The sequence below is a fragment of the Drosophila montana genome, unplaced genomic scaffold, assembly GCF_035044405.1.
Source record: "Drosophila montana isolate Dmon_TW-CO22-7 unplaced genomic scaffold, ASM3504440v1 contig_1498_1, whole genome shotgun sequence".
Lineage (NCBI taxonomy): Eukaryota > Metazoa > Arthropoda > Insecta > Diptera > Drosophilidae > Drosophila > Drosophila montana.
In genome coordinates this window covers 835-109,432 of record NW_026996444.1, presented here as the reverse complement: position 1 = coordinate 109,432, position 108,598 = coordinate 835, and the positions used below count along the sequence as shown (strand labels likewise).

At 39.5% G+C, this 108,598-nt stretch overlaps 2 protein-coding genes across 6 annotated transcripts; one reads left to right on the top strand and one right to left on the bottom strand.

Moving 5' to 3' along the window:
• Positions 1–44,373: 44,373 nt before the first annotated feature.
• LOC135432602 (calcium/calmodulin-dependent protein kinase kinase 2) lies at positions 44,374–93,500 on the bottom strand. 5 transcript variants are annotated; one of them, XM_064688319.1, is made up of 8 exons: positions 93,346–93,500; positions 64,204–65,008; positions 63,944–64,116; positions 63,534–63,888; positions 46,736–46,923; positions 46,443–46,676; positions 46,088–46,377; positions 44,374–46,033 (listed from the first exon to the last, which is right to left on the bottom strand). In XM_064688319.1, the coding sequence occupies exons 2-8, from the start codon at positions 64,985–64,987 to the stop codon at positions 45,961–45,963; spliced, it is 2,097 nt and encodes a 698-aa protein (XP_064544389.1). In that variant the 5' UTR covers positions 64,988–65,008; positions 93,346–93,500; the 3' UTR covers positions 44,374–45,960. The 5 variants fall into 5 exon arrangements, with proteins under 5 accessions (XP_064544389.1, XP_064544382.1, XP_064544403.1 ...); XM_064688312.1 differs by having other exon boundaries at positions 63,944–65,008; XM_064688333.1 differs by lacking the exon at positions 93,346–93,500 and having other exon boundaries at positions 64,204–64,272.
• Positions 85,498–88,002, top strand: LOC135432626 (uncharacterized). Its single transcript, XM_064688357.1, has 3 exons — positions 85,498–85,542; positions 85,597–86,920; positions 87,912–88,002. Coding segments are annotated over exons 1-2 (1,095 nt in total). The 5' UTR covers positions 85,498–85,541; the 3' UTR covers positions 86,691–86,920; positions 87,912–88,002.
• Positions 93,501–108,598: the final 15,098 nt, after the last annotated feature.

Genomic DNA, 108,598 nt, shown 5'->3' with positions numbered 1-108,598 from the left:
CGTTGAAAGCTCATCTTGCTTGCGCTCGGACTCTGTCATGCGGCATTTTCGAATAAAACATTCAATATATGCCAAACCCAAAAATGTCGTGTATATCATGTACGCAGCCAAAACAGCTAGAGCGACCTCGAAGCTGATAAGGCAGCATTATGCCTATAACGTTGCTCTGCGAAGCAACTGCTTAAATTTCTCTTTTATCATTGTTAACATTAAACTAGCGCTCTTCCCCAAACATTACAAACATCGGCCACTTGCATTGTTAAAACATATTAATAACAAATAAATTATTGCTTTGCGGCAATCGGCACGTACTAATTCGGATTCGCTTGCCTTTGTACAAATAAATATGCAAGTATGCGTGAATAGCAAGTCCAAAATCTTTTAAATGCACACATGCCAACGCTTTAGTATCCTTTCCAATAATAACGAGCTAAAATGAAAGAATTTCGCATCGACTTGGCAAACCCTTTCATTATTTCATATTACTCGTCCCCTCAAAAGGGAAGAAATGCCATCGACTTTTGAGAAAAATTGAATTTGTGGGCATTTTTGCTTGTGCAGACTCATACATACACAAACATTTAAACGGTAGATAGACAAATTGAGAAAACACTGAGAGTAAGCCAAATCAGTTTCCTGTAGTGGGAGCGAGATAAAAAACAGCGATGCCGTTCTATCGCACAAATCATATGGATGAAAGTAAACCAAATCAGTTTCCTGTAGAGTGAGCGAATAAAGAGACAGCGATGCCGTTCCACGACACAGGTCATATGTATTCTTACTCTCTTGCTGTGAGAGCATGCGGGCATGTCTCGAACCCGAACAAAAACGAAGGCGACTTTGGACCAGCCGCACTTAAAACGCTTGTCCCCATCAATTGTACTGTTTGTCCAGTTTATATGTTCTTTGGTTAGTGATGCGACGCAAAATTTCTAGCCGTGCTTCATATCTGGCTTTTACGACATCGAACGACATGCTAGCCGACTGCTGTTCGTTGAGACGAACGAATGCCGAAGTCGCGGCTTGTTGATGCTGAGACAATCAGCGAAGTTAGTCGCCAGCCTGCCTTCAGCAAAGCTGGTCGATGGTACTTTGCGTCGCTTCGATTTCAAAGTACATTGAGCGAAAAAGTTTTGAACTCACGATCGACGCAAAGTACTTTTGCTTTATCCATGCAATGTATGCTTTATTTAAATGATACATTACCCTAGATACTATCGATAAATTTTACAGGAAAATTTAAGAATAACATAATTTTTTCACAAAGCGCATTATGTGCAATAACTATGTTAGGCAAATAGCACACATAGATTGATTTCGCTTTTGTTTTTGGACAGTGTATGCTTGAGAGAAGTTCTTGTCTCAGCCAATGGCGTGCAAGCGCAAGCACCTATGTTTGAATGTGTGAATTATGCATGCATAACTACATCAAAATATGTATACATGTGTTGTTATTCACGGCTCTGGCTTTGGCTGGCAAAGAAATAAATTTTCTTAGTTTTCTAGCGCTGATCATGCATGACCTATTCCAAATTTGTGTTGACATATGAATGTATGTTGTGTACTGAGGATGGCTCCGTAGAAAATCTGTATTTTTAAGTCGATGTAAATATTTAAATAATTTCGTGCCTCTAGTAATTTACAATAAATATACAAACAAATTGAAACACAAGAGATAAAATAAGTTTAATTATTTCTTTTTGTGAAAGCTTTTGAAAAAGCTCAATAGCGCAACATTTTGGTGACCCTGACGTGATTTTTATATTTTGTTGTTTCACTATTGCTTTACAGCAAAGCAATAAAGTTAAAAAATCAGCAACCTAACATTTCGTTTTTGTGCGGTTTAAATACATACAGCGATCGCCGTCGCTTTGGTTACTCTCTCGGTCGCTCAGTGATTTTTGGTCTCTCGTGCGTAACTAATGTACAAGCTATTGCCGTTGCTTCGATACATTTCTTAGCTCTTGCGTTCGCCGAAGTTCTTACAGCTATTGTTTTTGAGCGGTTTACATGTACTAGCGATCACCGTTGTTAGATAGTCAGCTAGTTTCGCACACACTTTCTATCAACGCTTCTAATGGCAGCAGAAAATAACGCCTCAAGTGCAGTGCCCTCTGCAAACAGGGTGACTTTTTATAAGCGCAAAGCCATAGAGAAGCTAGAGAATTCGTCGTTCGTCAACTTGATACCATCATGAACACGTTTCAGGAGCAGAGATGTCGAACCATGGAAAATGTAAATTTTTATATGGCTGTAGCTATATAGCGATCAGGTGGGAAAAACTAGAGCAATTAACACAAGTAGATCGTCATTTATCGCCACTGACCACGATGCCCCTATCTGGGTTTTTTATGATAGCCCTGGTCATGGGATTTATAATTGTTTTGGTTTGGATATTTGACCCCGCATTACGGCTTAGGGAAAACGAGTTGAAATTTGCTTGAATTGTCTAAAGAAAGGCCATTAATTTTACTCATGCAGATCTGAATGCTGTCGGACCTGCGGGGCGAAACATCATTCCCTGGTGCATTTAAATAACTCTACATTTCCGTCTAGCCAGCTGACTGCCCCTGTTGATTCATCGTCAATTGCCCATGCTTCTTTCTCTAAGTCGTCGCCATCTACCTCCACCTTTCTTATTGCCCAGTATTTCAGCAGTGGTGTTGTCCTCTTGGCTACTGCTATGGTGTTCGTCAAATATCGTTCCGGAACTTTGATATCCTGTCGTGCCTTTTTGAATTCAGGCTCTCATCTTTATTTAGGTTACATACCAGATTGCCGATATTCGGTTCGTTTACCCCTCAAGCGAAGTTTGGAATGTCTTGGGAAGTTTTACCAACAAGCTTTTCGACGGTTCCTGACCCTGGAACGGAAGCTTCAAAATCGTCCAGACCTGAAGACTCAATATTCAAATTTTTTAAAGGAATACTTGGATCTGGGTCATATGCCGCCTGTCGATCCAGAATCCATAGCACTTTGTCAATATTTTCTTTCTCATCACTGTGTCTTTCAAGAAGACAGCTCAACGAGTCGTTTTAGACAGCTCAGCAGCTACCTCGTCAGGTATTCATTAAATGAACTATTGCTGGCCGGTCCTATTGTCGTTGTTTCACACCCTTCTTCGCTTTCGTAATTTTCTGGTCGCCCTTACAGGATATATTAGTATATGTATCGCTGCCTACGCGTTACAATACCAGACGATTGAAGAAATGAAGCCAGCTTCATTTCTCTCTGTCCGTGTTATGCAATAGCTGTCTGTGGATAAGGAAATTAACTTCCCAATTGTATCTCGGATTCTGCGGCGTGACTTCTACGTTGACGACCTCATTTCAGGTGGTGACTTGATTCAAAAAGCAAAGGAAATTCTTAGTCAGACGGCTGGAATCTTGGCAAGTGGGGACTTCAAGCTGCGAAAATGGTGTTCAAATAATGATGCTGTTCTAGAAGGGATACCCGAAGAGGACAGATAATCGTCTCTAAGGTTTTTTCTAAGGACTCAGCGTTGGACCGGTTGCTGTTTTCGTTCTCGTCCATTCAGCAGAGATCCAAACCATCTAAAAGATCGATTCCGTCGACTATAGCTCGCTTATATGACCCGCATGGACTTATAGGGCCCGTAATCGCTAAGACAAAAATCTTTTTGCAGCAGATCTGGAAGGAGAAGCTTGATTGGGACGAGAGCCTGCCTTCATCACTAGCAACAGCTTGGAATGATCTTTGCTGCAGTTTTGAGAAAGCAAAATATCTTAAATTTCCTCGTCTCGTGTCAATACCTGCAGCAGAGTTAGAATTTCACGGTTTCTGCGACGCCAGCATCGAAACGTATGGGGCCTGTGTATACGTCATTTCTCGACGACCACAAGCCAGTTGTCAGCTGTTGTGTTCCAAATCGCGTGTAGCTCCTCTGAAAACAATCACAGTTCCAAACCTAGAGCTCTATGGCGCCGTCTTATTAGCTAACTTTATGCGTGAGATATCTAAAATGTCACTCTTTGATGGAAAATTCTACTGCTGGTCGGCATAATTTCTCGCTGTCTGCGTTATGCATCAGTTGTCAATGGATGAAGAACTGGACTTCCCAATTGGATCTCAGATTCAGCGGCTTGATTTCTACATTGACGCCTCATTTCAGGGGGTGACTCGATTAAAGAAGTAATGGAAATTATCAATTAGAGTCCTGGAATCCTGACAAATTGGGGGCTTCAAGCTGCTAAGGTGGTGCCCAATTAATGCTGCTGTACTGGAAGGGATACCAGAGGAGAGCAGAGAATCTTCTCTAAAGTTTGATGATGTAAGCGACATCACCAAAACTCTTGGACTCGCTTGTGACTCAGCGTCGGATCAGTAGCTATTTTCTTTCTCATCCATTTAGCAGATATCCAGACCATCTAAAAGATCAATTCTCACGACTGTAGCTCGTTTGTATGACCCGCTTGGACTTATACGGCCAGACATCGCTAAGTCTTAAATCTTCTTGTAGCAGATCTAGAAGGCGAAGCTTTATTGGGACGAGAGCTGCTTAGCATGATATTTGCTGTAGTTTTGAGAAACCAAAGTTTCTTAAATTCTCTCGTCTCGTGTCAATACCAACAGCACAGTTAGCTTATGGAGCCTGTGCCTACGTCATTCCTCGACGACCTTCAGCCAGTTGTCAGCTGTTCTTTTCCAAATAGCGTGTAGTTCCTCTGAAAACAATCACAGTTCTTAAGGTAGAGCTTAGGCCGTCTTATTATCTAATCGCATGTGAGAGATATCTAGAATAGAACTCTTCGATAGAAAATTCTACTGCTAGTCGCTTCCTTCTGTATGTCTTGCCTGGATAGAGAGCGAACCTTGCAAGACCATTGTGTTTGTATCGTGTCAGAACAGTTCAAGAGCTAACTAATGAAATGGAATGGCTACGTTCTCACAACACTCAATCCGGAAGATATACTTTCGAGCGGATCGGCACCAAGTGATTTAAGTGATTAAGTGATTTCAATGTGGAAACAAATAGGAGTGGACGGCTTCTTGCTTCCCTTCGTTGATATATCTGCCACTTGTAAATAATCTTTTTTGATACAATGCAGCGTATATTCACATATGTTTTTAAATTCATACACAGAATCACGCATCCTGGATTAGTCCACTGTTAGCAGTGTCTGATATACAACATGGCACACAACTCTTACTGCGGCTCATCCAGAGAGCACACCTGCTGGAGGCGATTAAATCACTGCGATCGAGAAGCGTTGTTAGGCCATACAGCTGTATCGCATCGCATAATCCTCGTTTGGATGAGTGCGGCATCCTAAAAGTTGATGGTCGCCTAACAACTCTTCGCTGGATTTCGAAGCTCACCATCCAATAATTCTTCCCCGGCACCGTCCCATCACAGATTCATTCATCACAAGATTTCACAACCGGGACTTACATGCTGGTCCACGGGCACTTCTGGCTCATATGTGGTTGGAACATGTGTGAGATGCGTTAGGGCCAAGCCTTGATTAGTAGAGCTTATTATGGCTGATCCTTTGAAGTTGACTATTCTGGACTATTTTTTTATAAGCCTGGCGTACGAAATAAAGCTACAGTCAAATGCTACATGGTTGTCTTTGTCTGCTTTGCGACTAAGGCAGTTCACCTGGACCTCGTCAAAGATTTGTCGACGACTTAATTTTTTTTTTGTTTTATAAATGTTCATTGTGTTGTATCAAAAATAGCATACATTTTTGTAACAACACAGTTGGCTTAGGTGATATTTCGCCAAGCTTGGTTGAGTCCTCAGGCTTTATCGTGAACAAATGTGAAAGGTAACTTTTTTTAATAAGGCCGCATTGTCACGTTGGTAGTCGGGGGACTCTTGTACGTCTCCTTTGTCGTGGTTGGAGGAGGTCCTTGAACGATCTTCTCTTGAGCCTCCTGTCTACACACCTCCCAGCGAGGTTGCAGTGTCGCTGCAAGCGTTCGTAGTACCGGTTGGCGAATGGTCCGACTTGGCTGTCTATGGTCTCCATTTTGAGGTCTCTGTGCAAGGTAGAATTTCTGACGTACACAATATCTGACATGCCAAGTTTTGGAGTGTCTGAATCCGTCTTCGATTTGTCCGAGATGGAATGCCTCAACCCTGGATACCGTATCTAAAAGTTGGTTCCACCACGACGTTGTAAACTGCCCGTTTGCAGCGAAGTGGCAATGGGCTGTTGGGGCTTAGTAGCCAGTTGGCCTTGGCCATCTTATAGCGGCAGTCGATACTTCATTTTTGAATGCGCTCAAAAGGCTTATCTCGACTCGAGGCAGGCCATATCAGATATGGTTGAATAACGCTTCCAACTTTGTCGGCGCCAAGAAAGAGCTTCTGGATTTCAAGCTTCTATTTATCGGTCGCAATCATATTGACTTAGAGCACAATTTTTGCATGCCTGACTCCATTGTTTGGAAATTAATTCCCCCTCGTTCACCGCATTTTGGCAGCCTTTGGGAAGCCGATGTGAAGACAGCGCATTTTTATCATGCTGTTGGCTCTTGTGTTCTAAGCTTCGAAGAGCTTCGCACCATTATCTCCTCTTTTAGATGATGTGCTCACTCCAGCTCATTTCTTGATTGGTGGACCCAGCTAATTGCTCGTTGAGCCTGATGTCACGATCCTCCACTTCAATCTTCTGGATGGCTGGCAGCGCGCAACATACCTCCAAATAACTATTTTGGTCCCGCTAGCTCGAAATATATTAAACTCTGCTTCAGCAACGCTCCAAATTGAGCACTTCGAACCAGGCCTATGCGTCAACGAGCAATACCTTGGAAGGCATGAAAATCTTCCGCCTCTTAGGTGGAAGGGATGCCCATCAAGGACTCAGTTGAAAGCCCATCTCTTCCAACAGGGCAGCCAAAACAGCTGGAGCGAGCTCGCAACTGATAAGACGGCGACGGGAGTGGGCCTCGTACAACTGAATACCATACTTTAGGTTGGGGAGAGAGATAAGTTGAAGGCCGGCTCCGCACGACCTGGAGCCCTAGCGCTCCGCTGCACACCTACGGTCATCCACGTTTCCTTTATCTCTTTCAACAGCACGTCCGTTCGTTCCGATCGTTCGCAAATAACCGGCATGCTCGCTGTTGATCCGTTGATGCCTCGGCCGGTCAACTTCGTTACGAGCTTTCGCAACTTCGCCGCTGAGCTTTCATTCTTCATCGTCGAGGTTGCGCTCTCCAGGACGGTGCTGAGCAACCGATCAGCTACGCACGGTTGCAGCGGCGGCTGGGGGTTACATTCAATCTTAAACTATGACTTCATGACTACGTGGCTCCTTGTCCTTAATTACCTTCAATAATTCGGCTCCGTGCCTTACCTACGCTTACGACTAATGCAATATAATTAACAATGGTTATACAATATAAATATAATAATGATGGGGTGGTTATCGTAGTAGCCGCCTCACTGTGTTATAAAAAAAATTAAGAGCAATATTGGTGAATAAGAAATAAGATTGTATACATCCTCTGGAACAGGTAATGGAGGGGACCCGGGCACATTACCAATGAGGTAATCGTTGACAAATACAAGATCATGTGTATTCAAATGATAAGAAATTGGATTGATTTGAAATAACGAAAGGTCTTACATTCAATTTGAAAAATTATGCTGAGCTGAAGGTGAAAGTTCATTTTAGGCGGAAAATAATGATGAAGAGATGTTCGGCATTATAAAATGTCCCAACAATATAAATAGATCATAATCACGCACATGTTTAATACAAGTAATAATAATAAACTTAAATATCAGAAGAAGGTAGAATATAAAAACATGTTATATAAATATCGCGTGCTGGAAAAGATACCTTAACTAAGACAATCTCTGCGTCACGTAGTAAAACAGAATAAATTTTACTGTAAAGTGGCTTTAACGGCAATTAATCCTCCACATCAAATCGGCCGATCATTTCTATGCACAATGAAATGGTTCGAAAAAACTTGAAAATCAGATATGGTATACATTCGAATCGAAGGAAGTGCTTGCCATAAAAAGATTTTTAAGCTTAGAAATAAGGCCTCTGACATTCTGATAAAGAACAGAAGACGAAGTTGGTTTTTTGTGGCATTAATAGTTGGACCTTGTATCGAGGGTGATTTCGCTTTTTGTACCCATTGAAAATGGGTATAATGTATTTGTGCATATGTATGTAACAAGCAGAAGAAAGCATCTCCGACTCTATAAAGTGTATATTTTCTTGATCAGCAGCACAAACCGAAAAGATCTAGCTATGTCCGTCTGTCTGTCCGTATGTATGAACGCAAGGATCTCAGGAATGTAAATGCTCCTAGTGCCCGCGCAGTACGAGTTTGTTTCCGATATTCGATACCATGCGCCGTTTTCAAGTAATCTATAAAAATCGATATTGAAATTATACTTTTTGCTCAAATTTGCTAAATAATAAGAGATAGAGTCACCAAGCTTGACATGTATCTTCCAAAATCTGTATATATAAAACTGTTTGTCCTGACTGACTGATTGGTGATCAACGCACAGCCCAAACCGTAAGAGCTAGGAAGTTGAAATTTTCACTGTAGTTACCTTATGTGATGTAGGTGCACGATAAGACAGGGTTTCGGGCAATTCCACCCGCAAGTGTGGAAGAGTCGCGAAAAACGTTTGTATGAAACTTTTATGTTTACCATCCGATCGTCCTTAAACTCAATTTCAAAAATCTATGTTCAAATTCATTTGAAGGGTGTTTCACATTTTTCGGAAAATCCATTCCTCTTTGGTGGAAATAGAGGTGAAAGATTTGGTGGGTGAAGCTTAGCGCTCAAATTCATTTCAAAGGATTTATGTGAAAAATCATTTGAAACGTGTTTCACACTTTTCGCAGAATCCAAACTTCTTCGGTAGAAGTGCGATTCAAAGATGTTTTGGGCTTAGTTGTAAGTTTTGTCCGATTTGCTTCAAACTTCTACACAAGAAATTAATGAATACGTGTTTTAGCGATTTTGGAAATACCACCCACAACAGTGGCGAAAAATGTTTGTATGAAACTTTTTTGTTTACCATCCGATCGGCCTCAAACACATATTCAAAGATCTTTGAGCAAATTCATTTTAGGGGCGTTTCGCACTTTTTGGAAAATCCATCCTTGGTGGAAATGGGGGTCAATGATTTGGTGGTTGGCGTTTCGCCCTTAAATTTATTTCCATGGATCAACATAAGAAATCATTTGAGACGTGTTACACATTTTTGTCAAAATCAAAGTTTTCACGGTTTTCACGCAATTTAACAATTATTTTGGGCGAAGTTTTAAGTTTTTTCCGATTTGCATCAAACTTATTTTCAAAGCTCTACATAAGAACTTAATGAGTACCTGTTTTAGCAATATGCGAAATTACACACGCAACAGTGGTAAATTGGCGGAAAACGTTTGTATGAAAGTTGTTCCTTTACCGTCCAATCAGTGTCAAAATCATTTTTAAAGCTTTTTGGGAACATTTATTTTATAAGTGCCACGGGCAAGGCCGGAATACACCCGCTAGTAGTATATATATATATCAAGGATCTCATTTTAGAGCTGTCACCACTTCCCCGATACTACCTCATAGAAATAAATCAAATAAAAAAACCAATTTATACCCACCAATATGATCCCCAATTTAAGTGCAATTGTCATTGAATACACAAATATTCTATAGCACAATAAGATCTACTGTTGAAAATTTCAACATCGGTTAAGAAACACAAAAGTTATTAAAGAAAATTTGTTTTGGCTGCCTACGTGGTTTGGGCAGCAAGCGCAAATTGCAAGAATTTCTGTATACATGTACAGATACACTAGCAGAAAATTTGCTAGCAATATAAGCGGCCAATGAATTTTAAGTAGCGTCAGAAGAAAGCCGGGACACAAAAACTTGCTTATGAGGGACAACCGCAGTCAAAATAGAAGCTGATGGGGCTGGAGGTGCTGAAGTAGTTTCGCTGATAAGGGCAGGATCTAATACAGCGTCTACAGGGATTACCCAAGGGGTGATATTCGAACAATGACTTGGAGAAGGCGATAACGACAACATTGGGGATAAATCAAAATTTCTAGAAGCAGACCAAAGTGGCGTAGGTGTTTGGGCAGATGTAGATTACGTGAAGACTCACATAGATATTTGCTAAGCAACTCGAAACTCGAGTTAATGTTACTCGAGAGCTGCTTGGCCACATTGTTGAGTTTTAAAAATAGATTTCTGACAAAATTATTCATTCTGGAGAAATAAATTTGCTTATCGATGTATAATGGGCACGACCAACGCAAGCCGCCGCAACCCTTCTTGGCAATGGCAGCGATCTTGTCGAAATCACGCCCAGTAAGACCTGCACATTTAGCATGCATCACAGCCAGCAATTAACAACTTGCGGCTGTGCACAATCTTCAGCCTATGCGCTGATTCTAAGCATGGTCCCATGGAATATTGATGCACTTGTACATTTTGCTACATCACTTATAAAAATGAATCTTAAAATACTCTACTTACGAATAATTACAGGCAGCTACAAATATAATTTTGGCCCAATTGCCGAAATGTACTTTAATGACTTCCCATTGCTTATCTTGCTCGAGCTGTCGAATAAAACTCAGACCTTCGTAATTAATGATGTATCTTTTATAGGGTGATGCGGAAATAGTGCGGCAACAGCAATAAGTCTGACGCGTAATCTGTTCCACATGGCCGAGCTCGAAGTACACATTAATATATGACGGGATGCTTCTTTCAATTTGGGGTCTGCATGCAAGTGCCTATCCAGATAATCGAATAAGTTCGGTGCGCTTCGATATGACGAGCCAATACCCACAGTTTGATTCGGATGGCACAAAAAGGGTGCACGAATAATATATTTACCGAAAAATAAACGACGATGAGTACTGCAAAAAAACCCGCTGATCATCTCTTCTCCGTTGAGACACATGAATTATGTTTATGTTTCAAAAACTTGCATAAAACATTGTTGAGCTCCTCATTTGCATTCTGAATGAATATCATGTTGCTGTTGGTTCTCGGTATGCTCCATCAAACATCGGATCATCGTAAGTATCGCTTCCAAATCTTTTAGATGTGACCACTTCGTCTTTGACTCACCTTGGAAAGGACTTACGCATATACCTTGGTCTTAACCTGTGGATCGAATAGGGATTATAGTTTCAGCTCAATTCCTGTAGACGCTTTGGTGAATTCATTCACTAAATCGCTGATTTTTATATATAAACTTTTCCTAGTAAGTCATAGTGGTTGAGCTGACTATCTGAAAAGTTCTCTTGGGAACCTTATTTCAAAAAAGCTAGATACTGTATGGGGTACCCATCATTGTACAACCCAGACAGCAGCATTGCATCCAAGAAACTTTGTAGGTTTTCGGCTTTTCCATCGAACTCTGGTCAGAGTGACGAGGCTAATTTTAAAAATTGTACAACTGTCTGTTGAGTTTGTCAGGAGCGACTTATCAAACGTTACCGGCGTGTTTAATGCCGATGGTAAATAAAACTGGAGATTATACTTTTCGTTTAAGTTTACCAGATTATTCCTTAATGTAAAATGTTGCAAAATGTCTGAAGTTTGGACTCTGTGCAAGCTTGTAATTTTATGCTGCCACTCTTTAATTAAACTCCTGATTTCCTTTTATTCATATACAATAATGTCAGTTTGTTTAATTATGGTTGGTTGAAAAACTGGTGCGCTTTTATTTAAGCACTTACAGGATACAAGCCGTTAGCCCGACGCATGTAGAGTTTTGTCAGTGATTTTGTATGCAGAAGATATATCTTCAGAAGGAGGTTCGCCGATGCTATTACAATGAGTATAGTTAACAGTATGTTTGTCCACTGAAGATGGAGCGTGGTATCTACAACTTCTACCACGTTTACTACATTGGCAGTGTTATCATCTGCCTTGGATTTTTGTCCACCCATTTTCTACAATGACTCTTGACTTGGCTTGTTATATATCTTTCGAAATATTCGTGTTTAAATTCAAATACTGATATGAATTCGCTATGCTTTTACAAAATTTGTTATTAGTTATATATATAATCGAAATTACTTTTTCATGAAGATTGGTTTGATGTGTATATATGTATATATACCTAAATTTTTAAATTTTTATTTTTATTCAAGAAAATACCAAAATTTTTATTTTTTTATAATACATTTTTTTGGTATATAATCTATTTTGGCAGGAGGCCTTTGTACTATTTTTTTTTATGATTCCTACTTCGATCAACGCAGTGATCTCCTCTCTAATATTTCGTGCAACTGATTAGGTTGCACTATACCTTAACGCACACAACATAGTGAGCGTCATTACAATGTTATAAATATTAAGCTTAAATTTTAAGTTTGATTATAATATTGTTGATTGATGCTCTGCTTCTTCTTCGTCTTATTTGGCTGCCTGGGAGCGGTCAGCGGTCTGCCGGTGCAGATCATCGCACAGGCCGGGATGAAAAGTGGTCCAGCGCAATCGGCACGGCATCTTTTAGTCATTTTTGGCGGCGGCTTCTTTTTCGCTTGAGGAGGGTTGGATTTTTTAGATAAGATCGTTATATGTTAAGTGGAAGGTGTTTTCGTTTGTGTTTTGCGTTTCTTTATACGCAGCTGAATACCACCACGATTTCTCTTATTTTTTTGGTTTCTTTATTATAAGCCTGTTCACTGGCGTTTTTTTGTCTTCCCCTATACTCATCAACCGTGATGCGTATGGACATTTGGACAATTTTCACAAACGAAATACACCCTACTCACTCAGAACTTTTAATCCGTTGTTGTTGCTGATAGATGCAGCCTTCACTGTCGCGCGCCGCTCAGGTTCACCCTCATCATGGCTGCTGTAGTCGGGTCTTCCCGCGGCGTTGTAGAATTAATATTGCTGTTGCTGCCGCCGCTCTTGTTTATATGTTGTTGATATTGACACTATGTTTTATTTTTTTAGTTTCTCCCATGTTGCGTGAGTCCTGTCACGGTCGCCATCTGATATATGTATATATATATCTAAGATATATTCTCTTTAAAAAGAGTTTATAAGAAAACAGTTGCACATCAGTGCAGTTTGGCTTGTATGTTCAGAATGTCTTTATTAAGTTCAGCAATGTTCTTAGCCTATGGATAACATATATAAACTTAAGCTGTTATCAGTTAACAGCTAAAAAGAAAGGGAGAGTGTGTAGCTTGCATATGCCTGTTTTATGGGCATATATATGTTGCTCATGAAATGCGCTCAAACGGTCAGCTAGTGAGGCGACTTGTCAGGACTAGATATGTTTCAAGTAGTAGATCTACAGCCGCCTCACTTTCAAACTCAGGCTTATCAAGATTTGAAGGCTAAAGTTGAAAACAACCAAGCTCGAATTCCCGATGTCAAAGTTCATGATGGGTTTGTGTATGGAAATTGTGGCTTCCACGTGAACTAGTTCTAGAAACATTAAGAATGGCCCATAACGACCCTTTATCCTCGCATGGCGGTATTAACAAAAGACTCGAATGAATTCACCGCTGTTTTTGGCCAAATTTGGTATCTGATGTACGAGAATATGTCAACCAATGCGCGATTTGCAAAAGCACCAAAAGTCCCAACAAATGGCCAAGACCACCGTTGGCAAAAACCGGCGGAAGTTACCGTTTCTTTCAAAATCTATACATTGATTATTTGGGTCCCTACCCAAGGTCGAGTCCGGGCAGATCGGCATATTTATAGAAGTTGACCATTTTACAAAGTTTCCATTTTTAAACCAGTTTAAGAGTTTAGTGTTGACGCAACTATGCAGTTCTTGGAAGAGAACTTAGTTCATTGCTTTGGGTTACAAGAAACCATAGTATACGATAATGCTGCACAGTTCAAGTCACATACGTTTAACAACTTGCTGTTAAAGTATGGTATACATCACTCATATACAGCGGTATATGCTCCACAAGCGAATGCCTCTGAGCGTGTGAATCGGTCAGCGATTTCTGCTATGAGAATCTCAGCAAGATATTCTGTTTGTTACGATCCAGTTTACACCCCGCCGTCAACTATACCCCTTATTGATTAGCTTTTGGTCAGCATATGATATATAATGTCTCTTTTTATAGGCTGTTACGAGCCTTGAATTTATTAGAAGACCGTTCTGTTTTTTTTTCGCAGGGTCGACTCTTTTGAACTTATGAGAAATCGGGACGTATATAATGTACGAATTCGAGAGGTGACCTTTGTAGTGAATAGGGAAGTATTCTGCCGGAATTTCCAGAAAAACAGTTTTTCTAAAGTATTTAATGCTAGGCTGGCTCCCACTTTTGTGGAAGCCAGAACCAGGCGTAAATTAGGAAACAGATATTACGAACTAGGAGACTTTCAGGGCAAACTAGTAGGAAAATTTCACGCTAAGGATATAAGACAGTAGATTACTTTAGTTCCAAGCGCTGATCCCGCTTGTTGATACCACAAGCGTGATTTTGGCCGGGGGGACTTGTAGTGGCGCCTGTCACTTGAATTACCGCTATGCCTAAAAGCGGGTCATGACTTTCGTCAACCCTTCGTTTTAGGTTTAGTAGTAGATCGACCCGTTTAGTAGTAGAATACACCGCTTCGAATAAAGAAGCGTATAATTTTTTTTTTTTTTTTTTTTGAATACACATAAAACTTAAAAAAATAAAATAAAACAAACTAGTAAAGAGCCTGATAAAGCGAACATAAAAGATTGTGTTTGTAATATAATCAGTCTTACATGGTTGTATTTCCTCTAGCAGTAGCCTTCTAACGTTCAAGAAAATATTAAAACGCATCTGTAGCCACCTATATCCGATCTAATAAGAAATGCAAGCCTCACTGCCACGCACCTCCGGTTTAATACATTCAATAGCTAACCACGTTCTTTTCTAATGTAACCTTCGAGTGGAGCTGACGTACCAGCAAAGAAGGATACAAGTTATTTGGTCGCTAGAAGTGTTTCTAGTCTGTGCCAAAAAAAGTATTATTTTTCTCTCAACAACGTTACGTAAAAAAATTCCCTAGTCTCGATAAGACTACGGAAAAATATTTAAATACAGTGCCATTCCTTCTACGGGTAAATAGTATTAATAAAGATCCGCATAGATGAGCCAAATATTTATTGTTTGCTATTCATGTAGATTTGGCATTAATTAAATGTCCATTTCAGTGCCTGTGCACCCACCTTATGGTGCCTATCGGAGTACTTACGCACCCACATTAAAGCGTCCAACACGTGTACCCAGGTGTGAGGGACTAGCAAACTGCTGAGTGTTAATTAAAATTACCATGTTCCAATAAGTCTACGTGTTCAGCAAGTCAACTACATTAGTAGTAACCACGAAAATCAATCGTCCACCAAACAAACGCACGCATGCCACCGAAAATGGTCTCATAACCCAGAAACGAAAAATAATTTACCTAACTAAATAAATCAAATTGGCTACAAATACCTTAAATGCTATAATTACATACACAACAAAACATTCTAATAGCAAAACTAATTATGTTCCAAAGTGGAAACAATGGTCCAAAAATACCTGCTTCGACCAAAGCGACCTTATCGATCGTGTTCTCAAATTAGTCTTTTTTTTTTTTTAAATATTGTTTAGTCTGAGTTTTCTCGTTGAATAACCAGTCAAGTGAAAAGAAAAGAAACGTAAATACTTGTTCCGTTGATATAAACCCTTAAAATACAAAAAAAAAAAAAAACAGAACAAAGCAAACAAAATGAGAATATGTGCAATATCAAAAATTCAATCGTAACAGTATTATGGAATCTCTAACCCGCAGCTGTCCCGGAGAAAGATCTTTCCCCGATGGAGACAAAAAAATTGTAAGGGATATATCTCATGATTTCACACCTATTTTCTTTTTGGTTACTGCCCAAATGGGTATAATCTTTGATAAATACAAATAACCAATCGTTTTTAAATAACTGCTCTTCAAGCTCCGGCAGCAACAGATAAGCGCTTGATCGTTTGACTGAGCAAGTGTTTCCTTCTTTTTCTCTTTTGCCCACTTCTTCGGTAATAAGTTTGTAGAAAAAAACTATATTGTACAGATAAAAGTAGTCGGTCGTAAAATAACCACATATTTTATTGTTTACATTTTTAAGGGGCTCATCGATTAGCCTCGATTAGTAACAAACAAGTAAGAGGTTCTAGTCGGGAGCTCCCGACTAGGGGATACCCTGAACCCTCTTCTTCCAACATCAAATGCAGCTCGCGATACGCGCTTTGCTTTAGTAGTAATAAAGATAAATTTAAAAAAAATTCCCTAGGCAGGGTTCGAACTCGCAATTGACCGCACATGAATGTGTGTGTACATGTATAAAGAAATTCTTGGAATTTGCGCTTGCTGCTGCACGTGTTTGCAGGCCAAAACACATTTTCTTTCGTGTTTCTTAACCGATCTTGATGACATTTTTAGTAGTAGATCTTTTTGTTTTATAAAATATTCGTATATTCTCGAAATGACAATTGCATTTAAATTATGGCTTAATTAGTTAGACAATATAAATTGGTTTACTAACATGATTTATACCTTTGCGGTGGTAACGGGGAGGTAGCGCTACCTATAAAATGAAAGATACTTGATACATATATACTATTCTTGAAGCTACATGTCAAGTTTGACGACGCTAGCTCTTATTATTTACCAAAATTGATCAAAAAACAATATTTCGATATCGATTTTTATCGATTACTTGGAATCGGGGCACGTTATCGAATATCGGAAACAAACTCGAACTGCGCCGGTTCTGAGATCCTTGCGTTCATACATACGGACAGACGGACAGACACACAGAGGAACTCGATCTGCGCCGGGACTAGGAGGACCTACAGCTAAAATTTCAAGTCTCTAGCTCTTATAGGTTCTGAGATCCTTGCGTTCATATATACGGACAGACGGACGGACAGATAGACGGTGATGGCTAAATCGACTAGGCTATTGATACTGATCAAGAATATATACACTTTATGGGGTCGGAGATGCTTCCTTCTGCCTGTTTCATAAATTTGCACTAATACAATATACCCTGTATACCCATTTTTAATAGGTACAGGGTATAAAAAGAAATAAAAACAATACTGACTACATATCATGACGATCCTATTCAAGCAGGTCATACTGGCATAACTAAAACGCTAGCGAAAATTAAAAGACACTACTATTGGAAAAATATGACTCGTCATTAAAAAGAGTACATACGTAGATGTCATAAATGCCAAATGTCAAAAACAACGACACATACAAAGACCCCAATGACCTACACTGAAACACCAACAAATGCTTTCGACATAGTGATAGTGGACACCGTTGGTCCACTACCAAGATCTGAATATGGCAATGAATAAATCGTCACACTAATATGTGATTTAACAAAATATTTAGTAGGCATACCAATTGCAAACAAAAGTGCAAATAATGTCGCAAAAGCAATATTGGAAGATTTTATACTTAAGTACGGTCCAATTAAGACTGTCATTTCGGACATGGGAACTGAGTATAAGAATCAAGTAATATCAGACATAAGCAAGTACATTTAGATCAAGAATCTCACTTCTACTGCATATCATCATCAGACATTAGGGATAATAGAACGAAGTCATAGAACATTCAATGAATATATTCGCTCATACATTTCAGCAGACAAAATCGATTGGGACGTTTGGATCCAATATTTCACTTATTGTTTCAACACGACACCTTCGGTTATCCATGAATATTGTCCATACGAACTAGTATTTGGAAGACTACTAAGACAGTTCATAAATTTTAATAAGATAGATAGAATAGCACGATCTATAATATAGACGATTATTCTAAGGAAATAAAATTTAGATTAGAAAAAGCATATAAAAGAGCTAGACATATGTTAGAAAAAGCTAAGGCTTATAAAAAACTTAACTATGATAAGAAGACTTCAGATTTTGACTTAAAAATAGGAGATAAAGTATTGCTAAGAAATAAAGCAGGTCATAAGTTAGATCCAGTTTATTTAGGACCATACACAGTAGAAACAATAGAAGTTAATGATAATATTTTAATTAAAGATGGCAAACAAAAACAAACAGAGAGTACACACGGATAGATTAAACAAGTAAGAGGTTCTAGTCGGGAGCTCCCGACTAGGGGATACCCTGAACCCTCTTATTCTTATATACACCAAATGCAGCTCGCGCTACGTGCTCGTTTGCTTTAGTGGTAATGAAAATATATTAAAAAAATTAAAGTGTTCTTGGCAGGGTTTGAACTCGCAACTGACCGCATGACTTGCTTCCGACTCTACGCAACAGCCACACCAGCAAAAAAAAAAAAATAGTTTCCTCGGCAGGGTTAGAACTCGGAACTGACTGCGCTACTTTCCGCCGCCTCTACTCAATATCCACACCAATAATTAAGTCTTAATGAGACAAAAGCGAATTAAAATAGCAGCACAGAAAACAATACAATCGCAATTGCAATGATGTGATAGAATTCAAAGAAGACGCGCATGTATGTGTGTGTGTACATGTATACAGAAATTCTTGGAATTTGCTCTTGCTGCTGCACGTGTTTGCAGGCCAAAACATACTTTCTTTCGTGTTTCTTAAACGATCTTGACGAAATTATAATAGTCGATCTTATTGTACTATAAAATATTCGTATATTCTCGAAATGACAATTGCATTTAAATTGTGTCTTAATTCGTTAGGCAATACAAATTGGTTTACTAACATGATTTATACCTTTGCGGTGGTAACGGGGAGGTAGCGATAGCTATAAAATGAAAGATACTTGATATATATATACTATTCTAGAAGTTACATGTCAAGTTTGGTAACTCTAGCTCTTATTATTTACCAAAATTGCTCCAAAATTGCTTTTAATGGGTTCAGGGTATAAAAATAATAATAATAATATTAATAGTAAAAAAATAAACATAATATTTTTCCAATAAGTATATACCTAAGATATCAAAAATAACAACACCTTTGATATCCAGCTTACCAACATTTGGTTCCCGCACGTGACCATTCAACGTGCTGGGAAAAGCACGGTGTCGCGTATGCAACTTTAGGTGCATAGCAGGTCAACGCGCTCATGGGACAGCCAACCGTGGGATCGCTAAATTGGCATATTTACCGCACATGCCAATAATTGTGGAATCAGCGGAACCAATAAATTTCGTTGGTTCCCAAGAAATGCGAACCCCTGCGAAATGCAGAATGGGGGCATTTCCACAGATGCAACAACACCAAGCTGGAGACGCCGACGCCGACAGCGACGCTTCTTCGTTGGGCTGAGGGTTCATTAGGAATTAATTAAGATAGAAAATCTAGTTTATAACTGGAACTCAATGTAAGCACATAGTGCTGATGAATAATAAAAATTATATTTTTTTATAAATATTACCATTGAATTGGTTAATTGGCGCCCGAGCAGGGCTTATATAAATTATAAAAACAAAAAGGACCATAAGAAGTTCGTTCAACTAAAGCCAATAAAGGCTACGGTTTTTAAAGTTTTTCGCGAGTCAAACGTGTAATAGTGATTGGCCCCTTACTAGGCTACCAACACAAGTGTAGTGCAAAAAGGAGGGACGTGTTTAGTCCCAGCCACATCCTGTAACAATAATATAAAATTCACATAGTGAAGAAACACAAAAATTCACGTAGTGAACAAAAAAAAAAAAAAAAAAAATTCACATGGTGAAGAAAACACATCGAATCAAAACAGTGATTTCAAAAAGAAGTTCACGTAGTGAATAAAATCTCCCGGGGATCACTAATAAAATATAATATAATAGTGAATAAACTCAGTTCACCAATAAACAAAAACAAATCAACAAAAAATTTTAAAGGGTTCTTACCGTCCGAGAAAAGCTAAAAACTAAAAAAAATCAACCACAAACAAAAACACAAAGAAACTACTAACCATAATACAAAGCCCAGAAGAAGGAAGAAAAAACAAGAACAACAAAAAACATCTACTACAAGAAGATCAACTCCAACTATAACTACTCCGAAAATACCCACATGGATTCCAGGATAGTTTTAACTTTAATGTAAGTCATTATTATCATTTATATTGTTAAACTACAAGAGCCTCAGCAATTAAGAATCACTACTATTAAGAAAAAAGAAAAACTTAAGGAAATACAAATTATATGAACGCAGAAGAGCTTATAATAGAATACTTGTCAACAATGTCACTAAATAATTTGCCCAATACGACTAACCCCTCTGGTCCTTCCCCACTTACTCTTTTTTCCACATCCAAAAAAATAGAACTAACAAACTTGATTGAACAGGTAGTTAGGAACGCTGTTAATCCGGTCATAGAAGAAGATTACGAGCCACATAATAGATTTCAGGAGAAACCTCTCGGATTCTGAAAAAGTATCAGACATAGTAAAATGTCTCAGGGAATTTTCAGGAAAAGCAAGTGAGTTTAACTCATGGAGGAAATCAGTTGACAGAATATTAAAAATGTACGAAAGTCAGAAAAATTCACCAAAATACTATGCCATTTTGCATACTATCAGACACAATATTATAGGAGAAGCCGATACTGCACTAGAGTCGTATCGTACGCCTCTTAACTGGACCAAAATCAGACGTTGCCTCATGCAACATTACGCAGACTAACGAGATATTGGTACCTTAGAATACCAATTAAACACGCTAGTTCAAGGCAGAGATAATATAAACTCCTACTATCAAAACATCTACGAGATTCTCTCGTTAATCCTGGACAAGATCGACTGTCTAGATTATTAGGAGGAAGCATTGCTTGCAATGATTAATTCTTATAGAGATAAGGCATTAGACACGTTCATAAGAGGATTAAACGGCAACTTGCCAAGTCTGTTAAGTGTTAATAGACCTACAAGCTTGCCAGAAGCCTTGAACATTTGCCTTAAGTTGGACAACCTTAATTTTAGGGCGAATCAAGCTAACACCTTGTCGCATAACGTTAGACGTGGTCCGCAGCCAACATACTACAACAACGGAGGCAGACAAGTACCTCAAAGACCAGTACGTAACCAAAACTTTTTCCCAGAATTAGCACATTTTGGACAAGGTCAGCCCAGATTCGTACAACAGCAACAACAATTCCCACCCTCATTACCGCCAAGGCGTCAACTTCCACCCACTCCGATGGAGGTAGATAGTTCCGTACAAACACGTCAAGTTAACTACCAAAATAGACCTCAAATAGCAGTTCAGCGCCCAAATACCACACAACAGAGTTATAGACAAACAGCTCCCCAAACTAGACAGAATAATCAGGCTCCGCAGCAAATGAAACGACCTCTTTCTCAGGTCACACACCAACCCAACAAACAACAGAGAGTTTACAATACAGAAGTTATCATAGAAGAAAACAGGGTTATGAAAAGAACAAGATTATAACGAGCAAGAGTATGTTCTAACTGATAATCACGAATTAGAGACCCCAGAAGAGTAGGAATATGAAATAACCGATGACGTCAATTTTTTAGACGAGGTTCATCCTCATTACCTTTCTTAGAGGTTAAAATGAGGAACGAGAAAAAAATAAAATTTTTAATAGATACCGGCTCCAACAAAAATTACGTAAAACCTTCACTCATTCGGGCACCCATACCGAATGAAGTATGCTTCGCAGCAAAGTCCATAGGAGGCAAGACTAATATCACGCATTATGCAAACATAGATATTTTCGGCAACGGAATAGGCAAAATTCAATTTTTCCTCTTATCAGAACTAGGTACCTTTGACGGTATCATAGGTCACGACACATTAAAAAACTTAAAGGCCATAATAAATACACATGGAAACTATTTTACGCTGTTAGGAAAATTTAAATACTAAACTAAGGAACTCTCAATGGGACTTATAACTAACATAGAACTTAGACTCTCACTTAGATAACCAAACTTGCCAAATAATAGATTCAATAGTTAAAGAATGCCCAGGTCTCTTCGACGAACCGGACAGAAAACTCACCTTCGTCACTCAAGTTAGAGGTGAAATAAAAACTAAAAGCGATAATCCTGTCTATTCCAAAGCGTACACCTACCCTATGGCACTAAAAGAAGAAATAGATAGTCAGATAAAAGAATTGTTAGCCGACGGCATTATTCGACCGTCGCGCTCCCCATATAGCTCTCCGGTCTTCATTGTTCCAAAAAAAGAAGACGCGTCAGGGAAGAAAAAATACCGCATGGTAATCGATTACAGAAAGTTAAACGAAATTATCATCCCTGACAGGTATCCAATGCCAGAAATAAATAGTATCTTATCAAATCTCGGTGAGAACAACTTCTTCACCACAATAGACCTCAAAAGCGGATTTCATCAAATCGCGTTAAAAGATTCAGACATCGAAAAGACAGCTTTTTCTATCAATAATGGAAAATTCGAATTCCTCAGACTCCCCTTTGGGCTACGCAACGCCCCATTTTCAAAGAACTCTTGATGACATATTAAGAGAACACATACATAGGTAAACGATGCTATGTTTACATAGATGACATCGTAATATTCGGAAAAACAAAAGAAGAACATTTTAACAACTTAAGATTAGTTTTCGAGACGCTCGAACGGGCCAATCTCAAAGTCCAATTGGACAAATGCGAATTTATGAAAGATAATTTAGAATTTTTAGGATTTGTAATCAGCAAAGACGGTCTAAAAACCAACCCAAAAAAAGTAAAAGCAATAGTCAACTTTCCTAAACCAAAAACAATCCATGACCTTCGTTCATTTTTAGGCATGTCCGGATATTATCGCAGATTCATCAAAGGTTACGCAGAAATAACAAAACCATTAACTACGCTACTTAGAGGAGAAACAGGTAGTATCTCTAAAACAATTTCAAAAAGAGCTCATATCAACTTAGATACAAAACAAATAGAAGCCTTCAACAAAGTAAACAATTGTCTCATTTCCGAAGACGTAATATCACTAACTATACAATGCATAGACATGTCAAACATAATCAGATACCGATAAATCGTCAACGACTGCTGAGAGTGTCAGCCGAACTCCGGCCTCGAAAGCCGAACGTTCAGTATGAAGCCGCATCTCGCTCAGCGCACAACGTTGCTGCGGCTTATTCCTTTTCATAATATATGTATGTTAGTTTTTAATTCCTTACATCCCAAAAACATACATATGTGTGTATGCATGTGCAGAGTGTGCCTCGCTCTCACTTATTGATTTGAGCACTTGTGTGCATCTCCTCCCTGCATAGCTTCTCAAAAACCCCGAGATCTACAAACATACATACATACATATGTTTGTGTTGTGTGGATGTGCGCACAAGTAGATCGCGGCGTTTGTCGCGAGCCAGAGATTTTTTCTTCAATTGTGTGCCCTTTGTGCATGTGGCGGCAAAAGGCACACACATTCAAATGCTCTATCATGTATTTCTTCGTCCAGTCAGGCATAATGAGAAGAATCTGATATATTTATATTTATTAAAAACTTAAATGACCTAAATGATATATTTATATATTATATTTGAATTTTTTTGTTTACTGTGGTGACCAATTTTGCTTAAAATTAAAAAAAAACTAAGTCGTATTTCTGCAAGGGTAATTCTTCGTCGACTTGTCGAATAATTTAAGAAAAGACCAAAAATTGAAAATGTTCAATTTTTTCGACTTGCTACTTGTGCACACGCACACTCTTTCGAGTAAGCAATTGGGTGACATTATTAAAGGGCTTGGCCTGTTCATGTGCAAAATTACCTATTTTCCCACTGACGCATCAAACTATGCTTTAGGCGCTGTCCTTTCACAAGGAGGCAGGCCAATAACCTTCCTTTCGCAAACACTTAGTTCATCCGAAGAAAATTACGCTACAAAAGAAAAAGAAATGCTAGCAATTATTTGGGCACTTCGAGAGCTACGCTGTTTTCTCTATGGTGTAAAAAAATCAAAATTTTCACAGATCACCAGGCGCTAAAATGAAAAGATGGAAGGCTCAGTTAGAAGAATATAATAACGAACTTTTTTATAAACCAGGCAACACCAACGTAGTTGCAGATCTTTTATCTAGACCCCCTCAGGCCAGTTTAAATTCATTAATGTTACTACAATGCACAGTAGCGAAAGCTCGTCAGAAAACTTAATACACTCAGTAGAAAATTCTATTAATGCTTTTAAAAATCAAATATTCCTTGAAATTAACGAAAGTTCGTCATACCAATTCAAAATAGTATTTCCCACGTATCACCGACACATAATTAAAGAAAAAGAATTCTCGATTGAACATTTAAAACAATTACTTAAGCGATATCTAAACCCGTCAGTTATAAATTGCATAAAAACAACGGAACCAATTATGCTTAAAATCCAAAGCATTTACCCATTACATTTTGCGAATTATAAAGTACGTTTTACCCAAATTGTAGTAGAAGACATAACGAACGAACAGGAGCAGCTAGAAATCATAATAAAAACTCACAAAAGAGCACACAGGAACGAAAAGAAAATAGTCTTCAAATTTAAGAAACAGCATATTTTCCATCTATGGGGCAAAAAATTAAAAAAATTCTTAAACTCTGTAAAATTTGCAAGGAAAATAAATATGACCGACACTTAAATAATATAAAACTTGGAGAAACACCCTTACCCAGGTATCCAGGACAAATACTTCACATAGAGATTTTTTCGACAAACAGAGAACTGGTTCTAACCTCTATAGACAAATTTACAAAATTAGCAGTAGTTAAACCATTAGAAAACAGGAGCATTGAGGCCATCAGAAAACCATTACGAGAAATTTCGTTTTATTTTGGACTTCCGAAATCGGTTATTATCGATAACGAAAAGTCCCTTAATTCACAGTCAATAGAGTTCATGCTAAAAAATTAATTAGGAATTGAAGTTTTTAACACACCACCGCGCAAGAGTACAGTAAATGAGCAGGTCCAGAGGTTCCACTCAACTCTATCTCTATTAGAGTTGATGAGATGCATAAAACAAGAAAAAGGCATAGAGAAATTTGACGAACTACAAGATTTGGCAGTGTGTGAATACAATCATACTATTCATTCTACCACAGAAAAAAAATCAATTGATTTATTTTTTGGAAGACCTACTAACTTTGGTACAGCAGACTACGAAAAAACCAGAAACAATAATTATGAAAAACTTATAAAAAAACAACAACAGGATTTAGATTTTCACAACAAAAATAAAAAAGGAGTTATTCAGTATGCACCTGGGGATAAAATCTTTGTAAAACAAAATATCAGAGTAGGGAATAAAATGTCTAACCGTTTTAAAGAAGAAATTGTAAAAGAAAACAAGCACTCTACTGTTACTACGCAATCCGGAAAAATTGTCCATAAAAATCATATAAGAAATTAAAAATTTCTTCATTCTCCCCTGCCCACCAGGTTCATCTCATGTTGCTATGCCAAATACGAAATTTTGGATTACTCCAAGTCCGAGGTAGCCATCATCGAACTCGGAGATAGTAAAGTACAGTCAGGAAATTTTAAAATTCTACACCATATTAACATTAACGACTATAAAGTCACCACAGATCAAATAGATAAAGAACTCACTAACATTTCCCAAAACAATCCTCTTTTTCCTTTTATAAAGAATGAAATCAATCTAATTAACTTTCAAATTAATAAACTAACTTCCCACGTTATACGTAAACTGGCCATAAACGAAATCGGATCTGTATGGAAATGGATTGCAGGAAATCCAGACCATGAATATTTCGAGATAATTTCAAATAACTTAAACAATATAATAAAAAATAATAATGAACAAGTTCTAATAAACAAAGACATTATAGATAGGATAAATAAGATAACCAACGACAATAATGTCATAATTAAAAATTTAAAAAATTCAGAAAACTTCCAAAATATTCTTGCTACGCAGTTAAAATGTAAAATAGATTTAATTAAAGAAGATTTAAGTAACATAAACCTTGCTATACATTTGTCGAAAGCCAATATTGTAAACACTTTAATAATTTCCGAAGAGGAGACTAGAATAATAAGTAACATTTTTGCAGAAGAAAATATTTCATTTAATAACATAGAAGAAGCCTTAAATTTTGCAAACATCAAAATCGCATTTAATGGCGAAAAGCTCATTTATGTAATCGACATCCCTAAATCTGACAAAGAAATTCGTTAACATTTACTTTTAAAACCTTTAAAGAAGACAGGAAATGTAATTAAAATAAAATATGAAAACATATCGATAAAGAACTAAAACCCATTAAAGGGTCCTTTGTAATTAAGTTTAACAACTGTACATTAGGCATAGGAAATGAATTTTTCTCTTCATATGAAACCTCCAACTTTAAACCACTACCAGCCATTATCCAACTGGAAAGGCCAATAACGGCAATAGAAGAGGTGTTGTCACTGCAGCTAATGAGAGATCTCCATACCAAGAACACTGAGAAGATAGGCATACTACGAGACAATTTCAAAACAAACACCATCACTAATTTCGGAGTAACTGCCGGAATACTATTGGTCTTCGTGGTTTATGCACTAAAACTCAAGCTGTACAGGCAAACCACTGTTATTGAAGTTACAGCCACTCCCACCAGCAACGAACAGCGCCCAGAAAAAGTTGACGTAACAGAAACTCCCCTGGAAAGCCACGTAAAAAACACAGAAGCATCCACGATTTGCCTGGTTTCTAATAATCGAGATCAGAGAGGGAGGAGTTAATACCTAAGATATCAAAAATAACAACACCTTTGATACCAACATTTGGTTCCCGCACGTGGACATTTAACGTGCTGGGAAAAGCTGAAGCAAGGTGTCGCGTATGCAAATTCAGATGCATAGCAGGTCAACGCGCTCATGGGACAGCCAACCATGGGATCGCTAAATTGGCATATTTACCGCACATGCCAATAATTGTGGAATCAGCGGAACCAATAAAGTTCGTTGGTTCCCAAGAAATGCGAACCCCTGCTAAATGCAAAATGGGGGCATTTCCACAGATGCAACAACACCAAGCTGGAGACGCCGACGCCGACAGCGACGCTTCTTCGTTGGACTGAGGTTTCATTAGGGATTAATTAAGATATAAAATTTAGTTTATAACTGGAACTCAATGTAAGCACATAGTGCTGATAAATAATAAAAATTATATTTTTTTATAAATATTACCATTGAATTGGTTAATTAATATATTTATATAAAAAAACACAAAAAAAAATTGTTATATACTCTACATTTTAAACAAATAAAACATATATATATAATAATATTCATAATATATACCAACAAAACACTACTCTTTAAATAACTCCATAGAATATTATGTAGTTCCTCTAAAAACGGAGGTGTAGTATGTATATGCCTTAACAAAACACCCTGTATTTATATATAAAGTATGCGGCACTTTGTTGCATACAATAACAATTATACATTAAACAAGCCCAGAGCCACTTTATATATTGGCTCTGGCTCTCATATTACGCAGCGCGGTTCACTAGCCTCACTAGCTGACCGTTTGAGCGCATTTCATGAGCAACATATATATGCCCACTAAATCAGGCATATGCAAGCTACACACTCTCCCTTTCTTTTTAGCTGTTAACTGATAACAGCTTAAGTTTATATATGTTATCCATAGGCTAAGAACATTGCTGAACTTAATAAAGACGTTCTGAACATACAAGCCAAACTGCACTGACGTGCAACTGTTTTCTTAAAAACTCTTTTTAAAGAGAATACATCTTAGATATATATATATATATACATATATCACACTGTAATCACGGTGAAAGTATTGCAACCAAGCACTTATTCTCCATGACGGAGTAGTTTCTTTGGCAGGGATTGAGCTTGCAAGACATATAATAAATAGGAACCTCATCATCTTCGTCATTAATTAGCATGGGGACATCTCCGGTGTGCCTGGCATCGCAATGTATATAAAATGGTAGATTAAAGTTTGGTTTGTGTAGTTTGCCTGCATAACGGACTGAGGAGCGGGGTAGTTTCCAATAGCGGTTATCTTATCCGCATCCATAGTGATCGTCCCGTGGCCGATCACATGACCTAAATAATGAACTTCCTTTCTCCTTTGAACGTTTATGGTCAATCCAGCTTTGGTTAAGCTTGAGGCGATCTCTTTAAGCACCCATGCGTGGCGTTAAAAGGAGTTGGTTATTATCGAAAGATTATCTAAATAAATAAAGACTTGGTTTTTTAAAACAATATGAATTATTCTGTCCATTAACTTGGACATTGTTGAAAGACCAAACGGACCAAAAGACCAAACGGCCTTACCGTAAAATGATAGAGTGCTCTACCTGGGACAGTAAAGGCGGTCTTATCATGTGAGCTTGGCTCAAGTGGTATTTGCTAATAGGCATCTTTCAAGTCTAAGCTGGTAATATACTCAGCTTTCATAAACACCTCTCGGGTACGCACGGCATGTCTAAGCTCTGACATATGATCAAGTTCCTTGTAAAGCAACTCATGTTGTATTTCGGGTAGCAGGTTAGCCTCTAAAAGCGATGCTTCATGCAGTGGCACTGACAACTTATTGCTTATGAGGCCAGCTAACAATTCGAAATTACTGTCTAATGTTTGATGCGTTAAAGATTCAAGACGATATATAAAATATTCAATGCTCATAGTACCCCTACCAGTGAATTTAAGCTTCAAGTTACTTATAATCTGGGCTCATCGACGAGTATCTAGAAACAGTGGATTTGATCCGGAACTGAATTGCATTGAAGCTTCTGAAGTTATAGGTCGGTTATCTGTTTGGTAAGCCACAGGCGGAGACGTTTGTTCCACTTAAGGAGAAATCGCAGATAACAGAGTTTGAATGCCAGTGTTCATAGCTTCGATAAACATATCCATTTGACGTATCGAGGCTGCCGCCATGGCTTTAGCTATTGCCTGCTGCATTTCCGTCACGGACGATGAAGGATTAGTGGTTCCAAAAAATTGTAAATCACATCCGGAAATCATGAATCACTTTTTATTTTATTTTTTTTTGAGGAGGTACAGAGGGTGGTTGCTTAGTTGCTAGAAACGTATTGCCACCATTTAGCTACAACAGTAACACAAATATCAACCGCACAGCAAAAGGCGACATGCTTGATCATCAAAGTTATATCAAAGATATCTCAAATAGATTCATTCGTGCACGCAGCTTAGCGATAGTGAAGAAGACAAATCTATAAGTAACGAATATTAAGCAACACACAATCCATAGCAAAGGTTAATATACTGGCGATTCAATAATATATCTTCATTTAATAGATTACCTACAATTGGTAAAAGCAACGGTGTTCATTCCGCTTGCTTTCATAACAGAAAAAAAACGAGCCAGCAGTTAGGCTGTAAGGCAGAGGGTGACTGATCTCTATTGTGCAATCCAGAAGAATATTTACCAAAAGCGACAAGGGAAAAAAACGAAGAAGTGCAGCTCGAACTTGTAAAAGCACATTTGAAAAAGAAACAAAAAGAAGAGGATGGGATATTTGAAGGGTCTTCCTGGTCTGGGAAATGAACAGTATCATTTTTCTTCATGACGAAGCTAGTGTACTATTACCAATACTCTTTCTCGGCGGCAGGGTGTAGACCCTATCCACATAATAACTTAATCCAGCCAAAAGCAGAAACAGTAGGTAGTAAACCGAGGATTTTTCGCAGCAGAAATTTTAGATAGCGGTGCTTGACTTATTATGAAGAAGAAATCCAGCTAATCTTATATAAACTGCAAATGTTTAATGTTATTCAAATATTGCGTAATGGATCCATCATTAATTCCGCAACCTAGCCAATAAACAGAACAAATAAAGGGAAACGACTTAAGTCAGATATTGGTGACTTGGGTTTTTGGCTCGGGGCTTGCCGTATAATTCGAGCGGCTGAACGGCCTTCTCGGGCCCCACGTTGGGCGCCGTATTATGTGGGGATACCACAATGCTTCTAGCACGTTCTCGCGTACTGTGTTGAAGAAAGAGATTTAGAAAGATAGATTTCCTCAAGCGTCCATAGTGGTGTTATGGCTACCTTATGTTGGGATAGCGTGGCCGTATGCCCCACCCTACCATGGTCACCAGGCTGCTCGCCTATCTTACGATTAATGGTGACCCCTTTGACAAACTATGTCGTTATTCTTTAAGCGACGGCGTACTTCGGTGCGACATGATTTCCGAAGTAAAACGGTAGCTTATTCAAGATTCACTATAAACATTTTATTTCGGAACATTATTATTCATACCAAGAAAAAAAAATAATAAGAAAATTCAAAGGTCACATAACTTTATATAACGATATAATAATATTATATTAATTCTATGCATTTTATATATATATAAAATTTTTTTTTCTATAACTAATTTAACGTGTACTTCATATCGGTGGCCATAACTTTGAGCCCGTAAGAGTTAATTCTTATTGAGGGTGTATCTAATTAAATGGACTTAAACTAAATTCTTATAGGGAGTTATTTAGTGTACGCATTATTCGGACCTCGACAGTAGTTTTATTCTTTTTTTGTTACAACATATGGGTAAGCTGAGGCTAATCGATCAGCCCCTAATTTCTGTATACATGTACGCACACAAACAATCATGCGTGTTTGCTTTGAATTCTATCAACATCATTGCAATTGCGATTGTATTGTTTTCTGTGCTGCTATGTATTTTAATTGATTTTTTTTTCTCATTAAAGCTCAGTTATTGGTGTGGCCCTTGAGTAGAGGCAGCGGCAAGTAGTGCGGTTAGTTGCGAGCTCGAACCCTGCCAAGGGAACAATTTTTTTTTATTTTAATTTTTTTTTTGAATTTTTGTTTTGAATTTTTTCTGTTTTAAGGGTTTAATTCAATGGAACACGCATTTACTTTTGTTTTCTTTTCACTTGACTGGGTATTCAACGAGAAAACTAAGATAATATTGAAAAAAAAAAGAGTAACTTAAGAACACGAGCGATTAGGTCGTTTAGGTCGTAGCAGTTATTTTTGGACAATTGTTATAAAAAATTTATAAAATTATTTGTTTTCCACTTTATAACATAATTAGTTGTTCTACTATAATTTTTTTTGTAAGTAATTATAGCATTTAAGGTATTTGTAGCCAATAATATTTAGAAACCATTTTCGGTGGCTTCCGTGGGTTTGTTTGGTGGACGATTGAATTCGTGGGTACTATTAATGTAGTTGACTTGCTGAACACGTAGACTTATTGGAACATGGTAATTTTAGTTATGACTCATCTAGGCACCATAAGGTGGGTGCACAGGCGCTCAAATTGACACTTTACTTAGTGCCAAATCTACATGATTAGCAATGAGGAGACAAGCAATAAATATTTGGCTCAGCCATGCGGATCCTTGTTAATAATATTTACCATTAGAAGGAATGGCACTGTATTTAAATATTTTTCCGTAGTCTTATTGTGACTCGGGAATTTTTTTACGTAACGTTGAGAGAAAAATAATATTTTTTCTAGCACAGACTAGAAACACTTCTAGCGACCAAATAACTTGTATCCTCCTTAGCTGGTACGTCAGTTCAACTCGAAGGTTAGATTAGGAAAGAACGTGGTTAGCTATTGAATGTATTAAGCTGGAGGTGCGTGGCAGTGCATTTCTTATTGGATCGAATATATGAGGCCCCTGATGCATTTTAATTTTTCTGGAAATTCAAGTGACAGGCGCCACAACGTGTGCTTGACCAGTTTTTGACCTCTGAAACTGCAGCTACTCTCTTTATGAAATACATGACTTGCGTACTTCAGAGTTGCGTGCTTGGGCTTGGCCCTCCTGTCAATATACTGGCTCGTGCATTCACTCACGCGGCCAGAGTGCAAGCAGGTTGTACACTTTTGCCCACATCTACTGTGCTGGGGCTTTGTAGCGCGCTTTCAGCGGGAACTTGCGTTTGTGATACAGTGCTCACCATTCTGCTTGTCCGCTTCGGATGAACCACACTCGCCGTGGTAGTTATCTCCTGCCCATCGTTCAAGCGTGTGCTTTTCCTGGGTGACCGTTGTGTCATCCTATTCAGCGTGGAAATTACTTCTACCATATCTTACGCTGGCTGCGGACCAGTGGTAACTCAATAACTGGGGTGGAGGCCCTGCCTATGCTGTGTCAGTTGGCATAGGTGATATTTCGCTAAGCCCGGTTGGGTCCTCAGGCCTTATCGTGGACAAACGTCAAAGGAGGCTTTCTTGAAAAGGGCTGCGTCGTCACGAAGGTAGTCGGGGGACTTTGGTCGTCTCCTATGTCGTGGTTAGAGGAGGTCCTTGCATGATATTTTCTTGACCCTCCTGACAACACACCTCCCAGCGAAGTCTCTTGCTACACGGTTGCAGTGTCGCTGCAAGCGTTCGTTGTACCGGTTGGCGAACGCTCCGACTTGGCTGTCTATGGTCGCCAATTTGAGGTCTCTTTGCAAGGTTGAATTTCTGACGTACCTGTCAGCACCGCTCATTTGGCGCAAAGCCAAGTTTTGGAGTGTCTGAATCCGTCTTCAATTTGTCCGTGCAATGCCCCAAACCTGGATACCGTATCTCCAAGTTTACGCCACCAGGACGTTCTAAACTGCCCGTTTGCAGTAGAGTAGAAATGGGCTGTTGGGGCTTAGTAGCCAGTTGGCCTTGGCCATCTTAAAGCGGCACTGCTCTTATACAGTACAATTCCACGATACTTGGCGCTTCTGCCTGGGTGAAGGGGGCTGCCATCTACCAAGACTGCTGGATAGTTGACCGCCTGGCACTTCGAGACATTAAGCTTGATGTTCCACCTACGTGCCCAGCTCCCAAGCAAGTGGATGTATTCCTGGGCACCGTCAGTAGCTTCGTACTCGCAGTGGGCGGAGTAAAATAATGCCAAATCATCGGCAAATATTGCTATCAGGTGTTTACCTGGGGTGGCAAACTCGTGTAGGTCATCCGGAGTGGGGGTGTCTGCCGTGTACAAATTGTAGAGATAGGGGCGCAGTACACTGCTTTGAGGGACACCCGCCTTCATTTTACAAACAGGAGAGATTGCTGCCCTAACTTTGACTTCGAACTTTCGCTCCGTTTGATACGATGGCAGAAGTATAAAGAAGGGGGCGGGGAGACTCATCTTGATTTTCTGGAGCAATCCATCAATCCAGACTCGGTCGAAGGCCTGCTTAACGTCTACAAAGACTCCATAGCAGTAGTCTTTGTCGTCGTAAGCCTTAAGAATGTGGCTAATCACTCTGTGAATCTGTTCAACAGAGCCATGCCCTCCCCTGAATCGAAATTGGTGATCAGGAAGTATGGCCATGTGATCCATAAGCCTTGCAAGACGGGCGACAATCAGTCTTTTCCAGACCTTCGACCAGGAAAGGCAGGGCTTGCCCGACTTATGGATTATATGGATCCTCGCTCACTTCCAGTGGGTAGGGAAGTGTTACGTCTTTAATATGGCAGGGCACGCGGATGGGGCCGATAAGTGGTGACATTTTAAGCGGAGTCTCCAACGCTCGGGTAGTCTCATCGAGCTTTTCTGGGAAGGCCAAATCGGAAGGTTTAAACCGTTCCTCGAGCTTGCTCTTCGTCTGTATTTTCCTTTGTTGCGAAGAAGGGAACCGTTTCTCCAGGCTTGGCGCTTCAGGTTTTTAGTTACTCACCAGAGCGAGTATCCTGAGTCATGGAGTCCATGCTCTCCAACCTTCTGAAGAAGGATGCGTCTTTTAATCAGCGAAGGGCCTCCTTGAGTTATGGGCAATGCGAACGGGTGCGTTAAATAATAAATGAAACGAAGTGAACAATAAGAACAGGCAAGCACAAAACAAGTTAAATGGACAAGGATTAAAAGTTAAGAGAACATCAAGTGAATTATTTACTTTTTTTATTTTAGACAAAAAAGAATGAATAAATAAACAACAATAAGAAAGGGAAAATAATAAACACAAACCAAAAACAAAAGTCAAGGATGGTCAAAATTAAAAAGAACATAATTGCGTCTAGAGTCCACAAAAGAGAAAAGTCGAAGCGGGCACCTAGAGTGAGTGAGTGATAAGAACTCAAAATGGAGTCAGGTGAGTGCCAAAGTCCGGGGGTAGGCATGCGCTGAATCCACCAGTGGCGCAAGGAGGAACTGGTGGCGACCAGTCATGAGTTCGGGCTGGAAAAGGAAGGGCGCGTGGAGGAGTTGCGTAAGCGGCTATCCACTTTCGTGCAGGATGGCGGCCATACATTCGTAATTTGGGCTCGGCCTGCCGAGTTAGAGTCGCAGTATGCCAAAATGTTAGAGCCTTTATCCTGGGGCGTCCCACCTGACGTTTGCGGACGGCAACGTCAGAAATCGGAGCCCGATCTGAGGAGCTCACAACTGTACGAGCGTCCGCAGATTCCGACCCCTAGCCTAGCCGTTACGGGTGTAGGGGAGGCTCATGAGGTCAGAAGAGATGGAACCCGCCGAACAACAACGATTGACGCAGAGATAGGGCGAGCCTCGGCCGGTCCGACCGGTATTTCTTGAGGACCTAGAGGAGCGGGCCATCACATATGGCATTGCCCTCGATCGTATGCCCAGGGCAATGAGCGAGATATTCTGCGGCAGGGCTGCTCGTTGGATCTCGAGTAGTGGGCTTAGGGATGTGCCATTCCTGCCTCCATGCTATTTCGAGAGGCTTGAGGAGGAAATTCGGTCCCGTCGGCAGCGCGTGTGGGAGGAATTCAAGAAATACCTGATAGAGCTGAGGGCTTGAATGCATCACGCCAGATACGAGCCGGCGCAGGAGTTGCACCGGATCTATGTTAATGCTGCCCCTGAATACAAGCCTTACGTGCGAAGGCAAGATTTCGCCACCTTGTCCCAGCTGACGCAGATGGCCGTGGAATACGAGACGGTCATGAGACAGAGGGTGGAACACTCGGGAAGCAAGTCAGTGAGCCAGGTGGCCATGAGTTCGAGTAGCGCAGAATGGGGGAGTACAGTACAGTCCACGGGGGGACACCTCACCCATTCCGGTCTAATCTCAGCGGGTACGGAGTGACCGTTGTAGTCAGAAGGGTCACCGCCCCGCAAGCTATGGCCCCTGCGGAGGTTGCCCACCAGATGATGAGCCAAGAGGCCGGAACCGGGTACTATCCGCGACGATCATGTCGTAGGTGCGCACAGGAGGGGCATTTCGCCAGGGAGTGTCCCAACGCACACGTCGTGTTCTGTTGGCTATGTGGGAACCGGGGCAGGAGTAGCCAGGACTGTTGTCGTCGCACGGAGGCGGGAAACGGGCAGCGGCGTCGCCCAGGCTTGGATCGGGTCGGTGCCGATACACACGTGACCTGGTAATGAGACACCCACTGAAGGTGGACGGGGCCGAATCGTTGATAATCTTGAGATTGGCGGGCGAACGATGCCTGCAGCTTCATGAGCAAAGATTGCGTACGTAAGTGGGCGATTCGGGGAAGAGCGGCGGAGGTGCAGACGCGTATCCGTCTGGCAGATGGGTCCGCACTCGAAGTAAGGAAGGCATTAGACATTAGACATTGGCCTAGCGGGGAAGGTGATCATCATGTCGATGCTCATCATGACCTCGATGTTGGACCATGTCATCATAGGGATGGATTTCTTGGGTGCAATGGGCACTACAATACACTGCGGCTAGGCAATGCTGGAGCTAGAGACGGTGACGGCACCGGTCGCGGGGTTGGAACTAGAGAAAAGCCGAAAGAATATCTCACGCGTCAGGAAGCGGGAGTGCCTGACTGGCAACCAATGGAAAAGGATACGAGCGAGGAGCCGAATGAAGGTCTCCCAGGTCATGAAAGGGGAGCACCTGCTCGGTAACGTATGAGAGGGAAGGCCTCCCAGGTCAGGAAAACGGAGCACCTGCTCGACAGCAGAGTAAAAAAAAGCCGAAAGAAGGCCTCACGCGTCAGGTAACGGAAGTGCCTGCTCAACAACCGACGGAAAAGGACACGAAGAAGAAAGCAAGGTAGGGGCCTCACTCGGGCTTGTACCGAGAGCTTGAGGAGCCCAAAAGGCGGCGCGTAGAGCTGCAGAGGCAGGTCTACGCTGGTCATGGAGGCGGCACGGCGGAAATGTGCCAAAGAACGGAGGGATTAGGAGCAATGGCTAGGATCCACATGGACGCGGAGGATCAGGAGCAGTCGCGAAAGCGGAGCCATCATGGAGCTTCATATGAACTCGAAGCGGTGCACGGAAGAGGCGAGACACAGGGTGAACCCAGCCCAGAGGGGGCAGAGTGGCCGGCGGTTCTGGATCCAGAACTAAGGGAGAATTTGAGGGAGGTGTTCCGCCGGTTAAGGGCGGCCGATCTCAGGCTGAATAGGAAGAAATGCAGCTTCTTCAGGGAGAGGTTGGTCTACCTGAGGCATGTTATTTGTGGGGAAGGGCTACGTACCGATCCGGAGGAGGTGGTGGCGATACGTAGCCTTAGGGACCCGACTAATTGTAAGGAGTTGCGACAGTGTCTCGGGATGGCTTCATGGCACAGGGTTTTCGTTCCTAACTTCGCGACTCAGGTACAGCCGCTAAAGGCGCTCTTAAAGGAGCGGTGGAAATGGGCTTGGGATGAAGAACAGGAGGAGACATTGCGTCAATTGAAGGATAGCTTGACGACTGCCCCTGTGTTGGCTTGTCCGGACTTTTCCGCCAAATTCTTCTTGCAGACTGACGCGAGTGAGTATGGCCTCGGCGCAGTGCTGACGCAGACGATAGAGGGACAGGAGCGGGTGATAGCGTACGCGAGCCGGAAGTTGCTAAAAGCCGAAGTGAACTATTCCGCCACCGATAAAGAGAGCCTCGCAATCGTATGGTCGATCCGGAAGTTGCGTTGCTACCTGGAGGGGTACCGGTTCGACGTGATAACGAATTATCTGGCACTCAAGTGGCTCAACTCGATCGAGAGCCCTCCCGGGAGGATCACGCGATAAGCACTGGAACTTCAACAGTTTCAGTTTTACGATCACTACCGTCGAGGGAAGCTCAATGTCGTGGCCGATGCACTATCAAGGCATCCTCTAGAGATCTGTCAGCAGGCAGTGGTGGCCAAGGCCCCCTGCAAATGGGTCGCGAGTATGCGTGCCAGGATCGCCGAAGAGCCAGCCAAGTTCCTGGACCACATAGAAGAAAATAGGCAGTTATATAGGCATTTGGGCCACCTGACGGACGACGAGGACTACATCCCCTGGAAGCTATGCGTGGCCAGTGGTCAACGGCAGAGGGTATTGCGAGAATGTCATGACGCTCCCTCGGCCGGGCATCAAGGCGTGACGAAAACGGTATCAAATTTAACCCAGAGGTACTACTGGCCGGGCATGTTCCGCGATGCCGCCAAGTACGTGAAAAGCTGCGAAATTTGCCAGAAGTTCAAGAGTTCAACTCAAACCGGCTGGTCGCATGCTGACGAGGCAGGTAGCGAAGCCGATGGTAGTGCTCTGCGCGGATTTCGTCGGACCCCTTCCACGGTCGAGACATGGCAACTGGTGTTCCAGGATGCCTACTAGAAATGGGTGGAACTGGTCCCACTCAGGAGGGCCACGTCGGCGCACTTGCAGACAGCGTTCCGAGAGAGGATTTTGAGTAGGTTCGGGGTACCTATGAAGTTCGTATGCGACAACGGGGTGCAGCTTAAAAGCCGTAGCTTCAAGGCTTTTCTGGAGTCCCTGGGTGTAGAGGTCCAGTATACCGCAACGAACTGTCCGCAAAAGAATCCCACCGAGAGGACGAACAGGACCGAAAAGACCATGATAGCGCAGTTTATTTAAGGCCATTAGAGTTCGTGGGACGAGCTCTTGCCGGAGATATCGCTAGCAGTCAACACAAGTATGGCGGACTCGACAGGATTCATTCCCGCTTTCCTGATGCAGGGTAGGGATCCACGGTTGCCCGCCACTCTGTACGATCAGGTGACTCCGGGGTTTGCAACTAGTGTGTTCGACCCTAGGACAAAGGCGAATAGATTGAAAGAAGACTTTTATATCGTCCATAGCAATCTCCAGCGTGCATCAAAGGACCAGGGCAGACATTACAACCTGCGGAGACGAGTGGCGGCCTTCGTTGGACTCGATGGTCCTGTTACGGCAGCACCAACTGTCCAACTCCGCTGAGGGCTTCGCTGCGAAATTGGCACCCAAATTCGATGGCCCTTATCGGGTCACCAAGTTCGAGTCGCCTAACATTGTGCCCCTAGTGAGGCCTGGCGAACGGAAGAAGAGGGTGGCCAATATCTCGCAGCTGAAGCCGTTTTACCACGAGATGACCGAAGACGGAGAGGTACCAGACCCGATGGACGTGGAAGAAGAGCACGCGCAGTAGAATTAGCTAAATAACCGTAGAATGAGTTAAGAATAGATAGTAGATTTCATAGATTGTTGCTAGCATAAGCAACGGATAACCAATAAGTTAGTTGAGGAACCCAGAAGTCGTCGCGGGTGTGAGGCGGCCACTAAAGTATCCACCCCACAGTTCATAATTATAGTTATGGGATGCATGCATTGTATAGTAGATAAGCATTGTATTAGTTATAAAAATGGTTAAGGCAAGGTGCCGAAGTATTGAAGTTGGTTAAGGGCAAGAAGTTTAAGTTTGAATTTAACCGCCGGCCGCGCCAGCAACCGTGCGTTGCTGATCGGTTGCTCAACACCCTCATCGAAAGCGCAACTTCATTTCGGCGGCGAAGAGCGAAAGCTCCGAGGTTATGCTGCGAAAGCTTGCGGCGAAGTTGAGCGACCGAGGCAAGCGCACGGCTCGCCTGCGAGCGTGCCGGCACTTTTGGAGCGAATATCAAAGTGAGTAAACGTGTGTAACAGAAGGCGAAGCAAAGGAGACTTAGAGTTTGCAGCGGAGCGCTAGGGCTCCAGGCAGTGCGGCAGGGCCTTAGCTTAGGGAGCAGCGTAGGGCTGCGCCTAATGAATAACAGAACAAGGCATGTAAATAAAAGTGAGGTTAGTAAGGAAAGCCTGCTAGTTTTTTTATTTCTCATTAGTCTTATTCTCGAACATCGGCATTTGCCGGTGTTTAATATAACCTCTCAGCCATAACCTGGTGTGCTGTGTGTGTGACGCAATCCCTTCACTCCCTACCTTGTGCATGGTTTGTTTGAAGCAATCCCCCCCCTCCCCCCCTCCCACCACTAACTATCCGTCATAGCAAATTAACAAATGTTTTGTAAATTGCTGACACTGGTGAGACTAAGATCAGTACCCCGGCCAGTAGCTACATTACAAAGTCATCATTCGACGTCTGCTCATTTGGCCTGCAATAGACTGCTCCAAAGTCCACGTTACCAGCATCTGTGGAGACTTTCACAGTCGAATATTAGTAAACACGATTAGCAATGCTCAATTGCGGGAAGTGAACCAAGTTATTCCGGAGGACAGCGCATCCGCCACTAGCTGAGCGATTTTGAGGCCAGTGTACAGGGTACGAGTCGATGTCAAAGATTCTGGGGAAAGAAGGACTGCTGGTTCTAGTTTCTGACAGCAGAATTATTGCGACAGCATGTTTTTGTACTAGTGCCTCCAGCTCTAGTAGTTAACTTGAAATGCCATTGGCATTCTAGATTAGCACCTTCAGTGGTGTGTTCATTTGATTAACAACGCGGTCAAAAGGGTAAGGATTTGCAGTTGCCTACCCAAAACCTGCTGTTGTATTTCTGCCATCCCTTCGATAGCTCGGCTCATGTCCTTGATGGCAGACGAAAGTCCTTCCCCGTTTCCAGATGTCTGCGGTTGTTGCGCTGTCAGCCTCTCCTGTTGCTGTTCCCTCAGCAGTCTAAGTAGCCTAGCTTGCGCTGGTCCTTCTCGCTGGCTAGAGCTGGGGGCGTTGTCCTCTTTGCAGAATGCAGCTAGTCCTCTTCTGGTGGCAGCGCTTTATGAAAGCCCTTCTACTTGTTCAATGGGTGCTGTACGGGGTAAGTCAACAGGTGTAGGCCCATGAACTTTATTGCTGCGGCTTCGGTTCGCTTGAATCGGTGGGAAATTTTGTATGTTGTCGGGCTTTTGGGGCCCCCGCACGCTTCTTGGAGCAGTCTCACCTTGACCACCTGCTTGCACAGCTTCCTGATGGTAAGAGCCTCCTTGTTGTTGACCGCCGGCCGCAAGTTAATGAAGTGAATATTCATGGGGTCCTTGGTGACTTTGCTACTCGGATTATGTACGTGGAGGACGGTATGGCCCTGGCTCCGCAGGTCGTCGATGAGCTTTCAGTTGAGTGAGGAGTGGTGGAGGCCTTTGATTACTATGTAGTAGGGCTTCGCCTCCTGTAGCTGGTATGAGTACAACTCAAGTTTTTGTTCTTCCTGATTCTGTATGATGGCTCTGTATGTTGAATTTGGTGATCAGGCTATCCAGGTCCCCTACTTCGGATAGTACGAGCCAGTGAGGGCATTGTTGTTAGACCTTTTTTCGGGAACGGACGAGCTGGTAGTAGCATGGGCTGTTCCCTGCTCGGCCTCAGATTCGTCAGTCTCCATGTCTTCATCGTTACCGGGTGGTGCCAAGAGAGCATATCTATTTTAAGCATGTATTCGAACTGCACTGATGTCAGTCTTGTTCTGTTTTCGGCGTGTGGTAGCTGGAGATCTGCTGTTTAAAGCCTTGCGCTATTTTAGTTTTTGATCTATGCTGTAGGCAAAGAACATAAACTTTCTTTTAAAACCATTTTTATCCAATGTATTTACTGTGCTAACTATTGATATAACTATTAAAAGCTGTTTTCTTTTAACATTGTATAATATTATTACATCAACTGATAAGAGCAGCATTTTGTTCTTATTTTATAATACTTGCTCTGCGAATCAGCTGCTTTAATTTCGCTCTTAAGATTATTTATATCTAGCTAGCGCTCTTCGCTGTAACGATCATTTTATTGCCCTAGCTGTCACTTATACGCAGGCATCGATGGTGCGCGTCGAGTTAGTTAAGTTCGTTCGCCTCGTGCATTTGGTACACATCGGCTACTTGCATTATTCAAACATATTAAATGTCGCAATTGTCGTGTCTCTGCAATCGGCACGTACCAATTCGGATTCGCTTGCCTTTGTAAAACTTGTTATTAAATAATAAGCACCAATTCGGGTCTGCCTGCTTCTCTAAATTTATAACAAATATACAATCAAATTGAAACACCAGAAATAAAATAAGTTTAATTATTTCTATTTGTGCAAGCTATTGAAACAGCTCGATAGCGCAACAGATGGTATTAATAAATTATTTAAATAATAAATTATTTAAATAATAAATTATTAAATAACAATAATAATGTATCGTCATAATTTATGATGTTGACGCGCCGTGTTAGTAACCCTTTGATTAGTATGCCATGGCCGTCAATTGCATTACAGTTTTCCACCTAGTTTCGCAGACACTCGGTTCTGTAACAACAACATTAGTACCCAAATCGTGCTGTTGTTGTTTCTACTCCCTGAGTTGTAGGAACGAAAGAGAAACCAGCAACAACCACAGTGGTATTATGTGTCCTATGACCTCGAGACTTGTACAAACATCCAGGCTATCAAGTTATTCGTCGAAATCAAAACGGGGTTTCATGCTCAGTATTATTGTTGTGCAAGTGATTTGTTTTTACTCCCTATGGTAGTAGTTCTTGAGTTTTTGTGTTTGATTTTGCGTTTGCAGATTAACCTTATCTACCTCGCTTAAAATTAAAAGCGGTAACTAAAGCCCAGAGTGGCTCTTCGACTCTTTCTATTTATTGCTCAATGGCCACACGCTAAGCAAAATGCGTTCTTTAATAGAATAGAAACAGAGACTAACAAACTTGTAATGGGAAGACCTTCGTTCAAAATTTCAAGTCTTCAGCTCTTATAGTTTGTAAAATCGATGCGATGAAATATATCCGGATAGACAAATGGACGGTCATGGCTAGATTGACTCAGTTGTTAATGCTGTTAATGCTAGCGCCACGTGCTTGTTTGTTTGAGCAGTAATATATATAAATTAAAAAAATAAAAAAAAAAACATAAAAAACAATGCAATCGCAATTGCAATGCGATTAATAAATTCCATAAAGACGCGCGTAAATGTGTGTGTGTACATATGTGGTAGCGGAGAGGTGGCGATAGCTATAAAATGAAAGATTCTTTAATATATATACTCTTCTAGAAGCTACATGTCTCGAAGCTACATGACCTTAGCTGTTATAACTTACGAGATTTTATCAAAAAAGAGGATTTCGATTTCGATTTTCATCGATTACTTGCAGATGGGGCAAGTTATTAATTATGGAAAGCAAACTTGTACTGCGCGTGCACTAGGAGGACCTACGTTAGAATTTTAAATCTATAGCCCTTATAGGTTCTAAAATCCTTACGGACAAACGGACGGAGAGACGAACAGACAGACAGACGGACGGCCCGACAGAAGGATAAAAGACGGACATGGGTAGATCGATTCGGCTATTGATGCTGATCAAAAATATATGGGAACGGAGTTGCTTCCTTCTGCCCGTTATATACATTTTCACAAATACATTATAACGTATTAGCTAACAACTAAAGATCAATAATTCTACTCTCTATATTAAACTATTTCAGATTTGTTTTATTATTATTATTTTTTTTTTTTTAAGCTGAAAAGCAACTCCCTCTGATATGGACTCTGAAATAAAAAGTTTATGTTTTATTTTAAATATTTTCGTAATTTTGTAAATAATACATACCAATTAACAAAATTAATATTTTATTTTTATTGTAAATGCATACCTATTACAATATTTATGACTTTATTGAAAGATTTCCAATTGAGTAAATTTTGCACATGCAACTCATAACTTCACTTCACAATGACACGTTTTAAAGGTCGCTTCGTGCCAGACAGAAACGACGGATAACGAGCGAAAATCATAAAAAAGGAAATTACACAAATAACAAAAGATGCACGCGCCGCTCATCGACCTTGTTGTTACCTATACAATTTTTGACTGCATGATCTAGGAATTTGGCCACTTTTTATTGTTCATCAAATTTTTGGGACGAAGCATGGACCACGCAAACAAAAATTCTTTCACATTTTCGTTTTGATCGGCATGCATTTCATGACCAATCGCTAACAAATCTGCTAACGTCCAGCAAGGAAGGCGACCTGCATTTGGTTTTGGTTCAAGAAGGTCCGGGGTATCCTCTAGTCGAGCCCTCCCGGCTGGAGCAATATTACTTGTTGTTTGATATTATTCGATTAACAATCGGGTCGTATACGAAATATCACAATTCGAGGTTATGAATGGCGCCTTTTGGAGACACTGAGCACGTAGAAAAAATTATTCAACAATGGCTGACAGATTAAAAAAACAAAAAAGGAAGAGGTTCTAGTCAGGAGCTCTCGACTAGGGGATACCCTGAACCCCCTTCTTCCAACCCCAAGCTCGCGGTACACGCTTGTTTGCTTTAGTAGTAATAAAGATACTTTAAATAAAAAAAGTTCCCTTGGCAGGGTTCGAACTCGCAACTCACCGCATTACTTGCTGCTGCCTTTACCCAACAGCCACATCAATAAAAGAGTCTTGATGAAAAATAAAACTAATTAAAATAGCAGCACAGAAAACAATACAATCACAATTGCAATGCTGTTGAGCAGTCGCGGATGAATGTGTGCGAGTAAATGTATACAGAAATTTTTGGAATTTGCGCTTGCTGTCGCTGATACGAGGAAAACCAAATCACGTTTTCTTAAATAACTTCTGTGATTCTTAACCGATCTTGATGAAATTTTTTTACATTTTCCATAGAATTTTTGTGTATTCTCAAAAAGTCAATTGCATTTAAATTGTGGCTTATATTGGTGGGCAGCATAAATTCGTTTATTTACTTGAATTATAGCTATGAGGTAGTAGCGGGGAGGTAGTGATAGCTATAAAATGAAAGATACTAAATATATATATACTATTCTAGAAGCTACAAGTCAAGTTTGGTGACTCTAGCTCTTATTATTTAGGATTTCGATATCGATTTTTACCGATTACTTAGAAATGGGCAAGTTATCGAATATAAGAAACAAACTCGATCTGCGCGGGCTAAAATTTCAAGTCTCTAGCTCTTATAGGTTCTGAGATGCTTGCGTTCATACATACGGACGGACAAGGCTAGATCGACTCGGCTACTGATGTTGATCAAGAATATATATACTTTACGGGGTCGATATGCTTCCTTCTGCCTGTTACATACATTTTCTCAAATACATTTTAGCCTTTTTACCCATTTTTAATGGGTTCAGTGTATAAATATTGACAATGTATATTTATTTGCAAACTTTTAAACTTTTTCCCGGGCTTAGAACACTTTTGATATTTTGCTATAATTTTATCTAATAAAAATATATCTGTGGGTGCTTGGAGAGATGACATAAAAGCAGTAGCTAAAAAAAAAAACAATATTTTAAACGAGTTTCCTGTGGCACCAAATAATTTAAGATCCAAACCATTCGAAAAAACATTTCAATATAATGTTGCAAGCATTTATTACGTAATCCTTAAAAGCATAAATACAAAATTTAAAGCTTTAACCATAGTTCTTGATTTATAAAGCATTAAATAACTATTATAATGACTGAACGCCCTTGGCGATAATCCCTTCAAGGTGAGTACTTACGGAAAAAAATAATTTTGTTTTACTTAAGATTCTTTTAATTTACCTTGATTATGTTATTATTTAACCCATTTGTTTTAAGTTAAATAATCAGTTTGAAGCACATAAGATTATAGTGTGAAGCTTGAAGCCGAAACACAAGTTTTCTTTCATACAACTTTGACCTGAATTTTCCATCCAAGAGGGATACATATCAAATAAAATTGCATAAAATATTTTTGAAAATGAATCAAATGCCGATCGTATGGTAAACAAAAAAGTTGCTTATAATTGTTTTCCCCCAATATTCCACACTAGCAGTATGAGTTTTTAAAAAATATGTTCTCACATACAACCTTTGACTCATAGTTTCCACCCAGGAGGGCTGAATTTTCTAAAGAGTTTGAAACACGTTTCAAATAAATTTTCACAAATATCTTAGCAAATGAGCTTACACCCGAAATATTGTCCATTCAACATTTGAGCCGCGTTTTCCATCCAATTGGAATGGACTTTTCGAAAAATGTAAAAACTCCGTAAATTAGTTTTCACAAATATTTTTAAAAATGATTGAAAGGCCGGTAGGATGTTGGAGTATCCATTGAAATACTCCCTTTGTCTATTTCTACTTCAAAGAAAATCATATAAAAGGCTCGACGGCTTCAAAAAGCAAAACGACAGACCGCCGATCGAATGCTCAAAATAGGCTTCAATTAAATGCAATTATATAAAGAACAAGAAAAAAATTATTTTCGGCGTTCGGATTATTAACTACCCTTGTAGAATAAAGGCTTTTGGGTTGCCAAATATGTGAGAAGCATTGAAAAGCTCATAATTACAAAGCTTTGTTTAGATATATTGAAAAAACATAACATTTTTTCTAGCCGACTCTGCGTATAGAGCTAAATTGTATAGTTCGATCCACCCGGTTCCGACAATGTACTACCTGCAACAGAATGACGGACCTATGAAATGTTTAATAACGATAATTCTGAAAAATTAGTTTGCATAGAAACAGGCAGGGGGAAAAGCGGACATAACTATGTTAACTCGGCTGTTGAATGAATGTATATAATTCTGATTTACGATTGAAACTTATATATCGATTATCTCTATAGTTGATTTGCACTACGACACAATTGCTAAAACCCAGAGTCTTTAAATTATACAATCAGAACATTGTTATAAACATGAAAAATATGTAAAATTCCTCTAGTCTAGAGTTCCCATCCAGGAGATACTCTGAACCCAGACAGGATGGTAAGCAAAAAAGTTTAATACAACCGTTTTCCGCGATTATTTTACACATGTGGATGGAATTTCGCGAAATGCCGACTTAGGTATTTTTAATAAAATTTCCCTAATATTAATATTTCTTAGCTAAAAATGTGTATATAATAATTGGTTATTTTCGGTCCCTGTTCTTATCTATATCATTAGATGATATATATTTGTTCAATTATTTAAAATTCATTATTTTTCTGGATAGAGCAATGTTCAGTCAACGCTGGAAGTACACCGTCCATTGATGGCTCTCTGGAAATAATTATATGAATATTCTTTCGCAATACAATTATATGTATATTTTACCTGTCCAATGCCACGAAATATGAGCCTGGTGCTGAATTTGATCTACCAGCTTGAATAAATTTGTCGAATCTGGAACCGCCCGGTTGAGGAGCTCTACCGGAAATATCCCTCATGAAGGGATTTCCAAAGGAATGATTTTTTAGCATTGTTTTGATTAATATAAGAGTATCCAGCTTTGGAATACTGCGGACAACTGAATTTATATCTTCGTCGTCTACTTGTACCAAACAACAGTTCTCGTCTTCAGTTGGTAAAGAATAAAACCCATTACTGGTGACCCATGAGCTTATCTAAAATTAAATGTGAATAGATTGTTAAGGTATATTATTTTTTTCTTTTGTATCTTCTTGTGTACCTTCAATTGTGGCAAAGTTATTCTATTTGCTGGATCTTTTTCAAGCATTCGAGCAATGCAGTTTCTCAAATCACTGCTTATTTCTGGGGTTCCTGGAAAAGCCACTTCGTCATTTCTTATTTTATCATACAACATGGGTATGGAGTTCGCTATAAATGGCACATTTCCAAAAATCAAAGAATATAACGTTGCTCCCAAAGCCCAAATATCCGCTGCACGACCACAGTACACATTCTGAGGAAATGAAAGCCTTATTAAACAAGTGCATCTCTCATATTTCTGATGTTACATACCTTGCCCAAAGCGAGAGTTTCGGGTGCACGAAAAGCTGGTGTACCGCCTGTTGAGCCATTACTCATTATAGAATCCTCTCCAAGAAACTCATTGCATACTCCTAAATCTGCAATTTTGACATGCCCGCATTCTGTCAGTAGTAAATTTCCGGGTTTTAGGTCCGCATGAATAATTTTTTGATAATGCACTGTTATAGGAGGAACATGTTAATTAAATTTCAATAAATAAGCAAAATTTGATTAAATATTGGCTAGTCTAGCGGTTATTAATCATATGATTTTATTTTATTATAGCGAGTCCGCAATATTTTTTGGCTCGATAATAAAAGAGCTTATCAGTAGTCTCCGGTATCACGGACAGTAGCATGACAAAAAATTATGTTTGAGGTTTCGAGCTTCAGTACCGACAAAAAATGTTGTTTCATAAAAACAGAGGGATGAAAAGCAAGATGTATGTTGCACAAATCAAATATAATCTTTCTGTTCACTTTGCGATTAGAGAATTAACACGAGAGAACGGCTATCTTCGGAACCTCGTAGTTAAAAAACCCTTGTAGAATTAAAGCTTACGGTTTTTCAGATATGTGAGGAAATTGTAAGGCTCGGAATTGCTGAACTTCTTAAAGACAGATCCATATGTTAAGTATATAGATGTTGAAAGGATAGTATTGTATGTAGCAACACAGTGACAGGATTGGTCAAGTTATCTTGGAAAACAAAGCAGTTGTTTATACAAAACTCAATTTCCGAACGATGCTTCAATCCGAGGTAAAAAGATTTGGCTCATATGATATTTTTTGCTTAAAATTCGATCGGCTTCAAAATAATTTTTAAAGATCTTTGCGAAAATTATTTTGAGACTTGTATCACAGCTTTCGAAAATAAACGTCCCTCTTGGATAATAAATGCGGGTGAGACGTTGTAAAGGCGAACTTATAAGTTCTGCCCAATCGGTTTCAAACTATTTACAAATATCTAAACTAAAATTAAATATACACGTGTTTCAACCAATTTGGAATTTCCCAACTGTGGAAATCTTGCATAATACTTGCTTTTGTGTTCATTATTATAAAGTGCATGCACTTTAAACATATTTTTAAATAGAAGTGAAGGTCCAGATAAATGGGTGGATACCAATTTTCCACGGGCGTGTAAGTTAACATGTAACACTCCGCAGTCCAGCTGGGAAGGCAAGGACGACGAACTCCAATTCGGTCACTTGGCCTATGATGCTGACATTGCGTCATATAGATCAGCAACCTCGTTGCTGCTAACATGAGACCCCACACGAGGTGAATGCTCAGCGCTATTACGGACACGGAAGTCAGCTTCGCCATCTCTAGGCATTCTCTAAGAATCAATTGTCTTTAGTTTTAGTTTGGATTTTGAGATACACTAGACACCGAAGCCGCAGGAGCTCTTCGGGCAACAGACGAAAAACCAAGACAGCAACGAGGACAGGTTGACCAAAATCCCGATAAGACAAACAGAGAAAAGGCTAGAGCACTAATAGTTCAAAGAAAAAACTTATAAGTCAGACGTTCAATTTAGAATAAAAAAAATCCAACTTTGTTAACGTAGATCAGATTTTAAAAGAAAAAAACCAATAAACTTAAAACAAAAAACGAGAAGGAAGGGCTATCTTTGGCACGCCGAAAATTTAAAACCCTTACAGACCCAACCTATTCATAATGCTCATAAGTAGTATGCCCGTAACTAAGAAGCAGAGGGAAACTAGTTAATGCCGAGTATGGTTAAGATGTGTTGAAAAACAAAAAAGTTTCCCATACAACAACTTAATTCCGACCGATCGTTCCTATGGTTCCTATTTGATATAGTGGTCCGATCTTAATAGGATTTTACATATATATATGAGGAGCATAGTAAAACAAATAAATGCCGAGTTTGGTCAAGATATCTTGAAAAACAAACAAATTTTCCATACAATAACTTTATTTTCGACCGATCGTTTGTTTGTTTATTGTATTGAATCAAAAATAGCATACATTTTTATTACAACACAGTTGGCTTAGGTGATATTACGCCAAGCCTGGTTGAGTCCTCAGGCTTTATCGTGGACAAACGTCAAAGGCGGCTTTTTTGAGTAAGGCTGCATCCTCACGTAGGTAGTCGGGGGACCCTGGGGCGTCTCCTATGTCGTGGTTGGAGAAGGTCCTTGAACGATCTTCTCTTGAGCCTCCTGACTACACACCTCCCAGCGAGGTCTCTTGCTACCCGGCTGCAATGTCGCTGCAAGTATTCGTTGTATCGGTTGGCGAATGCTCCGACTTGGCTGTCTATGGTCTCCATTTTGAGGTCTCTGTGCAAGGTAGAATTTCTGACGTACCAGTCAGCACCGGAAATTAGGCGCAAGGCCAAGTTTTGGAGTGTCTGAATCCGTCTTCGATTTGTCCGAGATGCAATGCCCCAAACCTGAATACCGTATCTCCAAGTTGGTGCCACCACGACGTTGTAAACTGCCCGTTTGCAGCGAAGTGGCAATGGGCTGTTGGGGTTTAGTAGCCAGTTGGCCTTAGCCATCTTATAGCGACACTGCTTAAGAAGGCCGTCGATGTGCGCCCGAAAACTAAGCCAGTACAATTCCAAGATACTTGGCGCTTCTGCCAGGGTGAAGGGGGCTACCATCTATCCAGACTGCTGGAGCCTTGCCACGCCTCAGTGTGTAGTTGACCGCCTGGCACTTCGAGACATTGAGCTTGATGTTCCATCTGCGTGTCCAGCTCTCAAGCAAGTGGATGTATTCCTGGGCCCCGTCAGTGGCTTCATACTCGCAGTGGGCGGAGTAACATATTGCCACGTCATCGGCAAATGTTGCCATCAAGTATTTGCCTGGGGTGGCAAACTCGTGTAGTTCACCCGGAGTGGGGGTGTCAAGTTTTAGAGAAAGGGCCCCAGTTCGCTGCCTTGGGGGACACCCGCCCTCATTTTGGGGGCAGGAGAGATTGCTGCTCCAACTTTGACTTCGAACTTTCGCTCCATTAGATAAGAGCGCAGAAGTAGAAAGAAGGGGGCGGGAAGACTCATCTTGATTTTCTGGAGCAATCCATCAATCCAGACTCGGTCGAAGGCCTGCTTAGCGTCTACAAAGACTCCATAGCAGTAGTCTTTGTCGTCGTAAGCCTTAAGAATATGGTTAATCACTCTGTGAACCTGTTCAACAGCGCCATGCCCTCCCCTGAATCCAAATTGGTGATCAGGAAGGATGGCCATGTGATCCATAAGCCTTGAAAGTCGGGCGACAATCAGTCATTCCCAGACCTTCGACAAGGAAGGCAGGAGACTGATCAGCCGATATGACTCAGGGTCATATTCCGGCTTGCCCGACTTATGGATCATATAGACCCTCGCTAACTTCCACTGGGCAGGGAAGTGTTGCGTCCTTAATATGGCGTTGAAGATCAACGTTATAAAAAGGAGCGCGCGCATTGGTAGGGCCTTCAGAGTGGTGTGGCATATTCCATCATAGCCCGGTGCTTTAGCCCAGGGAAGGACTTTGACGACGTTGATCACCTCCTCCACGCGGATGGGGCCGATAGGTGGTGACATCTGTAGCGATGTCTCCAACGCTCGCGTTGTTTCATCGAGCTCTTCTGGGGTGGCCAGATCGAAAGGTGTAAACCGTTCCTCCAGGTGGCTGGCGAAGGTATCAGCTTGCTCTTCGTCTGTAAGGCAGTATTTACCATTGTGGCGAAGAAGGGGAACGGTTCTCCAGGGTTGGCGTTTCAGGTTTTTAGTTGCTCGCCAGAGCGAGTATCCTGAGTCATGGGTATAGTCCATGCTCTCCAACCTTCTAGAGAAGGATGCGTCTTTGTGTCTACGAAGGGTCTCCTTGAGTTGCCGCTCCGCTCTTCGCCAATCCGCCTTGTCCCACCGATGCTGTGTCGTCTGGAATCTGCGTCTGCTCCGCTTTTTGATCCTGAGCAGGTTGTCTATGTCTGCGGGCAGCCCGTTGCCAGCATTGTCCAGCCGCCTGGCAACTGGTGGGGAGGTGGCTTCGGCTGCTGCTGTGCGAATCTTTGCGTTAAACAGCTCGATGGCGTCCTCTACATCCCGTCCAGTGCAGATTTTGGTGTTGAGGTGAATACTTTCACTCATCTGTCTCTGGAAGACACCGAGATCAGTGCGTGCGTCGATCAGCCTCGGTATTGCGCTGACCACCCTGGCCCTGCTCTCCAGGGTAACTTTCAAGGCCAGGCGGTCGCTCGGGAGGTCCCAATTGTCAGCGATTGAGAGGAGCTGTTCAGGGATCCCCTGGTAGATGGCGAAGTCCAAGACGGAGTGCCTTAGCTACCGTACGGGTATCTTGTGGGACTACCCGTGGCCAGTACCTTCGCTTGACGATGCGCTAGACTGCTAGCTAGTTGAAGGTGTGCATTCCAGGCGCCTCCCACCAGATATCTGAAGTCATCAGTCGACGTCTGCTCATTTGACCTGCAATAGACTGCTCCAAAGTCCACGTTACCAGATTCAGCGGAGACTTTCACAGTCGAATATTGGTAAACACGATTAGCAATGCTCAATTGCGGGAAGTGAACCAAGTTACTCCGGTGGACAGCGTAGCCGCCACTAGCTGAGCTATTTTAAGGCCAGTGTACAGGGTACGAGTCGATGTCAAAGATTCTGAGGAAAGTAGGACTGCTGGTTCTAGTTTCTGACAGCAGAATAGTTGCGATCGCATGTTTTTGTACTAGTACCTCCGGCTCTAGTAGTTTACCTGAAATGCCATTGGCATTCCAGATTAGCACCTTCAGTGGTGTGTTCATTTGCTGTTGCCTACCCAAAACCTGCTGTTGCATTTCTGCCATCCTCTCGATAGAAATTAGTTAATGCCGAGTATGGGTAAGATATCTTGAAAAACATAAAAGGTTTCCATACAACAACTTAATTTTCGACCGAACGTTCCTATGGCAGCTATATGATAGGTAGTCCGATGTATATAAGATTTTGCATAAATGGAGGGAGCATAGTAAAACTAATAAGTGCCGAGTTTGGTCAAGATATCTTGATAAAAAAAAAATATCTATACAACAACTTAATTTTCGACCATTGTTCCTTTGGCAGCTATATGATATAGTGGTCCGATGTTGATAGGATTTTGCATATATATGAGGAGAATAGTAAAACTAATAAACGCCGAGTTTGATCAAGAAATCTTGATAAACATAAATATTTTTCATTCATGAACCTACTTTTCCACCGAGTTTGGTCACGATATCTTGAGAAACAAACAAATTTTCCATACAACAACTTAATTTTCGACCGATCGCTCCTATGGTTCCTATATGATATAGTGGTCCGATCTTAATAGGATTTTGCATATACATATATGAGGATAATAGAAATACAAATAAATGCCGAGTTTGGTCAAGATATCTTGAAAAACAAACAAATTTTCACCGAAGTATGAGGAGCATAGTAAAACAAATAAATGCCGAGTTTGGTCAAGATATCGTGAAAAACATGCAAATTTTCCATACAACAACTTAATTTTCGACCGATCGTTCCTATGTCAGCTATATGATATAGTGGTCTGATCTTAATAGGAGTTTGCATATATATGAGGAGCATAGTAAAACTAATAAATGATGAAGATATCTTGATAAACAAAAATATTTTTATACAAGAACCTACTTTTCGACCGATCGTTTCTATGGCAGCTATATGATATAGTGGTCCGATCCATCTGGTTTTGACATAAGTACTGCGTGCAACAGAAAGAGGGACTTCTGCAAAGTTTCTTAAAGATATCTTTAAAACTGAGAGACTAGTTCGCATAGAAACAGACAGACGGACATGGCTATATCGACTCGGCTGTTGATACTGATCAAGAATATATATACTTTATGGCTTCGGAGATGTCTCCTTCTATGCGTTACACATTTCACGACAAAATTATAACACCCTCTGCAAGGGTATAAAAACGTGTATTAGAATCCGCAGAGCCAATGGATGTAGACGATTCCATTTCCGGGCTCAGGTAGCCGACTGCCCAGCAGCAACAACAAGGTTCGGCGAGGCAGAACATAAATCCGCGGGCAGGAAAAAGAGCAAATATTTCTGAGCGATTCTCCGGGCAGAGAAGGCAAAGGGTAAACCATTTTGTCAAGAAGAAGCTCAAGAGTGCGATGCTTAGGACAATATGGCGTCAGAAATAGCATAAGAAATAGAAGATGAGTCCGAGTACGACGGTGATGATATTAATTTTTAAGTGTAAGATCCCTGCTGCCATTCGTACAGCGATATGTAGCTGGGGTAACGATGAAATTCTTAATGGACACGGGCGCGACCAAAAATTACATCAAACCCTTCCCGGGCTTAAAAATCGTAGTCCCTGTAGATTCCACCTTCACGATCCATTCCATTCACGGATCAAATAATATCACACAAAAATGCTTGTTAAGAATATTTGGCGTAAGCAGCCCATTCTTCTTGCCAAACTCACTAACAACCTTCGACGGTGTCATCGGTCTATATCTGTTAACACTGATAGACGCTGTCATCAGCTTAAAAACCAACGAAAATATATTTGGAAATTTATCAGAAAAGATACAATACCATGATGTAGAAATTTTCATTTTACAAAAATTTATAACGCACCTCAGAACACAATTGTCAATTTGTTAAAATGGTCGAAAGCGGAGCTAAAGCTTTCGCTGATTCTAACGAGACATTGCCATATAACACATCTGTAATAGCCATAATTCGAACAACAGATAACCAGCCCATATATATAGCTATATAGCTACATAGCTATATACATATCCAATTTGAGTAGCCGACTTTGGGATTCGTGAAATAGAAGATCTTCTAACGAACTTCATTATCAGAGGGTCACGATCCCCATATAATAATCCAATATGCGTGGTCGACAAAAAGGGAACAAATGAGATGGGTAATAAAAAAAACGGATGGTTAATGGCTTCGGAAACTAAACGAAAAAACTATTTCTGACAAGTACCCGATGCCAGATATTTCAATGATTTTAGCATATCTAGGGAAAGCCAGATGATGCACAACACTGGAGATAAAGTACGAATATCATCAAAGTCTGCTTTTAGAATGCGATTAAGTGAAGACCTCAATGTGTGAATGAATGAATGAATGAATGTGTTTTGTCGACTCCCATTTGGACTCAAAAACGCAGGTACGATACTTCAGAGGGCTATTGATGACGTTCTGCGCGAACAAATCGACAAGGCCTGCTATGTCTATGACGATTATTTTCTCTGAAAACGAAACAGATCAAGTCGACTGGGTCGTAAAAAGCCTGATCAATGCAAACATGAGAGTGGCTCAAGAAAATTTGAATTTTTTTAAGACAAGCGTTGAATTCCCAGCTTTTGTTGTAACTGACGAAGGCACAAGAACGGACCCCGAAAAGCTCAAGGCCATAAGGTTCGTTGAGCCGAAAACCTTGATCGAAAGTGAAAGACTTCGTTTCCATTGCAAAGCCACTCTCTAGTATCCTCAAGGTTGAAAACGGCTTAGTTAGTTAAGACCGATTATCATATAATTCAATGAACCCCATCGTCACGCATTCGACAAGCTCAGAAACATATTGGCCTCTGAATACGTTATGCTGGGTGTGTCCAGAATGGTCCGAATCACAACTCATAGAGTCAAATCACAGGCAGGTTGTGATCAACACCAGAACACAGAATCAGATAAGCCGTATGACTAACACCATTAACAAAATCCTTAAAGCAAAAAAGAAGGATCAGATTGATACCGGTCATCTTTACGATACACTTTTGGGCAGGAACAAAATGTTAATTACCGAAATTCAGAACCTTATGCTCACAATAACTCTTGATAAGGCAAAGATAATAAATCCAAACATCTTAGATCACGCTTATTTAAAGTCTATTCTAAATGAACGACTGACAGATATCCTTCTAATTAGCTTTATGGAAGTACCTAATATTAAGATTTTTCAGTCTGATAGCATCACTGCGTTATTGAATACCCTAGAGTTAAGTTCATATGCAAGCAAATCAAAATATTCCCCGTAGAACATAATCACACAGTCTTGCAAATCTCAGACAGCATCTTAGCGGAATGTGATGTAGGTTATACCCTAGCTGTCACAAATTGCGCCCCAACATCCTATTCGACGTTTTGCGAACTCGCGACACGCGACACCTGCGCTCGTAGCTTACATGCAGGAAGCGTCGCCCACTGCCAATCTCAGCCCAGCCAACTGGAACGCATTACGATTGTCGAAGACGGAATAAGCAGAATCTGCACGTCATCCAGCAGATAAGGACGACGTTGCTTCTAGCTTTAGTGGCCCAGCAACGTTGGCATTATTCTTTGGAATATGAATCTTCGAGTTTATCGGCGGCTCAATCTTCCTCTGGGAGCGCATGAGAAAAGACGAGAAGCCCGCGACACACAGGTGCTGGCAACATTTGTCACGGCCGAAGACGCCCATGCTTCAAGAAACACTTCGCAGTCCAGCTGGGTTGGCTAGGCCGACGAACTCCAGTTCGGTCACTTGGCCTACGATGCTGACACTGCGTCATATCGGCCAGAAGCCTCGTTGGAGATGCCCGTAATATGAGGCTCACACGAGAGGCAAGCTCAGCACTATTGCGGACACGGAAGTCTAGCTCTAAAAATCAATTGTCTTTAGTTTTAGTGTTGATTTTCATATACACCAGAGCGCGTCCGCCTGGTAGAATAAACTACTCGTTCCGTAATCGGTTCTATCTTTCATTATCAGCTAACGCGGATAAACAGTCGGTAACACCCCCGCTAACGCGAAGTATAAGTCTAATTTGTACTTGGTGTCAATGTAAAATCTTATATTTGTGGTATTCAACTTTCTACGGGCAAGACCGGGCAATATCTGCTAGTTACATATAAAGTAGAAGTTTATTTATGTATAAATTTATTAATTAATTGATAAGCTTTATCAATTAAATATGTAAGCGTTCTCTAACTGTTGTCTTGTTGCATTAAGTTGCACAAATATGGTGATGCATACATATGGGAATACAGAGTAGAAAAACTCGCGAAGTTACGCATACATATGTCGTGTTGTTGCGGATATCGGCAAATAAATGACCTTCAGTATTTGAGAGTGTATTATTGAAAGGTATCCAAGTGTATATTTAAGTTTTTCTCTATTTTAAAAAAAGTTTTTTTATTTAGCTTAATAATAAGTAAATGCTATAATTAAAGTAATATAAAAACCAATAAGAATGCTCTATTCGGGACTCTTGCAAATACTTTAAACTTTCTTCAACCAAAATCAGAAGCAGTTCACGCTCGCTTGCTCAAACTCTAGCAACAATATATACTTGATCTGCATAGATCAATTGAGAGAAATGTTCAAAAAACTAGATTTTTATATAGATTTTTTTTATCGCTTGAAAAAAAGGGGAAATTTATGGTTGATCGTAATTCGTGGGCACTAAAATGGCCTACGTACAATACTCTCTAGCTTTAATATATATATATATGGGGATATCGCGCTAATGTGGATGACGTTGTCAATAGCGATCATATTTCCTACTAGTTGCGGATGGAATCCCATGAGCATATAGTTTTTCAACATTAAGAACGTCATACAACGTGACGACTTTATAATCCTATCAGGACTCTGCGAAGCACGCAACACTTTCACCGCCCCTTAGAAGCAGAATCTCCCACTGTGATGGAACCATAAAATACACACACTTCTGGCCTAGAAACGTGGTTAGTAATTAAATTCAATAATTCAATCCTTTTGAAAGATTTCAAAAAATTAATGTTTCATATCCCAAATTATGAATTATGGTTTCGTGATTTATTTGAAAAGAGTAAAATTAAAGAAAAGAAAGTGTGCTCTAATAACACTAACCATACAATGCATAGATATACCAAACAGCCGAATAATCAAAACACGATAAATGACAACAAGGGAACCCCTTGCAATCGAGCGACAAATGCAGTTCATCTGTTTTAATTGACTGTTCACACATTTTAAAGAAAATATCTCTGTCTCACGACAAACGAACACATTTGTGTGCGGAATCACAAAACTTAAAATCTTGTCAAATTTGATTTGACACATACCAACGTTCAGGTGCCCTTACCAACGACAAGCATGGCAAATAGCCATTTTACACATGGACTGGCCAAGCCCTTTAATAATTTCGCATAATTGCTCACTCGAAAGAGAAGACATACTCGCAGTGCCTTCATTGATATCATATTACCGAAATAAATTTTTGTGTGTGTGTGCACAAGTAGCAAGGCGGTATTTTTTTCGCAATTCGTCGACCAGCCGACGATGAATTACCCTTGCAAAAATAAAAATTAGTTTTTGTTTTTATTTTAAACAAAAAATGTCAACAAGGGAAACAAAATAAATATCATATAAAATATAAATATTTCATTTAGGTAATTTAAGTTTTTATTAAATAATAATATTGCTGATATACAAACTGTAACTGGTATTTCACCATCAACCAGACCTACTATACCTTTCAGAAAATCACATAAAAATAATGATGAGCTGCCATCCACTTCCAATCATCTGATTTAGCCTTACATCAAACTCTTCGGTAAGACCTCAGGTTGATAATGGGCCCACATATAAAAGTTTCTGCCTCATTTTATACAAATGATAATACGGTATAATTCTTGATTGCATTTCAAGCAGACCGCTTTAGCCAGTTTTCGGTAAATAAGATCAAATGATGTTATTGCAAGGTACTATGCTAACCTGCTTATCAAAATTCTTGATCCCATGAAGCAGTCTACTGTAGTCAATAATATTACTCCTCATTATGACCATTATAGTGTTGAGAATTGGAACGCCAACAGCGCAAACTCCACGGCTCATACAATTTAGTTTTTTGTTAATGGTCGACAAACGGAAATCAACACAAGTATTTAATAGTTTAGAATAGAAAAGGTAAAAACTAAAAGCCAAACCAGAATACAAATATTTATATTTTCATCACCGACACGATGGACCGGCCAGCTGTGCCCCTTTTCACAGCTAAATTTGTAAGTGACGTTATTAGAGTCTACTGCTAAGATGAAATGTATTGGTAGTGACAAAAGATTTCTTACATTAAAATTAAAATAATCTTAAGTAACAATAGTATTTTAGAATGTAACTAAGTTAAAAAAGAACGAGAAAAAAAGGTATGAAAAATATAAAGGCTTTAATGTTAAGTTGATAGAGGTAGTGATATGAAACCACCGGCAATCTATGCCACTACTCATAGCTGGAAATGGTCAGTGAGTTCTCTAAGATATCCTGATAGCAACGAGAGAGAGTTCAATGGAGATCATGATGTACAATCTATTATGATCATTGCATAATACACGACGTGTGTTGTGTAATGTGTAGTCTGTAGTACGTAGGTAGAATTATTTGGAGGGAGCAGAGAATTGAAGAGAAGGAGAATTAATGAGTGCAATAATTACCTTATGTAGGAAGACAACGCCGAGGATTGTCCTACGGTTGGCTAAAGAGGGAAGATTCAGTAGTAGTAGCCTACTGGAATATGGTGGTAACCGAAGATTGGGATCCCAGCTTAAGCTTCGTAAGGCAAAAAGTAGAAGGGATCGTTAAACTCCTTAGACCAATAAACCCAAGAACACCTTTGGCTTCAGTAATAATGGTAGCAATTTGCAGATTGAAGAGCCTACAATCAAAAAACCCCTAGGTCCTTATTATTGTTTTCGATTGTATAGCGATTAAAGGTCATAAACATACAGTTTGCACAATTTAATTCAAATCATCTTTCAGTTAGTAGTGATGTAAGAAAGCATAATTTTAGAAGGTTGGTCGCAGTTGAAAGATTCTTTTCGCACCCATGTTGTGCAGGGGAGACAACTGCTTTGCAAACATGCGACAAAGTCAAAGTTATCAATTTTTCAAATAATTTAGAGACACCGGACAGTTTAGAAATCCCCCTGTAATTTGTTGAAGCAGACTTTCAATCTTTCGATATAAGATTCTTTCCAAAGAGATGGAAAGACAGAAGATTCATGGCATAGATTAAATTCCTTTAGATATGGTTTGAATAAGGGAAAATAGGACACTTCTCCAGTAGAAAACTAGGAATATTGTCAGGCCCAGGAGAATAAGAATATTTAAAAGAGTTAATAGGGAAACAGGGAAAGGAGGGAGGAATGGGAAATAACATAACATAAGAGTGAGACATGTTATTGGGGCGAAGAGAGGAGTAAGTTGACTCATTGCCTTATCCATACCGCGAGAAAAAGAGGATGGCAAAATTTAAGTTTTACGCTTCAAGTTCTCAATATTATAAAACTTACTCAGATTTTGAGTAATTTGCCTTTCGCAACGAGTTAGATTATTCTTTTTATAGCATTGACAATTCATAAAAACGAAGTTTGACTTGGCTATGGAGTATTTAGACAAGTTAACAGTCAACCCAGACTTATTAAACTGGGTTTGAACCGGGAATACAATCATCTAAAAAGGAATTAAGGGTGTTATAAAAAAAATTTGGATCAGTATTCAACTCAACCACGTCATATAAGAAAAACCAATTAGTTGCATGAATACGTTGATTGGGTAAGGAAAAGTTTCCTTTGCGAAAGTAACGGCGGAGCTTGTTGGGCACTGAGGATTATGATTACAATTGAGCATTGCAATCGCCAAAGTAGGATGTTATGAATCCTCAGGAAAAGATAGAGGAGGGGACCTGGACACATTGGCATTAAGGTAATTGTTCACAAATACAAGATAAAGTGTTTTATTCAAATGATTAGAAATTGAATTGATTTGAAACAACGAAAAACCTAGCAAGCACAGTCATGCTGTGCTGAAGGTATAAGGTAATTACTGACCAAGATATCAGAAAGTAATTATCAGGCTCATTACTAGAAGCTTCTTTGATACAAGTTATATGATTCAAGTAATCTTGAATTTCAGAAAAAGGCGGAATATAGGAGCAGGTGATATAAATAGCACATGGAGGGAAAGTAACTTTAACTGAGACAATCTCAGCATCAGTAGGCGCAGCAAAACAAGAAGGTTCCGAATTGTTAAAGGCTTTAACGGCGATTAATACATCACCACCTCAAGTCGGCCGTTCTTTTCTATGTACAATGAAATCCTGCACAATCAAATATCGTTGAATTTAAGCATGTTTCAGATAATGCGATTATATCCGAATCAAGAGAAGTGCTAGCTATAAAAAGATTTTTAAGTTAAGAAGTAAGGCCTCTGACATTCTGATACCGAATAGAGAAAAGATCTGAAGACAAATTTATTTTTTTTATCGAAGGGGCCTGAAGGTTGACCGAGAAAAGCTAACTTCGCTTTTTAGGGTTAACCTCGTGAACAATCATGTGAGGGGGGCAAAATTTTGGGATCACAAATAATTGGGAAGGAATCATGAGAAACATTTTTTTTTCACAAGGAGTGGTGAAATTGAATTTCGATGTAGATCTATTAGCAGAAGATCTGCTAGCAATATGGCAGCCACTGGCTCGCAAGTAATGCCAGACAAAGACAGGGCACAAAAATTTGTTTGCGACGGGCAACAACAGTCAAAAGGCGGGGCTGATAATGCGGACGGAAACTGAACTGCAATTTCGCTGACCGAAGCAGGTTTCAAGATGGGGTCTAAAGAGATTATTGAAATTAGGATTATCGCTTGGAAAAGGCGATAAAAACAACATTAGGAATAAATCAAAGTTGTGAGGCACAGATAAAAGTGGCGAAAGTCTTTGGGCATAAGTTGAGGACAAAATCCAAAATTTAGGTTTCTTCACCCGTCACCAACTAATTTTTATGTAGTGCGAAACAAACTTCTGCTCAAGGATATTAGAATTTCCGGATTTTTACTCAGCAAACAGATACGTGGCGGATTTGCTGTGTTTATAAAGTAATGCCAGACGTTTCATTTACACGATTTTAAGGTCTAGTGTCGAAGTAGTAGTACAGGCGATCAACTGTCCCCCAAATTGTCACTTTTGCTTTCTTGTGTCCGAAAGCTTTCCCAGTCTCTTCAACGAGTTTGGTCCCAAGTTCCTGGTCGCTGGCGACTGGAACGCTCACATGGAACTGTGGGGAGCCAGGAGATCCACTCAAAACGGTCTCATATATGATAACTTTTTAGCCATTTAAACTCACAGGATCATATTGAAAATGCAGCTTACCTATGTAAAATTTATGATGCTGCCGCATTTTCATTGCTAGGCCAACAACCTTGCAGTGCGAGAACACTGGCAATAAACTGGAAGTCCACCTAAGGCACTTTAAAGCCCTGAGATACTGGAGTCAGTGAGGCAATCCTTTAAACGAGCAGGAATTTCAGAGAGCAAGTGATGTACTCAGTAAGTTTCTTGCTGAGAATTGAAGCTCCGGAATTGAACCTGACTTGGATAGAGGTTTCTCCATCAGACTATTTACAAAATTGCTAACACCTGGTGCATATCTAATACAGAGATAGAGAGGAATTTACTTTTTGCATGCGACGATTCTTACGCATGTCAACTTGACCCCGCCCAAAAATTTTGCTGTTACATATGGTTTCTTGAAAACAGATCCCGATAGTCTATTCCAAATCACACCCATTTCCATGCCTGAGGTTCGTCTTCAAATACGACGGCTTTAACCCACAAAGGATCCAGGCTAAATTCATAACAGAATTCTGAAGGCTTTTGCTGATTCCAGTTTTTGGTACTCCTCTTTAATTGCATGTTTCGCTTTTTGCACTCCCGTCCAAATGGAAGTGTGCAGTTATTGTAATGACATTAAAGAAACGCAAGGATACGCATTTTTCGGAATAATATCGCCGTATTAGCCAACGGCTAACATTTTCGAAAATAATCGAGGGGATATATTATTTGCTAGATTATTGAGAGTCAGTGCAATTGGTAACGCATCGATTTGGATATCCTGTCACGGAAGGCCATAACAGGTCCATCGCATTTACAGCCATATTTTGGATGCCCTTGAATGCGACAAATACTATTCTGCTATCTTTTCGGACATTCGGCGTTTGATCGAGTATAGCATGATAATCTTTGCTCAATTTTCAAACTATAGTCTCTCTCCCTGGTACGGAATTTACTCTGATGTATTCCCTTCTAGAAGGTCGGAACTTTATGGAAGGCCTGAGAAATACAAGATCTAATATCCCATCATAGCGACCGACGCAGACTCCACGGCATTTATAGCATCGAACCACATAGCTAGTGCGGTGTTTAACACGATGAAACATAGCTGTTCACGGTAATAAAAGCCAACACCGCACGTTTTCGCTGAAGCAGGTTCGCTTATTTAGTGCTCCCGTAAATTAAAGAATCCGCTATCTTCGTTAAATTTTGTATAGGACACTTGTATTAAATACGCACATACGTCAAGCCATTTCAATTTCAAGCGAAAAAGCATTCCAGAAGCACAGTCTTATAAGTCTTATAAGAACAAAATCTCGTTAAACTTTGGGTAATGCAATCTGGGTTACTGCCTGTCAAACCAATCTCGAGCGGATAGAGTCGTCAAAGGGCGTAATTTTAAAAAGGATTTAAGGTATGTGCGAATTCGTACTCTCTACAACGATCTGGGACTGCAGAAACATTGCGGAACCAATTGTATGAAACTTTGCCCAAAATCCACACCATCTGGGTAGAAACTCAAGGATTTTTGGGCTATCTTATTTTCAAAGTTTTACATAACGCGATTTTGGAAATCACACGCGCAACCCACAGTTATAAGAAATGTGCGGAACACGGCTGTATGAAACTTTTTGTTTACTACCGAATTGTATTCAAACTAAATTTGTATAAATTAATTTAAGATGTATTGCACAAGACCCATCGGACTTGGATGAAAACGGATAGAAGTCAATGGTGTTATGAACGAAAGAGTATTTTTAAGATTTAAGATTCGCCAATCTTTTGGCTTTTGATTCTATAATTGAAGTTCATCTCATCCACTTATTTGAAGCAAAAATTGTAAACTAGGCAGGCCAGGACACAGCCGCTACTATAGATAAAACTGTTCGTTTCAGTAAAACTGCCGAAACTGAATCTGAAATTGTTACGTTAGATACCTTATTTGGTGAAAATGCTCGATAAGACGAGTTTTTGGGAAAATTCACTTGCAAGACTTATTAAATACACGTTTGAGCGATTTTGAAAACCTGCAAATACAAAAATTTTGCGAAAAACTGTTATATCAAACTTTTTTTAAGCCTCCCTCGTCCCCAAACTCGTTTTCAAACAACTAGCTCAAAATTCATTTGAGAAGCTGTAAAACCATATTTCGTGCGTGCAAGACTCACTATCACGAAGAGCACGGTAACTGAAATCATCAATGTAGTAAACTATCTGCTTTCAACACTGACAATGTCTGAATGTATCAATGTATCAATTTACAATGCAACAGCTAGAAAAGCAAAAAAAATAACAACTCCGAGTTTATCCTGCAGTCTTACATCTTATGTTTTCTTATTATAAAAAATAACATTTTTGAAAAATTGAAAGTTTTTTCTCAAAGAGCTAGAGAAAATTCCCTTTTTGCAAGCAATCGATATCGAAATACTGTTTTTTTGAGCTTCCTCTTAGATTTTATCCGCTATAGTAACTAAATTTGACTTGCAAATTCTCGTTAAGTATATACAGATCGAGTATATATCTTTGCTACAAGTTGGCCGTCTGGTGGAATAAGGTACAGAGCATATGACAGAATAAATTAATATTCTTAAATTAAATATTTTCTTAATTGGTATACAATCTTAACTAAGCCGAATATGAATGTTTATTCTTAATGTTACTAAAAAATCATACTTACAATATTCTAATCCTAGTAAACAGTCTCGAAACACACTCCACGCCCGCTCCTCTGATAATGGCTTTTCAGTAGGTATTGAAAGAACTTCTCCTTTTTTAACTAACTCGAAAACCATATATAAAGAATCTTCCATTGGATCGTCTAGAACTTCTACTAATTTTACAACGTTAGGGTGGTCAAGTTTTTTTAAAACTGCTATTTCTCTATAAACCCGATCTAGCGGGGATGTTGTCTGTTTTGGGCCACGGCGCATGAACGCAGCCTGTCGTAGTAAACGCTTTTTAGAGAGAATCTTCATAGCATAATGAGTCGAATCTTCCTCAGAATAAGCCAACTTTACAAGTCCATATGAACCCTACCAACAAAATCTTTAATAAAATTCATTTGCCTAAAAATTACATTTTAATTACCTGGCCTATTTGATCCATCAGTTTATATTGATTAAGCTGAAGAAAACTTCCCGATTTCTCAATGGATATTCTACGTGATTCGCGTAAAGGAGGCCTGCGTCGAACTGACCGAGGACTACCGTACGGACTGGCATATGGACTGTATGGAACGTTTGGATAAATTGGTCGGGATTCTGCAGATTGAAATAATGTTGATGCAATATTTGGTCGCTGTGCTGGACGTTGACGTATTTCTCCAGCATACTTGCCAATGTTCTCACCTTGACAATGTTTCATTATGTCGGTGTTTGCGGCTATCAGTTGAAATTGGCTCTCGATAGACCGATGTTCTGTGATATTAGGAAAATGATGGTTATGCAAGTGTTGATCAATATTGTATAAGTCAAGTGATTGTGATTTCAAAAGTGATGGAAGATTTTGTTTTGAGCAGCACGTTTCACTTGATTTAGAAGGAATCGCAATCGTGCTTTGTGTACCGCTAGGAAGTATATATGATAACTCATTTCCGGAAATTGGACTAACCGAATTGGGGGGAAGTAAAGGCTTTCCGCGTTGAACTGTTACTAACTGAGAAGCACCACTTCCCTTCAAATCATAATTTTTATAAGTATCACAATCATGCTTTTCAACATTGTTACATTCAGTTTTTTCGGCGTTAATTTTTTGACAGTTCTGAGCTTTAAAATGTTGCATATTTAGTTGCGTAACTCCAGAACTTTTAGGAATTTCGGTATTCCTTGTGGAAAAAGGTCGAATTAAATCTGTAGAGTCAATGTGCATTTTTTCTAATTGATTGTCCAATAATAAAGTTAATCTTTTATTGGTCGTTTCGGAGTTTTCCTGCTCACAGCCTTTGATAGCATCGTTGTCGTCATCATCCCAAGAACAACTGACGGCACTTTCCCTATCGAATGAATGTTCATGTCCTTTTCTTATTGATTTCTCAGCAGTTTCCAAAACTTTTCCCGGATCTAAGACATTGGTAGAGGCTGCATTGGTGATATTTAAATCCGACATAATGTGACTATGTGCGCATATTTGCATCTGTGACCAGCGTGTTCAAATCTGAAAAATTAAATAAATTATATATTTAACATACACAATGAATATATATAGACACTATATAAAACTGTTTGTCCTGACTGACTGACTGATTGGTGATCAACGTACGACGCAAACCGTAAAAGCTAGGAAGCTGAAATTTTCACTGTAGTTATCTTATGTGATGAAGGTGCACGTTAAAAAAATCGCGAAAAAGGGTTTTATGAAACTTTTTTGTTTATCTTCCGATAGGCCTCAAGATATAACGAACAAGTAAAAGGTTCAAGTCGGGAGCTCCCGACTAGGGGATACCCTGAACCCTCTTATTCCAATCCCAAATGCAGATCGCACAACGCGCTCGTTTGCTTTAGTAGTAATAAAGGTAGATTCAAAAAAAAAAAAAAAATTCCCTTGATAGAGAAGTTCTTGGAATTTGCGCTTGTTGCCCCAAACACGAGGCCAGCAATAACATGCTTTATTTAATAACTTCTGTATTTCTTGTTGAAATTTTTTACATCTTATTGTACTATAGAATATTCGTGTATTATCAAAAAGTCAATTGCATTTAAATTGTGACTTATATTGGTGGGCAGCACAAATTGGTGTTTTAACTTGATTTATAGCTATGAGGTAGTAACGGGGAGGTGTTGATAGCTATTAAATGAAAGATACCTGATTTATATATACTATTCTAGAAGCTATATGTCAGGTTTGGTACTCTAGCTCTTATTATATACCAAAATTGGTCAAAAAACAGAATTTCGATACCGTTTTTTATCGATTACTTAGAAACGGGCCAAGTTATCGAATATCGGAAACAAACTCGATCTGCGCATGGACTAGGAGGACCTGCAGCTAAAATTTCTCTAGTTCTTATACATACCTCGCGTTCATACATACGGACGGACGGACAGTCAGACGAACATTGCTAGATCGACTCGGCTATTGATGCTGATCAAGAATATATATACTTTAGAGGGTTGGAGATGCTTCTTTCTGCCTGTTACATACATTTGCAGAAATAAATAATACCCCTTTTACCCATTTTCAATGGGTTCAGGGTAAACAAATTATATAAGACGTTTTTCACATTTTTCGCAAAATCAAAGCTGGAAAATGTGGGTCAAATATGCAGCTTTAAGATTCTTCTGATTGGCCTCAAACTTACATTCAAAGCCCTAAAAAGAAACTTTATGAATACGTGTTTCAGCTATTTTAAAAATTCCTTTCAAGACTGTGTTAAATTATAAATTATAAAATTGGAATCAATCTTAGTCTTGTAGTGAAAATCTTGAAGACGAAAAAACTTTCCGTCATTGAGAATTTGACCCACATTTTCCATCCAAGAGAGGTTGATTTCGCAAAACACGAATGAAATAAATTTGAGGAGCATTTCACACATTTCAGAAAATTCAACCAAATCAAAGATTTGGTAGATGAAGTTTCGCGTTCAAATTCATTCCCAAAGATCTTATGAAAAATAAACTGAAAAGTGATTCCCTAATTTTAATGAATAGGTGTTCCAGGTAATTTGGAAATTTCACTCGCAGCTGTGGATAATTGGTGGACAAAATGAGACAGTATTGTTTAATATGATATCCGCCTTAAGCTCATTTTCAAAGATTTTAACTTGAAATTGTTTCGCAAAATCCACCTCTGTTGGAGGGAAAATACGGTTGATTTTCAAAGATTTTAACTTGAAATTGTTTCGCAAAATCCACCTCTGTTGGATGGAAAATACGGTTCAAATGTATAATTAATGAAAGTGTATTTTTCGGTTTTAAGATGGGCATAGAATTCAACTTTTGGATCTTTATTCGTTGCATTTAAAACATATTTTTGTATAGCGCTGAGTTCAAGATAGTAAGAGTATATTTATGTTTTCCATTGGGTAAAAGAGTTATTTCCAAAAATTAAACACAAAACTTGACACTTGGGGAATACCGGGATGATTTATAATATGTTCATTAGAATTCATTTTAAAATATCGACTACTGCTCCGAATTGGCAACTTGAACGAAGATTTTTGCAACGCAAGACTTAACTTTACGACAATTGCCAACAGACTGACCTTGACTCTACGAAGCGTGCTGTTTTCGTAAACCAAATTGAATACAGTGGCAGTGCCGTTCATTTAATTGTATGTATCGGCAGCTAAGTGTTGCCACCATCGTTATTATCATTATCCGTGCCGGATGATAAGAGTTCCTCATTTTCAGCGATAAAATACCACAGCTTAATATACCCATCGCTGGTTGCTGTGACACCTGATTCCTCGTCGTTTATAGCAGCTTAATTAAACCAACCGTTCCGCGAAAAAGTCTGGCTCCAGTTTGAAGAGTAATCCCAAAAGATGTTTATGAAAGTTTCACCAGGCAAGTTTTACTTCAGACGTAAACAGGGAGGATTTTTTCGTCAAACAGCTGCATCAGCATAGCTCCTTTACCCTGCTTAGACACGTTTGTGTGCAACTCGATAGGCGCACCTCTTGCGGTAATGTGTAAGATGGGCTTACTTGTAAGATAATTTTTCAGCATTTGTATCGTCGTCTTTCTTTGAGATATTATTAAAAAATCCTGTAAAAAGCAGGAACGATAGAACGATAGTTTTTGATACTTGCGAAATATCTCACTGCACTTCTTCCAAGACAAATCTCACAATTTCACACGAACTACCGAGGAATGAAATACGTTTTCCATGAATTCTTCAGCTGTAGTGGCATCGACTATCATATCATTCAAATAGAGTTGCTTTATGTTCTCATTTACATGACTCTGGAAAATGTAATTTACCAAACGTATAAAGGCTGCAGCAATGTTCCGGAAACCAAATGATGCTTTGGTGAATTCAAAAAGACATTCTCGTGTCACGAATGCAGTGTAAGCTCAACTGCTTCTCGCAAAGGTAACATGGAAAATCCATTTACCAACCCTATGATCGTAAAAAATTCGGCAGCTTGTAAGAACATGTTCAGTCGATGGAACAAGAAAACAATCCGAAAGCACAATGCGGTTTAGCTTCTGATATTCCACACTCTGTCAAAATGTGATATGTTTTCCTTACCACGACAACTTTACTAGCAACATATGAAGACAAATTTTCGATCAATGATTTGCTCAAGCCGTTGTTCGCCCTGTTTCCTTCCGGCTTCGGCTTTTTCGATCAATAGCCGACTTCAGCTCTATTGGAAACTCTTTATCTACTGCAGGCGACTGGTATCTGCTCTAAATCAATTTTTAGTCGGTTTTCAGAAATTTGAACGGATATATCTAGTGGATATTCATCTGTCGACAATTGATTGGTTTTACCCATTCGATTCGCATTACATTAGCAATTAACCACTGCAATAAAATTGTGATCTGTCTGCATGTGATCAACAAAAACAGAACAATATATTTTAATTATTCATTCACACTTTTAAATTTGAATCATAAGTTTTACAACTAAATAATTTTGAATTGAGAGAATTATTATTATTGTGCCGTAATTTTTAAGATTTCAGAGAAATTTTTTATATTTTGTCTCACCTCTATATTTAAAAATATTACATGGAAATTATAGAGAGACGCCTAAAATACAACTATTTCGTCAACCTACCCGATGTCGCCATTTGAATTTTACTGATAAAAGTCGGCATGCGCCTTGCGCCCGACACAACTTGACTTGGTTCAGTGGAATGTTCTAGGTTAGTGGAGGTAATCTGAAGAAACTTATGACAGGTACTGCACTGATATTATCTAAGGCTACGTAGGCCAACGACACGGCTGTCGCCAATCCCTGCAATCTGCAAAAGATGCCGTGCAAGACTGGCTGCCAGAGGCCGAAATCTGCACAGTCGATTGTAATATCACACTCAATTGTAAACATCTACGTATGTCACGTTTACGCTGTGCGCCGACAGCTACAGACGATGGTATAATAAAATATCGGAAAATGCATTCGAAAGTGCATTCTTCAGAGACAGGCAGAAGAAACGTTTCAATTTTAATTGCGTCGGCCCAGTCGTACAAATGCTGAAAAGGTCACAGAATAAGTCCTATAAAACCTATAAAATATTAAAACTCATCAGTATTAGTAATTTAATTACAAGATTTAATATTGGCAATCCAAGTCTATCTGACCTAATAATATGGTGTGAAAAGCTGATTTTGGCATTTAGAGGCACCAAAGCTGCTTTATTGGCTCAACTGGATGCTGTATTACTATCTGCAAGTGCCTCAAATTTCCATTTAGAAGCAGTGAACACTAATAAAGATTTGACAAGAGCAACATCATTCAGATCACGGTAATCACAAGCTGCGAGGCCGTTTAAGTGCCATTCGTTAGCTATGGCGGGGGGTTCAGCGGCAATGGCCGTCTTTGTTACAGAGGCAATCGAGAGATGCATAGATACCTTTGGTTGTAACGCACTGAGAGAGAACGTTCTCTTTGATTTATATTGCCATTTTTTCTTTAGGGGACACGACCTCTAAATTCATCAGCAAAGGTAGCACCGGCAGTTATTTGAGACGCTGCTGAGCTCTAGATCTTTGTTGTGGGTTTAAGGTCGAGTAATCAAGTGTGGGATGACTGGGAGTATATAATTCTCTGTTTTTTATGGACTCTGCATCCCAAATGATTGGCTGAGTGTCCTTCGCCGCAATTAGCGCATGTTCAAATGTCGTTTTCTGTTAAAATGCACTCTGTTGATGAGTGATGATCGCCGCATTTAACACTTACTGGCCTTTTGGTGCAGTATGCTTTAGTGCGCCCAAAGATTGATGCGTCTGGAGATGAGTTGGCGGTGCGCTTGAAAAATGGAACAAGGGAGCCTCCTTGGCGGTTCCAATTAATTGTTCCTTTCAATATTTTGATGGGTTTGACCCTGGGTGGAACAGCTCGGCAGTAGGGTCCGGGTTTTGTAAACGCAGAATTGTTTCTACTAGTATTAGTAGGAATTGCATTGTATTTAGGTTGGCTTGCGCATGAGATGGTGCTTCAGGGATATGACACTCCACAAGAGCTAGCAGAATTCCCAAAAGTGGAGTTTGTGATGCAGTGGCTGTTAATGGTGCTGTTATAATTTAAGTATATACTGGTATTAGCTCTATTTACGTCGATGTGGATACTAGTTGAAGATAGATGGGCATTAGCAATTGTGGTGACAGCTGTGGGGTAAAAATTTGTAGTTGAGGGGCCTACGAAGTCTCCAATTTGACGAATTTCGTAAGTGAGTTAAAAATGTTTGGGTTGATTGGGCCAATACATATAGTTTCGTCGCCAATGTCTTCCTCTATATTGATTAGCATCAATAACCGAGTCGATCTTGCCATATCCGTCTGTTTGTCAGTCCGTCTCATAACTATAAGAGCTAGACATTTTGAGCACAGGTCACTGTACTGCCCGCGCAGTACGAGTTTATTTCCGCTGATCGATAACTTTCCCCGTTTTCAAGCAATCGATAAAAATCGATTTCAAAATCCTGTTTTTGAGCAAATCTCTCAGGTTTTAAGAGCTAGTCAACAAATTTGAAATGTAGCGTATAGTATAGTATATATATATATCAAGCACCTTTTATTTTGAAGCATCATTTTTAATGCAATTGTCTTGTTAAAAGTATTCGAATACTCTGTAGCATTAAAAGATGGCGAAAACTCAGTATCAAGAGTTAACAAACACAAAAATTATTAAACTCACCGTGTGCTTATATCGACACGTGTTTGCGGCATCTAGTGCAAGTGGCAAGAATGTTTGTATACATGTACACACACACACATTCCTGCGCGTGTTTCTTAAATTATATAAACAGCATTGCAATTGCGATTATTTTTTCTTCTTCTTTTTTCTCATAGAAAATACATTTTTGTTATGGCTGGCGAGTAGAGGCGGTGGCAGTAGCGTACGGTTGGTATGGGTTCTATATAAGAGTCCTATTGGCAGAACTATTTTATTTTTTTAATCATTTATATTACTTTGTAAAAGAGGTTTCAGGCTATCCCCTAGTAGCTCCCGATTACTTATAATTTATATAGTTTATTCAATATTGAGTGTTAGTCCGCGTTATTAATGCCTTTGAACCATTAGGTTTTGTTTTTGTAGTAACTGCATATCTGAAATTGTATTTATAATTTTGCTTAATATTAACCGACACCGTGCCGTCGGTACTGTTAATATGGGGCAATAATTCCTTTAATAAGTTAGCACCTGTTTGGTGTCGGCAAATTGTAATTAAAAATTATTTTTATGAATTTGCATGGGAGCACAGTGACAGACGTCTGCACTAGTCAAGCGACGAAAAGAGTGATATTCTCAGAGGTTTTTAAACTTGTCGAAGATAACATATTACATCTTACATCTAGAAGAAATTCTATCTTTTCTTATACCTACAAAAGGCCATTACTTTTTATTGGCCTGTGTTCACATTTAAGGAGATTTATTTAAGATTTTGGACTAATTGCAATGTTAGTGACATGTAACAAAGAAAATAACTAGTTTGAGTTATAAGAAATAGCTGTCTTTAATGCACTACAAAAATAAGTTAATAGAAGCACCTACATTAACTTTACATGACCCAAGAAATTAAACCTTTTTCCTACTTTTCAAAACAGCACAACGACAGCAAAACGTGCCTCTTAATAAAAGAACAATTATAATTCTCATCGCTTTATTGCAAAGTCTCCGACTGGCTCAAGGCAAACCGAGTGGACACATTTTTGTCCTCGACCCACCCAAACTGGATAATTGGCGCCCAACCGGGTTTAGCACCTACGCTATTAAATCGGCCAGTGAAAAAATTTTTTGGTTTTATGAAAATACAAGCGCATAAGGTAAGAGGTTTAAGTGCAAAAATACTGTGAACGCATAAAAACTATCAAAATTTTTTAGTGAAGTTTGAAGCGGATATAAAAAATAAAGTCAAATATATTTTTTTTCATATTGTTTTCTGAAAAAAAAATATACTTAATTGCTTAACAAATTATTGTCGATTATAACAAAAAAATAGAAATACCTTTTATAACCACATATAATAATGAAGTAATTTTATTTGTGCAAAATAAATCTTCTCTGTTCGTTAATTGTGTTTTATATTGATATCTGCCTATGAACGACGGCCCAGTCGTTGTGTGGTGTAGTGACAGTGAGCTAGAAGAACTAATAGAAGGTATACGTAAATTTAAGTTGTCTAGCGATAAAACACGGACGGACATGAACGGAGAACAGATTTCGACCATCATACAGGCCCTAGTGAACTCCGCGTTATCGGCACAATCCGCCCAAAATAAACGGGTCAATGAAGCTATGCAACAGGAATTCAAAAAGCAGTAAGACAAACTGACAAACAAAATTAGTGCCACACAATTAACCGCTCCAGAAATAAAAATATATGAAGATGTGAAAGTGATCCCAGGGGTGGTTTGTGATGAGTTGTTAGATGCGGTTAAATGCCTTCAAGAGTTTAGGCACGCTAAAAACATACGTGTCATGGCATCAGGCGGCTCAGGCTGCTTACAGCCTCTTTAGACCCTTCGATAGCAGTTCCAGACACGATCAAGCGATACTCATAATTAGGAGCAGGGTTAGGGAAAGGGCAAACACGGTCCTTTCTCAATTTAATACTGCATTAAACTTTGACGCTGTTATAAGTAGGTTGGATGCCACTTACAGCGATAAACGCGCCTTACACGTCATAGAGCAAAAACTGGGAACCCTAAGACAGGGAAACATGAACATTCAAGAAATACTATGATGAGGTCAAGAAAAAATTGACATTACTGACCAATAAAGGCACGATGACATACGATCCAGTACTGGCCATGGGTATAAGTGAAAAGTTTAGGTCTGATGCCCTAAGGGTATTCATATCAAGATTAAAAAGAAACTTGACAGATGTACTCTACTCTTCGAGACCACCTGATCTACCTTCAGCCTTAGCGATGGCAAAAGAGGTGGAATCGAACCGCGATAGGTATGCCTTTGCGGCAAACTTCGCGATGTCCTTAGAGGAAAAAACCAACAGACAGGATCAAAAGCCTCAGGCTAGGTCAGCCAGACAGCGGGAACAAAGGGGTGCAGCAGCCGCCTCTGGCTATACCAAAAGATCAGCCTACGCAAGGCAGGGTGGACAAGGAGGTACCCAGCAGACTCCTGCAAGCAACCAGAGGCCGGAGCACATGGACTTCGTTCTTAAAGGATCAGGGGCCCGCAAAAGGTGGTCAAGCTCGAAAAAGAGGTCAACGAACGAATGACAGGTCAAAGACGTCAAAGGGTGGACCACTTGTCACAAGATGACGGGTCCGCCGCCACAGACGACAAAGCTGCTTCCTCTGCAGCCACTGAAATTGCCGACGAGCAGGACATACATTTATCGTAAATTCCATTCATGCCTCCGATACAATCCGAGAAAAAGTTTATTTACCCACATTTGGGGTGACAGCTCCACTTTTCTCTTTAGTAGCTTACCCACATTTGACGGGTTAATTGGCCTCGACCTGTTAACACAGGTACAGGCAACACTCGATTTAAAGGATGGCAAAATAAATCTCAGCACTGGCTCAGAACAAATCTTGTAATATGAGTGCAAAGATGTTCATTTCACAAAATTAAAACACTTAGAGGTACCCCCCAATATCAAGGATAAATTTGAAAAAGTTCTAACTGCCAAGGCCAAGGTTTTTGCGAACCGAAAGGAGTCGCTGCCTTACAATATAGCTGTTATTGCCACAATTAGAACTACAAATGAGTCACTTATTTATACAAAGTTGTACTCATATCCTATGGGTGTAGCAGACTTCGTTGCCAAGGAGATGGAACAACTCTTTAAAGACGACATCATCAGAAAGTCAAGGTCACCTTACAACAACCCGTTGTGGGTTGGAGATAAAAAAGGCGTGGACGAGCTTGGGGAAAAAAAGAAAAGGTTAGTTGTGGACTTCAGGAAACTTAACGACCAAACGATAGCCGACAAGTACCCAATGCCGGACATATCCATGATTTTAGCAAATTTGGGTCGGGCAAAATATTTTACCACATTAGACTTGAAGTCTGGTTACCACCAGATAGTCTTGGCAGAAAAGCACCGTCAAAAGACTTCCTTTTCTGTGAAAGGAGAGAAGTAAGAATTCTGTCGACATCTTCCTCGGATTTGTCGTAACAGGAGAGGGTGCAAAAAATAACCCGAAAAGGTAAAAGCCATACAAGAGTATGCTGAGCCTTAGAATTTGTTCGCGGTAAGGTCCTTTTTGGGACTCGCCAGTTATTACAGATGCTTTGTAGAAGACTTTCTATCCATAGCGAGGCCGTTGTCCAATATTTTGTAAGGAGAAAATGGCTCCGTCAGCAAGCACCGATCCAGAAAAGTTCCGATTGAACTAAACGAAGCGCAAAGGCACTCATTTGAGAAGTTAAGAAACATTTTGGCGACGGAAGACGACATGTTACTTTACCCTGTCTCTATGGCGCCATTTGATTTAACAACAGACGCCTCAAGTCATGGCGTAGGAGCAGTTCTCTCTCAAAACGGTCGTCCGATAACAATGATCTCGAGGACTCTAAAAGATAGGAAAGTCAACTACGCGACGAACGAGCGAGAATTGCTTGCGATTGTCTGGGCCTTGGGAAAACTCCGCCACTACCTGTACGGAGAAAAAAAAAAAGAATAAGTCAGTGAGTTTTACGTAAGCATCTGCCATGATGGCTTAATCTCACGGTATTCGAAAATACAACGAGCCAAAACAATGCGTCGGACTAGCGCCCCTCCGGAACCCTGCTGGCACAGTGAACCTTTGCTAGCAATTGAATGCATGTTGGGCGGAACAATACATACTTGCATATGCGGTTTCGGAAAGAAACACTAATGCCAAGGTTAAGCGTTGGAAGGCGTTCATTGACGAACACAATGCTTAAGTCTTTTACAAGCCTAGCAAAGAGAACCACGTCGCTGACGCACTATCACGACAAGATTCAAATGCTCTAGAAAGTCTGTCTTAAAGGAGGTAGTAAGCCCAGATGTTGTAAATGCCTTACACTGCAGTTTTCATGTACTGGCACAAATCCAGAATGAGTTGATGATAGCATTCCCAGCCACCAAGTTCAGGTATTGTAAGAATCTCGATGCAGACATTTTTAGTAAAGACGAAATGCTTGAAATGACCACAATGGAGCACAATCGTGCACATAGGGCAGCTCAGGAAAACATAAAACAAATTAGGGGCGAATATTATTTTATAAACATGGCCAAACTAACAAACGAGGCGGCCCTGAACTGCAAGGTTTGTGCAAAAGCCAAATATGACAGGCACCCTGGCAAGCAGCCCTTGGGTGAGCTTGACGAGCTTTTGCGTATCGACATATATTCGACTAACAAGAAATTTTTCCTCACCTGCTTAGACAAATTCTCAAAATTCGCCTTTGTACAACCAATAGCACCGCGAACAATTGAGGATGTAAATGTTGCACTCTTACAACTAATGAACATCTTCCCACACGCTAGATCCGTGTACTGCGACAATAAACCAGCACTGAACTCGGAAACTATTCGAACGTTTCAAACCATTTTGACGTTTCCATAAGTAACGCACAACCCTTGCACAGCACGTCCAACGAGCAAGTAGAGCGCTTCCACTCTACGCTGAGCGAGTTAGCAAGAGGCCTAGGAATCCACAACGGGAGTGCCAACACGGTAGAACTTATTCTAAGAGCCACCGTGCTATACAACGGCGCTATACATTCCGTTACAAATAAAAAACCCATTGACATAGTTCATTCTGCCACTGCTGAAGTACAACAGGCGGTAAAAAACAGGTTGCAGAAGGTACAGTTAATCCATCGTAGTCGGGTTAACGAGAATAGACAGGGAAGGTCCTTCGATGTAGGAGAAAAAGTCCTTGTAAAGAGCAACAAAAGGCTTGGAAACAAGCTAACCCCCCTGTACGTTAAGGAAAGGGTCGAAGCGGACCTGGGGACATCGGTCCTAATTAAGGGGAGAGTAGTCCATAAGGTCAATATTAAACAAGTACCGCACGCGCGTTCTTACCCCAACTTCGTTCAATTTCAGGATAACACTTCTACTACTGCTATGTGTAGCTTTGGCTCACGCTCGGATCTCGGACTATTCACATTCTGAATATATTCCAATCGTGGATGGAGAGGTGGTTATTTGGAGGCAGTGCGGGTATTTGAGGCACACCGTCAACCTGTCAGAGTATTCGTCTATGCTCACAGAGACTAGTAAGATGATCACATTATTTCTCCAATCACACATGCATAAATTGTTAGATACAGACACAGAACACATAAAGACACTTTTATACGCTTTAAGAGTCCATCACAGGAATGCAAGAAGTATAGATTTCATTGGCACGGGTTTAAAAGTTGTGGCCGGGACACCAGATGCAAGGGACTTAGACCAGATTAGATCCATAGAGAGCCGATTATTAGACTCTAACAATAGGCAAATTGTCATTAATTCAGAAACACAAAATCAAATAAATAATATAACAAACACCGTTAACGAACTTTTAAGATATACCGAAAAAGAGGAAATAGACTCAGGTCACCTCTCCGAACTGTTATTAACAAGAAATAGAATTCTGATCACAGAACAGCCGGAGATTTCTCTCTCTTCAGTATATGCGTATAATTGATTGCATCTTATAAATTAATAATATTAATATCTCTTATTTTATTATATCTTTACAGAACATACATATATAGGATATATAACAACACAATAACCGGGCAAAAGAATACTGCCGGAAGCGGTGGCCAAAAGCCACCCGAACATCACGAATAAATGTGAGTTTATATTCTGCTTCTGTACAGATAGGGAACAAAGGACGCAAATAAATAAATATATACGTAGTATATATACGTATATATATAAGTGCCAGTGTGATTATATAGGTGGCATGAAACTATTTTACATCGTTTATTCTACCTTACCCTGCCTAAAGAGCTATCTGGGGCGATGGTAAAAAGGAATTTATATGTATATGTGTGTATCGTTCGTGCATGCGTTTGAAATCTAAGGTTTTATGCAACTCGCCGTGGCAATAGCTCTTAGACCGTTTCCCTACAGTTCATGATTAACTTAACCCTTTTAATCGAATCGGACAACTTACCGAGCTCTCTGGCCCCTGCCTTTGACCTGGGTCGAAAAAAAACGACCTTGGAGCGCACTTACTCTGGTGGACAATTCTCGCTATCGGCGTCATTTGCCTTTTGCCGCTCGTCTCTCCTGTTGCGCCGCGTAGGCCTTGCCGTGCCAAGGATCCCCGGCCCGGGAAAAATGTTGGTGGGTCTCGCTGGCGTTCTTTCGCCATGTGAATTTTTGTAATATTAAGATTTTTTTGTTTTTGCGTTTAATTAAAATATATATATATATATTTTTATTGGTTTTCACTGAGCACTAGTTACGGCTGCCTGGCAATTTGTATACATGTACAAATTTTATGCATGTTAAAATGTCCTCGCCGCAGGTTCATATGTTTTTTTTTCGTGAGTTTGATTTTAAATTGAAATTTTGTTGATGCCTCGAACGCGGGAATATTATTTTCCTTTTTGCTCAAAACTTTGAAAATCAGTTTAAGGTTTTTATGCCCAGCACGCCCGTTGCTGACCGCTAGCGAACTGACGAAAAGTCTAACTATATTCTGTACGTTTCGGCAGCAACATGATCGGTGCCGAATTTCGGCACACGCATACATCGAAAAGTAGTCACCGTTGCTGCCCATATGCACAGCTGCATCACTGCCCAACGGGCCAGTTGAAAGCCAAGGACATTAAGAAGGGCACTCGAATCGAATCGCAATCGCCCTTCTGCGTTTCCCCGCTCAGCGCAGTGGATCGAAAGACGGGCATTGCCACCCTCCAGTAACTTTGGCGCCACTGTGCTCTATTAACCCCCCGATACCCTGACCTAACAACAAAAATATATCGACGCTGCCGATAATATCAAACGCTTAACAACAAAAAGGATATCGATGCTGCCGATAATAACAAATGTAACAATTTATTTAATTTATAGTTCTGGGATGGCCATCAGCCATCAAGCCATCAGTAAAAAAATATATTTTGCATAACAAAAATCAAAAATAAAATAAAAAAATATACTTTGCAAGTAGTCGTCAAATTACTCTACATTAAGTGCTTCGTGTCATTCGTGGTTCTGAAATATTTATACTCTAAATAGTAAGGTCAAGTTCATGGGAATTTTAATTTGTCCTGATCGCTGTGCGCAAGCACAATACAAGTGTTCGAATTTGTGTCCATGAGTTGGGAATATAGAGAAATAAAACAGGAAATAATACAGAAATGGATGCGGAACAGTTACAGTCCTTTATTCAAGGGTCAATCAATTCAGTACTCATTAAACAAGAGCGTCGTTTAAAAGAACAATTCACATTTGAATTAAATTCAGTGAAAAACCAAGTGAGTGCGTTGAAAGTAACTGCCTCACAAGTCGAAGCTTATGAAAAAGTGACAATCAACAATCAAACATTAATTGCGAGGTGAGATTAAATATAGTAAAGTCAGTGCCAAGTTTCGAGGGTGTGCAAAGTGTATACGTGTCATGGAGGCAAGCTGCCTTAGATGCGTATAAAATTTTTAGACGCTACGATGGTAGCGAAAAAGCAACAAGCTAGTAAACCGCCAACAAGGTAGGCAAGGAAAGGGAAATAAAAGAAATCCGCACTATATAGGAAAACAAAGCCAGGGTAAGCCGCAACAAGGCGAGCAAAGCCCCAAGAGTAACGAAGAGACCAAGCAAAACCAGGTTCAGCCCATGGAAGTGGACCCTTCGGTAACGAACCTTAGGCAACCAAATAACTGGCAAAAAGCCTAGAACGCGTAAAATTTCGGCAAGTCCCAAGAAAGACAGAATACGTTAGAACATATATCTGGACAAAGGCGCCAGCGAGTCAATAATGTGACTCAGCGAAGCGCAGGTTCTGATGAACAGTATGCAAATGCAGCCACTGCTGCATTTCACAGAACTCGACAACGATCCTGATGCAGCTGATGGCAACGACATGTTGCATTTTTTAGGGATCGCTCTCAACTGCCGTTCATCGAACGACAGTTGGCTGGTAAAAAATTAAAAATTCTCATTGACACTGGTGCGGCGAAAAATTACGTAAGACCCGTAAAGGAGTTACAAAACGTAATGCCAGTTAGCACCCCATTCGCTGTGAACTCCATACATGGATCCAGCGAAATAAAAAATAAATGTTTAATGCAAATCTTCGGACAAACTGCCCCTTTCTTCATTTTAGACACCCTCAGTACCTTTGATGCCATCATAGGCTTCGATCTGCTAACGCAGGCGGTTGCTACATTGAACATGAAAAATAATAACATAACCTACGGCAATAAGTCCGAACTATTAAAATACCATTCATGCGACAACGTGAACCTCACATGTGTCGATGACATACTTGTCCCAGAGAACATTAGGGATGACTTTAGGCAAATGCTAAAGAAAAGAATAAGAGCATTTTCGACCTCTAACGAGCCGTTGCCATTTAATACTTCTGTAATCGCCACGATCCGTACCGATAATAATGACCCGGTATACTCAAAACTATATCCGTACCCAATAGGGGTATCGGATTTTGTCAACAACGAAATTGCACAGCTATTGAATAGCGGCATCATAAGGCCGTCGAGGTCAGCATACAACAGCCCTGCGTGGGTTGTTGATAAAAAGGGTTTAGACGCCAATGGCAATAAAAATAAACGACTTGTCATTGACTTTAGGAAGCTAAATGAGCGTACTGTTGCCGACCGTTACCCGATGCCAAATATCCCAATGATTCTAGCGAATCTGGGTAAGGCTAAAATCCTGATATCATCAGATATACCTCGCAGAAAAAGATCGAGAGAAGACTTCCTTCTCAGTAAATAGGGGGAAATACGAGTGTTGCCGATTGCCTTTTGGTTTGAAGAATGCTGGAAGCATCTTCCAAAGAGCAATCGATGACGTTCTTAGAGAACAAATCGGAAAGTGTTGTTACGTCTGTGTTGACGACGTAATAATTTTTTCCGCAAATGAACAAGACCATATCAAACACATAGACGAAATACTTCAGCGCTTATACGAAGCGAACATGAGAGTGATTAAAGAAAAAACAAAATTTTTTAAAGACAGCGTCGAGTACTTAGGTTTCATCGTAGCCAGAAGAGGCGCGAAAACCGACCCTGAAAAAGTCAAAGCGATACAAGAATATGTCGAACCGACAAATTTGTATGCACTCCGTTCGTTCTTAGGCCTAGCTAGCTACTACAGAGCGTTTGTAAAAGACTTCGCGTCTATAGCAAGGCCTCTGACAAATATGCTAAAGGGCGAAAATGGCTCTGTTAGCAAACGTATGTCGAAAAGGATACCCATAGAATTTCATGACACGCAAAAGCGACGCATTCGAACGTCTAAGAAACATTCTCGCATCTGAAGGTGTTATGTTAATGTACCCGGATTTTAAAAAACCCTTTGACTTGACAATTGACGCTTCGGCAAGTGGCATTGGTGCTGTGCTGTCCCAAGAAGGGAAGCCGATTACAATGATATCTCGCACGTTAAAACAGTGTGAGACTCATTATGCAACCAATGAAAGGGAACTTTTAGCTATTGTTTGGGCTCTTGGTAAACTGCAGAATTATCTGTATGGTACTAGAGAGCTCCACATTTTCACAGATCACCAACCCCTGACCTTTGCAGTGTTCGAAAAAAATACTAATGCAAAGATCAAGAGATGGAAAGCATTCACTGAAGAACATAATACTAAAATATATTAGAAACCAGGGAAGGAAAACTATGTGGCAGACGCATTGTCACGTCAAAAAATCAATGCCCTGCAAAACGCGCCCCAATCGGACGTAGCCAACATTCATAGCGAGCAATCGCTCACTTATACAATTGAAACAATCGACAAACCCGTAAATTGTTTCAGAAACCAAATTATTTTGGAAGGAGCGCGTTATGCCTTAAATCGGAAAATCATTATGTTCGGTAGTAAAATTCGTCACATAATACAGTTTAACGATAAGAGTGACTTAATAAAAACTATAAGCCTCACGGTTAATCGCGACGTTGTTAACGCAATTCACTGCGAATTGCCCACTCTAGCCGCTTACAACATGAGCTAGTATCATTATTCCCATCCACAAAATTTTTGTATTGCAAAAAAGTTGTCTCTGACATTACCAATAAAGACGAACAACTAGAAATTGTAATCTCGGAACACAACCGCGCGCACAGGGCAGCGCAGGAAAATATTAAGCAAATCCTTCGGGATTATTATTTTCCTAATATGACGAAAATAGCCAATAAAGTAGTGATAAATTGCTAAGTGTGCACTAAAGGAAAATACGATAGGCACCCAAAGAGACAGGAACTTGGCGAAACACCCATTCCATTTCACACCGGCGAAAGATTCCACATCGATATTTTCTCCACAGACAAGAAATTGTTCCTGACCTGTGTTGACAATTTTTCAAAATTTGCTATCGTACCACCATTGGTGTCCAGAACAATATCAGATGTGATCACCCCCATCCTTCAGGTGGCTAACTTTTTCCCGAATGTGAAAACTATCTACTGCGATATTGAAGCAGCATTCAACTCAGAGACAATCACCTCACTGCTAAAAAGCTAATTTGACATTGACATCGTTAATGCACCCCCACTCCAGAGCTGCTCCAACGGGCAAGTGGAACGCTTCCACAGCACTTTGATAGAGATCGCTAGGTGCCTCAAAATCGACAAAAAAATCAATGACACGACCCTGGCAATTCTCAGAGCTGCCATTGAATAAAACAAAACATTACATTCAGTAACCGGACAACGGCCGATAGACGTTGTTCACGTTTCCTCAGATAAAATACGTCAAACAATCAGAGATGAAATTGCAAAGGCGCAACAAGACCTGCTCCGCAGATCCAACCCGGACAGGCAAAACAGAATATTTGAAGTAGGCGAGACAGTTTACATAAAAAACAATAAAAGATTAGGAAACAAGCTATCGCCCTTATGTTCCGAAGAAAAAGTTCAAGCCGATCTAGGAACCACAGTTCTCATTAATGGGAGGGTGGTCCATAAAGACAACCTTAGGTAGTCACGAGAGCTTCAAATCCAAACAAAATAATAAAAAACCTATAATTTTGGCTCTCTACAGGTTCATCGGGATACTTCTCGCCCTCATGACCACAACACAAGCTCGGATCTCCGATTTCTCAAATGCTAATTATATTCCCATACTCGATGGTAACATTTTAGTATGGGAACAATATAGCTGCGTAAGACACACCACTAGCCTCACTAACTTCCTCAACATTGTAGATGATACTAAAAAATTGTCCGAATCAGTCCCACATTCGCATATGCGAAAGTTACTAGAAATTGTTGTGGAACACATCGAAACCCTTTTGGCCACTTTAGCAGTCCATCATAGAATAGCTAGAAGCTTAGATTTCCTAGGCACGGCGTTAAAAATAGTTGCAGGGACCCCTGACGCTGCAGATTTAGAAAAAACACAGAAACAAATTAACAAACTCACAGACGCAGTGAACAAAATAATCCAGGCAAAGAAGGGATAACTAATTGACACCCAACATTTATTTTAAACACTAATGACAAGAAATAGAATGGTTATAACGGAAATTCAAAATTTAATATTGACAATAACACTTGCAAAGTCTAACATTATAAATCCCACCATTTTCTATACCGATGATTTGAAGTCAATTTTCGTTGAGCAGCTCACAGAAGTCCCTATAATTAATTTAATGGAGGTGTCTAAAATTAAGATTTTACAATCCGATAGCGTACTTCATATACTAATCGAATATCCTAGAGTTGAGCAAATTTGCAAGAAAACAATAATCTTACCTGTAGCTCACAATCAACTACGAGACATTTTGCAAGGAGTCGACACATGACAGTTGCGCTCGAGCGGTTCATGCCCTTGGCAACGCTAATTGCCTTACTCAACCCAGCCATCTATTACCAATCTTACTAATCGACGAGGGAATAATTGTTATCAACGAACAATCTGCAAGGGTCAGCGTCGCAACTCATTCATAAGCAAAGTTCCTAGCATCGTTGCCTCACCCTACTCAACATTACCGGGCATGACCAAGTCTTAAGCCTTTCATCATTACATAGAATGAAAGAGCAAAACATCTATTTTATTCAGCAACTCAGAAATGAGATCACATCAGGCGAATCACCCAAAGTCTGGTTCGTGATTGGAGTCGCTGTCAGACTGGTTTTCTGTGGATAGGTCGTACTACATCAGCTCTGGTACCGAAGACGTGCCTCTTTGAAAATAGAAAGAGCAATCGCCCAAATCAACGTATCCGAGGACGGCCACGATCTTGAAGGGGGAATAGTTAAGGAGAGTCCCTCGCATTTATCCACCAAGCTACCCTCGCACTCCTAAACCACCAACGACATGAACGAAGTGAGCAACTTGCGGAGCTGCCCTCGATCCAAGTAAACATCTCATATGTCGCAATGCAGTGATCGGCCCCTTATAACGTATTTGCTGAATAAGCAGCAGCGACTTTGTAGGTGGAGCGAATGGCCAGTACTTTTCCACTGACCGTTCTTAGGTTTAGCTTCAGGTTCTTAGTTTGTATAGCTCTGTAGGAATGATTTATCAAAAAATGATATTTTAACTAAACTCCACTAAGCTCCCAACATTTGAAAAATCTTTCAACATCAAACGACTACATTATATGGCGGTCGTTAAATAAATTGTTGGAAAAGCCATTTGTGCTTTTCACGATACCTTTTCAAGCTCCACAATTATGAAATCCCATCAATAACAAATTATTTTTTTCATATAGCCTGTAGCAATCGGTCTGGAATAGTGTTTCAAAAAATTTTTTGCATTTTTTTAAAATCTGGTCCAAAGTCGAATTCGTTTTAGTTTGGGTCCGAGACTCGCTCACTTGCTCAGAGAGCAAGAGAGTAAAAAATATGTATTATTGGTATGGTAGAACGGCATAGCTGTTTTTTACTTCGCTCCCAATTAAGGAAACTGTGCACAAGTAACAAATTAAATTTTACTCAAATTTCGGACGCATTTCTTCCCTTTTTAAGGGACGAGTAATATGAAATAATGAATGAGTTTGCCACGTCGATGCGAAATTCTAGCATTTTAGCTCGTTATCGTTGGTAAGGAAACAAAAGCGTTGGCATGTGTGCTTTTAAAATTTTTTGGACTTGCCATGCACGCATCCTTGCACAATTTTGTACATGGATAAAAGCATTGTTACGTTTGAGTGCCTGCTGGTTGCCTGCCTGTCCCATGCAAATTTGACAACATTTAAAGTTTTTGGGAATTCTGAATTTCGAGCTCTAAATACACATACAACTGTGTGTGAATGAGCAGATCATGGGCGCAAAAGAAAATTGTTTTATTGGCATGGGTCTGACGGGGGCCTCTCTTTTTTATGATATCGAAATCAAGCTTTGGACCAGAAATAAAAAAAAGCATGGCCACATGCGTTTATACTAGCTGTCCAGTCTATATATTGTATGGTTAGTGGTTTTGAGCAAATTTCCAAAGTTCACGAGCACTAATTAAAAATTTGTGGATACTTTTTATATTAGCCACATTCAGTTTCAATGATGTTTTTGTTGTTTGGCATCAGCTTTAAAAACCCTAAAACAAGACTAAGTTGTTTCAATTTTTAAATAAAATGTATTACGTTCCTCAAATTTACGAGAATTGATCTTTTAGATCTAGGAAGACGTTTGGAATTTTCTGAATCCATTTAATAGATAATTCTTTACACTGACAATTTCATCCTTAATAAATGTCTCTCCGATTATTGTACATATATTTTTTACAGAAAAAACTAGCAGGCATTGTTGTTTATTAACAAGTTTTTCATACCCTTATTGAGTGTATAAAAATGTCGTCATGAAATAAATATATATACTAGCTGGTATTTCCTGGACTTGTCTGATTCAAGTTTTGGTCGCAATTTTGAAACATAAGATTTCCATCCATTTTCTGTCCGTGAAAAATGTTAATCTGCCCGTACCATTTGGGCCAAGAAATACATTATACCCTTTTTACCCATTTTCAATAAGTTCAGGGCATAAAAAAATCCCAAGACAATGCCGCATAAATTCGTTGACTCAATTTTGATGGGTTTCAGATTTCAGTTTCAGATCCGGATATAAAAACTAAGAGTTTAAGCCCAGGGTGTCCGACCAAAATTATTTTTTATACATACATACACAAAAACACGTGTACACACAAAAGGGATATTAATTCCTGAATAATTTATTTTTATTAAATCTGCGCCGGGCAACGTGGACAAAATCAAGCTAGTTTAAAATGTATATAAATTTAATGTCTATACAGGCTTAATACCAATTGTTTGGCTTTTTCCAATTTCAAAAAGACCACACTCGATTTAATTTGAAAAAATATCTATATTTAGATCTTTTAATGCTTGAACATACAGCATATATGTTCTATATTTGTACGTACATCCGCTTTACGTCATTCAATTTTTGGCTTTTCAACAGTAATCGTCAATAAGTTTAATTAGTTGTAAAAGAAGTAAGTAATTATAGCGAATGTTATTAAATAATTTTAACTTTTTCTCTCATTTAGTGGTATTGATGTGTCATTGGAGTTATATTGCTTTATGGCTGTTGTGTATGGTAGCAACATTACAATCTATAGAATCTAGTAAATATGCAGGCATGCCTTTTTCTCGACATGAAAAATGGACGCAAACTTTGAATGGAGAGTATATACCGATCCAATTTTATAATGCTATGAGATCAGCGGAGGCCTCTAAGCAATCATTACAAAACCAACTGAGAAATTTTTTGGAACAATTACAGAAAAATCTAACGACGTCTACTTTACTATCTCTCAAAGACAATAACCAACAAAATGCAGAGCGTCAGTTAACCAAATTATATGAATTATCGGTATTTTTTTATACAGCGGCCGACGTGGCTAGATTTTTTGCCCGAGATTCCGAGATTTTCTTCGAAATTGCTAAGAACTCAAGTTATACCCTGTTGCTCCAGCTTCGCCAAATTCCAGCAACTCAACCTACTGCAATTAAATTACTTCTAACCAATTATTTTGCAGAAATGGAATTTTTTCATGTTATGTTTTCCGAGATTATTGACGAAGCACTGGAATACACACAGAACATATTACTCGCGACTCAAAAGACCTTTACATACTACGCAGATATTCAACGATTTATTTTGCAAAACTGGAATTTTAAGGGTGATATAGGCTGCTGTAAAGAATACATGGAATTTTGCCAACTTTATTCGTCCCAAATCTTTAAATGTGCCGCTGGACACGGTCTCGACGTTGCATTTGACGTGTTCGCCATAACTGAGCTTACTAGCAAATATGTTATGCTGCAGCTTGAGTTTCGGATTCAACGACTCTTCAACTGTTTTTATTTTGGAAATTATGAAATTCGATGTAAATTTCTTCAAAATGCTGAACGAGACTTTGAAATATTATTCAGTAAAATTGAGGAATTGGAAATATTTTTTGACACCAAAATAAAGAATGGTCGCGTTTCAGCACTTAGAGTGCGACGTCAAGCTCAAATTGAAGAGGGTGCGTTCACTGGCGTAAAATCTTATGATGCTTGTATACCTAAAGACTTTCCACATCGTCAAATGCATCAGAGCTTAAAGTTGTGTTTTTATAATATAAAAGAATATTAAACATATCGTAATGCTTTTAAGGAGTCAACTTTTCTACACAGATTTGTGTGCAATGCATTCAGCTTTATTTAAGAAAATTCATCAATTTAAATATCAACATGATTTCACTTGTTTCAAAATAAACGTACTCGTTGCTTGATTACACTTCCTGGCGAGAGATTTACTGTGTGTTTGCGCTCGTATTGCTATACGCTATATACCGTAATAATAGAGGAAACCTCTTGGTTCAGGTAATTGGTAACTGTGAAATAGATGCTTAGATAGAATAATTTTATTTACTGACATTTTCAACCCGGTAATTTTATTTCCAACCAAAAAAAGATTGTTCGTTTACAAATTTAGAAGTCTTAAGACGAATGCCTACAAGGCACAGGCATAATACAGTATTGACAAAATCGTATCGATAATGCAAGTAAACATAATATTTGTATTGAGTTTTTAATTTTGATTTTAAACCAAATTTAAAATACATACATTGAATGCGTAAAACACATTAGGCCGGGAATCGGCTTTAAACTTATTGAAAACCCAAACACAAGAAAGAACGGCTAACACCACAAAAATTAAAGCCCTTTGTAGAATTATAGCTTACGGGTTCGCTAATATTCGAAAAGAATACTTCCTTAAGAGCTTTATGGTATACTAGACCGATAATGATGATATGCTTATACGTAAGGAGCACAGTAACACTAATAAATTCCTGGATTTGTCGAGTTATACAGAAAACAAAAATCTGGTTTATACAAGAACTTACTTTTCGTTCGATCGTTGTACTGGTTGCACAAAATAAAACACGATTTAATTGCGATAGGTGTAAGACTTAGATTTTATTTTCGTAGAAACAGACATATACACTTTATGGGTTCGGGGACGTTTAATTAATACGCAATTAGTACTAGTCCAAATTTTATTCGTTCAATTAGTTTCAAACTCATTTTCATTAATACACGAATTATATCAGTGGAATTCCTGATCTCCTCCACCATACAAAATGTGCAGTGGGCACAGAAAAAATATGAATTCAGGGTTATATTAAAAGATTAAACTACTAATGTATACTCAGTGTTACAACGTAATGCATTAAGCATACTTCTTTGTAATTCAAACATCGAAGACTTATGGAACATTGTGTAGCATATATCAAATTCAAACAATCTAGAATAGGTTGATTTGAGTAAAAGACAAATATTTTAGTACCTTATTACATTTTTATTTTTTCAGTTTTTTCGACTAGTGCCAATGAAATACAACATTTCGAGTACAGAACTTTTATATGCAGTAGCCAAATAAATTTGCGAATAAAATTAGTGATCTCATTGTCAACAAAATGAAAACATCGAGTCGTATGTTCTAAATAAAAAGACTTATTCTCCAAGCAAATATGAATACGATTGAGGATATGAGCCATATTAGCCATATAACCAGAACCATTAGCTAGTAGAGTACGAAAACTTTGGCATAGTGATATAATTGGTGTTATGGTGACATTGCAGCAATTATGCAACTGTATAATTCCCATGTAAATCAAGTCATCCACAACATGACAAGCACTTTTATTAATATGTTTCTTATCTGTAATCTTAGCTTTCCATTGTTTTGAATCTACTGTCTGATCGAAAAGACTTTTATTAACAACGTTGCATGCCCATTCAATATTTTGAGGAACACCAGGCAATTTCTTTTTGGCGAGTTTAATATTTCGTAAAAGCGACCTAAATAATTGAGCAACATTAAATTCGCCCACTTCTGCTAGCTCATATATAACATCACCAAGCCAGTTGAAGACAGGAACTACAAAGTCATTTTCGCGACCCTTCTGCATATCAGTGATAGGCTCAATCATTACAGATATTAATTTGATTATCACATTGCCGTTTTGATGCCACTTTTCGTATTCATTCTCTATATTCCGTACGTCGTCTTCATAGAGCGCAGTATTTTTTACAGATGCCATTAGGCCAACTAATATTATGAGTTGAGTAGCTCTAGGTATGCATCCCATTGCAATAGATTAAGCCCAAGTACTGTTTGAACAGTAGATTGATCTGTATTTGCTGACAAACTAATTAGGGTGAACAAAACGAACTTCTTTCCTAATTCATACAATACATACATATATTTACATAGAAAATAAAGAATTTTCAACCGGTTTTATTAAGTGATTCTTTATACCTAGTATATTGAACATATTTAAAAAATTATTCTGCTAATTAAATTATCCTCACCCCAATAACAACGTCTTATAGCCCCAGTTGATTTGGTCCACTCTAGTCACTGGTCGTACTTTAATATACATACATATCGACATATATATTTGATTTTAATAATTGATTTTCTGATGAAGTACATGTATATGTATATATCATGTGCTTCATCAGAAAATTGATTTTTAAAACAAATATATATGTACATATGATTGTGTGTGCATGCAAACTGAAACATGGATTTAAGGCTAATCTATTACTATATTGATAATTAAAAAAGTAAGCAAAGAAAAATTGCTTTGTTAAAAGTTAAAACTTTCTACAACATACGCCAGAAAACGTTCTAGGTACGAACACATATACATAAACGTGTACGTATGTGTGCCTTATCAGACAAAAGCAAAAGTTGAAGCAAACGAAATCAGCATTATATATTTTTGAATATGTATGTATACAGTATAGTACAGATAAACGCTACAGCTGATTTCACGATCTTCGAGAAACTGCTGTAAACAAATTTTAAATTATAGCAATGTGTACCGCTTAACTTTCCGTTAAAAAAAATAATAATTTAACGAAATGAAATTATTACTCTAAAACAATATGTAAACTTTTCACTTTAATTTGAATGTGTGCCTTGGACCTTTTACCGAGTTTAATGGGTAATGCTCAGCGAGGGCGTACTGTGTTTATAGCAAGAATATGTGTTTAAATAAGTACGAGTGTATGTACATATCCACATCAATGAACAACACTCGTATAATTTTTTATAATGTGCATTAACATTACAAATAGTTTTGTATACATAAATATTTTTCTCGTATGTTAGAAACACAATGAAACTTTTAAGTGGCAACTTTAGCGAAAGAAAAAATGTTTATTTTATGGTTAAGAAAAGAAATTTTGTTTCTACATATATCCTAGCTAAATTTTTTGCTTATATATTAACATTTAATAAAATATTTTTGAATAAAAAATTTGTACTAGTACCGTTGTTATATATTTATTACTATTTAATTTTATTTTCCCTGGTCACTCTACAATAAACTAGACGTAACATAGCCTTTTTAAATTGTATTTTCACCGGCAAATGTATTATTCGAACTATCTGCTTTATTACAGCACCTGTAGTGCTCTATGTACCCAAGATACTAGGCGATTACACTAATCTTAGAGTCAACTCTAAGATGGGTGCGATGTGGATGCCATACAACACACGCTGAATGACCGGTGTTTTGTTAATAAATAATTCAATTGAAAAAATAAGTTTTCGAAGATCCTTCATCTGCGTACTTTATTTATTATTTTAAATTACCGTTTATTCAATGTGCGAAAACACATGCACTGTTGAAGTCAATAAGAGACGGTTCAAGCAATTATTTTTCAAGGTAAAATGCTTATTTTTTAAATTTTGTTTTCTTGTAAAGGGTATTAATATTTTGTCATGAACTGGCATAAAATATATATATATATTCTTGATCGGCATCAAGACCAAAGTCGAAATGCAATATCTGTCTCTGTTTTTATGCGAACTAGTCCCTCATTGTCTTGAAAAATTGCATAGGTGTGTCTTTTTGTTGCATGGCACCAAATACTTTGAAAACGACCAGACCCGCGTACTATATCACATAGCTTTCTATAAGTTGAGGTTTTAACTTCTTGTGAAATAAACTTTTATGTTTATGAACATATCTTGATCAAACCCAGCATGTATACGTTTCAATATACTCCCTACAAACTACTTTCTATATGGGACTACTATATCATATGTTGGGAGAATAGAAAAACTTGTAATTGCTAAGTTAGAAACATTTTCCTTAAAGAACTCATGGATCGAGAGGTTCCTCCCAGAGCTCTATCTCAATATAAAATATATATATAAAACTATTTGTATATATATAAAACTATTTGTATATATATAAAACTATTTGTATATATATAAAACTATTTGTATATATATAAAACTATTTGTCTTGACTGACTTACTAATTAACGCACAGCCCAAGCCGTGAGAGCTTCCACACGCAAGTGGAAAAATGCGAAAAACTTTTGTATTACACTTTTTTGTTTACCATCATTTCTGGCTCAAACTCAATTCTAGAGATATTTGTTTAAATTGATTTGAGGGGCAAATCCTTCCAAATAGGGATCATAGATTTGGTAGGTTTCCATTTGAAATTCAATTCTAGGAAACTTTATGAAAATTCATTCACGTGATGCAAAATCCAAGCTTCCTCGGTGGGAAATGCCTATTAATGATGTTTTGACGGAAGGTTTAAGTTCGGTCCGATTTGCTTCAACTTATTTTCAAAGCCCTACTTAAGAACTTAATGAATACGTGTTCTTGATTTTGAAAAAAAAAAACGGAAAACGGTTACTATCCGAACGGCTTCAAAATCATTTTTAAAGATCTTTGTGTAAATTAATTCAGTTTTCGCAAGATCTGGGCGTTTTGGATGGTAATTACGGGTCAAGGTTTGAATGAGCGAAGTTTCGAATGTAAGGTCGTTTGCAAAGTTCTTCAAGAAAATTAATTTCCGAAACCAGAAATTTTCAACTTTTTTGCCCCGAACCCATAAAAAATGGGTAAAAAGGGTATAATGTATTTGTGCAATGTAAATGTGCAACAGGCAGAAAGGAGCATCTTCGACCCCATAAAGTATATATATTCTGGATCAGCATCAATAGCCGAGTCGATCGACAATATACGCCACAATTTAAATGCAATTGACTTGAGAATACACAAATATTCTATAGCACAATAAGTTGTAGATACTGTACAAAATTTCATCAAGATCGGTTAAGAAACAAAGAAATTATTAAAGATATTATTTGGCTTTCCTCGTATCAGCGTCAACAAACGCAAATTCCAACAAGAGGTTCTAGTCAGGAGCTCCCGACTAGGGGATACCCTGAACCCTCTTCTTCCGACATCATATGCAGTTCGCGCTACGCGCTCGTTTGCTTAAGTAGTAATAAAAATAAATGCAAAAAAAAAAATAGTTTCCTCAGTAGGCTTCGAACTTGCATTACCTGCCGCCGACCCTACTCAACCACCACGCCAATAATTAAGTCTTCATGAGAATAAAACGAGAATAAAACAATACAATCGCAATTGCAATGCTGTTGATAGAATTCAAAGCAGACACCCATGAATATGTGTGTGTACATGTATACAAAAATACTTGGAATTTGCGCTTGCTGCCGCTGATTCGAGGATAGGTAAAACGTCTTCTTTAATAACCGATCTTGATGAAAGTTTCTACAGTTCTAATTGGACTAGTAGCGTATTGGGTAGTAGCGGGGTGGTGATGATAGCTAAACAAGGAAAGATACTTGATATATATACATATATACTATTCTAGAAGCTACGTGTCAAGTCTGGTGACTCTAGCTCTAATTATACACCAAAACTGTGCGACTGTTGAGTTGAGGCGGCGGCAAGTAGTGCGGTCAGTTACGAGTACGAACCCTGCCAAGGGAACTTTTTTTTTATTTTTATTTTATCTTTATTACAACAAACGAGCGCATATCTGTATTTGGTGTTGTAATAAGAGGGTTTAGGGTAACCCCTAGTCGGGAGAACCTCTTACTTGTTTATATGTAGGAGGACAAAGAAACTAGTACCTGCCAATTTCGGTCAATATCTTTAAAAATTCTTAAACAGTACACTATAACTACATATTTTTAAAGTGGTACATTCGTATTAGATGAACGTTGTGGACTACTTTTAAGCTTTCTTATGTTACTTTATTTATTTTCTGCGATGATATAATAAGGTATTACTGAAAAATGAATTTATGCGAATGCGTAAAAAAGGGTTTTTTTTATTTTTTTAGTAAGAATATGTTCTTTCGTACGTACATACAAACACTTATATGCTATTAGCTGCGGAATGACGTACCAATCAAAACAAACGTCCGTACAATCGGAAAGAAATATTTAATCGTCAAAAACTAAATTCGACGGCAACTACATAACTCATATATGTATGTACATACAAATAGTTACTGATTCCGTACTTGTATTTGTTGCATTCACACATATGTATGTATGTATGTATGTTTATATGGTCAGCAAGGATTTAACAGCTTCTCACAAAGTACATCATTCGCAAGCAATTGTATGAATTTATTTGGTCCCTTAAAATTCATAAATCCACTATTGAAAAATTAACGGTGCCTTGTTATATTTTCAGATATATATGTACGTACATAAATTGGTTTCACATGCACATACAGAATTACAATGCTTATTCATTCATACTACACGTAATGTATGTCCAATAAGGATTTTCATATATTTATACATTCGCACAATAATAAAAGATTTGTGTATACACACAATATATGAATATAATGATAATGCAAATTTAACTAATTTCTTCAGTATATACCTAACACACACATACTATGCACAGATAAAGCTAATTTTTGTTTCAAGCCTCTTACTATATAAAATTGATTTGTTCAATTATTTATTTGTAGAAAAATACACCACAAAACACTGTGCGCGGTAGAATCTTAACAAAGACTGAAAGGAATCGTGTTGTTTAGTTAAGCTTTACGTAAAAGTTAATATAAAGCTAGCTTTGGTAGCTTTAAAAGCTTTAATTCCTCAAAAGCCAACTGCGAGCAGCTGCGACGCACTTGCTGAACTAAGATTCATCACCTTTTACACATATACATGTGTACATATTTATATACATAGTTATATGCAAAAATATATATAAGTATGTATGCATATAATGAAATTAGTATATATGTATTTACAAACGAAAGTTTATATGTGCTCGTGTGTGAATAAATATATATTGATAAGATATAAATATATGTATTATATTTATTTAATGGTGCGCGCACAATTTAAACTCCATGTAAGCATTCATTCATATATGCATACATACAAGTGTAGCCGTGCATATGTGCATGCATGTACGAAATAGAATCGAGTGCAATATTTATCGACAAGTTATTTTTATAACTTTTTAATGCATATATGTACATATGTCAAAAAAAAGCGTATGTGGCTGTCGATGAATATTGCTTATTCGATAATAAAATACAGAACAATTAATACGTTTTTAGTTAAAACTACAATTATATTATTTAAGAACAATATGTGACACATTTTTTCATTCTAATGATGAACATTTTTCTTATTTTCCTTTGCATGATTGTTGCGGGTCGAATTAAGCAAACGATTGTTTAGTATTGAAAGTATGTATTTTTGAATGTCGGGCACATTGTTTTTGGATTGTTGCCATTACCACTAACCAAAGAACATATGTATGTATGTCAAGAAATTATTTTTACGAAGCGAAAAATTCATATTTTCCAGATTAAGGTGCACTTTAAACAACATTTTTTTAATGTTTTTATGTATTTTATATTTTATATTGATCTATTATTTTTCTAAGAACTAGTTTAAAAAAATAATTATTGAGATCGATTACACCAAACAATTTTTAAAAATCAAAATCAAAAAGTATCCATTTTTCATGGTGTCAAGAAATGGTTTTGACAACCACTTTCATCGATTTCGCAATTCGTTTTTGATGCGATCCCGTTAGAATACAGTTTTCATATTTTGCCTCTTACTTTGCCTATGAATTCAGTTAGCATTTTCTGAACAATTTTTGAGCGCGTGTTGAACTTTGTGGACAAACAAAAATGCCAGGGAAGCGAACATCTTTTGATATTGCCCAATTGGTTTACTATAACCACCAGATCGGCAAAACAGTGATAGAGTTATCCGAGATGTTTTCGTCGTCCAGACAAACAATATATAACATCTTGGACCGCGCAAAAAATGAAAATAGACTAGACACAAAGGTCTCAAGTGGGCGAAAACTATCTGATGGAGATGAGCGGAAAATATTGAGAAAAGTGGAAAAAAATCCCAAAATTTCTATCAGGAACATTTCACGGGATCTTGAGCAAGAAAGTGGTATCAATGTTTCCCATGAAACAATAAGAAAGATCCTGAATTCCGATGGCTATACATCACAAATGCACTTGGAGAAGCCAGCAGGGTATTGGGATGACGTCATATACTGTGACGAAACTAAAATTATGCTTTTTTATAATGATGGACCATCCAGAGTCTGGCGGAAGCCCTTAAAGGCATTGGAAGCCCGGAACATAATACCGACGGTAAAGTTTGGAAAACTTTCCGTGATGGTATGGGGCTGTATGCCAAGCAAGGGCGTTGATGACTTGGCTTTTATTGAAAGCACTATGGATGCTGCCAAATATTTGGAAATATTAAAGACTTATTTAATAAATTTGGGTTTTTTGATGGCAACAGACCAAATTTCAAATTTTACCAAGATAATGACCCCAAGCATAAGGCTCATATGGTAAAGATGTGGTTGCTATACAACTGTAAAAAAGTATTGGACACTTCTCCACAGAGCCCTGACATAAATCCTATTGAAAATGTTTGGTCCTTTTTAAAGAAAAAAGTGGCAAAAAGGAGTCCGAAATCTCGCGACGAATTGAAAGCTGCTATTCTTGAAGAATGGATAAAGATTCCTGAAACTTATAATATGGATAACCTGGTTAAGTCTCTGAACCGGAGATATCAGGCTGTATGTGCTGCCAAGGGCCGTCATACAAAGTATTAGCGTCTTGTTTTTACTTATTTCCATGAACATTATAGGTCTAAAAACGTTTTGTCAAAACAATTTCTTAACACCATTAAAAATGGATACTTTTTAATTTTGATTTTTAAAAATTGTTTGGAGTAATGGATCTCAATATTTTTTTTTTAAATAGTTCTAAGAAAAATAATATATCGATATAAAATATGTAAAAAATAAAAGCATTAAAAGTATGTGGTTTAAATTGCATATTATTTTCGGATTTCAGAATTTCGAGCTTTACACACACACACACAGACACAAATGTGTGTGAATGGGCAGATAATGGACGCAAAATAAAAAATCATTATTGGCAGGCGTTTAACGCGCGCCCTTCTTTTTATGATTTAGGGCTTGAATTGAATAACTTAAATATGATAAGTCAACAAAATCATTAATACAATAAATATATAATTGAAGATTTTAATAAATGCATAAATGCTTCTATTCATATACAAAATAAGCACTTATGCGTGAATAGCAAGTCCAAAAACTTTTAAATGCACACATGCCAACGCTTAGGTACCCTTTCCAACAATAACGAGCTAAAATGTAAGAATTTCGCATCGACGTGGCAAACGCTTTCATTATTTCATATTATTCGTCAATTCAAAAGGGAAGATATTTGAGAAAAATTGAATTTGTGGGCATTTTTGCTTGTGCGGACATATACACATACAAACACTTAAACGGTACCTAGACATAAAGAGAGCGTTGAGAGCACTGAGAGTAAGTGTGAGCGAGATAAAAGTAAACAGCGATGCCGTTTTATCGCACATATCATATGAAAGAGATTAAGCCAAATCAGTTTCCTGTAGTGTAAGCGAATAAAAGGCATCATATGTATATTTTACTCTTCTTTTGGACCAGATGCACCGATTTTTTTTTGCCCGCTTTGCCTATACGTTATGTCCCATCTATATTTTCTTTGGTTAGTGCCATTACTTAAACCACTAACCATACAATGCATAGATATGCTGAAGAGCCGATTAATCGAAACACGATAAATCGCAAGGAGGGAACCCCAAGGGTGCCTGCGACCATTTTGTTATGCCCTGGGAGAAGAAGAAAACTGAGAGTGGCAGCCGGATACCGGCCTCGAAAGCCGAACGATCAGTGCACAAAGTCGATGTGGCTGATGCTTTTTATACCCTGAATAAAAATGGATAAAAAGGGTAAAATGTATTTGTGCAAATGTATGTAACAGGCAGAAGGAAGCATCTCCGACCCCATAAAATATATATATTCATGATCAGCATCAATAGCCGAGTCGATCTAGCCATGTCCGTCCGTATGTCCAAATGTGTGAACGCAAGGATCTCAGAAAATATAAGAACTAGAGACTTGAAATTTTTGCTGTAGGTCCTCCTAGTGCCTGCGCAGATCAAGTTTCTTTCCTATATTCGATAACTTGCCCCGTTTCCAAGTAATCGATTAAAAATTGATATCGATATTATGTTTTGTTTTTTTATACACTGAACCCTTTGAAAATGGGTAAAAATGGTATTATGTATATGTGCAAATGTGTGTAACAGCAGAAAGAAGCATCTCCGACCCCATAAAGTATATATATTCTTGATCAGCAACAACAGCCGAGTCGATTTAGCCATGTCCGTCTGTCAGTCCGTCCGTCCGTCTGTCAGTCCGTCCGTCTGTCCGTATGAATGAACGCAAGGATCTTAGAACCTATAAGAGCTAGAGACTTGAAATTTTAGCTGTAGGTCCTCCTAGTCCCCGAGCAGATTAAGTTTGTTTCCGATAATTGATAAAAATCAATATCGAAATCCTGTTTTTTGAGCAAATTCGGCAAATAGTATGAGCTAGAGTCACCAAACTTGAAATGTAGCTTCTAGAATAGTATATATATATCAAGTATCATTCATTTTATACCTATCGTCTGTTAGAAGAAGAGGGTTCAGGGTATTCCCTAGTCGGGAGCACCCGACAAGAACCTCTTACTTGTTTTTTTTTTTTTTTTTAACAATTTAGGTAAATAATAGGAACTAGAGTTACCAAACTTGACATGTAGCTTCTAGAATAGTATATATATATCAAGTATATTTCTCTTAATAGCTTTAACCACCTAACCACTACTACCTCACTGCTATAAATCAAGTAAAAACACCTATTCATGGTGCCCACCAATATAAGCCACAATTTAAAAGCAATTGACTTTTTGATAATACACGAATATTCTCTAGTACAATAAGATGTACTGTAGAAAATCTCAACATATTAAAGAAAACATGTTTTCGCTTGCCTCGAGTTTGCAGCAAGCGCAAATTGCAAGGGTTTCTGTATACATGTACACACACATATCATGCGCGTCTTCTTTGCTATTCTTCTATCCTGCTATTTTAATTCGTTCTTTTTTTTTTTAAACACTCGATTATTGGTGTGGCTGTTGAGTAGAGGCGTCGGCAAGTAGTGCGGTCTGTTGAGAGGTCGAACCCTACTGAGAAAACTATTTTTTTTTTGTTTTAAATTTATTTTTATTACTACAAAAGCAAACGAGCGCGTAGCGCGAGTTGCATTTGGTGTCGGAAGAGGAAGGTTCAGGGTATCGCCTAGTCGGGAACTCCCGACTAGAAATATTTATATTTTATATTTTAATTGTTTTGTTTACTGTGGGGACCTATTTTGCTTAAAATGAAAACAGAAAGTCGTGTTTCTGCAAGGGTATTTCATAGTCGGCTTGTCGAAATATATTAAACAAAGACCAAAAGTTGAACATTGTTATACCCTGAATCGATTAAAAATGGGTAAAAAGGGTATAATGTATTTGTGCAAATGTATGTAACAGGCAGAGGGAAGCATCTCCGACCTTATAAAGTATATATATTCTTAATCAGCATCAACAGCCGAGTCGATCAAGCCATGTCCGTCTGTCTGTCCGTCCGTCCGTCTGTCCGTATGTATGAACGCAAGGATCTCAGAACCTATAAGAGCTAGAGACTTGAAATTTAAGCTGTAGGTCCTCCTAGACCATGCGCAGATCGAGTTTGTTTCCAATAATCGATAACTTGCCCCGTTTTCAAGTAATCGTTATCGAAATCCTACTTTTTGCGCAATTTTAGTAAATAATAAGAGCTAGAGTCGCCAAACTTGACATGTAGCTTCTAGAATAGTATATTGTAAGGAAGCTACTGGCCGGGGTACAACTCTCAGTCTTACCAGTACCAGCAATCTACAAGAAATTTGTTAGTTTGCTGGGATGGTGGGCTAAGATGGGGGAGGAAGTGTTTCAAACGAACTATGACTCCTACTATTTTCATAGAATAGTGAGGAAGATGCATACACCTGACCGGGATTGCTCACGCGGTCAGCAGTCCAGGCCCCGATTCACACACGCAAGGCCGGGATTGCTCACACGGTCAGTAGACAAAGCCCCAACTCACAGACAAACACGACCGGGATTGCTCACGCGATCGACAAGCTAAGTCCTGATTCACACATACACGGCCGGGGAGGTTAGGAGACGAGGTTATGTTGAACACTGGTTAACTTCGGGGTCCGCAGTTAGTATTATTTGAAAACAAACGAATTAACCGACTTTCCTTTCTAATTTCCTTTATTCATATTCACTTATGACTCGCTATCTGACACAATTTCCCTAAGTTAAAGCCCTGCGGCACTGTTCGGAGCCCTAGTGCTCCCCTGCACACACTAACTCTCTTTCGTCTCCGCCATCTGTTGCACACGTCTACTTACTGTAACGCACGCTCCAAAAGTGCCGGCACGTTCGCAGGCGAGCCATGCGTTGCCTCGGCCGCTCAACTTCGCCGCGAGCTTTCGTAACTTCGCCTCGGAGCTTTCGCTCTTCGCCGCCGAATTAAAGCTGCGCTCTCGAGAAGGTGTTGAGTAACCGATCGGCAACGCACGGTTGCTGCGGCGGCCGGCGGTTAAATTCAAACCTACTTATGCGTGGCCCCTTACCCTAACTCCAATGATGTTACGAACTATAAGCTTAAAGGCTTCTAGCCTTTAGTTTGATTCTCTCCTATTCTAGTAATTCTTACAATTAACAAAACTCATAATACTGCTGGCTCCTAGCCTCTTACTTAGCTAAGATCTTATTTTAATACTTATAAACTGACAAAAATAAATTCGATTATGACAACATATGGGCTCCTTGCCGGGGATCCAGAACTGTGGGGTGGCTGACTCAAAATGCCGCCTCACAATATATATATCAAGTATCTTTCATTTTAAAGCTATCGTTAAAACTTCTATTTGTATTGCCCACCAATATAAGCCACAATTAAATGCAATTGACTTTTTGAGAATACACAAATATTCTATAGCACCATAAGATGTACTGCAGTAAATTTCATCAAGATTTATTAAGAAACACAATTAACAAAGAAACGTGTTTTGACTTTCCTTGTATCAGCGGCAGCAAGCGCCAATTCCAAGAATTTGTGTATGCATGTACACACACACATTCATGCACTTCAGCTTTGAATTCTATCAACAGCATTGCAATTGCGTTTGTATTGTTTACTGTGCTGCTATTTTAATTCGTTTTTTACTCATTAAGGTTAAATTATTGGTGTGGCTGTTGGGTAGAGGCGGCGGTAAGTAATGAGTTTGTTGAGTAGAGGCGGCAGCAAGTATTGCTGCTATTTTAATTCTTTTTTTACTCATTAAGATTCAAGGCTGCTGAGGCTGTTGAGTAGAGGCGGCACCAAGTAATGCGGTCAGTTGCGAGTTTGAACCCTGCCAAGGCAACTTTATTTTTTTATCTTTATTACTACTAAAGTAAACGAGCGAGTTGGTGTTTAAATAAGAGGGTTCAGGGTATCCCCTAGTCGGGAGCTCCTGACTAGAACCTCTTACTTGTTAAATTTTGCGACTTGCTGCTTGTGCACACGCACACTCTTTTTTGCGGCCGCAAGCTCACCGCAGGCATGCCAAAAAAAAACTAAGATCGTGCTAGTCTCCAAAATGTACACATTTACATATTGAAGAAAATATTTCAGTCTCACGATAAACCCTTGATCGTCTCATTCGCACACACATGTGTGTGTGTGTGTGTAGAGCTCAAAATTCAGAAATGCCAAAAATTTTAAATCTTGTCAAATTTGCATTGGCCAGGCAGGCAGGCAACCAAGAGGCACACAAACGCATAAATGCTTCCATCCATATAGAAAAGTGTGTAAGTGGGCGTGCTTGGCCAGCCCTTAAAGTTATCATGCATACATGGCAACGTTCAGGTACACTTACCCTTACAACAAGCATGGAAAATAGGAGTTTCGTATATGAACATGGCAAACCCTTTAATAATTTCATACAACTGCTTTCTCGAAAGAGTGTGAGTAGCATTGAAATGTTCAATTTTTGGTTATTTCTTAGAATTTTTCGACAAGCCGACGATGAATTACCCTTGCAGGAATACGACTTACTTTTTGTTTTTATTTTAAAAATTAAAAAAAAAAATAAAATATAAATATTTCATTTAGGTCACTTAAGTTTTTATTATTATTTTTAATTTACTAAAAAAACAGACTGACTGACTGAACCAAGAAATACATGATGGAGCATTTGAATGTGTGTGCCTTCTGCTACACACAATTGGCACACAATTGAAGAAAAGTCCTTGGCTCGCGACAAGCCCCGTGATCTACTTGTGCGCACATCTACACAACGCAAACATATGCATGTTTGTAGATATCGGGGTTAACATACTGATCGTTCGGCTTACGAGGCCGGCGTTCGGCTGCCACTCTCAGCAGTCTTAATCTCCCAGGCACCATTGGGGATCCCTTGCGATTTATCGTGTTTGGATTACTCGGCTGACTCTATTAACATCGGGAATAACATGGCAAGGGTCCAGGCGTAAACCTTGCAGTATTCAAATTGAAACTTCGTTTGGCATGCGACATGATCTTTTTTCTCTGCTCTTATTATAAGAGACTACAATGGCGACTTTCGCTGGAGATAAGACGTGGTGTAACATTTGGAGTTACAGTGCATGAAAATAGATCCAGTACTGGCCTCCTCCCTAGTTACAGAGTTTAAATATTTGGGCAACCAGCCTAAAAAATAATACAACTCAACTCCAAGCTGAATAGGATGAAGCAACGGTCACCTAGAAGAAGCCCACGCTTGAACGATGGAGAGGACATTAATAACACAATTGTAAGGTGGCTACTTGGATCAGCCACCCCACACTCTTAATCCACAGCAAGTAAGGCAAGGAGCCGTTTCTAATATCGATAGGATACAAGCATTGTTAAAAAAATTGTATTAGAATAAGAATACAGTTAATTAAGGGCAAGGAGCCACGTAGTCATCAAGGGCATAATTTAAATTTGAATTCAACCGCCGGCCGCCGCAGCAACCGTGCGTTGATGATCGGTTGCTCAACACCGTCTTCGAGAGCGCAACTTCAATTCGGCGGTGAAGAGCGAATGCTCCGAGACGAAGTTGCGAAAGCTCGCGACGAAGTTGAGCGGCCGAGGCAAGCGCACGGCTCGCCTGCGAGCGTGCCGGCACGTTTTAAGCGAGCATCAGAGTAAGTTGACGCGTGTTGAAGCAGGCGAAGCAAGAGACATAACCTTGATTGGGCAGCGGAGCGCTGGGGCTTTTCATAGGGAAGTAAAACAGGGTAGTGTACGATAGTAATTAAATGTGATATGAATGAATAAAGAAACGTTTGTAATGAAGCCCGCTAATTTTTTTTATCGTGCCGTGGCTAAGCTTTGTTCGACATAGCCCCCTTCCCCAACCTAGTGGGGCGTGTAGTGGTACGAGGCTGCGGACCGTCGCCTGTGTGAGCACTCCCGGCTGTGTGTGTAGTTCGAGGCTGCGGCCCGTCGCCTGTGTAAGCAATCCCGGCTGTGTTTATATATATTTCATGGTCCACTGTCATACCCCTGTGAAAGTAGTGTGAGGTGTGATTTGTTTAAAGCACTTCCTCCCCCTTCTAAACCCACCATCCCAGCAAACTAACAAATGTCTTGTAGATTGCTGGTCCTGAAAAGACTGAGATTTGTACCCCGGCCAGTAGCTTTCTTACACAATATATAAGAAGTAAAATGGTGAGCACTGTATCACAGCTGCAAGCTGCCGTGGATGTGGGAACAAGGTTACAAATTCCAGGCACTTTGGCCGCGGGTGTGAGTGCACAAGTAAGTATATTGACAGGAAGGCCAAGCCCATTTACGAACTAGCAAGCATGCAAGAGCATGAGTTACAGACGTCAAAAACTGGTCAAGGACATGAGTACAGTTACGGATTCCGTTCAATTAAGCAATGCTGGCGGGGGCGTTACGTCTAACTTGTCGCAATCTTTGATCTGAGCTTTAAGTGGAAGTTTGAGTGAAACTGCAACTTTGAGGAGGATTTGGAACAGTAATAACACCGCAACCAGGAGGTGATCGAGTGATGAATACTGGGCGGATCCGCATCAAATCAGCGACATAAGGGAACCGCACCCACTAGATGCCCAAGCGACGTAACATAAAATTAAGCTCTGTCGATTCGGATAAAAATTGTCTTCTTTTCTGCATTTTGCCAGTTGTAGGGGGTCAGTAGCGAACTGATACCAATGCGCTCCCCGACGAGGGCTCGTCTGTAAAAAAGCATGGTAAGCATGAAAATTAGTGGAGCGGATAAACGAAAACGTCATGTGACCTGAGCTTACCAATGCAAAGTCTGCATCGATGCGATGTCCAAACGTTGGGCATTGTTGCACGACTTGCCATGAAGTCGTATTGCGATGTTGTACCAAAACTTCTTATTATTTTAGACGATAAGCATATTGGACTTACATAGCTAACTAGAAGGTTTGCAACACAAGGGTCATTTGCAGTAAACGCCGAGTAGTCACTTTTCGGGGCTTAAGGTGAACGGACGTGCTCGCGGAAAACAATTAATAACCAAAACTTCAGTGCGCACCCAAACTGTCAAAGCGGCTATTGCAACTCTGCACAAAGAGTGCAAAGCACCAATAATTTCACAAAAACGACAAAAGTTAAAATAAAACTAATTGCTGACAAAGCAATTTGTTTTAGGTGGATCGAAACCAAATCAAACACAAAATAAGGTGGTCACAAATTGAGCAAGTCGGCTGCGTTGCCGTGCTGACATGCACCCGACCAGCGGTAATGCCAATAGAGCAAAAATTCCAGTGAGTGCTGACAACAGCAATGCACCCACAATAAATAACAAGGGGCCGTCTCGAACTAATGAGGTAGGCCAACTAAATGCTGACGCCGCACCGCCGCCGAGCACCTCAATGCTTAACAGCCGCTTAGCAACAGCTGCTAACAAATTCTCCGCGCTGATGTCTATAAGAAGTACTCCAGTCTCCCCTTCCTACCCTCTAATGGAATCCGAGGACCCCGGCAGCAGCCCACATGCTGGTGCTAGCACAAATAGAGAAGATGACGCCCTAGTGCAAATAGTAGAGGCCATCAAACCCAATTCGCGCGCCGCAGCTGCGGCTCGAATGATTCAAGCACAGGCAAAAAAAACTAACGACAAGCGCAAAGTCTCAGACAGCAGGACCCTACCTGCTGCGCGGCGAAAACTGAACAAAATTGACACCTGCCCAGATGGCACTGATGCTTCCAATAGATTTGCACTCTTGGCCACACCCGATAACGTCGAAGACATGGATACTGACGAATCTGACGCCGAGCAAGAAGAGAACTTGCATGCCTCAGCGACTCCTCAGGTTGGGGGCGACAGCCAGCCCAACGCTGCAGCCCATACCAGCACCAGCTCCTCCGTGCCCGAAATAAGGGCCAACAACAATGCCCCCACTGGAGGAAAGAAGCCAGCCCCCATCGTACTAAATCGGGTCAGCGACATCAGCGACGTGTGGCTCCTACTATCCGAAGTAGCGGATAACTTGACCATCAAATCCAACCTAGGTAGGACTATGCGACTCCTAGCCAATGATGTGCCCACATACAGGGCCATCATACAGATACTGGATGAACACAAAATTGAGTTCTACTCATACCAGCTGCAGGAGGAGAAGCCCTATCGCATAGTTATCAAAGGCCTCCACCACTCAACCGAGAGCTCGTCGACGACCTGCGGACCCAGGACCACACACACAGGACCACACGTGCACAATCCGAGCAGCAAAGCTAACAAGGAGCCCATAAACATCCACTTCATTAACTTGCAGCCGGCGACCAACAACAAGGAGGCTCTTACTATCAGGAAGCTGTGCAAGCAGGTGGTCAAGGTTGAGACTGCTAGAAGAAGCCAGGATGTGGTGCAATGCCATAGATGCCAGGAGTACGGGCACACGGCCACATACTGAAGAAAACAACACAAATCCGTTAAATGCGGGCTCAATCATCGCTCTACTGATTTCACACGGCCCGACTCAGTACCGGCAACATGCGTTCACTGCGGTGGTAACCACCCTGCCAACTATAAGGGCTGCGAGTGGTTCACTGAATATACAAAGCGTGCGGGAGCCCCAAAGCCCCCAAAAATGAAAAATCTCCCACCGACTCAAGCTAACCGAAGCCGCAGCAATAAAGTTCATGGGCCTACACCTGTTGTCTTCCCCCGTACAGCACCAACTGAACAAGTAGAAGGGCTTTCATACGCCGCTGCCACCAGAATAGGACTAGCTGCATTCAGCAAAGAGAACAACGTCCCCAGCGCTAGCCAGCGAGAAGGACCAGCGCAAGCTAGGCTACATAGATTGCTGAGGGAACAGCAACAGGAGAGGCTGACTGCGCAACAACAGCAACATCAGATATCTGGAAACGGGGAAGGACTTTCCTCTGCCATCAAGGACATGAGCCTAGCTATCGAGAGGATGACAGAAATGCAATAGCAGGCAAATCCTTACCCTTCTAACAGCGTTACTATCCAAATGAACACACCACTGAAGGTGCTAATCTGGAATGCCAATGGCATTTCAGGTAAAGTACTAGAGCTGGAGGCCCTAGTACAAAAATACACAATCGGAATAATTCTCCTGTCAGAAACTAGAACCAACGGTCCAACTTTCCCTAAAATTTTTGGCTTTGAGGCATACCCTGTACACTGGACTCAAAATCGCTCAGCTAGCGGTGGCTGCGCTGTCCTCGTTCGGAGTAACTTGGTTCACTTTCCGCAATTGACTATTACTAACCGTGTTTACCAATACTCGACTGTGAAAGTCTCCACTGATGCTGGTAACGTGGACTTTGGAGCAGCCTATTGCAGACCAAATGAGCAGACGTCGACTGACGACTGCAACGTCATACTCAACTCGGCTGGAAGCAGATATCTGGTGGGAGGCGACTGGAATGCACATCACTGGCTATGGGGCGCAAATAACAGCAATGCGCGCGGCCTTCAACTAGCTAGCAGCCTAGCGCACCGTCAAGCGAAAGTACTGTCCACAGGTTCTCCCACAAGATACCCGTACGGCAGCCGAGGCTTCGCCATCTACCAGGGGATCCCTGACCAGTGCCTCTCAATCGCTGACGATTGGGATCTCCCCAGCGATCACCTGGCCCTGATAGTTACCCTGGAGAGCAGGGCCAGGGTGGTCAGCGCAATACCGAGGCTGATCAACGCACGCACTGATCTCGGTGTCTTCCAGAGACAGATGAGTGAAAGTATACACCTCAACACCGAACTCTGCACTGGACGGGATGTAGAGGACGCCATCGAGCTGCTTAACGCAAAGATTCGCGCAGCAGCAGCTGAAGCCACCTCCCCACCAGTTGCCAGGCGGCTGGACAATGCTGGCATCGGGCTGCCCGCAGACATAGACAACCTGCTCAGGATCAAAAGGCGGAGCAGACGCAGGTTCCAGACGACACAGCATCCGTGGGACAAGGCGGAGTGGCGAAGAGCGGAGCAGCAACTCAAGGAGGCCCTTCGCAGACACAAAGACTCATCCTTCTCTAGAAGGTTGGAGAGCATGGACTATACCCATGACTCAGGATACTCGCTCTGGCGAGCAACTAAAAACCTGAAGCGTCAACCCTGGAGAACCGTTCCCCTTCTTCGCCACAATGGTAAATACTGTTTTACAGACGAAGAGCAAGCTGATACCTTCGCCAGCCACCTGGAGGAACGGTTTACTCCCTTCAATGTAGCCTCCTCAGAAGAGCTCGATGAAACAACCCGAGCGTTGGAGACACCGCTACAGATGTCACCACCTATCGGCCCCATCCGCGTGGAGGAGGTGATCAACGTCGTCAAAGTCCTTCCCAGGGCTAAAGCACCGGGCCATGATGGAATATGCCACACCACTCTGAAGGCCCTACCAATGCGCGCGCTCCTTTTTATAACATTGGTCTTCAACGCCATATTAAGGACGCAACACTTCCCTGCCTAGTGGAAGTTAGCGAGGATCCATATGATCCATAAGTCGGGCAAGCCGGAATATGACCCTAAGTCATATCGGCCGATCAGTCTCCTGCCTTCCTTGTCGAAGGTCTGGGAAAGACTGATTGTCGCCCGACTTTCAAGGCTTATGGATCACATGGCCATCCTTCCTGAATACCAATTTGGATTCAGGGGAGGGCATGGCGCTGTTGAACAGGTTCACAGAGTGATTAACCATATTCTTAAGGCTTACGACGACAAAGACTACTGCTATGGAGTCTTTGTAGACGTTAAGCAGGCCTTTGTCCGAGTCTGGATTGATGGATTGCTCCAGAAAATCAAGATGAGTCTTCCCGCCCCCTTCTTTCTACTTCTGCGCTCTTATCTAATGGTGCGAAAGTTCGAAGTCAAAGTTAGAGCAGCAATCTCTCCTGCCCGCAAAATGAAGGCGGGTGTCCCTCAAGGCAGCGTACTGGGCCCCTTTCTCTACAACTTGTACACGGCAGACATCCCCACTCCGGATGAACTACACGAGTTTGCCACCCCAGGCAAATACTTGATGGCTACATTTGCCGATGACGTGGCAATATTTTACTCAGCCCACTGCGAGTACGAAGCCACTGACGGTGCCCAGGAATACATCCACTTGCTTGAGTAATATATTTAAAGGTAATCAATGTAATAGTATTAATAAATACTCTCGAATTTTACCTCTTCTAAATGAATAAACCCCAGAAAAAATCTTTCCGTGTTGACTAAAAGAATATAAATACAAAGTATATGCTGCTCTAAAAAAAGATAATAAAGAAAGTATAATTATTGAAACTCATGATCAAGAAACAATTCTATTTAATAAAGAAATTTCTCCTAATAAATTTAATGTTGGAGGAGCTGCTATATTCGCAGATCTTAACAAAAATCATCATAATGCTATAGCAGGCATAAAATTTAATAAACCTTTATTAATTAATAAACTTCGTCTTCCTAATCGTTCATATGACACATTAGCTAAACAAAATAAACCAGAAGAACATAATCCATGAGCAATTATTAATCTATAAGACCCACATAACCCTCAATAAGATATAGTTAAAAGTCCTGCTAATACAATTCCTATATGAGCAACTGAAGAATAAGCAATCAAAGCTTTTAAATCTGTTTGACGCAAACATACAAAACTAACTAACACACCTCCTACTAATCTAATTCTAATAAAAACAAATCTATACTTCAAATTTATTATCTGTAAAATTGATAAAATTCGTAATAAACCATAACCTCCTAATTTTAATATAATCCCAGCTAAAATTATTGAACCAGAAACTGGAGCTTCAACATGAGCTTTAGGTAATCATAAATGAACTAAAAATATAGGTATTTTTACTAAAAACGCACAAACTAAACAAAAATATAATAAATCATAATTAAATATAAAATTATTTATTAAATAAAAATTTATAGTTCCTATTTTATTTATTAAATAAAAAATACCAATTAATATAGGTAACGAAACTAATAAAGTATAAAATAATAAATAAATACCTGCTTGTAACCGTTCAGGTTGATACCCTCAACCTAAAATTAAAAATAAAGTTGGAATTAAACTTCTTTCAAAAAATAAATAAAATATAAATAAATTCATTCTTCTAAATGTTAAAATAAGCAATAAAAGTAATAAAATAATATTTAACAAAAATAAATTTTTATAATTATTATACTTATAAACTCTTTCTCTTGCTAATAGTATTAATGAACAAATT

Coding starts and splice junctions, on each gene's coding strand:
- LOC135432602 (XM_064688312.1), bottom strand. CDS start 64,987: ATGCAAATATGCGCACATAGTCACATTATGTCGGATTTAAATATCACC. Junction 46,677..46,735: donor AAACTCTCGCTTTGGGCAAG/GTATGTAACATC, acceptor TCATTTCCTCAG/AATGTGTACTGTGGTCGTGC. Junction 46,034..46,087: donor TATTTCGTGGCATTGGACAG/GTAAAATATACA, acceptor AATTATTTCCAG/AGAGCCATCAATGGACGGTG.